Source organism: Lutjanus erythropterus, chromosome 21 (assembly GCF_056507025.1).
Source record: "Lutjanus erythropterus isolate fLutEry1 chromosome 21, fLutEry1.hap2, whole genome shotgun sequence".
Taxonomy (NCBI): Eukaryota; Metazoa; Chordata; class Actinopteri; order Lutjaniformes; family Lutjanidae; genus Lutjanus; species Lutjanus erythropterus.
The window spans coordinates 26,538,630-26,660,525 of NC_139337.1; the positions used below are offsets into that span (position 1 = coordinate 26,538,630).

The 121,896-nt window shown below is 39.5% G+C and overlaps 6 protein-coding genes across 11 annotated transcripts in view; 3 read left to right on the forward strand and 3 right to left on the reverse strand.

Annotated features, from left to right (window-relative positions):
* Positions 1-7,314, reverse strand: part of tfr1b (transferrin receptor 1b) — a 14,817-nt gene extending 7,503 nt beyond the window's left edge. Inside the window, exons 1-4 of the mRNA XM_084747012.1 lie at positions 7,209-7,314; positions 2,463-2,508; positions 2,117-2,330; positions 1,393-1,597 (exon numbers count right to left, since the gene is read on the reverse strand). Of these exons, the coding sequence (XP_084603138.1) occupies positions 1,393-1,597; positions 2,117-2,330; positions 2,463-2,495 (452 nt within the window). The 5' untranslated portion in view covers positions 2,496-2,508; positions 7,209-7,314. The remainder of the gene's footprint in view (positions 1-1,392; positions 1,598-2,116; positions 2,331-2,462; positions 2,509-7,208) is intronic.
* A 9,393-nt stretch (positions 7,315-16,707) lies between these two features.
* On the forward strand, positions 16,708-65,332 carry sh3kbp1 (SH3-domain kinase binding protein 1). Of its 4 annotated transcripts, XM_084747579.1 has the most exons (19): positions 16,709-16,935; positions 28,585-28,742; positions 42,168-42,276; positions 44,416-44,522; positions 48,245-48,389; positions 49,054-49,133; positions 51,343-51,432; positions 57,891-57,960; positions 59,668-59,762; positions 59,940-60,035; positions 60,158-60,212; positions 61,162-61,233; positions 62,964-63,096; positions 63,188-63,258; positions 63,387-63,493; positions 63,924-64,058; positions 64,437-64,648; positions 64,738-64,801; positions 65,132-65,332. In XM_084747579.1, the coding sequence occupies exons 1-19, from the start codon at positions 16,932-16,934 to the stop codon at positions 65,168-65,170; spliced, it is 1,842 nt and encodes a 613-aa protein (XP_084603705.1). In that variant the 5' UTR covers positions 16,709-16,931; the 3' UTR covers positions 65,171-65,332. The 4 variants fall into 4 exon arrangements, with proteins under 4 accessions (XP_084603706.1, XP_084603708.1, XP_084603705.1 ...); XM_084747580.1 differs by lacking the exon at positions 61,162-61,233 and having other exon boundaries at positions 16,708-16,935; XM_084747581.1 differs by lacking the exon at positions 28,585-28,742 and having other exon boundaries at positions 16,710-16,935.
* A 4,388-nt stretch (positions 65,333-69,720) lies between these two features.
* Positions 69,721-93,424, forward strand: map3k15 (mitogen-activated protein kinase kinase kinase 15). Of its 2 annotated transcripts, XM_084747441.1 has the most exons (30): positions 69,721-70,811; positions 74,790-74,929; positions 75,241-75,264; positions 75,579-75,656; positions 76,481-76,674; positions 77,310-77,478; positions 77,610-77,716; positions 78,363-78,533; positions 78,749-78,861; positions 79,016-79,175; positions 79,689-79,839; positions 80,250-80,357; positions 80,732-80,781; positions 80,966-81,061; positions 81,222-81,309; positions 81,406-81,539; positions 81,956-82,083; positions 82,360-82,490; positions 83,368-83,473; positions 84,760-84,917; positions 85,045-85,228; positions 85,541-85,730; positions 86,668-86,842; positions 87,713-87,898; positions 88,147-88,252; positions 88,946-89,186; positions 92,251-92,363; positions 92,456-92,562; positions 92,692-92,768; positions 93,085-93,424. In XM_084747441.1, the coding sequence occupies exons 1-30, from the start codon at positions 70,496-70,498 to the stop codon at positions 93,176-93,178; spliced, it is 4,095 nt and encodes a 1,364-aa protein (XP_084603567.1). In that variant the 5' UTR covers positions 69,721-70,495; the 3' UTR covers positions 93,179-93,424. The 2 variants fall into 2 exon arrangements, with proteins under 2 accessions (XP_084603567.1, XP_084603568.1); XM_084747442.1 differs by lacking the exon at positions 75,579-75,656.
* Positions 93,425-97,756: 4,332 nt separating this feature from the next.
* On the reverse strand, positions 97,757-101,142 carry LOC146307772 (uncharacterized). Of its 2 annotated transcripts, none has more exons than XM_084747585.1 (4): positions 101,017-101,142; positions 99,873-99,993; positions 99,518-99,595; positions 97,757-98,157 (listed from the first exon to the last, which is right to left on the reverse strand). In XM_084747585.1, exons 1-4 carry the CDS (start codon positions 101,078-101,080, stop codon positions 98,073-98,075), a joined length of 348 nt encoding a protein of 115 aa, XP_084603711.1. In that variant the 5' UTR covers positions 101,081-101,142; the 3' UTR covers positions 97,757-98,072. The 2 variants fall into 2 exon arrangements, with proteins under 2 accessions (XP_084603711.1, XP_084603710.1); XM_084747584.1 differs by having other exon boundaries at positions 97,757-98,160.
* An 8,096-nt stretch (positions 101,143-109,238) lies between these two features.
* ccl20b (chemokine (C-C motif) ligand 20b) lies at positions 109,239-113,098 on the forward strand. The gene is made up of 4 exons (XM_084747161.1): positions 109,239-109,396; positions 109,638-109,740; positions 111,198-111,272; positions 112,006-113,098. Exons 1-4 carry the CDS (start codon positions 109,315-109,317, stop codon positions 112,070-112,072), a joined length of 327 nt encoding a protein of 108 aa, XP_084603287.1. The 5' UTR covers positions 109,239-109,314; the 3' UTR covers positions 112,073-113,098.
* Positions 113,099-113,601: 503 nt separating this feature from the next.
* Positions 113,602-120,326, reverse strand: tlr22 (toll-like receptor 22). The gene is made up of 3 exons (XM_084747763.1): positions 117,256-120,326; positions 115,808-115,925; positions 113,602-114,348 (listed from the first exon to the last, which is right to left on the reverse strand). The coding sequence occupies exons 1-3, from the start codon at positions 119,783-119,785 to the stop codon at positions 114,108-114,110; spliced, it is 2,889 nt and encodes a 962-aa protein (XP_084603889.1). The 5' UTR covers positions 119,786-120,326; the 3' UTR covers positions 113,602-114,107.
* Between the last annotated feature and the right edge of the window lie 1,570 nt (positions 120,327-121,896).

Here is a 121,896-nt window from a genome sequence, read left to right on the forward strand (position 1 = left end):
TTTTACTAGATTCAGTATTACTTTTCAAATTTGACAAAATTGAGAGAGAATGAAGTCCTGTACATTCTTATTTTATTTTAGTTTGTTTTGCAAGTCTACCTTTTGATTTTATTTAAGTTTCCTGAAATGTTTTTTTTCCAGACGTAGTTTTAGTTTTAAGTTTCAAATGTTATTTTCTTATTTCTGAATCGGACTGCAAAGACATTTAATTTGATTAGGTCATCCACTGCAGGCATAACACACAGCAAGCAGCAGCATTTGTGGTGTGATGAGGTTCATCCAAAGTGAAGCAATATGGTTCTTTGACAAACAAAAATGCAATGAATACATGTATCGCAAGATAATGCCTCTCAATCTTCACTAAAAGTGTGTGTCTGTATCTGCAGAGACCCCGCCCTCTGCCTGTACTTTTTTATTTTCTCATATTCTGCTGTGCTTGGGATGCGTCTGAGCTTTGGCAGTGGTGCGCAGCCCTCAGCCAATACAGAAAACAGGTTCTGAAGTCAAAACTCTCTGTGAGAGCTGCAGAAAGATTGGAGGAGACTGAGGTTTGCTTCAGTCTTATTCACACCATTTATTTGTGCTTTAGAACATAGCCACTGTAAAACAATCAAAAAATTATGTTTTATTTCTCAGATTCGCCGCTTTGTTCTCGGAGACGCCGCTCAGTCTCTTAATTCACCCCCTCGTTCGTTCAGCCAGGGAAGAGAGACCAACTTTGAATGGTGCGTTAACAAACAGTGCTGCAAATTCTATCATTAATCTCGAATTTCTTCTCAAAATATTACCCCACTCTCACGTCTCCATGTTTTACCTTAAAACGGCTCAAACACACAGTTGTATTCCCAACATTGGAAAACATCTGAAGTAAGATTTTCCACTTTTTTGACCATATCACCCAGCCCTAGCTTAAAGGTACTGAGTTATTTGTGCAACAATTCAAAAAAGACAAACAGTTGCTAAATGGGAATCACACAGATTTAATGTCAATTTCTACTTAGCCATGGAGCCGTGGTTGGTTCTTTGGGTCAGCATTAGCTTCTACAGTCATGAACTTGTTGGGTATTATCCCTCCTTACATAATCACTCTCATTGTAACCTTCCCCTGTCTCGTTTGTATTCTCTGACTGTCTGCAGTGTAATACTCTAAAAATAAAATGTTCTCTGATCCCTGCTATCCAGTTCATTTATGTTTATTATTCTTTTCCCACGCAGAGGAAGCTTGAGGCCACTGAGACACAGAAACAGGATTTACCTTGGAAGGACTGCTTTTAGTCTTTTAAACTGGAATCATTTACTTATTAATAAACTGGCAGCGGGTTTGTTTGATCCCTTTTGTCTTCATGTTTAGTATGACAACATAAAACCAAGGTGTGTGCATGCACAGCTTACCCCAGAGTTTTCTCAAAGGCCTGGCTGGTGAGTTTCTGCTGGAGGAGTGTGGTGACGTCCTTCCAGTCCATCTGAACTTCTGCAGCTGGTGCAACATCAGCGGGACTCCTCTCCGGCGGGTTTTCCGTCTGCAGCTCGGTTTCAGCTCCACAGTTCACCAGTTCCGGCTGAGGTTTGTGGTGGCTGACGTAGCCAATCAAGTAGCCTGGAGGACAAATGGCACAGAGACAACAGAACTGCTATACAAAGGTGAAAGAGTTTTAGAGCAACTAACTTTACAGGTAAAATCACTAAGACTGAGTACATTGTTCTAGTTCAGACCTCTGCGCTGGTTTCCTGTGTATCAAAAAACTAATTTTAAAATGCTACTGTGGGTTTATAAACCACTGAAAATATCTCTCATCTGCTGCTGCATTATGAGCCAACCAGATTTCTCTGGTGTCTGAGACAGGTCTGCATTAAGGCAGCTTTAGGCCGTGTGACAACAACAGTAATTTCCGTTTAATGGGTCGAGATGGTTCCAATAAAACCTTGATAGTAATAGTGCAATATCAATACAATGAACGGAGCATTTTCTAGACTTACTTCAGCTAGAACATAATTAGCATATTAAACAAAAATGAAAATATGAATTAGTTTCAGCCTTAATATGATCATTTCAAAAAAGATAAAGAAAGAGGGGAAAGCGACAACTTAAGCGATGATAATGATGAGCACGGCCTACCGAAAATAAATATCAGCAGAGTTCCCAGGACCATGTAGCAAATGTTACGCCGGCTTCGATGTGGAGGCGCCGGCCTGAAGCTCGGAGACCCCCCCGCCTGGCCCACGGACTCTGTGGCGTCATCTGTGGCATCATCGGACAGTTTGACCTCGACGTGTCTTTCGCCGTCCTCGGCCGGCTGCAGGGTGAACCTGCTGTACCGCTCACTTTTAATCTGGAGGCAGGAAGACAAAAGGTGGGAAACTATAAGAAAAATGTGCTCCTTATCACACAGCTGCATGGAAAGAAGGAGGAGGTTACAAACAAAAACAAGAAAATGTCTTAAAAAAATGTAAAAACTACTCACCATGCTGCTGAAGAAAGACCTGATTCGATCCATTGTTGCTGTTGTCCTAAAAAACAGACGAGACACACAGGGTGAAGTTGTCAGTAGCAAATACAGAAAGCAAATGCAGCGGGAAAGATGACAGCCGAGGAGGAGGAGGAGGAGGAGGAGGAGGAGGAGGAGGAGGAGGAGGAGGAGGAGGAGGAGAGGAAGGGTGAGTCAGGTTTCTAACAGAGTTGCTATTCAGACGACCCATTAAGGTTTCCTGGCAGGGTTTTCTCTGCAAACAGGTCGACTGTTTTTCACTGAGGCTGAAACCTCAACAGTGTTAAAAACTTTATTTTATATACAGCTGAAAGTTTGTATGCGTTTGTTACTGATCTATGGCAATATGGGATTTTTAGACAGTGTTTGCATCGTTAAATGAAGATCTTTGATTTGTATTTCGTTTGCTTAATATCACAAAAGAAACTTTTCTGTCAGATTAATTTAATCAGTTCAATCTCTCTTTTGAAAAAAAAAAAGATTTTTGAAGGATTGCATCCATATTTGCCACCACTATAATTAAACCTACTTTGCAATTTTATTAGGGCTGCACAATTAATCACAAGTCAATCACCGTTTCAAAGTCCAAGTCGACTTCTTTAAATGTCTTGTTTTGCCCAGAACCCAAAAGACATTCAGAAGAAACAAGAAAATATTCACAGGCTGAAATCAGAGACTTTTTTCCCTCTTTAAACAATTGCTCAAACCAATTGATCGATTATTAAAATACCTGGATTATTAAAATACTTAAACAACTGACAACTAATCTATTTATCGTTGCAGCTCTACTGCCCACCAGACTACAGTGACAGAAACACTCATTTTACCTCACAGATCATCGAAAAACACATTTCAATTCAAACTCGACAGAAAATATAAGTATTACCGCAACACCATAGGCCAAATGTAGAGCTGAAACAATGTTAGTGAGTTAAAGAAAATTGATCTGCAACTATCTGAATATTTGATTAGTCATTTAAAAAAAATTCAAGCAAAAATGTCCAATATTTTATGTTTCCAGTGCTTCAATTATGAGAGTTTGCTGCTTTTCTCTGTTTTCTATAATTATAAACTGAATGTCTTTGGGTTTTTGGATTGCTGGTCAAGGAAAACAAGAAATTTTGGAGAGACAAATAATTGTTATTATTGTCAGATTCACTGACAATATATAGTATAATTGCAACCATAAACTGACTAAAGATTTATGTCAATTTATTAAAACAAAGCTGCAAAATGTTACTTCATTCTAACTTGTCAGTTGTGAGGATTTGCTTCTTTTTTGTATTATGTGACAGATTGAAGACAGACTGGATCTATTTTTCTGCATTGTAAGACACTCATGATTAAAGATAGCAAACATCAATATTTGTTTTTGATAGACCACAAGATAGATCACAATTTTGCAAATGTATCCAAATTTACATAAATAAAAATGTAAGTTAAATGTAATTAGCTGATTAGCCAATAACTGATATTATACAATTTATACATATTGGAAAAAGAGCTAAATTTGTATTTCTTACGGCAAATGCCAAAGAATGCAAAAGAAAAGAATGAGAAGAGTCACAACCTGAACGTCTTAACCCCCAATTATTGAAGAAATTAAATGGAAACACTGAAATGCTTTTCTGTCTTACACGTATAAAATTTTTGATTTGAGTTTATTTTCCTGCAGGTCAACATCATTTTCTTGTTCTGAACGTTTGTCATTATTCTAGAGACTTCAGACCAAATGATAAGCTGAAAAAAGACAACGATGGATCTCATTGTCATTGTGATTAAGGTTTCAAGTCTCTGCAAAATTTCAGTTGTCTCAAATGACATCCAAGACCTGGTTTGACCTTCGCTTTTACACACATGACCACAAACAAAACACAAGAAGACGACACTTGGAAAATGTGACCTTCAGCTATTGTTTCCACATCATAACAATGCCTTTGTTATGAGCTTTGTTTCAGTTATAAACACGTCAGGAACAGACTTACACTGTGGCGTCAGTAAGAGCTTAAGAAACGTCTCCAACTGACAACAACAGACCGGGTCCCCCTCCCTCCCCCCTCAGGTAACTCTGCTTCCTGATAGGTGGAAACTGATGCGACATACCGACTTTTCCAGTCAGTCAAACCACATCCTCATTACTGAGCTGAGGCAGGAAACGGCTACTGATTCTTCCTTGAGAGACAGGACATATCGACCTCTGATCATTTTTCTTTTTGAAGAAAGCAAGGAAAAAAGGGCAAACAGACAGCTTAAATACTCCTTTTAAAATTATATAAAAACAAAGAAAATAAATAAAGTCTCATATTTAAAGAAAAAGCCAAAACTGTTGCCATTTGTGCTTAATTTTTTTAACAGCTCTATTTTGACTATTTTTCCAGCTTCTCAAATGTTAAAACATTTCTGGCACTTGTCTGTTGTCATATGTGACAGTAAAACTGAATATCTTTTGGTTTTAGACTGTTGGTTGAATAAAAAGAAGCTATTTGAACACGTCACCCTGAGGTCAGAGAGCTCAAAATTATAGAAAATTTATATTTATAGAAAAAGTAATAAATCAGTTAATCCAGATAACAATCTGCAGATTCCTAAAATGTCAGAAAACAATTCCCCAAAGCGACGTCTACAAATGTCTTGTCATATTTCAGTCAAACCCTTAAAAATGTTTACCGCAAAATAATGGAAAATACAGAAAAGCAACAAAGTCTAGGATTCTGAGAAGCCAAAAATCAGCAAATATTGACATTTTTGATTATCAAAATAGTTATGAATCAATACCAATTATTTTTTTAAACAACTTGTGGATTTATTGTGTAAGCCCTAAATAATTACTTTATTTTTCAACTATAATATGTCACAGTCAATATGACTTTTTTCTTTTATTAGGACCAAGCAAAAGGAAAAAAAGAATAAAGAATAAAGAATAAAGTCCAACAAAAAGCAATCCAGAAGAAAAAAAGAGTGAGAATTAGATTAAAATACAATTTCAATTTTATTCTTGACATTTTGACTTTTGTCTCATAAAAAAACTACCTGATTTGTTTTTTTCTTATGCCTGTCACTAAAACTCAAAGTTCAACTTTATTTTAAAAAAAAATGACATGAAAAAAATCTTCCTCCTCTCTTTTCCCCTTTATGTTGCTGTAATAATTGTCGAAACATGGACAAAACTTGGACTGCAAATAGAAATTATCTTCATTACAGATTAATTTTCTGATTAGGCCTTTTCAGAAGATTTGTCAAACGTAAAAGTAGTTGGCAATAAATTTTCTGCCAATAGATATGATTAATTGGCTAACTGTGTCAGCTCTACACACTGTTTAATAAGCATAATTAAGGAATCCTCTTCAAAATATTTATGTTTTGTTTATTATTCTCTCAGCATCAATGATGACCTCAGAAATCCAGCATCACGGTCTGTTAGTCATGTTATTGATCATCATGTTGGCCTGTGTAAATGCAAACTCACTCACTCATTTACAAAAGAGTGTTAGTGCCAAACATGAGGGAGAAATATGAGGAAGTTCAGTTTGCCTGGAAATAATACTGAAACTTCTAATCTATTCTTGGCACACAAAAATCTTCCTCATCCCTTTTTTCCCCTTAATATTTCCCTCTCACTCTGTCGCCAGAGATGTAACAATGTATTCAATATTGCAGTAAAACATGTTTCTATACTGTACTGGACCATGACAATTTCTACCTTGATAATACATGTTTATCATTTTATTTTAGAAAAGGACTGCTACTGACTGCTGCACTGTTTCTGTTTTGCAGCTGTATTCAAACTTTCATTGCCAAAGTTAATTCCTGCCAATTTTTTGCCTAAGTTTGCATCATAGCTTGCTACTTTTATTTTATGTATTTACAGAAGGTTAAAAGGAAATACTAATTTTGTATGCACAAATTGGTGCACATATCAGATTTATTATTTGATAGAGGACACTTCAAATTATATTTCTTTGTTTTTAATATTTTGATAAATATTGTATTGTAAACCTCTATCATGATATTTTGTACCTTTAGCAGTTTTTGGTGTCGTTGCATCTTTATTTGTTGCAGTCATTTGCTTATGAGTAACTGGCAGTTTTTAAATGAATTAAAATTTAAATTTAATTTAAATTTTATCAGTCTTATCAAGTGATAATGAAAAGAAACAGTTGAGCAATGGTTACACAAGTTTGAATCATGTCTGCAAATCCACATGCAAACTGTTCCTCTTCATTAGAGAGTAAGACTTGACATATAGATTACAGAAGTCTATAAGAAAGCTTGAACATTTTCTCCAGACGCATTTTTATAGCTTTTATAGTTTTGTAGATGTCCTATCAACTCTCATTTTTTTGTTTTTGAGGAGAGAATTTGGTATTTTCTGGGCATGAATGGTCCCCCGTACTTACTCACACTTGCAAACCGTTTGATGAAAAAAAACAAACAGGGATTTTATGTTAAAAAAGGTATACACATATTTTGTCGGTTAATAACAACAATAATATGGATTTACAACCGACAGAGTGACGGTCGTATGTCTCAGAGTCAGAGGACAGGTGACACATTTGTGCAGCATCATTAGTGAGTAAGCTAGTTAGCTGCGCGCCTGCTGTCCTCCATGTCCTCTCAGCTGAGGGAAAAAAAGACTTGACGTAAAAGTCAAAGCTGTTCAACTACAAGCTGATATTATGAATTATAAATTAATAAAAGGTCTGCAGATGCCACTCAACTCACCTTGCTGGCGCTCAGGCGGCCACGTCTTCCTGGTTGTGAGCTGCTCTCAGCGGTGCCCTTACCTTATACGGGCTGTGCTACTTCCTGGTTACGTCATCTCGCATCCAGTCACGTACGCATCCTGAAAGGCGGAGGATGGAGGTTTTACCCAAAGGTTTGTCCCACCAAAGGACAAGTCATCTTAATTTTCTAGAAGAACTGAGAACAGTGTGGAAGCCCATTTCCGCAAGTGAAAGAAAAAAAAAAAACACATATCCCCATGGTATGACTTGATTCTGAAATAAAAGAAGTCGAAATAATGGGATTTTTTTTTTTTTTACTTTTTATCTCATAATGTTCTCTAATTATGACTTTTATCTCATTATAAATGTAATCTATAACACTGACTTCATTTTATTCATCCTGTGCAGTAAATTGAGATAAAGGAGTTGAAATTATGACATAGAACGTTATAATTATATGATAAAAGTCATAATTTTTTATCTCGTTTTACTTTTTATCTCATAATTATGACTTTTTATCTAATAATTATGATTTTTATCTCTTAATAAATATAATATATAACATTGACTTCATTGTATTGATCCTGTACAGTAAATTATGAGGTAAAGAAGTCAAAATTATGAGACAAAAGGTTATAATTATGACATAAAAGGTCAAAATATATGACAAAAGGTCATTATTGTGAGATAAAAACTCTCAATTCTTATGTTTTTTTTTTTTACTTTTTATCTCAATCATGACTTTCTCATAATTTTAACTTTTAATCTCATAACTATGACTTTTTATTTAATTTTGACTTTAAAGTCTCATAATAAATATATTTCACTAACTTCATTGTATTGATCCTGTAACTGTGAAAAAAGAAATTGAAATTATGAGATTAAAAAGTCAGTTTTTTACTTTTCATCTCATAATTTTGACTTTTTATCCTATAATTTTTACTCTTATCTCATATTAAATATAATATATAAAATACAGCCATACATAAATGCAGAATGGCAAATAACACCCCCAATGTCATCAGATCTTTATGTGAATTTATGGACTATTCACAATGTAGACACACAAACAATATTTATTATACATTATATATTTCTTAAATGCTTTTAAAAAAATAATTTACATTAAAAACCAAAATTTCCTTACTGCTGTTCTAGGAAAATTAGGTTCGTTTGACTCTATTATGTGCAAAAAACAGCAAAGTCCTTTTTGTTTTTAATCCAAAGATTTTTTTTTTCATTATCTAGTGTAGCAAACTGCCTTGTGCTTCCATGTTACTGTTCTTTCGAAAAAAAATAGTTCTGCAAGACTGACTTATGCAATACATTATCAAAGAAAAAAAGACCTTAAGATGCCTTTGCTATTGCTGCCTTCATGTGCAGTGGGAAATAAGGCCGCTGGAATGCATGTGAATGCCACACCAAAGCAGATCAGTGAGCTGCAGACAGATGATCTTGTGGTTTGAGACAGACATGATGAACAAGTGAATTTTTGCCGCTCTGCTGGCTCTAAACAGGCTGAACAGGGGATTATGTACAACCAGGAAATAAAACCTGTAGGAGAAAAAAATACAACAGCACACCTTTAAAGCTTTTTAAAGAATTTAAATTTTCATCTGATAAACATGTTTTTACATGTTTCACAGTTAATAAAAGTTTCCTTAATTTAATTTAAAATTAATAATAAAAAATACACTAATATTTCCTGTTACATTTTTAAACAAATGTCGATTTAATGCATGGAAGGCACAGACAGACTTTTATTTTATTTTTTTTTATTACTGGCTGAGCTATTTGAGGCAGAGAAAAGCAGTTTTTTCAGTAGGTGGATCTGAAGACAACAATCACACATTAAGCCGTTGACACCTCTGATCTTCTTATGGCACTAAGTCCTCAACGTTAAGATGACTCTGAATTGTTGGTACACTGTGTTTAATCCTGTTTGACTGACTGCACCTGTCAGTGTCGACCCACAGTGTGTCCTGTAGGAGTAAGTCTCTGCAGACGTAGTTGTAGTCCTTGTTGTAGTTCAGGCTATGTTAGCAAACACACGTGGGTACAGCATGCTAATCTGAAAATGGAAGTTATTGTGCATTTAAATATGTATTAACACATTCAAATCAAATTCAATTATTAGTTTTATGCAACTTTAATCAACCAAAAGGTTTGTTAATGAGCTCCCATCCACATGATCATTTTTAAAGCTCCCTAAAAAAGCCGTTCTCTAGATGTTTGTCAGGACAGAGTAGAATACAGGTAGAAGCGAGACAAGATGACCTCAGAGCGCCATCTAGTGGGACCAGGAGGTAGTGGTATTACATTGTCTGACTTGAAGTTAGTCCAGTTCAGATGCTGGAAGCTGGAAGTGGCCCAGCAGCTGTAAGTCGAGTCATTTCAAACAAAAATTTACTAAAATTGGCAGGTTAGTTGCAAATTCCACCCACTACTTTGGCAACAAAAAAGGTAGTTACTGACCTCAAGGTGGCGCTATAACAAACAAATTCATGTCTTTGCAAGTATCTTGAAAATGACCGAGCGTAGACTCAAAACTCTTTCAGCTGCATCTTTTCTCAATTAGTCTTCTGGTTTTCTGGATTTTTTTCTCAGATTTATCTTCTATTTTTTGCAAACTCCTCACAGACAGTTGGACCAATTGTCCTGAAAATGATTCAGCGTCACCTACTGACTTTGCTGATCTAAAGTTGTCAAAGGAATTTTGTTTCTTCAATCTGTTTAAATTTTATGAGCCATTCAATTTGATCAAAATAGCTAATTTTCAAAAATCTGTAATAACATTGAGAAAATTCAGCACATCTCCTGAATTGTGTCTAAAATTTGTCTCACTGCAACCTGTGGTCAATTCAAAAGTCCATCTCTCTATATTTTTCAAAATATGCAAAATCAATTAACTTATGTAGCTCCACAATATGCACGTTTACTTTTTTGCTCAATGTTTGGTGAAACATCACCAAAATATTTGACAAAACACCTGAAACCAGTCGACCAATGTGTGATTTAGTTCACTTTTTGCACACGGTATGTGGAAGCCACATCTTGTCAGTGGTGCAGTTTGCACGCCACCTTCTCTGAGGATCCAAAGATCAAGGATTCAAATCTCCGTGTGACCGAGTCCTACTTGCCAACAGGCTCTGCATGACTGTGTCTTGTGTGTCTTATCAATGCTTGTTTCCTACAAGCATCCAAATACTTGCAATCTGCTGTAACACTGTTTATTGCTGCTGTCAGCAATGTTTTTGCATTGTTTTTTTTCTCCACAACCTCACCAAAACCAGACCAAACTGTTTCAATGTTATGTAAACAACTAAAATACATTGGGTGAAGATGATTCTGACCTCCATGTGTTCTCCCGCCACCACTCTCCATCACACTGACATTCACTCTTCTTGCTTTTATCTGTTCTCTACTCCTTTTAGACAAACAAGCAAGAAATCTAACTGTTGACATCAGCAACAACACAAATTTTGTACATTCAAGTGGATTGTGTTTCAGGTTTTTTCTGCTGCAGTAACAGAAGGTGAAACAGACACTGCTACTGTTCTTTTTTTTTGATGGTTTTGTTTTCATTAATCCCCTCAGATGGGAAATGATACCCCTGTAAGTAGCTCATCCTGCGGGGGAAGAGATTTACAGTAAATGATCTCACTCTGCAGTGGGATCACAGATGGTTTCTTACCAGTCATCTGGTGGTGCAAACTGTTGCAGAGCGGGACTTTGATGTCACACTTTAAAATGTGGGTAATGTGGCCATACAGAGACATCTGCGTCAGTAACTGGAACAGTAAGGGACTGTGTGAAAATTATCAGGGGGTTGTCTACATGTTTCTCTCTAGAGGGAGAGCAGAAAAGGGACTTTAATCTGTTATCATGCCCTGGATCTATATTTTATTTCATCATTCTCTTGCTAAATTTACCGTAAAAAAAAAAAAAAAACCTGAATAGATATGTCATATTAAGCATGTCTCACCTTAACTAACCTAAAGGAATAGTTCACCCAAAAATGAAAATTCAGTCACCCTCATGCCGACTGACGGTCAGGTTTAGTCTTTTAGTCCACAAAACACTGCTGGAGTTTCACAAGAAAACAGCTTCATGAGTTTCATGATGACTTTCTTTGCATCATTTCCATAATGTGAATGATGTCACATTATCACAGTGACTAGACACTGACAGACAACAGTGGATATATTTGAGTTTTTGGATCAAAATTATTCCTCTGGGCAATCCAGTAATTTCATTATACCTTATATTTATTAGAGATTGAAAATGAACTCCCTCTAGAGGGCGCCATTTGTCATATTATTTCTTCTCTTAAAGGGAAAGTTCAGCACTTTTCATGTGGATGTTCAGTCAGTGTTGATCATAAACATATCCAACAGAAGACCTCAGTGTGAAATATAACAGCATCCTTCTGCTTTAAAGTCTGTTCTTTTTCCTGCACACAGTGATGTCAGGAGGAAGAACTACAGACAATTTGAAGTTGGATTTTCAGTCTCCACCTCTCGGTCATCAGTGAGTGTGTTAGATGAGTATTTTTGCCACCTAATCCTATGTTTTGGCCAACAAAGTGATAGCTAGAGACTAGAGTGGTAATAACATGGCAACATGGGCGTGGGAGTCATAAGCTTGGCCGCAATGCATCCTGGTACATGTAGGCACTGCTGCAGCAGCTTTATCACTTCAATTGAATACATTTGTCATCAACACTGACTGGACATCCACATGAAAAGTGCCACATTTTCCTTTTAACAGGACTACAGTGAAGTTAAATGCTTTATATGTAGATAACTCATAATATAATGCATGTTCAGCATGACCAAATTCATTCTGCTAATGGGTGAAGCTAAAATATTAAAGTGCTTGAGCTTGAAATCGGGGTTTTCTTAAAAAATTAAAGGATGGGTGTGTGTGGGGTTTTTTTCTTTTTTTTTCCTACAAAGGGGTTTAAATCAAATATTTAAAACCATGGCAGTTAAACATAAGTTTCCACAGCCCAATAATATTCATACAGTCCCTAAAATGCCTTGGATGCAGCACTACAGATGCCAAACAAATGCGTGCAAAGGAAGGACGGAGGTGCTAGAAACAGTGTCTGTTCTGCTGAGACTTCTCACTGTGTGTGTGGTTTACAGTAGGTGGCAAAATTTAATTGGGCCTGAGCACATCTTGCAGTAGCAGCTCCGTCCCAGATGGTGTCACCTTAGTGCTTTGTGTTAAAATTACCTCTAATCTCTGGAGAGAAGTAACCTCCATCTCTGGATGAGAAAACAATTTGTCTCTCTGAAGGGAAACTGCAGATTCGGCAGCACAGATGGCACCTGTGTGAGAGAATATGTGTGTGATCAGATACCATACAGATCCCTTACATTTTGTTGGCATTCCTTTACAAACATTGTGACCGAGGAGGTGGCTGTTTATCAGCTGTTGTGGGATCAACCCTGTGGCATTTTGGTGTCATGATGGTTTCCCCACAAGTCCATCCTGTTTCCACTGTGACTAAATGATGCATCAGAGAGACAACCTGAAACAGATGCAGTGGTTTTGAGAGTTACTTTTTGAAGAATTGACTTCTGAGACTGAAATCATTCACAAAATATGAGAAACCTGGGTGCAAGATGTTAACCAAGAGTTTCTTAAATTGGAGGACAAGCCCCTCCTGGGGGGCTTAAAGCCACTGCAAGGGGGCATAGATGACAAAAATAAAAATATGGAGTGAAACAAAGTTGACTGCATGTGATTTATGCAGGGAAAATAAACAAATAAGGGTTTAACCACACTGTTGCGTTGACACTTCTATCACTATCCAGTGAATGTATATGTATAGTTAGGATACAGTTAGCTTAGCTTAGCATAAAGACTAGAAATAGCAGGCAACAGCTACCATGGCTTTGTCTGAACTAATCCATCTAGCATCTCTAAAGCTCAATTTACTTTTTATATGTTTAATTCATATAAAACTTACGTGTAAAAATGTACAAACAAAAAAATGTCTGGGAGTTTAGAACCAAACATGTGATCAGGCAGAATATTAACTTGCAGTTCAGTCCACAAAATCATTTAAACATGCAAGTCAAGGTCAGGAAAGTATCATCTCACCTGCGTCACAGATACCTGAGATGCTTTCAGAGTATCTGCGGTCATATGAACGCTATTTCTGAACTGTGCGGTTGTTTATCATCATCAGATCTTGTCTGTACAGCAGCTTGTTTTGTCACTGTTTTCCACCCAAGTGGCGGCTGATTGTGGAGGAAAAAAAAATCTGAATTCCTCATCTCTTTCTCTCCGCTATCGCCGCATCATTTCATCGCCCTCTTTCTGCTGCTGCCAGCACATTCATTCTTCCCTGCATGTAGTTTGATCCAGAGGGGACAACAACACTGCAGGGCTTAGCATGGTGTGTGTGTGTGTGTGGGTGTGGGTGTGTGTATCTGTCCTGAAACCTTGATAAGGTGTGTGTGTGTGTGTGTGTGTGTGTGTGTGTGTGTGTGTGTGTGTGAATTAAAACTATTTTTATCCATGACGTCTAACTTAAAAAAAAAAAAATACACCACTCACGAGGTAGGGTCCCCTCACAGTGCGGTGTTGAGGTAAATGTGAACACTTTGTTATCGCGAGATTTGGGCAACACAGGTGCGAGCCCGAGTTTAGAAGGATGATGCCTTCAAATGCTGTCGGAAATATTAACATTCCTATGAGAAAGGCATGAACAACCCATTCATGCCACTTTTTGTAGAAATAAAACTCATCGATTAAAGTTCTTCTAATATTAGATGTACTTGTGTTTACCTCCTAGAAAAACAAAGCATTATATTTTAAAAAACAAAATATCTTGTCATTATTTCTTTTTTACAATTGTGTTTTGTTTTTGTTTTTTTGTTATTTTGTTGTTATTTTAATCCAACATCTCACTATTGATCTTCATTGTATTACAAACCCCATTTCCTGTACTTATTTAACCTACATATGTAGCTATCAGTATATGCCTGTACCTGTGTATTATATAACAGTACATTCATTATAAACAGGCTAGACTAATTTGCAAGGACTTGCCCATTAATCAGCAATTATTTTGATAGTCAAATCCTCATTTAGTCTTTTTTTAAAGCAAACTGTTTGTTTCAGCTTCTCCAATTTGAGGATTTGATGCTTATTTTTGTTATATGTGATAGCTAACTGAATATTTTGACACTTGAAAGACATTACCTTGGGCTTAGGGAAATTATAATGGGCATTTTTCACCATTATCTGACATTGTGACGAGCAGTTAATCAATTAATCTGAAAAATTCTCCTTAGTTGCAACTCTGTTCCAACGACGCACCTTGCTATGCCAATATAAAAGATTAACAGTTTCTACTAGACTCTACAAATATTCAGTGTACATTATGCACATTTCCAGGAACTGCCGTTTATAAAAATGTGCTATCAAATTACTCATTTATTATATAATAGAAAAGTAGACTAAGGCGTAAATTAGGTTGTGAGTTGGGGCAGCCAGTGACATAAGTGAGGATGTGTGTGAGTAATGCAGAGTGGGTGTTGAGAAGTGTAGAAATCAAACTTAATGTGAAGGCTAAATGATGTGTTTGACTTTGCAGCTTTCCTGTCTCAGAAAAGGATTTACTGGAGTGGAAATCGAAACAACCAGCTCAGATTAATGAGCTGATGTTCTTCATTAATTCAGAAAAGATAAAATACTTCATCAGAGGGTCAACCTAAGCTAGCTTTTTACTTTTACTTAACTACATCTCAGTGTCAAATATTGTACTTTTTACTCCACTACATTTGTCTGACAGCAGATTACATTCTTTTTCATATACCTTCCTGTCCAGTGAAAACCACGTCTCCAGATGTGTTGATTTTGAATGCTTTTGAATATTCCTCTAAGGGTTGAGAAAATTCTCCTACTTCTTAATTATAAATAAACTAATTAAAAACTATCTTGGATTAGTTGGAAAATGCCACCATGTGACTTTTTAGAGATAAGTGGTTCTCACAGGACAGCAACACTCCAAAAAATGATCATCTTATTTAATATGATGCATCGCAGTAGATTAAACAAGCCACCAGTATATAAGGGAGTTCAAATCAACTCAACCTTAAAGATCTACAGCAGGAAAATGCAACATACACGTTAATGCTGCAGTAATATTAATCCAAAAACAGCATATATAATGGTAAAACACTGACAGGGACCATTTTACTGCACAATAATGAGTACTTTTACTTTGCATATTATAAATAACATAAATAGTAAGTGTCAGGGACCAAGCAGAGAGGCAAAGAATTTGTTGAAAAAGAGGGTTTTTATTTACCCAAAAAATACAAAACAATATAAACCAGGAACTTAATAACTAGGCCTATAAAAGAGGTCAACAGAACTATACTCAAAATGACAGCAACAAAACAAGGTATTAACTGAACAAACTCACCTAACAAAATGAAACATGAGGGAACATATATACTGGCTTGGCCAAACCAACTAATACAAAAGGGGGAAACAAAATAAATATCCACTAAAACAAATACAAAGGAAAAACTAACCAAACCCAAACCCCCCTCTGACATGGCTGGGGATGGTATGGCCTGATGAGCTGGCCACAGGATTTAACAGGATCCACGGTTTGGCCACACCTTTCGCCTGTCCAGGAGGAAACCACCCCCACCAGCATGGTAACTCAAAAAAAGACAGAGAAAAATGATAAATACAACAGAAAATTACTAAATTTAACCTTACAGTGTGAAAATGTGTGCACTCCATTTAAACAGTGTAAAGCTAAAGGAAAATAAAGAAATTATAACTCAAATAAACTGTAGTGTGGACCTGAATTGTTTGGGGTGTGGCTGACTGCAAATTAAATTAACCTGTGCATTGAACAAAGAAGTGAGGTGAGTGTGTGCATGGTTTTACTCTCAACTGTCCATTTGTGTGGCCTTGGCCATCACAGTAAGTATGCATGTATGTTGCACTGACAATGCTCACACACTTTTACTTAAGAAAAGTTTTGAATGCTGGATTTTCCCACCAAGCACCCAACAATTGGTCTGTGTAGCCAGTGTCGGTTTTACCCGTGAATGTGTCTTAAAGTAAGACACTAAGTTGTCTCGACATCTAATTCATCTCCACCAAATTAAAGCAAATTAGAACATACATCAAATTATTCAAGTTAACTATGAGAAACATGTCTTAAAAATTATCTCGTGTTATAGAGTTTTCATTATAAAACAGATCATTTTGAGTATTGCACAAAGTAATCGTGCCACCACCATCTGTTCTCGGTGCATCATACCCGGTGCAACAACTTGCGTCACAGTGCTCCCGTAGACCTGCCTGTGATGAAAACACAAACCGAAGCCGTGAAACTGGAATCTACGCGATGCACCTGAAGGCAACAAGAGAGAGAGAGAGATTTATTCATCAGCTCTCTTTCCGCTTACTCTCTCTCTCTCTCTCTCCCTCTCTCTCTCTGCTCCTCTCTGCTCTGCCGCCGCCTCCTCCTCCTCCTCCTCCTCTGTCGTGTCAGCGGGCAGAAAAAAAGAGGAAGGAGGAATATGGTTTCATCCGACGCTCCTCCCGTTTCAGCGCTGCCGCTGCTGCTGTAGTACGAGCAGGAGGCTACGAACCCCCTCTGTACCTGAGACAACCACCTTCCCCCGTCACCGACCAGCCTGCAGGAGCACCACCGGCACACCGGGACACATAAATGGGTGAGACGCGACGCCTTTTTTCGCTTCTAATTTTGAGAATGACCAAAAATAGCCTCCAGCGCCTCTGCGCATCTGGATGGGCTGGAATCAACGCCCGCTCCAGATGCGCGCTGAGTTCAGCCTCTCTCCTTCCTCCCCCTCTTCCACTCCTCTCCTCTGCTCTCCTGTCCTCTCCTCTCCTGCCTCACCTAACCCTGACGTCGCGGTGTTTCCGATGCTTTATTCATGATTAGAAAGCCGTGCGTGGGTGTGCGGGTGCGATTTGAGGCGAGCAGCAGCCGGTCGGTCACATTGATGAGTTGCAGATGTTGACACGTTTACATTCACTCTGTGTGTCCGTCTGTCTGTCTGTGTGCCCATTGTGTTACACACTCACTGTTTGTGTGGATGAAAACAGGCCTGACTGTGACATTCCTCCTCTAATCATCGCCATCATTTCACACAGCACCGCGCTGCTGCACACAATGCACGGGCATTAATTAACTGAAGGTTTGGTGGAGCACTAATCAATCAATTAAGCGCATATTCAAATTAGCTGACGGTTTCATAGATGCCCTGTAGAGCTGGAGGTGGCACTTCCCTTTTCTTTCCCAGAAGACATCCCTTTGAATAACTTGACATTGCTCTGCAGAGGAGCACTGGACACTTTGCAGAGTAAATGGATGTTTTATAATATTAACTAGTGATGAAAATAGTCATCAGTTGCATGCCTTCTATGGGAACTCAATCTCTGCTGCATGTAAACAAACAATGCACAGCTACCCTCAGGGGAAACACTTGCAGGCACCGTTACACGCAAACGCAAGCTATTGGGTCTGGTCCCCAGATTCACTGTGTAAGTACTGTGTTAGTTTAATTAATTGCTAAATTGGTTATAATGTGCATCACTAAATTGCAAAATTGTCTGAAATGGAACTTGCAAGGGCCATTAAAGAACCCAAGAAATGTTTTATCACATATGTGCTGTGTTGTGTATCACCTAAACACCAGTATCTGGCCCAACAATGACAAAAAAGTTGCTTTGTAGATATTCTGTAGTCTTTTCCTGCAAAATGATTAAGAACTGCACTCAGGACTGTTGCTAAATTCGTGTCTGTAGTTTCTCTGGGAAGAGCCCACTGCACAAAAGCACAACTTTATGACTTCATTTACTGGTTTAGATGAAACTGGAATGTATTTTATGAGAAAATATTTTCTGGTTTCCCCTCTGATGTCCTCCTACTGCTCAGCTTCAGCTCTTACTGTTTTAATTACAGTTTCCTGATGGACAGATGGCTTTAGCTTTCTTGTTGCTAAAGTAGCTCACCGTTAGCTGGCAACAGAATTGGGCCCAGCAGCTCCTCAGTGAACAAGGCCGGTCACTGGGATGAATGCAGCCTCTGAGACAAACAGAGAATACAGTACCAAGGTTGTTAACAGAGTTTTTGCTAGCCTTATTAGTTGCTAAAGCAGTTAACCTTAACTGTTAGCTGTTAGCTGTTAGCTGTCATTAACAGGCAACAGAACTGGGTCCAGCAGCCTCCCAGTGAACGTGGCTGGTCACCAGGATGAACATAGCCTCTGGGACTGACAGAGAATACAGTACCAAGTTCATGTATGTAGTTTCCTAGTGTAAAGATGGCTTTGCTTGTTGCTAAAGTAGCTAACCAGCTAGTTAGCTGCTGTTAGTGAGCAACAGAACCAGGCTCAGCAGTCTTCAACATAAACACGATTGGTCACTGGGTTGAACACAGCCTCTCGTTTATGGATTGTGATGGAAAGATAAATTGCTAAAGTACCTACCTGTTAGCTGCCATTAGCCGAATATAGTTTTTCAGTGGAGTCAGTAACATAGCAGATGGAAAGGTAAGTAAGAAGCCTTGTTTTGATCCACACTTGTTTGTCCTGTTGAAATTATTGCTTTATGCTGTTCCTGTTTCCAAAAGGAAAAGGACCCTCATTTTTTAACAAACTTTTATTGTAAAACATTTTCAGAAATGTGTTGTTGTCAGCTTACAACAGCATAATCTGACTGGTTTGAAATTTTTTACATCTACCCAACCCTAGATCCTGTTAAACCCGGCATGGGGATGTATGTCGGATGTTCGCCTGGCAGGGATGTGAGCGTTAATCTGCCGGCTGCTCTCTTCCCTGGTGACGGGAGCCAGAGTTTTCTTGGCTAAATGAGACATTTGGAGGTTGCTGTCATCCGTGTTAGGAAGCGTTTCACTGTGGACATCGTCACATGCCAATTTGGTAGCCCAGCCTTAGCAGTGGGGTGGGGGGTGGGGGGTGCAATGCAGACCCTCAGCTAATTTTTGCCAAAGGGCCTCCAAGTGGGTTAATCCACCCATGACATTTATAAAAGAGGAATAAGTTGCTTAATATTGTCTGCAGTCCAGTACAGCACCACCTCTAACCATATAACCACAGTGCTAAAACATAAAATTTAATTAACACCTCTACGACGGTGTAAACAAACAAACAACAACCAAACATCCCTGTAATATTAGAGGCATCATAAAAGTGGATTTAATGGTAGAACAATTTTGTTGGATTGCATTAGATTAAGTGGCCACTGTGTGTACCTAGATGCTGTGCAAGACATCGGCTTTAATTGAAAGACATTAAGTCCTTTTTTAATGTTATTTTTCATTAAAATGACTGGAAAAAGCCGGACTATAAACAGCTTGTGGTGATGCACCGTGGGTCCATTTTGATGTTTTGGTTAGTTTTCCGCTTGATCTCATAGATAACGTACAAAATGAGAACTTAAAGAGGCGAAACATCACTCTGACAGTGGATATATATATTTTTTTGTAGTTCTGCTTTTGCTGCAGTCTTTGAAGAGAGAAAAGCGTCATCTTTGTCATCTAAAAGTATGACCTTCAGTCCCTCAGAATTGAAGTCAAAAGGATGGTTTCAAGACATTTGTACAAAGATTCAAAAGTTTAACAGGCTCTGTCGTCATCAGTCTTAACAGTAAGTAAAGAGTCTGAAAGACTTGTGACACTTCTGTCACCTGAAACTGAAAAACTTTCACTCTCTATCTTGTTTTTGCTTTTTGCTCATTGCTCTCTCCACCTACATTCAAAACACAATGAAAGAAGACACAAAGGCGCAAAGTTCGAAGCCTGTCCGGGGGTTGTCGAAAAGTATTCTGGGAAATGGGACTGCTGGGATTCAGAGATGGACAATGCAAGCTGAGGGAGTGTAGTAAATCAGCAGAATAGTCAGCAGAGAATGGTTGGAATCCTCCTTTAATGTGGGAGAATTTGCTGAAGTCTGTGATCCGATCCACAGTTGGAGTGGGTGGCTTTGACTCCCAGTGGGCTCTGGTCCAGCGTGAATGTTTTACCGACAGAAACAGGCAGCTGTTCTTGACATCATCAGCGACACCACTGAAACATACCCACAACTAAACACAGGTCCGCTGTAAACCAGTGAAATGTCAGCATGGCTCTGCAGAGTTCACTGTGTCTGTATGTGTAGTTTCCCCTTATCTAAACTGACTGCAGCTGCTTGCAGGACGCTCAGTTCCTGTATGTGTGTGTGTTTGTGTGTGTGTGTGTGTCTTGACCACTTGAGTGGGAGTTTTGTTTTGTCTGCAGACTTTCAGATATTCTGTCTCTTGTCTTCTCATAGCCTCTGGTGTGTCATTTTTAGCTTTGCACACATCAACAATGCATTACCAACCATACAACACAGTGTTGTGTGCAAGTAGGGCTGCAGCTAACAGTTATTTTTACTAGCTTTTTGTTGAAGGAACCACAGTGATGCTAACTTCCAGGTTGACCTTCTAAAAACGTGTCATCCCTGCAGCATTAGCAACTTCAGCTTGTTCCTCAGCTTTGGGAAGTTGTCACTGGCGTTTTTCCACTACTTTTGGACATTTCACAGACTGAATGATGAATGGAGAAAATAAATGATTGGCTAATAAAAATAATTACCCAGTGGATTTTTCCACTTGATTTTGGCTCAGGAAAAAAAAACTAAACTACTAAAACTCCACAGCAAACAAAATCTTATGATACTTACACATTTGTTCAGCAAAATAAACTTCATGCCGCATTTATTTTGAAGTGGAAATTCAATTGCCAGAGGTAAAAAGCTAATGTTAGGCTATAAATGTACTTCACCATGTTTGCATGACTTAATGTCGCCGCCTTTAAGTGACTAGTGATTCAGCTAGCCTAATGGCTAACTTTGTCATTTGGTGCTGCGCAGTTAGCATACAGTGAGTTCATCTGAGAGTGTTATTGCTGGAAACTAGTATACCTTTGGTAGCTATTTTTATATACTTTATTAACAACACAACAGCATTACAATATTACAGCCATTAAGACTGAATTATAAAGCTACAGTAAATTAGCAGGCCAGAAAATTATAATAGTGAGCTAAACGACTCTAATAAGCTGGGATCATTCTCTGTTGTCGTTGTTACCTCATTTAAACTAGGTATTATATGCAGGCTGTATCTGGACACGCTGTCTGGAACAACATCTGATCATGAGCCTTTGCTTTTATTTGATAAGCATTCTTCAAACTAGTAACGTAAGATTCTTTTTACTGAATCTGGAGTGACAAGACTTCATCTCTAATAACGTGTTCACTGACTTGCTCCTGTCTGCTTCTAGATAGTGTGAACTACGACAACAAGGCGATTGCAACTCATGTATTAACTGTATTTGAGGAAATGCATCAGGATAATAGCTGTATTACTGTAACACAGTCCTGCGAGAGTACTTGGTGCTTGTTTCAAATCGCTCACTCTCTCAGCCTGGAGCTGAGGGTCTGACTCGGGCTGCACAAATCACTCACTCACCCACAGGAACATGCCACAGTCAGCAGCCGTCCATGAATGAGCGTCCCAACCCTCGCAAAATGACTCATTTCACTACCAGGATTCCGTTCAGTCGGATAACATTTGGAAAGTAGAAACAGAAGAGCTGCACAATTAAGTTATTTTATCCCGTTCATGTTAGCTGAGGGCTGAGCCGGCAGCTGGCAGAGATTTTTGGTGCCGGGACCAGTGAAGAGTGTAGGGTGACCAGCCAGCAGTTGTCCCGAATCCTGAATCCTGTCCTTTTTGTCCCAAAAATGAAACGTTACAGTAACAGATAATGAACATTAATGGATTTGTCAAAATTTCAGTATTATTGTGAGTATTATTGATGTGTTTTTACTTGTCATTTGCACTGATTAGGTTATCACAAATATCAGACTGTGGTTTAACCAGATGACGGAGCATGCAGGTGCAACTACAGTAAGAATTTGTGATTAAAAAAACATGTAAAGAATGTGTTTATAAGCTTCCACAGCAACAATCTTATCTGCTGAAAAGATTTTTAAAATGCCAGTAACACACCTGTTGTCTGTACCAAAACGCCCTGCTTCATATCACCCTCAGAATCTGTAACTTGCCTTTTTAATAGTAATATTGATAACAAATACTCTAAATTATTCGTCTGACATTCTTCTGACGTCCACCCCCAACCCCCGGTCCAGAATTTTACCCATTCTCATCTGGTCATGCTAGACTCGAGTGACTTAAAAACTTGACTCTTTACGGTGAGCGACTCATACAAACTCAATTCTGGAAAAAAGACTCAAACCTTCCATTTCTACATGTTACAGTATCTTGATTCTGCCCACATTGTGATTGGATCTTATGTAATGTGGTGCCGGTGCATCGCAGGTCATTGGAAACTGCCGCTCTTTTGACTCTACTCGTACATCCTTTGTTGAGGAAGCGTGTTCATACCAGGTATAAATGGGGTCTGTGAGTGACCCCCTTTTTGCTGCAAACACTGGCAATCAGGAGTAAATTATTTATTATGCTTGGGGCTAATTATAGCCACAGATTTGGAGCCTGAGTGAGTATTTACAACAGGAGGACGGTGTATGTGGAACTGAATCAGAGTAGTGTTTTTGGGCAACAATATGGTTGCAGCAATATAGTTATACCATGCAGTCCACATTCGCTTATCTATGGTATTGTAACATATTGATGTCTAACATATTAGTGTTGTTAAAGGATATATAATTAAAGTGTATGTCAAGTTTGTCAGGACATAACATTATCATTGTGGAAATCTCATACCATCACAACAAGACGTGCACAGAGACATTTTCTGTGTCTGGTCAACCAACAAAATTATCTGCCTGTGTATCTGCATGCAGACAGAAGACCATGAAAAGGAGGGGGTTTATACCAGAAGTTACGTTAAATCAGGCAAAAGTTTTATTTTTTTAACCAAATATTTATTGGCTAACCTAACCCTAACTCTAACCCTTTGTAGCTTTGTTGCCCAAACCTAACCAAGTATTTTTGTTGCCTTAACCTTACCAAGTAGTCTGTTGTCTAAACCAAACCAAACTGCGGCAAAATAATAATAGAAAAAATGTAACTAACAGGTACCACCAACATGTAATTTCTCTCTACTGTCAAATATTAGTTGTCCAGGATGAGACTTAAACCCTGCTATCATACAGGAAAGCCCTGCACTTAACCCGTTCATCCACTGCAGCTGCCGACCAGCATGAATTTATTTCCATTTTTCGCTAAAATGGCTGCTGTGTACCTGTTTGCACCCTGGTACAGATAGATGCTCTGAAATATAAATAACTTCCTAATTTTCAGTTTATTTATGCAGCTTTACAGGACTTTTTTGTAAGACAGTTTCCATTGCTGTGACCTCAGTATTGCTTTGCAGAGCATTACATTTCTTTAAAATGGTCTTGGTGCATTGTGTTTGCATCTGTCCCATTTCACTTTGTTGTGCATCATATTATAGACAATAAATGAATGCTGTATGCTTTGTAAAATCATAACCAGTGTAGATCTGTTTCAAGGCTCAAGTTTCCGCTCTTTCTGCATAGCTTCACACCAGACAGAGCTGCTCTCTGGAGCCCATTTGGCGTCAAACTTCTTAACGTCACTTTTAACTTGCACCCTTCTTTTGCACTCGGTGATGTGCGGAGCCACAAGCTGTCGTCGTCGTCTTCTTCAGTGGTGTCTGTGTTGCTGACTGACGTGGGTGGGTGGACTTGACTGCAGTGTGTTGTCCTGTCCTGCCACTCAGATGTACTGCGACGGCGGCAGTTTGAAAGACAACTGCCACAAGCTGTAAATTCACTGTACATACTTCTCCTCGCGCTTCCCCACAAATTTCACAAGTGAAGTATTTGTGCCACGTCGCTGTCTCGTCTGCAGCTAATCTCCCTGGTTATCTCACGCCAGAATCATATCCTCCCCATCTGAGCACCAGGCCAACTTGGACAACAGTCGTCTGCTTTGTCTGCTTAATATTGATGTCTTGCAGAAGTCCTCCTCATTGATGTAAACTTACAGCCGCGACTTTTCACTTAATCACAACTGCTTACCCAAGAAGTGCAGTGGGTTCTGGCTGGTGTCATCATTTTGGATGGTGGTGCAAAGTGTGACTTTTTGTGCATGTTACGTTATATGTATATGTGAGCTTGTTTTGGGGAAGAAGCCAGCGTGTCTGAGTCATCGCTACCCCCTCTATGCTGTTGTTCCCATGGTTACCACAACCCCCCCCGAAACTCACCCACCCCACCCACCCCATGTTTTCAGCCACACACACAGAGTTTAGACAAGGATCAGACCTTGGCGGACGATATATGTGCATGTTTGTGTGAGTGTGTGTACAAAGGTTCAGGGTTAAGAAAGCTGTATGTGATGTGACACATTCAGTACATTTTTACAAGTATTATTAGCACACTGTTTGAGGCAGTGTGTGTGATCTTTAGAGATAGTGAGAGAAGGAGGTGGTTTTGTGTGCATTTTTTTTTCATATACTGGTTAATTGCTTCACAGCATTTTTTTTTTGTTTTCTACTAGATTTCAGTAAAACATGTTTCTGTTTTCTGTTTACCTGCTGTTTTTATACCATAATTGCCCACAGTACTAATTCTATCAGTGGCATATCATAGTCATGCTGCTGCTGCTGCAGAAACACAGCTCTTATTCAGTCACTTAATTTCAATCTCGCCATTTTTTAAATCGTTGTTATGCTACTGCCTGAAACTGAACACTCCCTGCACAGATATTTTTCATTATGGGCATGATTCCTCTCTTTCCTGCTAAGACTTAACATGACACATAACTCATAAAAGTGTCACTTTTACCCTTATCACCTTCATTAGCACCTTATACATCAATAGTGCAACAGATGTTTATTTATATTTCTTTATTATTATATTCTTTTGTTCTAATATTATTCTCATATTTATATTTTCTACTTTATTTGGCTGTTGCTAATTGGAGCCTGCCTACAGTTTCACTTGCTCATTGTTGTGAACACTGACTGCGCTGGAACATGTGACAATAAAGCAACTTTGAACCTCAACTTTCGGTGCAAGAAGTTTTCAGTTTGACTGATACGAGGTAGAATACTTGAGCAGGGCTTCATTCAGAAAATTACGACACCATTTCCAGTGCTTTACCTATAGAGTACTTCATTGGATGTCATATTTTTCTGCTTCATTTGATACCCATCATGAACATAAGCATTCCTCAAATTATCCTTCAACATTTTATGCATTTATTTTTATCAGTCACCACAGGCGTGTAGAGTAGCCATACTTTGGAACATTTTGGTGGCATCTCAGCTTGCAGGACTGCCAACTCTGTCAAATACACCGTGCTTGATTTCACCGCACCACAGACTGTGTGTGTTGTTGCCACTGTGTTAGTGGGCCAATCACATGTCGCATTAAATCAAAGAATGCTTGCAGTGATTGGCTGCCAGCAACCATGCAAATAGTATTTTTTTTTCTGGGTCTGTTTAGTAAAAGGATCAAACACAGGTAGCGTTTGACTGGAGAAGTTTTAAAATGTAATGTAAAGTTATTCTGTGGATTTTTTGACCACTCAGCCCAGCATGGTAGTGGTTTCACTTCCATTAAACAGGGCTACCGGCTCAAAGTTGTGTCTTTTAAATGAAGACGAGGGCTCGAGTCAAGTGGCTGTAAAGCAGTGGATAAACCATTCAAACACGTCTCTGAGATTAACACACTGTTTCTGTAATTTCTTCACAATAAAAGTCCACTGTTGTTTCATTATTTGAAATCTCGTATCATGAAGCAACACAAACGGGAAATGTTTTTGTTCCAGGATTTCATCAGCAGTAACTTAACATGACTCTGATGCAGCTGAAAGTGAATGTGAAACATAAACATAATGCAGATACCTGAAAGTAACAACAAACAGCAACCCAGGAGAAAAACTACATTTCAAAGCAGAGATTCTGTTAAGCTACAAAAGTACTGAGAGCTGAACATAAAGAAACTTTTAAAAACGCCTTTGTCTCAGCTCTCTTGCACACATGAGCTGAGTATCACAACACTCACTTGTTCTACGGTTAGGAAGGAAGTTCGTAACGGGTTGGCCGTGGCCGGTGAGATGTCACCGCAGCCTTGAAGATGGGTTGGGCTCGTTTTGGCCCCACTCAAGAATAGGCCCATGTCAGGCGTGGCTTGGCACAGTTTGGCGCAATGAGTGGTAATGGACATGCGCAATGCGGCACGGTTTGACTCTTTGGTGCAGCCAAAAGTGCCAGTGGAAAAGCCCCATAGTAGTGCAATGTAGCACTGTGCATGTGCACCACTTGCACAATGCTACATGTTATGACAACATGATACACAGTCATGCACAATCACAAACAGAATGTGAAGAAATAACACTTTTGACATTATGTTCAAGACATTTATTTATTGTGTTGCAGAGGTCAAATAAAAGTTAGCTAAAGTTAGTATGCTAACCATGCTCGCCTCGTAACTTTGCACATCAAAAGGCAATAGTGAGTCACTGTATTCAAAACTCAAGTCAAATCCTATTTGTGTGGCCCAAAATCACAAATCACAATTCACCTTAGGGAGTGATAGAATCTGTACCGTGTGCAACACCCCCAGTCCTGTAGATGCTTGAAAGAATACAGAAAAACTCTCTGAAAAACTGTAGCGCACAGTCTGCTCACAGTCCAAGAACACTGAGGTGGTTTTCTTGGCGTGTTTGGCTCCTGACACCCTGGGGCAGACCTCGCTTTAATCCCTGCTCAGGCCTCCAGAAGGTATTTTTCTCTCACTTCATGCCTCTCCTGTCCCTGTCTGAATCCATTCGACATCCCTAGAATCAGAATCCAACTGGCCTCTGTCTTGGAGGCCATATTCACTCCAACACCAACACTAACACTCCCCGGTGCTCTGAACTTAGCTGATGGCAGCTACAGTTAGCAGCAGTTAGCTGTTACTTTAGCTCAATTTTCTGTTGATATGCTGCCCAGAATTTGTTTTGAGTATGAATTTGACAGGTGACCAGTTTTTGCACACAGCTTGTTCAAGGTTTACGCACAAAAACAACTACGTTAGATTCAGGGAAATGTCGTGGTTTGCGTAAAAAATTCTAGGTGCCAACAATGAACATGTGATTAAGGTTATGGTTAAAAGAAACCACTGTTAACTGTCAGTTGAAAGCAGGGAAACAAACAGCGGTCTCTCGGACTTTGTCATTTTGTCAACTTCCGCTTGCTCCCGTCATTCTACTATGTCAGCTAAAGGCCTCTGTGTCACTCCAACGTAAACAGATGTTGTTTTGAGGAACTGTTGCTGTCATTCTTCTTGGAAGGACAGTCCCGTTTCAAGAAGAAGGAAGTCCATTCATCGTGTTTGTCAGTCCTCAAGTATACACACAATGTGTTTTGGTGGATTTAAACATCACTCATTTTGTTTACAAGAAGAGTCCCTGGGGAACGTTTAATTAGTGAGTGAAAACACTTTTCCTGTTTGAAAGTGAGACTCAGAGCGGCAGAATGGTGATTATAATATGACTATATTGTTGTACTGTTGAAATTACTGCAGTGGAAACCTACATTATGCTGAATTTACCATTTGAGCTTTGACAGTAGAAGTAATCCCACCTCTCCCCCGAGGATTTTTCTGGCCTTTATTTGAGTGTGTGTTGGAGAGTTTTGTGAATGTGAATTTTATTTGAGGAAATGAAACACTCATCAGAATCAGAGCTGCTCAGAAATGAAATTACAAACAGTTTACTTTTTCTCTGCAGTGTTGCAGGCCTGAGTGAACTGAATTTTGATATAAAGGTCCTGCCTTCAGCTGTGAAAATACTGTCATCATCCAAGAACTAAACATTTAATTTAAAGAAACATTTACAGGTCAGACCAATGCAAATGTTAGCTACACAGACCAACTAGTAATGCAGTTTACATTAAGTTTGAGGGTGAAATCTAAATAGCAACATAACAAAGTACATTTAAATTACAGCTAAACGTTCATTTGTACATAACAAAGGAAAGAATAGCAGGACAAGCAATTAATAAACAATGAGTATACATTTTATTTAACTAAACAATTTCACCATTTGGTATTGAAGCAATCCAAAAGTAATGCAGACTAATCAAGTTACATGAGATTAGGTGACTGATTATATTTTGACAGTTGCCAACCTTCCCTACCCTGTGTGTGTCACTCTTTCATTTCCTGTTTTGAATCATTAAATTAAAGCAGCACTGACGTCAAAATCAAACCCACCAAGTGCAAATATAGAACAATGTGACACCTCTGTGTTGTTTGACCTTTTATCGCCGTTTATTGCTGACATTCTTGGTTTCTCTTTCTCATTCCCAGTGGAGGCTGTGGTGGAGTTTGACTATGAGGCTCAGCAGGACGATGAGTTGAGCCTGACGGTGGGCGACATCATCGTGAACATACGGCGGGACGATGGAGGATGGTGGGAGGGCGAGCTGGGCGGACGCAGGGGGCTGTTCCCGGATAACTTCGTCAGGGTGAGCAATTGCGCTCACTCCATCCACCTAATTTTCTCTCCTCATTCTCAGTCTCTTACTCGCTTCATAAACCCACAAGAAACCCTCCACGAATAGCAGCAGAATAAAGTTTCCAGTGTGTCACTGTAGTGTGGTTTTCTCTGGTTGTTATCTGACACTATTTTAGTACCAGCAATCAAACCTCACTCACCTTTTCTCAAGTCAGGTCAGACTTTAGGGTTAAAATTAGGATGCATTTAGATCAAACGAAGGGCAGGTTGCACCAATAAGGATTAATGTTAAACCCGATTAAACTGTGGTTTAACTTAAAATCTTGTAGCACCAGTCTTAAACTAGGATAAAATAAAAAAAAGTCTCCTTAAGCCTGAGTTTAGTTTCTAAACCTGATTAAATTTACTGCTTTTCTGTTGCACCAAAGCTTTAAACTCCAATTTAAAATGTGATCCAGTATTAACTTTAAACTTTAAGCTGATAAGGTTTAAATAGAGTGAAATAGAGCTTCCCTGCTGAACCAACCTTGCAAAGAATGTAGTTTAACAGTTTAACTTTTAAGCTAACTAGCATCAATGTAATGTTTTGTTAAACTTTTAGCTAGCTAGCAAACAATATTATGTTGTTTTTCTTTTTACTTTGTAGCTTGCTAGCAAACAGTGTAACTTTTTGTTAATTTTTGAGCTAGCTAGCATCAATGAAATGTTTTGTTGCTTTATTGTTAGCTAGCTAACACGCTAATGTTTTAAGAATTTTTTTAGCTCGCTAACGTTTTCCCCCCACTCACTTTTATAGCCTACTTACTACCCGACAGCATTCAAATTTCTTTCTTTTTTAAAATGTATTTATTTATTTAGTTTAGTCTGGATAAGCAAGTATGTCCATATTTATTAAACTGTATTTGATTTCAGTTTACATCACTAAACTGGACTTTACTAAACTGAGATTAGTTTTAATTGTGCAACAGAGCCGTGCCTAATTTTAAGTCTGGATTTACTCATTTTAAACTTAGTTTTGCTAAATTCTGATTAGAAATAATTTTAGATAAAATTGAACTTTGCTGGTGCAGCGCAGTCTTAGAGAGAACTTTCTGTTAAACCCGCCACAGGAAATAGGGTTATAATTATATAAGAAACAGATTGGTAACAAATAAGTGGAAAAACCAACAGAAAGGAGGCTGTTTTGATGATAGTGGTGGAGAACATGGTCCAAAATGACCAGCAGGCATTCGACTGGGCTGTGATCTAGAGGCTGTGGAGGCCACAGCATGTGATTCATCATTTTCTTTCTCATTAAACCATTCAGAGAACAGTCCCAATATGGAAGCATCCACATTATTATCTTTCTGCAATTATTTTAATTTGTGACCACATTGTGTGTTAAAGGCCCAATGCATCAAAGCACACTACACCTTTCCAAATATGGTTGCATGCATGTGGTCTGCATTCCTCTGCAACCCATGTAAACAGTCCACATTTAGTGAGTCTTTATTTTAGGACTTACATGCTGCAGTTCAACCAGAGTTTGCTTGAAATGAACAAGTTTGTAGGAAGTTTTGTCTGAATGCAAATAAAAGTAAAAGTGTTTCTACCTCTCCCTAATGGCCATCCTCGAAACTGAAGTGTCTGCCATCATGGTAATGTTAGAGGAGGGGTCTGCCTATTGTTCCGAAAAGCCAGTAGTTCAAAAATTGTCCAGCCGGTTATCCTGAAAAGAAACCCATGGTCCTAAGGGCCATTACCCTAAAAATAAACACTATACACATGTATATGAGTGTCTGCTTTGGTCCATGTGACATAAATTTTGTCATTGGGATAATGTACTGTCAGTCAAATTGGTCCGATGGGAAATTTTTAAGTTTCAATTGCAAATTAGCATCTGGGTTGCTAATGGTCCAGACGTAAACAAACCAGCAGCTGTTACCATCTCTTTTACAGGGATTTAAACATTTTAATGCCAGGGTTTGTCTCCCGACGTGCAAATGTTTCACCAAAACACCCAGGCAGTATTTTGCAGGGAAGCTGGTTGCTCCATCTTGGATATAGCTCCGCCTAAGACGACTGTGATTGGTTCAGAGAAATACAAACAAGCAGGGCACCAATATGTGGCATCAGACCTCTCTCCCCGTTCCTCAAGATAATCCATGGACCTTGTTGTGAGCAGTTTCATTGGTAGATTCCACTGGAGGAAGAAAGTAGTTCCTAAATGAAACTGCTCACAACAAAGTCTGTGAATTATCTTGAGGAGCAGGGTTATGATTTTTGGAAAGAAACAGTGGTTTTGAATTTTCCAACTTTATGGTACACAAGACAAGTGCCTTTTAGTCCCTTTGTACTGAAGAGGAGGTAAACACGTTATGGCCAATATCTCCAAAACTCTGCAACTCATACCAAAAACTCCAGATGGACAAATAGCACTACATGCCAGGGGAAATATGTACTTTTGCCTTTAAAAGTGCTAAGCTAAAAATGTGCTGTAGACTTGTTAATTTATCACATCTCATCATTTCCTCTCTCTGTCCCTTCTGACTTTACTTCTCTCTCTTAATATAACCAGCTGAATTTGTCAAATTGGTTGTGTTTTGCTAAAACTGCAACTGCACCACCATCACACCCCCAGTTACAAGCTGAGGATGCAAGAACAAACTGCAGATACTGCTGTAAACATCGGTGTCTGCTGTAAGCCTTGAAGCTGCTGAGATGTACAGTACATAATCCAAAATCAAAGTTAAAATAATTTGCAGCAATATGGACAGTTAATTAATAGTAAAAGTTGTTATTAAAACAAAAATGCCAAAGCACACTTTGGTTCCATGCTGTCAGATGAGAATATTTGCTCCCATAAATTTAAGATAACTGTTAAACTGTCCTAATTTTCACTTTTCCACCTGTAGTAGAAGCTGATTTACTAACTAGCAAACGGCTGTGTTCACTCATGGTAGCTAACAGTAGTGTTCACTAACAGTAGTGTTTGCAAACAGTAGCTAACGGTAATGTTAGCTGACAGTAGTTGATGGTAGGTTTTACTAACAGCATTGTTTGTTAACAGTTGCTAACGGCAGTGTGAGCAAACAGCAACAGTACTGTTAACTAACATTTATATTTATTGCTTTTACACAATGGATCCCAGATAAAGCAGAGACTGTATTTGTTATCTTAGCCCGCTGTCTTTCTTTTATCTTCAAACTTAGCATCATTGTAAACAAGTGATGTTATATTTACACTGACATTTTATAGACTGAGAAATTATCTGATTAATCAAGAAAGTAGGCAGATTAATCAGTACTGGAATGATTATTTAGTTGCATTTATACATTGTCTTTTCTTCTAGTCTGCTGGTAGCAGAGTAGTGGCAAATAAATTCAACATGTAGGCGTGAGAGTAAAGATTCAGGAATGAGTAAAGTTGGTCAGAGCTTCTGGTGTACATAGTAAAACTGTGTGTTTGCGGTGTTCAGAGGAGGGAAGTGTTCTGTTCACTGTACTATGGGGGGGGGGGGAGTAGAACAGTGCCACAAGTAGAGCGAGCGACAGAGAACGGCGTTCACATTTTGACAGGGCTGAAGAAGTGCGTCTATTGTCAGGTGGTCTGCCGTACAGCCGGGCTTTATTTGTGCTGACTGAATGTCACAGCTCTCATTCACTGTCAGGGAGCTGGACAATGGGCCTGTGAAGGCTCACTGATGGCGTGGATGTGTGTGTTCATGGGTGTGTGTGAGAGAGAGAGGCTGTGAGTAATGCAGTAATACCAGACTGGTCTGTCACAAGACTGCAGTTATGGGAATCAGTGACATTAAGCTTTGCAATGCCGATGACTGTGTGTGTGTGTGTGTGTGTGTGTGTGTGTGTGTGTGTGTGTGTAGGAAGTGGGGGATGTGGACAGACAGGTTGAAAGAGGGACAGGAAGTGATGGTATGCAGGCAGCCCCCCCTCTGGTGCCATCATGGCTGACGAGCGGCACAGATAACTGACTCTAGTGAAGGTCACTGCTTTAAAGAGTGATTCGAAAGGTGTGTTTGTTTTCACGTTTTTAAACCACACAGAGCTGTAATTTGAGCAGGGTCAGCTCAGGTTAACAAGATGCTAATTCTGGACTTGTGACTGTTTTTTAGTGGGTTAAAGGGATAGTTTGGATTATTTGAAGCGAGTTGTGTGAGCTTCTAATCCATAGTCAGCATGTTACCTTAGATGATGGTTGGCACGTCCCCAGTTTGGAGAAGCAGAGAGGCTGTGGACAGCGACGGGAACAAAACATATTTTAGACACCTAAAAAAATCTCTGTCAGTTCAAGTGTATGCTGCTTTACATCTACATCAGACAGCCTTTTCCAAGTGGAAACCACCATATCCTACTAACGCAAAGTCGTTGTAATGTAACTTTTCTGACACTGCTGGAAAGTCGCATGCAACATTGTAGCAACCAACTAAGTATTGTTTTGCAGTAACATTGCTGCGATGTAATATTTTAATGCCTTCAGAGTTGTTGTAATGTTGCTGCAACGTAACATTTTAATGCTTTAAGTGTTGTTGTAACGTTGCTGCAATGTCACATTTTAATGCTGTAAGCGTTGTAATGTTGCAGCAACATAACATTTAAATGCTCTAAGTATTGCATGCAATGTAACATTTTAATGCTTTAAGTGTTGTTGTAACGTTGCCACAATGTAACACTTTTAGGGGTTATAAAAGTCAAAAAAACCAACCAAACCCCATTGGTGAAATCAGTAATTTTACCTAGCAGAACACAGGAGTTCCTGTTCTCCTCTGCCTCAGCTGATAAGTTTGTTTGTGTTATTGTGTGACTTCTGTATTTTTTCAGTTAGGATTCATTCAAGTCACACAATAATACAAACAAAGTAACAAACTGAGGCAGCAGTACACCAGAAACTCCTGTGTTCTGTCAGGTAAAATTACTGAATTTGCCAATGGAGTTTGTTTGGTTTGGAGAAAGCAATATTTGGCTTATATAATGGCAAAAAAGTGTTTGGCAGCAAGGTGAAGCAGTAAAAATATTTTAAATATAGCTTACACTTAAACTGATATTTATTTTTTTGTGGCCAGAGTTCGTTTTGCTGCTCACCCTGTCTACTTCAAATAATCTGATATGTCCCTTTAGAGTGAACTTTTTCAGTCATTTGAAAGGTGTCTTTGTTTCCAATTTTTAAACCACTCTGAGTTGTAATTTGAGAAGGGCCAGCTCAGGTTAACAAGGTGCTAATTCTGGACTTAATCAGAGTTATTAGTGGGTCCATTTAGCAAAGCAGATATCATCATGAGACTGCAAGCTACTAATGCTAACTCACTGAAGATGCATTAGCCAGTGTGCAAATGTGTTTGTAATGTATTTGTCAAAGCCTGGAGCAGTTATTATCTACCAATTAACTAAACTGATTTTCATCTGAAAACAAAATTGCTCGCTGGGGAAATGCAGACATTAACCAGTTCATTTTTGCAATTTAATGAGCTCCGCTGGCATGAAAAGATAATGCTTTTATGATAATCTTGTTAGTTATAAATAACTAATGACCACAGTTACAACAACAGCAATAAATGTATACCATTTGTGCAGTCACTGATTCTATAAATAGGTCTTTGTAATTCAAATATAGCAATCAATCAACAAGTAAACAAACAAACAAAAAACAGAAAAGGTACAGTACTGATGGCGTTTCACCGGATCTCCCTCAGGTTGATATTTAGCTACAAATCGTAAGCACATTCCTGAAATGATCATTGGTAACATTAATGATCAATTGATCGATTAACCATTATTAAAAAACAAGTTTTGGGAAGAATAATGCTTTTAGTTTAGACATATTTATTGCAATATAGCAAAAAAAAGAGATATCTCTGTCTCCACTCATGAGCACAGCCTGTCCTCCCTCCAACCATATCCGTAACCATATCTTTTAAAATCTGTTGAATATGTGCAGCTGCTCTCAACTTCTATTTCTCAAGGACATCAAGGCTGCAACTAACAGTTACTTAGACTTTTGAGAAACCTGCCGAATAATTTCTGAGTTAGTCAATTTGGTAAGAAATGTCAGAAAACAGTGGTATGCATTATGTTTATGCTGTAATCATCTGACCGACGTGAATTAGACAAGTGGGTGTTGCAAATCAGAATCACATGCTCCAATTTGACAGAAAATGCTAAACATTGTTTGTCATGGTGCAAAAGAGCTGGTGGTCACTTTTAAGATGTGTGTTGCAAAAGTTGCAAAAATTAGCAAATGTAATGCTGAAGTTGCCTTTTTTTTCTTATTTGACAGTGTAACTTACAGCTGGGGTAGGCAGTTTCTTTTTGGCATCACTGAGCAAATGTTCCATAATGACTTTTAACTGTAATGTAGTTCAAATGGTCCAAGAGAAAACTAGATTTCCGCTCCTCCTCTTTGTTCTTTTTTTAGACCATAGAAAATCTAGCTTGTGATGGGAAACTTTGGCCAATCAAAGGTCAGCAAGATGGTTGATTGTTTAACTTCATTCCCAAAAACGTGAACTTGACGACCTGGGAATGAAACTCAACAACCAGTCTTTCTCCAGAATTGCTTACTGCACCTTTAAGTGCACTTATAATGACAATAGGCATCTCCTAGATGAACATAATAATTAATTTTTAACTTTGTTTAAGCTTAATCTATAAAATGTTTGAAAATACTAAAAAATATCCATTATAGTTTCCCAGAGTCCAAGTTAAATTAAATTAAATATCTTGTTTTGTCTGACTAAAACCCAAATATATTCAATTACACATACTGTGTGATGTCTGCAGCTTGGTCGATGGCCCTACACTTCAAACCATGACACTATAAATGAATATAAATATCCTTCCAGCATCAGTTTTGCAGGTGCAAAGCTCTGTGAGAGTGATGCACGATCTGCAGTTACAACCGCGGACACTGTGGTTAATCCACGAGGGTGGGTGGGAAAGAAGGTGCGTCTCCCCACGAAGACAGAGAAGGGTGTGTGTGTGCACTTACGCCTGAGACACTGCAGCATAAATTGTTTGATTATGTAATTCTTCTTTCCTCTGCAGAGTTTCCTTTGTCCTGTCAAGTTTATAAAATAAGACAGAATTCAATTAATCCAAAGGAAATTTCTGTGCCAGATTGCTCCAAAATTACAGTAACATTAGAATAACAACAATAGAGCATCAAATAACTGAAATTTAAATAAATAAAGTATGTAAGGAGAAAATACAAAGAATCAATGCCTCATAGAATAACAATAAGTAAGTACAAAAGTTTAATAGCAGAAGTAGTGATCGAAGTTACATTGAAAGTGATATTGAGAAATAATAAAAAAAAAAGAAATAAGAAATGTAAAGCTGTTTTGCTGCTTGAATGTTCCACATTGCTATATGCTACAGTACAGACCTGAAAATATACTCATGAACATAAAAGTACCCCGCCAAAAAACTACTTAATTACAGTAGTTTGAGAAATTATTAAGTTGCTTCCACCACTAAATAATAAGTATGCAAATTCTGGGTAGACTATCAAAATAAAGGCACAAAAAATACTTGGCTAGTTTTAGGAATCATGGTTTGAGTAAAGATAAGTACATTTACACAAGTTAATGTGTAAAAAATACATTTTGACTCCCGATTGAACCAAAACATCACCCCACTTCCTCAAATCATGGGCTTTCTTGCTCTTTATACTACGTCACCTGACTTTGACGGCACATAAGGGCACCAAGTGACACTGGTGGGTTACATAGATTGAAGCGTAGTGAACAGACTGAAAAAAAACTGTGAAAAGTAGCAAATCCTCACATCTGATTTTAGCATTTTTGTCCTAAGAAATGACTTAAATACTTAATAAGCTCTAATTTGAACTCAAAAGGCTCACTGGATGTTATTTCTATATGTAAGAGAACCTTTTATAACTCACTATCAGCTTTCTCTCAGTATCAGTTGACCAGTGAATACAGTTGAGCAATAAGGATGGAGTTTATAAAAAGAGGGGAAATAAAATTTTGCGTCATTGTTCCTGTGCATTTCACAAGCAGATCTGTCTGTTTCCCCATTCTGTTTCTGTCCCTACCTGCCCTGATTCTTCTGCAGAGCTAACCAGACTCATCTGTCCTTGTTGTTTTCTGCCGCGCTGCATTGTTTTGCATTATCTGTGACTGGGAGGAAAAGGTCAGAGGTCTGGTGATAGGGGATGCACAAAAAGCAATGTTTAGCATGAAAGCAGTGCCGTGTAAACTACGCACTAGCTGTCAGATAAACACACACGCACAGCCACCGCTGCAGCGTACATTATGCAGGTGTTTCCTGTTCAGATATGATGAATCATGTTGTCTTCCTCTCCTCTTTTCAGCTGGGTTTCCTTTAACTCTGGGTTACCTCCATATCCCCACAGGAGGAATTGCAGTAAAGCATGAACGCAGTCCAAGTAGAAACAAAGGCCTCCAAGAACAGTAGAGTAGCTCTTTCCTTGATTTCTTTTCCAATCATTAGGCTCCAGTTCCAAGCTCAAATATATTCATTATTTAAAACAAGCAGCCTTAATAGATAACACATGGACTGCAGGATTTATGTTCCATTGCTTTTCATGAAGCATAAAGACAGCTAAACACCGCCTCTGCTTCACCACTCATAAAAAACGGGAAGCTGTAGGCTAACGAATGGCCGCTGTGGGTTTTTGTGTAGGTTGGCTTTTGTGCAATGTGGAGTCTCCAAGTTGAAAGTGTTTTGTTTTTTTTTCACCAGTCAGTCCGTGTGTCTGTGTCTGTGCATGTGAGTTTCTGAATGAATGTGTGTGTTTGCAGTACACGAAGGCATGCAGGATGTAGAGTCAGAGCAACTCCATCTGCACTCTGACTGCAGAATCAATGTTTTTTTTTTTTCCCGGTTCTACATTAACACTGCATTAGCCTACTTAACAAACGTGGAACAGCAAACGTCAGAGAAAGTCACTGTTCTACTGACCTGACTTCAGTAGCAGAAAACATTAACAGGTCTTTTTAAAAGAAATGTGCACATTTTTACCACAGCTCAAAGTTTCTTTGTCCAACCAGAACATCTACAGATGTGAGCCGTTTGAACCAGTGAACTTTGACCAGTGAAATGAGTAAAACATTAACAGATTACCAAACTGCTCATTTTCTGTTGAAAGACCAATCAATAAATTGACTGACTGACATTATTTTGAAATTTGGCAGGTTGTGCTTACAGGATTGCCATAATCAGGAACATCAGCATGTAAACACATGTGTTTACAGCATGTAAACACATGGGCGTGGCACATGTCAAGCGCACACGCACAAACACAGTGTGCCTATGCTGTCTGCCTGCTGGCTCCAGTTTTATTGTCTGTTTGGCTGTCGGGCTGATTTTATCATACAGATCTGGCAACACTGCTGTCTTGCTAAACTGTAAGCTTGGTGCAGCGGCGGGATGTGTACGGAGGTTTAGCATATACCAAAAGTACAGAAATGCACCCCCAAACTCCAAACTCCTAGCACCTTCTTGTAACTACATTTTTTTTTTATTTGCGTCTCTTCGTAGACACCACCTCCACACTCTTATTTACATGTCTTCTTAGCTACTAAATTTAGCCACCTCGCTTTACTTACGTATCTTCATTGGGCGTTTGCTGCCTTCAGATGGAACTTGTGAGTTTGTGTTTGTGTACACAGTGTGTGTGGCGTTCAATGGCCACATGGACGCCAAGACTGTTGTAGTTTAGAAGTCAGCAAGGCAAATAATTTTGCAGGCTAGCAAGTGAGTAATGTAATGCAGGAATGAAATGATGAATCCATCGGAAATATCAACATAAAAGTCTTAGGAAAAACTTAATATGGATAAAATTACGTATACGATGACATAAGGAACCAAATTCAACTAACTAACAGACAAAGTTAGCAGCTGATGTTAGCTGGTGTATTTCTCTTAGGAGTTGGTGGAGAACAAAACTGGAGCTAAAAGGGTAATTAATATTGGATTTATACTCATCAGGTATCCATAAACAGGACCCCAGTTCCTAATGATAATGTTGCTCTGCTGAGTGTGAAGACTCACGTCTGTATGCTAACATATGAAGCAGTTAGTAGATGATTAGCTTAGCTTAGCTTAGCCTAAAGACTAGGAGAAAGTGAAAACAGCTGGTCTGGCTCTGCCCAAAGTAAGAAAAAGCACTACCTTTTTCTAAATATAAGTGCATGCTAAGAGGACAGTTTCTACTCTGTCCTCAAGTTTTAATTGGTGACTTCATGTTCTCAGAATTTAATTGGCCTCTGAACAACCAAGAATGTGAATCTCTTCTCAGCTGACTGTCAAATTTGTGGTTTAAGCTGATAAGGTGGGTGCTTTTTCTTTTTACACAAAAATCCCACTTACGTCAGCGTTATGTCAAGCGCCCAACCTTTGAAGCTCCTAAAATTTCTCTTAGCCTCTTAGATGAGTTGTCGTCTAGGAAACGTCTTCTCTTGTTGATATTTTTGGATCTCAGAGGCTCATTAAGGCTTTCACGCCACACCAGGCCAAACACGACCAGAGTGTGTGTGAGGGGTTAGATTCTGTGAGTCAGTATACCCGGGCCCGTATGCTTCACTGAGCTGCGTTCGCCACAGGCCAGGGCTTATGAAACAGTGTCATGATGAATGTGGTGCAGAGATGTGAACCGTCATGTCTCGTTTTTCTGGGTCTCCGTGTGTGACTGTGAATGTCTCTCCTGTTTGTTGTCTCTCCATCTGCCTGCTTGTTGATTCCTCTGTTGCTCTGCGTGTCTGTCTGCCTGTCTCTCTCCGGCTTTCTTGATCAGTTTCGCATGGCGTCTTGTGATTTTTTTATTCAAGTGAAAGTCATGAGGACGGAGAGTTTCTGTAGCAGAGGGAAAGGTTGCGGCAGCAGAGGGAGGCGGGGGGCGAGTTGTCTTCAGTTTGTGTGTTTGTGTTTGTCCGAGCTTTCCGAGCTCTGGCTGGTCATCTGCAGGTAAACAGCGAGGGTCACCTGGTTACTGACATCTAATACTGCTGCTCCACAGCAGCATCTGCAGCACAGAGCAGGGCAGAGATACTGTTTGACAAACCTTATTTGCATTTATTGAATACATCAGCAAGTTTATTGCATAACAAATAACCCCATCACCTTCATGTTTATATGCAGCAGCGCTTTTATTCCCAGGGATTTTCATTCTGACTCATGCACTGGTTTATGCAGGAATTATTTACAGTAAGACATATTTTAGACTTTTTATGCCTCTGTCCGTCCGTCTCTTTCTGTTAAACGTGACAGCTCAAGAATGTCTTGAGGGAATTTCTTCAAACTTGGTCCAAATGTCCACTTATACTCAAGGATTAGATTTGGGTGGTCAAAGGTCAAGGTCACTGTGACCTTACTTTTTTTTCTGGCAATAACTCCAGAATGCATGTGCCAATTATGATAAAAACAAAAACACATGTCTAATAGGATAAAATGAGGAAGTGATGACAATTTCATTGTTCACTTCACTGAAGAGTCAAAGTTGTGAAATGAAAAGTCCTTGGTTCCTTTTAGCGTCAGTGAAGCGACGTCAGTTACTGATGACGGGCTGAAAACAGCTGTACCAGCTGTCAAACTAACCGGTATGAACGTCCACAGAAACAAATTAAAGAATGATTTCAACACCTGGCAGCATTTATTTAGGTCTTTAAACTGTTTAAAATAGGGGATTATTCATGATATTCTTACTGATGTTTATTTTAATCATCATTCAATTCCTTTTAAATCTTAAGGTTGATATTGGCTACGGATCAGTGTTATTTGTTTACTTAGGCTATTTATTTACTGGCATCATTGTTATCTGCACAATAATACACACACAGCTGTGTAAGAATGTGTGTGTGTGTTGATTTTATTGTGAAATAACAAAAGACAAACTGCTGCTGTGTGAGATGCAGCAATTCTTTGCAATGACATTAAGTTATTATAAAGTGTTAGATGCCGACACATGACGGCACATTATATCTTATCTCATCATGTAGCTGTGTTTTATTTTAGTATCTGTACATCCCTGAACAAGACACTATAAAGTAAGCACACAGCTGCAGGTGTTTTCCCTGATTAGTCCATTTAAGTGTGTGACAGTGATCCCACAGTAATAATCTCTGAATCATCACCGTACCAGACACCTTTTAATCCTGTTTCTACATGTTTGTCATTTTCAGAACATGCAGCGATTTGCAGTCTAATAATACTAATAACACTTATATTCAGTTCTTTCTTCGTGAGCTCTTTGTGTCACCAAAAGAGATAAATATTCAATCAGAAACATTAAAGTGCTGCAGAAACTTCTGTCAGTCAGAATTTGATTTTCCTGCGTGTCTTGATGATGCAGGTTGACAATCGCTGAAAGTGTCCAGTCAAAATCACTCCTCTTGATAAAAGACTTTCCTCGTCCCTTGTCTCCTTCAGGTGCATTAAAGGAATTAAAAGATGCTTCATCAAGGAGGAGGTGAAACAACTTCTGGGTCGACAGAGGAGAGAGATGATGAGGAGGAATAATTCAATGTAATGAAATCGCCCATAATCTACAGTCGAGAGTCAAGCGATAAAATATTGGATGTTTTATTTCTTATAAATTCTTCACAATAAAAGTCTCACGTTGTTTTGTTATTTAAAAGCTTTAATTATGAAACTGCAAAATCAGGAAATGTTGGGTTTTCATCAGCTGTAACTCACTCTGTAACATGAATCCTATCTATTGAAAGCAAACACAAAACTGTAAAATAAAGCAGATATCTGGAAGTACAAACAACGACACGGGAGACAAACGTCTTTCTCGAGTTGAGTCTCACCACATACGCTTGTTTGAAGTAGAGAAGCTGGTAAGCTTTGGCTCGATTGGTTTGGGATTGACATCTGTCTATTTTTTCTTGTGAAATGGATTACACAAATTATTCTTGTTGGGAAATTTTTTCACTGGACTAAAATGAAACCTAAGGCTAGCTGACATTTTGGTCACAAATGTGCTACTTCAACAGTCATCAAAACAAAAGAGAAAATGTTCCTCTCACCAATGAAATGACACAAACAATGGTATGCTTTCTGTGATTGGTTCAGTTTCAGAGTTCATGTGACAGCCCTTCAAGGCATACCAGCGAACGGTTGTTTAGCCACGCCGTGTTTAAACCGAACAAACAGCACCAAGATGGTAAACACTCCACAGTTTGGTTCAACCAGACTAAACAAGGCTGGTATGAATACGCCCTAAATGAAGACAGCATGTTTCTCACTGGATTATTCAGTGGAATCATAGATGTTAATAGAGTGATAACCTCAATTTTGCTAGAAAATACACATAATATTTTTTATTAAATTCCCTCAAAGTCCCCCAAGTTGATTGGTTGATGCATGGTGGTAATTCTAGTTTTCTGTGTCCCCCACCATCTTCACCTCCTCGTCCTCCTTCACTCATCGTCTCCTGTTCCTCTCTGTCTGTGCAGGAGATAAAGAAAGACTCAAAGAGGGATGGAGGACAGACGAGCATGATCAGATCGGACCTCTCCAATGGAAGGGCCAGCCCCGACTCCAGCGTACGGATAGGCAGGAAAGGTACTGGACTCACACCCGCACGGTCACACACTACATTCATGCACGACGGTCATTCGGCAGGTTTACAGGTCTCAAACATAGATCCTATTAGTGTGAGGTTGGATTTGGGTCAAGCATTCCTCGCTGTCCTAACATGTACACATGCTCAGTGTACACACGTATGCACAGTTGTGGAATGTAACTTGTTAATATTTCAAGGGATAGTTTGGATTTCTTGAAGCTCGGTTGTATGAGGTACTTATCCACAGTCAGTGTTCTTTACAGCAAAACGCTGTGGACAGCAAAACGCATTTTAGCCACCTAAAAAAATCCATTGCAGTTCAACTGTACCGCTTTACCTTGACCAGACCGCAGTTGTTGGTCAACCACTGCCTCGATCTGTTAGTGTGTTTGTGTGTGACTGTGGTGAAACCAGGATAACCCTTTTAAACACCTAAGTCACACGATAATACGCAGAGACTGAGGCAGCAGTAGCCTAGTAACTACCGTGTTCTGCATGGAAAAATTACTGATACTGCAGAAGTTGGTTGGTTTGCTTGGTTTGCTTGGTTTGGCTGCTTATATAATGGTGGTTTCCTGTCCTTTTAAAAAAAAACAAAACAAAACAAAACAAAAAATATATGTTTATATATATATATATATATGTATATATATATATATATATATATATATATATATATGTATATATTATTTCACTCCTCTTCAGTTGACAGCTGAAACGAGTACCAACCAACATGTTCCAACTTCTCAGATGTAAAGATTTGCTGCTTTTTCTTTATTTTTTAATAATTTTTGAGGTTTGGAATAGGTACTAATGATTATTGCTGTTGCTATTGCTTGCTTTGTCCACAACACAAAAATATTCAGTTTGCTGCCAGCAAGGAGTAAAAGAACCAGAAAATATTTACCTTTTTTAAATTACCCAAACCTGTAAAATCAATCATCAAAATAGTTGGTGATTAATTTGATAGTTGACAACTAATCGATTAATTGTTGCAGCTCTAGTTTGGATTGTTGTTGGACAAAACAAACATTGTGAAGGTGTCACTTTGGGCCTATTCTTTATAAAGCAAGCAAACAATCGATTAATTCAGATAATCACCAACCGAATAATGCATGATAAAATCATTGGTTGTAGTCCTGTAGTTCAAAATGAGCTCCACTTTAAACAACTGCAACAGTAAAATCCTACTTTTACATTAATGCGTGAGATAATAATTTAATGAAATAATATATAATAGTATAACAATCACAGGAGACAATTGTCTACATTAAATACTTTTACTTGTAATACTTTAAGTACACTTTTCTGATTATAGTTACTTTTACTTAAGTAACATTTTCACTGCAAGACTTTTACATGTAATGGATTATTTTGGTATTACAGAGTTTCTATGGGTCTTTTAAGAGGCTTAAAAAAGTCAAAAATCCAGTAAGCTTAATTTTAAGCTTTAAAATATTTTGACAGGTCTTAAAATGTTGCTTTTATAAAGTTGCATTAACTTCAGTCTCAGTTTTCACTGTGTTTTGGGGGGAAAAATCTATAATGATGTCACTGTAACACCTACAGAACAAAACCAACATGAATTTTTCTTCATTTTTAGCCAAATTTGATTCATAATAGTCTAAAAAAAAAGTCTTAAATTTAGCTTGTTAAAACCTGCAGAAACCCTGTACTAGTACTTTTACTTAAGTAAAGCCCATGAATGCTTTCTTCACCACTGCATATGGATACATACTGTACACACCCTCACATGAAACTCCTCACAGTTTATCATGAGTGACACCTTGTGGACAGAAGAGGAACTGCAGGGTCTTAGTGCCCCAGCTGGTGTGGAATGAGTCTGGGGTAACGAGGAGACTTAATGAGTGCAAGACAAACAATTGTAAGGCCAGTGTGAAGCGTCTGGTGTCTCCGCTGGTTAGTGAGACTGTCCTCCGACTGAAAGGTCAAAGGTCAGAGGCGTCTGTCTTCGGGGCTTTTAATAAGTCAGCGGACACCTGCTCGCTCACTGGAAGACGAGGATTATGGATCACTGTGTGAGCTGATTATGTTTCATGTAAGCCTGAAATATGTTTGTGTGTGCTCTCAACCTGTGTATGTGTGTGTGTGTGTGTGTGTGTGTGTGTCCACTGCAGGAGAACAGATCCGTAAGCGGAGGTGTAAAGCGGCGTTCAGCTACGTGCCTCAGCATGAAGACGAGTTAGAGTTGAAAATAGGAGATATCATTGAGATCATAGCAGAGGTAAGACTGATCACGCTTGACTGGACTCATAATAATGAAGCTTTTCAGAGTAAAACTCACACAAACATGTTTTTTAAGCACATTTATTACTTGATTTATAACAGGATGTGCATGTAAAACAATTAGAGCTCAAATATATCAAATATATGTTTGTGGTAATTTAAACACAGCGCCAAACATATTTTGTCCAGCAGAGACTTTTTGAAATGTGGAACAGCAGTGGAAGAAATAGGTTTGGGTGTTTAGATTGTGATTTATAGTGATCGTAGTTTGATCTAGGGTCGGCTCCTGATAGTCGATGAGTCGAATCATCAGTCGGAGCCCCAGTAGTCAACTGAGATTCTTTCCGTCGAGGATTCGTTTTTGTTTTCCAGTTTTCTCCTGAGAGGGCTAAACGAGTGGTTGGCAAACAACCATTGTACACAGAGCAGTTTAACAGCTGTTATGTTTACAAACTGAGTTTCAAAATCACCACAAACCACAAAACTACCTGCAATGGAAGCAGAGGAGAGTGATAGAAATGCAGAGCAGGTGATGCTTGCTTGTTTGCTTGTTGTTTGTGGTTGTTTTCGTCCCTGGCAGGCTTAGATTGTTACTGTTAGTATCCGACAACATTTTGGAAAGAGTAAGATGTGTTTCATTTAACCAGAAACAGCTGTTTAATTGTTTACAGAAACTGTCTGTCTCGGTTCGTATTTCCACTGACCCAACAGTCACCAGCTCTGGTTTGGTCAAAATAAATCCTTAATTCACGGCGTGAAGGAGTGCAGGTGATGCTGGACAGCGGCTGCAGCCTCGGGAGAGAAGCTCTGCACGTCCGCTGATTTTATAACTGAACTACAGGAGGAGGCACACTTTAAATTTCTCTCACTGTGCTTTGACTAAAGAAAATCTTAGCCAGGGACAAACCTCGTTTGATTACTGATGCACCGAAGACTGTCTTATCTTCAACAACAGTTATTCAGAGGGGATTCCTTAGGACAAAAGGCTCTCGAAGTGTGGGTCTGTAGTCGAATGTGCATCTGCTGTTGGAGTCCTTGACATGAAAACATTTGGAAACCCCTGACGCAAACTCTTTCAAGTCTTATCAAAGCATATTAAATTCAGTAAAATATGATTTATCTGTCACTTTGCACAAAGTTAATTATGTCGGTTAATTTGAAAATAAAGAACTTCAAAGAAAGATGAGTTTTTGGCCTTTGCGTGCTTAATCATTTTCTGATTAATATCATTATCAGTATTTGTTTATTAACTGTCCCCCCTGCATTTTTGCCTGTGTAGAGACTTTGAGGAACATTTTCATATGTGGTTTTCTAACAGGGGTCCTTGAATGGGTCCCCAGCGAAAAGAATGGAATGTTTTAGCACAAAGAAAGTAAGAAAAGGGGTTAACCATTTGATTGTAATTTACTGTGATCCTTGTTTTACTGCAAGCTGTCTTTGATTAAACAGGAGAATTTACTTTTAAAAGATCCAAGAGTTGAAGCAGAGCTCAGGTCCGCTGGGAGTTTGTTCCACGCGTGTGTACGTGGCGCACAGAAACTGAACGCTGCCTCTCTGTATTTAATTTGGACTCTGGGGACAGCGAACACACCTGAGACCACCTGAGAGGTCTGGGCAGCAGATCAGAGATGTGTTTGAAACCAGGAAAAAGAAAAACACAGGTGTGATTGATATTATTAAAGACTCAACGGTCTTGGTATCACTTCATGGAACAGAAAACCATATAAACCTTTTTTTTTTTTTAATCTGGGTACAAAAAGGATTGAACGCAGTTATCGTTTGACTGGAGAAGTTTCAACACTACTTTGAACTGGATTATTTTGGTTTGGAGCACTGATACCCAGCTTTAGAAGTGAAATAATGAAGCAGTTAATTCTTTAGTTGGTTAAAAGAAATGAAACACTCACTGTTGCAGTAGTATTTGTGGGTTTTCTTAGTCTTCAGTCAGAGCAAATCGAACACGTTTGGGTTTTAGACTGTTTGTAGAACTGAACAAGCATTTTGAAGCTCAAGATTGTTAACTTCACTTTGACTTTCAACTTTATTGGTCCCCGAAGGGCAATTTGTTTTGCAGCAAGACATAAAAACAATAAAAAAAAATAATACAAAAAGCCTACACAGGGTACATCAAAGTGGAGAGGAAGGGGAGGTCGGCACAGAAGTGGTCCCAGGTTGACACACATCACAGACCGTGACATTCATTTCTTTTTTTTTCCCCATATCACAAATTTACCTCCAGGGGCTTTAAAATCTACAGCCTATAAAATAAGATGTGCCTTTATTGATCCCCTGTTGGAGAACTTTGATTTTGATACAGCAGCACAAAAAAGAACCAGGGCGCGGGGAAATGTAGTAGGAAATAAGATAAAAATAGAAATTAAGTCCAAAATAAATAGGATAAAAATGCATTACAATATAATACTATATACAGAAACTGAGAATGTGCAACGTGCAAATGTTTAAGTCAAACAGATTGTTTATGTGCATGTGAAGGAGCTCCCCTAAATCAGATAAAGGAAAAAATCCCCCCAAAAACAATATAATGGAGAAAAATAGAAGAAGATGGACCCGTCCTCCAGGACATACTGACATGCCATGTGTGCAGGACAGACCAATGTTTTAAGATAACAGTATGGACACACAGGATGATTAAATTATAGTTAGACTGCAAACATAAAATGAAGAATATGGAGCAACTTCAGACCTGAGCCAAGCAATCTCCTCTTCATCCCAGACAGAGGACAGACTACTGCTAGAGACAAAACTATAACTGATTAATCAAGTAAATAATTGGTAGATTAATCAGTAACACTTGTTAGTTTGAATCGTAAAGCGATTCTTATCAAAAACGTTGGCTGTTGTGTATTATTATCAGATTTTTCTTTTTTTGGACTCTCAAATATCAATACGAGCGTCAAGAAAATTGTCAGTCAGGCCGTCTAAAATATTGAAATGATCTGAAGCACGTTTGCATTGGAGACAGATGGAGATGTGGCTGAAGCAAGGAAAGTCTATAGAAATTTTGAGATATTGAATTTTGAGAAATAATAGACAATAGAGCAAAAAGAAGTGAAACAGATTAATCAGGAGAATAGAAATCACAGTGCAGTGCATATGAATGAGTTGCCCCAGATTTCATTAAATAAAAGACTGTGGGAAACACGAGCTTATTACGGCTCGGTTTAAAAGAACTGAGAGCTGAAGGAGACCTCAAGTCTTCTGGGAGTTTGTTCCAGGTGTTTGCGGTGCACAGAAACTGAGCGCTACTTCTCCATATTTAGTTTAGACTCTGGGGACGGTGACACCTGATAGATCTTTATGTAACAGCAGATCAGAAATGAATTTTAGCCACAAACCAGGGAAAAGGAAAGTCACAGGTGCGACTGATGACGTTAAAAAGACAGCGTCCAGGGTGTTTCCTTGGTCCTGGTATTGTGCTCACTGGCTTAAATTTGTTTCACCTGTGATTTTCGTGCCGTGACGAGTCAAAATGTCTGCTGTGCAAAAAGGTCAGTTTCCTTCTGATGAGCCCAGCTGCCACTCTGATGTGACCTTCAGACAAAATTAACTTTAAACCTTAACACAACTCTTCCTCTTCCTCTTCACACTGGGGTTTTCAGTGAGCTACATGAGTGTTTGTGCGTAGATTTCTGTGCGTGGACATGCAGATGTCTGTGTAAATGTTTGTTAATGTGTGTGTGTGTGTTTGTGTGTGTTCAGGTAGAGGAGGGCTGGTGGGAGGGATTTCTAAATGGGAAGACTGGAATGTTTCCCTCCAACTTCACCAAAGAAATCCTGACAGAGTCGGACCCGCCCTCTTTAGACACGCCCACCTCACAGGAGGAGCAGCGCAGCAGCCGCACAAGTGAGTCTCTCAGCCAATCAGATGATGGGAAATGCACGAGGAGGAAGAAACAACACTTCAAGGACACAGCGCAGCTTACCTGCTGTTATATCACACTTAAAACCATGAAGACTATCTTTTTAATCTATCTGTTTTCTTTTAAACACAAAACATGTGAGAAAAAGTTGCTGAAAACACTGAGAACTATGTAGTATTGACCGGTAGACTTTTGTTCACAATTTCTGTGTTCAGGATTTTTTAAAATTTTTATTTAATTTATTCTTTTGTGGACCTGAAATTAAAGTTTGGCTGCGCGGTTGACCGTAAAATCAAAAGTCAAACTGAACCACTCATTTAGAGAATTGTGACTCTCTCACAAGGCACCCACATAAGGCCATGGTCACACATGCGTGAATGAATGGGAGTGGCCATCACAGGCCGAGGCAAGCGACAGTCAGGTCTTTCCTCTTGAGTGAGGCTGCGACGCCACCTGTCAAAGTTCATCAAAGTTGAACTGAATTTGCGCATGTGTGACCTGTGGAATAAGAATAAAACATAAGCAACAGGCTCTGGTTGCAAAATGAATGACTTATGATGTTTAAATTTTCATGATATTTTCATTTAAATTATTAAACCTTTACGGCAGTGCTGCAGTGAACTAACACTGTGTATTCTGTGTGTGTAGGTAAAGACAGTCCAGGCAGTGAAAGTGATGGAGGAGACAGTCGGTCAGAGACGGGGTCAGGAGAAATCCAACCCAAGAAGGTAATCAATGATGTGCTGTACAGATTTAACTCTGATGCTGCAGAATGTGCAGCTCTTTCCATATATACATTTCTCTGCAACTCCAAAACAATTCATTTTTAATGCACTTATTTCAGTGTTTTAGTCTGAGGACCATCATCAGACAAGGATGATCTGAAACTCTGCAAAAAAATCTTTATTCCTTATTTCAGTCTGTTTTTAATAAGTCTGGGTTTTGTACTGGTGTCACTTTGGATTCTGGTAAACGTGAGATGTGAGAGCATATCTGACTATTTTTCTTAAGTTTTACAAACCAAACATTTGATCAATTAATATAGAAAGCAGGTTAATCAATATTACAAATAATCACGAGTTGCAATCCTATACAAAATAGTTCCACTTAAGCCAACTACAAAAGCAAAATGTTGCTTTTACAGTAATGCAAAAGTAATAATAATTCCTCCTGCCTGTAGCGAACACTGTGAACTTCACACAGAGTCACATTTAGTTTGAAATCCGGCAGGTTTCCTTTATAACACAAAACAGGAAGGTGACACTGTTTTTCCCAGAACAAAATAAAAAATAAAACCACCTGCTGGTGTGACGAAGGCCACCAGTCATTTTCCCAAAGGTCACATCTCCTTACAGCTATAGTTACAACAATCAGAGTTAATGCTGCAAGTGTATTTAATATAAGATTATTTATGTTTTGAAGAAATACTCCAGGAAAATCTATTTTTGAATATGAAAATTTATCAGCTTGTCAGTTTGAGAACCATTTTGACATTGTCTCTTGCTCCTGATTGGTTAAGACAAAAGAAAACAAAACAATCCACTAGGCTGACATGAAAACGACAGCTAAGTCTGCATCCAAATGTAAATTTTAAATGAATTTCAAGAAAACTGGCGAAAGAAAATGCAAATTAATGCACGTTTCCATCCACTACCGTGATGCAATTGTTAGGATCAGGTTCGTAAAGTTAAACAGCTGGTGGCACTGATTCTCCAGTTAGGTGCCATTAAATCACTGTAGAAGAAGAGTGAACGGCGAGATGACGTAATTAAAACCACACTGACAGTACCTAGTCAGGGTGAGTGAATGAAGTGAAACTAAATGAAGATTCAGTCTGATTATCAGACTAACAATGTGCCAAAACTCACAGTATGTGTTGACGGTGCAGCCAGCAGTTTAGATTTGCTGCACGCAGCTACATTTGCTGAAGGTCACAAACAGCTCCGAGAGTCAAACGGAAGCTGTTATCAGTCATATTTTGGGAACAGCATGAGCGTCTGGGACAAACTGAGCATTCAGACAAGACGACAGACAGTGGAGAAGTGAGATTATGCTGCAGTGTTGGTGACTCTGGATGACATTTAAATCCACTGAAACTCCTCCAGCAGACTGCAGCTGCTGCCACCCACAAAACAAGCTGCAAACTTTCAGGGTCACCTCTGTACAGCTGAGATAAAATGAAAAATGTCTTTTAACTCCTTTTAGGTCACATCCCCAGTCATATAGTGCACCTTTTTAGCAATATACGCCAAAACTAGGAGGTTATTTGCAGAGCAATTTGTCAGTACTGACTGAACTTTACTACTATGTACTGGATTTTAAGATGTATGACATTTATTTCACCAAGGGCAAATAAACTATTTTGCAGTGTTAATGAAAATGAAAAATAATTTGTGTATCTGCCCTGTAATTTAGAACCGCTCCAAAATTAAATGGGCTCTTCCTTGGCCGACGTTACACTCTTCCACCAAGTTTCAAGAAAATTAGATCAGTAGTTTTTCCATAATCCTGCAGACAAACAGACAAACAAACAGCGCTGAAAATATGTGCAGAGGTAAAAAAAAAATAACCATGTTATCTTCCTGTAAAACGAAATATAACATGTGCTTACATAAGATTGAACCAACCAAATTCAACTATATCATGACATCTGCTCAGTCAATCAGTCTTAGCAGGACAGAGCTGCCGTTCGTTTGTTAGCTAGCTAGCATCGTTACAGTATGTGTGTTATGACATGTCCACCTGTCAAAGTTCAAATCAAATCCTTCCACACATTATGTCCCACCTGCCCATCCTGTTTCAGTTGGAAATTTGTCACGACACAGAAACTGACACAGAGGCTGTAATCTAAAAGGGTTAAAAATATTTAATCTTTAAATAATGCTTTAAATGTCGTCTTTCATTACGCGTCATTTGACTTCTTTAATCCACCTGTAGATCCGAGGGTTTGGCTTTGGTGACATCTTCAAGGACCAGCCCATCAAGCTCAGACCGCGGTCGATGGATGTGGACTCAGAGGTGGACAAGGTGAGACACGCGCACACACACACACACACACACACACACACACACACACACACACACACACACACACACACACACACACACACACACAGTGGACACGCTTACTTCATACATTTTTTGATACTGTGATCATTGTATTGTGAGTATTGAGGGAAGGAAGTCTGCAGTCTTGGCTCCTCCCCTTCCTCCGTTTCAGTTTAACAGCACAGGAAGTGGTTTTAATGTTGACACACACAACAACACACACACACACACACACACACACACATCCTGCAGGGATTTGACAAGCAAAGCAGAAGTGAGAGCTCCACAGGGCAGACAGAGAGAGAGGGAGAGAGGAGGGGAGGTAATACAGCGTTTCACTGACGTTTACATATTCACACACACACACACACACACACTGTCTGCTGCTGCTGCTGGAGCTCCGTCCGTCCGTCCGTCTGTCTGTCTGTGTTTAACTGGAACCAGAGGAGAGGACGGTAGGGTCAAGTTTTCTCTATTTCTGTTCCTCGTTTAGATTTTTGTTTTCTTCACACATGAGATTAATTTTGTTTTCATCCTTTTGATTCTCATGTTTCTTCTTCTGTTACCCTCAGATTTTCTCTCTGCTTCAGGGGCTCTGTTTCATGTTGAATTAAAATGCTCAGTTGCTCAGAGGGTTTGGAGTTAAATGTACAGATAAAGCATGCAGAAAAGTATTTTTATGCCTTTTTTTCTTATTTAGATTACAGAAGAAAGGAACAAATGAACAAGTCTCTGTCTCTATAAAGGGTTATTTGTCTGCTGAAGGTCAAAATACCAGTTCAAAGGCTGCCTCACCCTGCCAAGAATTTTTAGACATTTCTAGAGGGAGATGCTGAATACTTTATATTTTTTGTCATGCAAATGCACAAGTTAATGGATATGGGATTAAAGGGTCAGTTCACAAAAATTACAAAGAACTTTTCACCAAAATTTTAAGCTGTTTAAAATTCATACAGTGTGTCTGAAACGCTCTGAAAATATAACCAAAAGTACCTGCATGTCTAGAAACCAGTGGGAGGAAGAAAATGTCTTTTTTAGGAACAGATCAGCAGTATGCTACATACAAGTGTTATATATCCTCTGAAAGCTGAGAACCTAAAGAGTAATCTGAGATGCAGTTCAGCACCGTGTGTCATGTTTTTCTAGTCATAAATCTGTTATAGAAATTGTGTTTTCTTTAGGTGTCTATTCAAATCTTGAGAGTTTAAGATATATAATGGCTTAGGATGTATATGATGACCATTCTCAATGTTCAGTTATGTCTTGTAAGTTGTTGCAGCAATTTTTTGGATTGATTCTCCCATTTTTTAACACTCAAAATTGATAAAAATGGTTAGAAATACCACATTAAGACATCAAGACTTTAAGGAACACCATGCAAAAATATATGCTGTGATTTGGCAGCAAAAATCTTATTTGTAGATTTTTGTATTTTAAATGGTATTTTTCAGCGATGTTCTGGAAACCCCCATATTATCAATATATTTAGGAAAGCTATACATTGTCTGAATGCCGCAAGTCTCTAGTTTGTAGTTGGCTGTGATTATCCAAGAGGTCACTGCAGGTCATTTTGTATGTTGATGGTGAAATTAAATGGTTACCATGGGGACAAAAATCATCACTCATGAATAATAACTGAGCTCACTGAATCCACAAGCTTCCCAGGCAGATCCAATTTATGCAACTCCAACACCGTTTAGGGATCCAATTATGCAGAAATATTTAGCCTCCTTTTTGAGAAGCTAGCACGACGTATCAGTCGACCCGTGGACGGCTGAGGTCATCTAGTTTCATACGATACCAGCATCTTTATTTCAGAAAAACTGAAGATAGTAATGTTGGCCACGGACGACAGCATCCATGAAGAGTTAAGAAGTTTATTGCCACGTCCATGACCTTATCTATGTTCATGAAATTAAACATTGTTCCTGGCAGGGTGAAACTGCTTTTGGAAGCCCATAAAACTTCCTGATTCCTTTATTTTGTAATCAAAATAAACAACCTTTACAAAATCCTGCTTTATGTAGGATTTTATGCTCTTTATTTCTTTTAATCTTTATTCAACCATGATAGTTGCATTGTGAGTAAGAAACTCTTTTTGAAGGGAGACATTGTGAAGATATTCAGCAGCCTTAGATTAAAAAAAGATAGTTGCAAAGGAGACAAAATAAAAAAAAAGCACAGGAAACTCACATTACAAGCATTTCAAAGAGTTAGTTGTGCAGCCAGGTAAATTAAAACAAGAATCTGCCTATAAATTCTTTCATTCTTCAATTTAAAAGCATTTTATGGGATGAGACACACAAATTCCCCTTTTCCAATTTCCCTCCAGACATTTGGGACAGAGAACATAAAGAAAAGATTTGTTTATTTATTTTTTGCATCATAACCTCATCAACTGCACCAAACCTGAAAGTCAGCCAATGACACCGAGGCTGAGCCACAACGCATGAATCACTGCACATTTTGAGATAAAAGCTGAAATTTAGAGGTGAAGAAAATAAGAGACATGTGATAAAGATGCAATTAATTAAGTGGGTGAAAAACACAAATACAACTGTTTTTCAAACAGCTTTTAAAAGCCTCCACTGGTCATGAAACCGTCCTATAATCCCTGTGTGTGTTTGCTCTGAGGATGTTTGTCAGCCTGTCCTGCTGAGCGGGACGTTGTTATGTTTCTTTATGGTCAGACGAGTCTCTCCGCTCTCTAATGAGGCTCTGGAGGAGGTGACAGCAGAGAGTCTCCATCCGGGACGGTGGGGGGGGGGAAGGGACGCTGAGTCATGTGAAGCCACGTCAAACTTTATAACTGAACTGGAGGGTCGGCTGCTCGTACAACGCGGATGCAGCAGCAGCAGCCATGTTTCGTGCGTCGCTGCACAGATGCTCACCGTGATCGAATGCTGGTTTAAGTATGTTTTGAGTGCTTTTTTTCCGCTGGCTGACAAATTATAATCTGGATTATTCTTGTGCCTCTGTTCAACATCTGGCTCTGATGCCAGAAAAAGGGGAAGTTTCTGTGATTTTTTTTTTGTTTTTTTCTTTGCGGTGACTCAAAGTCACTCATCCGTGAGATCAGCTGAGTCTTCAATGGTACAGTAAAACAAAAGTCAACAGGGTGGAGGTTAGGAGGGGAAGTTGATCTCTATGACGAATTTCCTTTAAAACACACTGTCAAATGAATTAAGTAATACAATATTCATGGTTAACACCAGGTTTAGCTAGTTTTTGAGGTGCCATTGACAGGGATCACACTAGTTGGCTGTCTAGTTTCAAATATGTAATAGAAAAATTCAGTTTTACCCTGCAAAGTTCTTGATTTCCTGATCACATATACTGTATGTATTTTTTATTTCTCGTATTTGTTAATAGGAAGTTTTGAGCCCAGCAAGGGAGATATAATCATTTCCAAGGCTCATTGTCCATTGTTATTGGACAATGAAATATATTTAGATGCATTGGACCAATTTATTTTATTTCCTCACAGTCAGCAGAACAGTGGAGTCAAACAGAAGAAAGGCGTACAGAAATATTTGGTGTCTTTATGATGTTATTTTGATAATAATAATAGAGAGCATGGTGACGGTCTGATGCAGTGTCATAAAGTTAGATTTTGTCTGTGCTTTATACAGCAGTTAGGTGACTCAGAGATAAACTCGGCCTTGTTCTGTTTTCAAAAACGCTGGAATATATCATTTTAATTTAACGTCCCATGAAAAACAAAAAAAGGCCAAGAAAACGAGAAAGTTCTATGATAAAATAGGAGTGGAGTTGATCTGATTGGTTGAAGTTAGCTTGTGTTAGATGTGATACAGATGGTTCATCCAGTCACCTGCCGACTGTTTTTTTGAAGTGCCTGCCCTTTTCCAAACAGTTTCTAAATATGACTTCCCAAACCATCTGGCGTGTCAGATTAGCTGTCGACTCGGCTCGGTACAGTATTCCCTGTCGTCAAACTGGCCCCTGTCGGTTTTCGAGGCTGTGTTTGGTCCCCGCTCCGGCTGTGTCCCGCTGACCACTTGCCTGGCTCCGTTTTTGGTGCAAAATGCTTTCCGTCTCATCCAGAATAGTGAAATTGACTGCCATTTTGCAGGAATCGCACAGGAATTCCACAGGAATCCCCTGGGAGTCCTGTCTCAAGTCTCTTCTGCGCCTCCCAGCTGCAGGCCTGAAAATCCCCTCCTCTCAGTGGCTCTCCCCTGGTGCTCCGAGCTCCCAGTCCAGACTAGCTAACTGCAGGTAGAGTTAGCCGTTACTCTGGTGATACGCAGCCCCATTTTTGTTTGTTTGTTTTGTTTTCACTGATAGCACATCAGTGTTTTGTTTACAGGATGTTTGTTTCACAGTTTCAGTGTGAAACCTACACAGAGTTGAGTAACTACACTGACACCATGCAGGATTTAGTCTGGTTTGAATTTCCTGCCTCTTTGTTCTGCGGGTGATTTGGTTAACAGTGATGCGGCTCTGAAACACTAAGATGTACAGTACAGTAAATGCAGCTTTAGGGTCATGTGAGGTCCCTCCAGCACTAAATAACACAATAATTCTTCTTTTCTTTTCAGCGCTAAAAGCTGTGAAATTAAAAAAAAAAAATTTATTGGGTCAATCCCAGAAACGTGATAGTCGGACATTAAAACGTCTCTGTGATGTTGTCATTATGTCTCAATGGCTGTGGCACCACATGGGTCTCATTACAGAGGGGAGGAGAGAAGGAGGAAAGGGTGTAGAGAGACGAATGAAGCTGGCGGAGGGGGAGGAGGCGGCGGCGTGGATTTTTTTTTCTCCCCGGGCCAAACAGAACAGAGCTGCGTGTGTGTTCGGGACAGACCGGGTCTTGTCAATGCATGTATGTGTGTGTGTGAGTGTGTGTTTTCCTGTGGAAGAGCCACCCTGGTTCCACAAACACCGTCGAGGGATCCACTCCAGCCGGAAAACAACGGCTCCTTTAACAGCCCACACAGCGCACACACTCATACACACACTCAGCATACACTCATCATCAAGTCAGCATGGTGGTTTTTGTGCTAAATCCGATCTCATCCTCTCTAATTAGCTGGTTAGATTGGAGCTGTGGGACAGTGCTGTTCACTGGAGAATAGTGATTATTTCAAGCTAATTGTTGTTTATTTTTGTCTTTCAATGTATTTTTTTTACCCTTTCATTTGTGAGATTAGCTCATTTTTACATGACCCTCCCTTGTTTCACTTGTGATTTTACATCATGCCGGCATTACAGATGTCAGTGTTTGGTGCATGTCAAGTTGTTGAGTAATTCCTTTTTTAAAAATGCATATCCCAGGTAGACTAGCAATCACTATGTGGCGGTTAAGTCTAAATAAAGATAAACTGAAGATAAAGATATATAGTGATAGCATTTAACCAATTAGCCACTTTTGCTTTTAGCATTTAGTACGTCAAAGAGCCAGAGTGGGTAACATGGTGAATGTGATTCTTAGTTTTGTTAGGTAAATACTTGTTTTTATCGTTATGATTTTATATCTGTCCCACGAAGACTCGTTTTATAGAAGCTAAAGAGGCTCTAAATAAAGGAAAATTATGATAAAGAATAAAGTAATGTAATAGTAATAGCATTTAACCCCCGTATGAAAGTAGCAATTTTGCATTTATGAGGCCACTTTTAGATGTTTTATTTTTCTAATTACTGGCCAACATACATGGTAAGCAATGACAAATGTCAAAATGTTTTTGCAGTTGAACTCAATTGCTGGAAATTTAGCATGTAAGGCAAGGCAATTTTATTTATACAGCACCAATCATCCACAAGGCAATTCAAGGTGCTTTACAGAACTTGAAAATGCATTAAAATAGAAACATTAAAAGAACATTAAAATTGTGTTTGAGATACTTAAAAACAAAAGCTAAAAGCAGGACAATAAATAGTTTAAAACATTACAGAAAATGCATTTAAAGAAAGAAGCAAACATAAAACAAAAGCAACAGCAGACAGATGTAAAAACAATAGCTACAGATTATCCTAAAAATATGTAACGTATCCACTTCACTGGTAGGCTGCAGTAAACAGTAATGTTTTAAGCCCTGATTTAAATGAGCCGACAGTTTCAGCTGACCTCAGGTGTATATATTATGTAGTATATATATATATGTAATATATTATCAAACAGCACTTTCATACATTCACTGATTATACTGGGAGGAAGATGCACAGGTGTCAGTTTCTGTACTAATATTAGCGAGTCAATGTGCTCTTCTGCCGTCACTCACGCCAACAACAGAATCAAAGGTCACGCTATCCCCCAGAGAGTTTGGTGAAACTCGTCATGACAGGCACAGGAAGTCTCACACCGAATTAGACAGGATATAACCAAAAACGGAAAGTGCTCTGCTGATTATAAAACCATTATGTCTATTGTAGGCGTGATGTGAATGTGTCTGAAACTAAAGCTGTCGTTCACTCAGGTCAACGAGGGGAAAGCAGCGAGCGTCGCCCCTGAAACCATGAAGACCGAACCTGACAGCAAAACCAAAGGTAAGAAACTTTACTGTTACATAGATCATGCTAACAAAAATAACAATATAAATGACATGGTTAAGCAGTCTGATAAACAGTTAGGATATTTTCCTTAACCAGTCATAGTAGCTCTCCACAGTTCTTCCTTTCCTTTTGATTGACTGAGCCGCATTTGAAGCTGTTGTAAAATACTCTGTGAATGCATTACATCAGATTAACAAATTGTTACCGGTTGGGCAAAGCGTGGAGGAAAATAAAATAAAAAGAAGTCACTCTGAAATTAATGACAGCGAAGCAAAGAAACAAAGCCAGCACCACTAAATAAACTATGTGGTCTGTTCTCTGTTTTCAGACCTGGTGTGCTGAGAAAGATCTGGCTTTTGATTTTAAAACAATCACTAAAATATTGTTAAATCAGTTTTAAGCCCCTGTGAAAAAGAGGAGAGGTGAACCATATGGTTTCAGCCTACGTGCATCAGTGACTCACTGACCAGACGATCCTGGTGTTTGCTGAAAGGTCCTGACTTCATCATTAGCAACAGCTTTTTCTTGGGGTCATGAAAAAAATTAGCTGAGGCCGGAGAAATCGTGTTACTGACGGAGCATAATTATGAATTGTCTGCAGTCTGGCTACAATGAGAAAAGATGCTGGAGCAACATCATCGTTTCAGGCACTGCACAATTAAAAACACACCTGTCCAGAGTCAAACACACCTGTACCTGCAAAGAGGAGGAGCGCTGATATAATTGAACTACTTCAACAACTGCACAATTAATATAGTCACTATCCTATTAAATGCTAATAAACGCTGATTTTTAAACAGACTTTCCACTGCGTCTGTGTGTTGACTGGCAACCACTCTGCTAGATGCTGCTAAAGATAACATTACTTGGTGGAAAACGATTTTTTGTTAATGAATTGTTGCAGTTGTTGTGTGCTTGTTTTATGTCAGGTTTATGTAGTAACTGTTAAAAGCATTAAGTCATGTACAGTGACTGAAGGACAGCTAAGGGGTTTTAACAGCGTCTCCGTCAGCTCTTCTAAAATCACTGTAAACCAAGGCCTCTGTTTTGTTTTGTTTCAGCTCACCCACAGGGGCAGTTCTTCCTCTTTTTTTTCTGAGAGTTTTCTGAGCTGTTCTTGTGACAAGACGACTCTGTCTACTGTGAACAAGGTTAATTTATTTCCTAGATCATTTTACAAGTGTTTTATAATTAGTTTTAGTTGTAGTTCCTTTTAAAACAAAAAATATACACAAAAATGATATAGGAAATGGTCATTGCTTTTGCAGTGATGTAGTCATTTTAATGCCAGAGTTTGCAAGTTGAAGTTCAGGGGCTGCAGCAGTTTCCCCCCTGACACTGTTTTGCAGCAGCACCGTTGTTGCATCCTGCTCTTAGCTCCACCCAGGATGATTGTGATTGGTTTAGAGAAATGCAAACGAGCAGCAGAATATCAGTGTGTGGAGCCAGACCTTTCCTCCAACGCCGAGTGCCGTCAAGAGAGACAAATAGTCCTCTCTTCTGTGATGTGCAAATTATGCTAAACCACGATAACCTTTAAAGGTGCTGCATATGACATTTATGCCACCAGAGGGCGCAGTAGAACAAAACAAACGTGTGCTTCATTTTCTTAATTAAAAAAGAAAGAAAGTGTCATCTGAACAACATAATTGTGTAACTACATGGCTCTTGTCTGACTTTGTGTTGAATTTTGATTGACAGTGCGGGAGCAGTGTAAAGTCCTCTTTCCATACGAAGCACAAAATGAAGACGAGCTGTCCATCAAAGAGGGGGACATCGTCAACATCATCACAAAGGTGAGTCGGTGTGTGTTAACTTGGTTCATGTGTGGGCGTGTCTGCTCTGATTCTCGCATGTTTGCATCATTTGGTTACTTTGATTTGTTTGTGCGGTGAAGGGAAATACAATTTGCATCCAGGCGCACATTAAATACATTTCTGCAGCTCAGAAACACTTTGCTGTCTGTCGTCCAGGACTGCGCTGATGCGGGCTGGTGGATGGGTGAGATCGGGGGGAGGCAAGGAGTCTTCCCAGACAACTTTGTCAAGCTGCTAGAAGTGGAGAAAGAGGTGAGGACGCTTGTGCAGAAGTCGTCTGTTTACCGTGATGTCAGAAGGAGGACAAAGTGTCGCAGACATGGTACATTCCTGGAGTGTTTTTGTGATGTTTCTGTGTCTGTGTGTGTTTTCAGAGACCAAAGAAACCACCTCCTCCCAGCGCGCCGTCAGCCAAACACACCACCACAGGTACAGTAACACCTCACACCAGCTTGTTCTCTTCCTCTCCAGTATGTGATGTTCTGACTACAGAAGACTATTAGAGCCGGATATAAGAGGAAAACATGAGCGGAGAGAATTCTTTAAAATATAACATTTAGAGAATAAAAGTTAATATACTGAGAATAAAGTCAAAATTATGAAAATTCATTTAAAATGAATCAACTTTATTCTTGACATTCCCATTTTATTAACATTTTGACATTTTCGACATTTCAATGTTACTCTCGACATCTTTTTTCGACTTTAATCTTGATGTTTTGACATTTTTTAAAATTTATTCTGGACGTTTTGACTTTTTTTTTTTAACTTTGGTCTGAACATTACGGCTTAATTCTCAACATTTCAACTTCTTTCAACTTTACTCTTAACATTACAATTTTATTCTAGAAACTTCAACTTAGGTCTCAAGATTTTGGCTTCTGTCAACTTTATCCTTCATTTTGCAACTTAATTCTGGGCATTTTTTAAACTTTTTTTCTTGGTCTTCTGACTTTATTTTTTAACATTTTGGCTTTTTGGACTTTATTCTTGACATTCTGACTTTATTCTCAACATTTTAACTTTTCTTTCAGCTTTATTTTATTCAGCGACTTTTTTTTATTTTCCTCATTTCAGAGTTTTTATACTTTATCAGCAACATTTGGACTTTTTTCAACTTTATTCTCAGCATTTTGACTTTATTCTTGACATTACAATTTTATTGTCAATATCTCGACTTTACTCTCGACATTACGTCAACATTTCAACTTTATTCTCAGCATTTTGACTTTATTCTTGAAATGCAAATAAATAAATAAATTCTTCCTCCCTTTATTTCCTTACCCTTGTGCCTGGTTCTAATCATTTCCATGTGTATGAGAGAAAAAGAGAGACAGATGAAAACAAAAAACAGAAACCTGTAAACTCTGACCTGTAGAGAAAAAGTCGGAGGCCAAGAAGGTTCCTCCTGAGCGACCTGAACATCTGCCACAGAGAGACCAGGATCGAGGTAAAGTCTAACCCCGCTCAGCTCGCCTTCAGTCTGCAACTACTGCAGCAGCTTACACCTCTCTCCTGATCTGTTCAGCTGGCAACGGACAGATCACCAACTTACGCGCCTGATATCACTAATCCAGCATTAATATTTGCTGTTTAGCTCTGCAACATAAAAGAGAGACTCGATGTCAGAGCGGAACAGGACGAGGGTGTTACATGGAGCCAAACGTGCTGGTTTCTGTCGGGTGGATGCTGAAACAAAAGCAGGAGAAATATCACTTTGTTTGTTCTCCTTTGTAAAGCAGAGGAACAAAGCTTTGATTGAAGAAACAGTGTCAACATCATTCTGCGTGCAACAGGAAGCTTCGGGGCACTGTGGTTTTGATCTTGATGCACACTGGCACCGACTGGTGCGAAACATAAGCTTTCAGTCGTCTCATGATATCATATTAGTTCAAATCAAATAGAATTAACCTGACAAAGGTTTTCCAATATCCGAACATCCTACAAACACAGTATTTGATCCCAGGGTGTCAGGAATACCTGACTTTTTTAGTTTTAGTCAACTGTGGTAGAAAAAGTCAAGTTAAAGTACCTGTAAACACTTTCTGTGATGCCTGTGTCTATAATGCATTATAATGTCTTATACTGTGCGTATGGCAATGTATAATTATAGTTTTAAGTACTCATGAATATTCATAATGATTCAAAGCAAACATTTTAAAATTACGTATAAGGTCAAGCATCATAATACATCATAATTTGTGGTCACTTACTGACATTTTACTTTTTTGTCTGGGATCATAGTAGTTGCAATCTTTTAAATATGTGTTATAATTACTTTTATAAAGCATTATAATGTCATAAGTTACTCTAATCACTGGGTGGTTTAAAAATATGAAAGAGAGACATGAAGTCTATGCAAGAACAACACAAAAACTTCATTTGTTGTAAAAATTTGTTGAAATAACGTGCAGTAAAATGACCTAAACATTATAATCCTCACCCTAAGAAGTGTTTTTTACAGAAGCAGAATGCTGCCACAACAGAAAAAGGAAAACAGATCAGTATCACATTATAATGTGAGAAGATTATTGTTATAACAAGATGTTTTTCCTGACATTACAAGATATTTTCACTTTATTACAACATTCAATACACTATTTATCTTGTCTATCTATCTATCTAAGTGTAAACTAATACAGACTTGAACAAGTGTAGGGTTCAAATGTTTTTACATAAATGGTTTTGCTGTCTTTATGGGGATGTTCTTAAAATAGACTTTTTAAAAAGAGCACAATCTCAACTTTTTGACAGTTTTTTCACCCATGAAACATGAAAATATCACTTCTCAGTAAAATTAAATCTCATCTCATCTCTTAAATCTCAGTACTGCTGCTGCCACTTTGACACCCGATCTTCCTAATCCTCTCACCCAACGATTTTTTTCCGTCTTGTTTTGTTTTTCCGTCCTGTTCCTGCGGCCCTGGGCGACTCCAGACCTTTCCTCTTCTTCTGTTTTTGTTCTTTGATAACCATCTCTGGCTGCTTTAGTTCCTTTTTACTGCTGCAGCTCCTGACCTTCATCACTGTACTCCTCGATTTTACCTTCACATTATTATACGTGTCTGTGTGTGAGTGTTTGAGTCACGTGTTCACCTCAACATGTGTGTTTATATGTTGTATATTGTGTCTGTTTTTTGAGTTATTTTTGAACATCTGTGTGATTTTGTGTGTGTGTAGGTGAAGAGGTGAAGGTCGGAGACATCCCTAAGCCCTCCGTCCCATCTATCCTCCCCAAGAAACCCCTCCCCCCAAAGACAAGCTCCTCCTCCTCCCATCCCCCGCGGCGTCCTGAGAGACCGCCCACTCTAGCGTCAGTACATGCTCACACACGAACACACACACTTAACACACATCCCCGAGAGTCCACAGCCCTAATGTTGTTGTATGGTCTACCTGCTCAGGTGTGAAAGCCCCAAGTCTGAGGGCGGGGCTTCGACACCAGATTCTGCCCCTGACAGGTCACATGACACCGGTGAGTTTGACCGACAGGAGTGTCGACCAATGAGATCGACCAAAGATGTGGCGCCTCAGTGTCTGTCAGAGTGCGCTCTCTGTTTGTCTCTGGACACGAGTGAAACTTGTGTGTTTCTGTGTGTGCAGATGTGGACCTGGACGCAGTCGTCGCATCAACAGAGAAACTAAGTCATCCAACGGCATCACGGCCACGAGTCACAGACCGCCGGCCTCGCTCGCAGATCATCACACCAGTGAGTCTGTCTTATAGTCAGTCTGTCACGAAACTCATGAGAAGCTTTGATCCTGTGTCTCAATTCAGTACTACAAAGTCATGAAAGTTCAAAAAGTTCTGAAGATTAGTTATATACTTTGATATATAAATACATACTAAAAATAAAAATGATTACAGTTATAATTACTGATGCAATAATGTGTTCATCACTTTAATGTTGCAGCTGATAAATGAGGCAAAAAAGTCTTGTCCATAATTATAATAATACAACATTATGTATTTTTCAGTATTAAAATATGAATCTGCAAAGTAAATTAAAGGCAGAATCAGTAGAATTTTTCACAGAAAGATAGTTGATTGTTGAGTCTCATTACCTGGGTACCTTTGCACTGGATAAATAAGATCATTAGAGTCATTTTTCTGCATGTTAATGTCTGTGTCTCTTTCAGTCCTCCCTGTCCAGTACTGACCTGGACTCTCCCGCAGTAGAGGACAGGAAGGAGAAGGACAGAGGGAAGGAGGAGCCGGAGTCCGTCTCCAGATCTGTAGACCCTTCGCTGAGAAAAGGAGTTCCCATCATCTCCGTAAGACCACCCTCACTACACCTCCTTACACCATTTGTTTAATCCAGCAGAGGGCGCCACACCACAGATTTTCATGAGCCACGTTTCTTGTCCCTCAAAACAGCCTCACCATCAGGTCCAGAAGTAGCTTCTTCTGAGTTATTGATCATATCAGAAATTCTTCATCAATAAATGTCCTGAAATTGCATATGTTGACATTTTCTGAGCCCTTTAAGGACTGAAAAAATGAGACTAAAAGTTCATTTTTGACCATAGAAACAAAAGTTTGGCAAAGGTCATACAAGGTCAAATGTTTTTGTATCATTAGATTTATAAAACTTAGATTAATAATTCATAAATTCTAATAACCCCTGAACTTTGTTTCCGTTTGCCCCTCAGGTACCCGACAGTAAAGCACCACTGCCCGCCAAGCCCTCTGTCCTGACCCCGCCAAATGCCGGCCATCGCCCCGCCTCTCCGTCTTCCTCCTCGGGTCTGACCCCGTCCCCCGAGCTCCGGCATTCGCCTCTGACCCCCCCGACGCTGGAGGAACTCAGGAACCAGCTGAGAGACCTGAGGGCCTCCGTAGAACTGCTGAAGAGCCAGCACAGGTACGCATCACGCACGGCATTTACCGAGAAGACGGCGTATCAGAGTCACGATGCTGATGTGTTTGTGTGTATTTTTGTGTGTATTTCAGGCAGGAGATGAAGCAGTTGTCCAGCGCGCTGGATGAGGAGAAGAGGATGCGTCTTAGTTTACAGGTGAGACTCAAAAAGGACTGAGGAGCGAGAGTTTAGATCAGGGGTGGAAAGTCACATGACAAATTGATCAGACTGCTGAGAGTCAAAAACAAATATATAAGGTCCTAATAACGGACAAATCTCTAATAACAGAATGATCAGAAGTGCTCTTTAGTCTGCACGTCTACAAATAAAACTACAAATAAAAAAAAATGTTCTGATACAGTTCCTTTTTTTTATGTTGTACCTGAACTTTGCATGCTCCTGATCTATTCCAGAAATTAAGGGCAACAGCTGAATGTCTTTGATTTTTACAGAAACTAAATTGTAATGTATGTCTTTGTTTTGCAGTTGGAAGTAGAGCACATAAAGACGAAAGTGTTGAAATGAAGACTAAATCATCACTCTGATCACCACATCGGAGGCCAGCGTTTGAAAACATTCTCACTGTTGGCCGAGACACTTCGGCCAAAACAAAGTTCGTGCCAAATGATCATCACGATCGCCATCAGCATCAATACAGAACCATGGAATCAGCCACCTCTCCTCCCCGCCCCGACGCCGCCTTATCCTGTGTTTACTTCTTTATTCTTCTTTTAAAGAGGCTTCTCTGTTACGTTTACTGCTCTCTCGTCGAAGCTTGCTGTGCCACCGGTACTGACTGACCGCGGCCTGTCGCTGTGCGTTTGCCACGGCTTCAGAACAACAGAGCCGCGGCCGCCGTGGTGACCTCACGGCACGGTACTTTTTTGTTTCTAAGTGTGAAGGAAACTTGGAACTCGACCTTCGTAGCCCGGTTGGTTCAGACGACCTCTGTGCTGTTCTGTGTCCACTCTGCGGCCTTCGCCCTTATCTGTGTGTGTGAGTGTGGTCTTGTTCTCCAGCCACGTGACGACCGGAGTTTTAGACCTAAAATAAGGAAAATAAGGACATTTTTGTTAAAGTGAGGTTGTTTTGGCCGGTCCTGACTTCTTCATCGGGCTAGATTAAGGTTAAAATCAGAGCCGATACTTTGAGGCACATAATTAGCATTAGGACGACGTTGTTCGACACTGAGCTCGATGTTTCTATGGTACACTGCAGGCGGGTGATTCTGAAGCATCAGCCATCGCCAGCACTGACATTTGGACATATATCCCTAACTCCTTTCCTCTTAGTGACATAACTTTTTTATTTGCTGTCAAATATTCTGCCTGTTGGGAGGTTAAAATTAAAAGCACATCAGGACCGTCCTGTACAATGGCTTATAATGACCACAGAGGTAAAATAAATAAATAAATAAATAAAAATATGGAGCTGGGGGATAATATTCTGACAAAAAAAAACTGAATTTCCAATATTTAAATTGTTACTTTATGAGCAACCTGGGATATTCTCTGACATTAAAGAGGCAACTTAATTCTAACTCTAATTTTAGAGAGAAAAAAGAATATTCTGAGATCAAATTCATTTTTTTTTACTCTCTTATACGAGGGTGTTTTAAGGCCACAGAGGTTTTAAAAAAAAGTGGTTGGGGGAAATATTCCAAAATAAAAAAAAAACCAATATTTAAGTCACAATTTACAAGACAAAAATTGAATATTTTCTGAGATTGAAGTGGTAAATTTACAGAAAACAAGCATATCAGGACTCTCCCGTACAATGGGGTATTAGTGCCACAGAGGTAAAAATAAATAAATAAATAAATAAATAATAAAATAAAAATTATGGGACTGCAAGGTAATATTCCTATTAAAAAAATTCTCTGATATTTAAATTGTAAATTTACAAGAAAAAACTTGGATATTGTGTGAGATTAAACCAGAAAATTTACAAGAAAAAAACTCAAGGGATGTTTTTTATTTGCCATTTTTTTCTCAGAATATTACCCCCCTCCCCCCGAGGGCCATCATTCTTGGGGGGAGTCAGATGAGAGGGTCAGTACCACCCTCATGTCTGTAAGCTTAACAGGAAGCTACAGCCCGCAGTAAATCACCTGTATCTCCATCACACATAAGAGAAGCTCCTCTCATCTAAAGATGAAGTGATATTTTCCCCGTCTGTGAGTACATGAGGGTCTGCTAGGCATCAATTTCATCCTCAGGACCTGTACATGTAAGCTGAAACATGTCTGTGAGGGTCCATGTGGCGTATATTGCGCCATCAGAGAGTGTACTTATATGCTTAAAGTATGCCTTCCTCATTCGTGAGGCCCAACGTGACGGAAATTTTGTCATCAGAGGTTGTACAAGTGAGCTAAAATTATACTTTCTGTGTCTGCAATTACAGAAGGGTCCATATGACATAATATTTGTCATTAGAGGGTCTACTTAATGTGATCTGTGCAGACATGCGTGTAGCTCCAACCAGCTACATAATAGCGCCTGTGCATGTTGGAAGGCGTCCTCCAAGCACACCTTTGAAAGTGGTATGAACAGAGCTACTACGTGTCCACGGTGTCCACAGCTGTCCGTGTACATGTCCGTTTGGTCGTATATTCGGGCCTCAACTCTGAGCAAGAAAGCAGATTAGTATATTTCCCACAATGTCAAACTATTCTTTTGACAAAATCCAAAACTGCCCGGTGATATTTGGCTGCAAATAAAAAGTTCATGCATGGAAAAGCACATGTCACTGCATGAACACGCCTATCTATGGTATTTATCAAGTATTGACTTCTAGACAAAAACTTCTTATTTTACTTTTTTTTTTTTTTTTTTACTTTTGCACTTTTGCTCCATGACTCCAGAAACCTGAAGAAACAGCTGTGCTGGTCGCATCACATCCCCCCCTACCCCCCGACACAAAAATCAAAAACTGAGATCCATGAGCATCTGGTGTTTCTGGTGCTCTTTTGGCAGCAGATGAAGGGTAAAGTTAAGGACAGGGTTTGAGGAATGTAGTCAGTAAAAAGGACCTCACAGGTAAAGGAAGACAGAAAAATGTGTGTGTGCATGTATGTGTGGTAGCATGTACGGCTGTTTGCCTCCCTTCCTTATATGTGCACAGAATCTATGGCAACCTGTCACTGTGGCCTTCCTGTTCTTGACTCCAAGTCTTTCTTTCTTTCTTTCTTTCTTTCTTTCTTTCTTTTTCTTTCTTTCTTTCGTATGACAACGAGAAAACTGCTACAATTGAGGCTACAAGTTGTTTTCTTGACTTGGTCCTTTCTCTCCAGGATAGTGATAAAATATATATACTTTTATATTTCAGTGTAATAAAGATGCTATTATGTACTGTATGTGTGCATATTTTGTTTTTACAAAATGATGTTGGTAAAAAAAATGTGTCTGAAATATACAGTCCTGTACAAAGGAGCATTTTCTTCCATTCTGTTGCTCTTTAAATGGTTTATTACTGCATGGATAACTATTATATCTGTGTGTGTGTGTGTGTGTGTGTGTGTGTGTGTGTGTATGTGTGTGTGTGTGTGTGTGTGTGTGTGTGTGTGTGTGTGTGTGTGTGAGATGGACACAAACTGGACACACTCACAGGTTACCAAAGGTCTTTATGAACAAAAAGAGAAGTGAAAGTAGCTGATTCAGACTTAACGGACATTAAAACCACCACAGACTGTCTACAACAGCATAATTTGGATGTAACAGAAAAAAAACATGAAATCCCTCAAAATGTGTTGCAAGACACAATGTCAATCAGCTTCACTATTGCAGTAGTAGTTTCTAGACGTCCACTGGTTTGTTGTGTGAAAAAAGATTTTTGGGGGCATAACTGACCCTTCAGTAAGCCCCGCCCTCCTTAGTTACTGTTGCTAAACCTGCCAAACTTTCCATTCTTGCACTACATTTATGCAGTTTACAGTGATAACGGTGGAAAGGTTAATGAAATTGGGAGTAATTGTTGAAACATAAGGTCTTTGAATCCTTAGAGACGTAAGCAAAAGCAGTTCCTCATTTCTAGCTGATGGCAGCAGACTTCAGTGACTCACGGGCAGATTCGAAAAGCGTGGCTGGTTAATGTAAGCTACGGCTAACTGCTGGAGTCAGCTGAGAAATCTCCAGCTTCTAATGTTTCTATCTGACACTTTTTAAAACAAGAACCCAGTAAAAGTGTAGATGTAAAGTTAGCTAACAGCTTTGATTCCTCATCAGCCCACATCCTCCTCCTCCTCAAATCCCCACATAACAAATGCAGATGTGGTGGTATCTCACAAGTTTGTCTGTACGTAAAGTTACTGCAGCTAGTAAGCATAGCATAAATCCATTCACCACATGTGTTTCAGCTTGCCAAGTCTATATATGGTTGCTAAGCTATGACTAGGCAATTGCTGTTTGGAGGCGGAGCTTACCAAAGGCTCAATTATATTAAAAAAAAAACAAAAAACTTAAAGTTTAAAATTTTAACGACCTTTAGGTCCTCAAGCCGAGTTCCATGTGGATATCAGGGGTCTGCAACCTTTACAGTAAAAAAGCCATATTTAGGCAAAAAAGAGAGAAAAGAATATCTGTCTGGAGCCACAGCTATTAACTTTTCTGTTTTCCCTGAGGACATTTTTTTTTCTTTTTGATTTGGCATCCATAGCTAGCTTATGCAGACTGAAGCCACCATCAAAATTGAGAGAAAAAGGCACGGAGCTGTAGACATAGGCTATGACACAGTTAACTTAGTTAATGTTTCTGGTGTAAAGGCTACATATTTTTATAATCAAAGAATGTAAGAATCAATTTACACTGTTAAAAAAAGGGTTGAGATAATTCAACAAGTAAAACTTTAAAAAGTAAAATAAAACTTGAAATAAATTTTAAAAAGTTTTGCTGACCTTTAATCTTTAGTTGGGGTAATTTACCTTTCTTCTTTTGATAAACCTGAATCTTTGAGTTTCAGAAACTCAAAACTGGTCACCATTCACTTACTTTGTTTGAGGGATTCTGCAAAACTGTTTTCCTGTGAAACTCCAGCAGTGTTTGAAACCCGACCTTCAGCATGAGGTTGAGCCCATTAATAAGTCCCCAGTTCTTGGAAAGAGTGTGCAAACTACAACAACATACTTAACTTTGCCAAGTGGTTTATACACAAGGTAAACTTATTTTATTTGGCTGTAATCGGCTATATAGTAGAAAATGGGGGAAACTGCGTGCCTTTTAGTTTATTTTTTTCTTCCCTCCAGAATTAAGTGTGAAGACATCAACACCAGATAGAAGATCATGCAGACACTTCATCAGTGAAAGTAATTTATGAGGGGAAAAAATGAAATATCAGTCCTGTGTTGATTGTATTTGCCATGAGGTGAACATAACTGAGAATAACTTGGCAGCTGCAGAGGAGGGCACGCTGTTTTATATTTAGACAACCAGAGATACGGAGATAGCGTTTCAGACTGTGGACAGACAGACAGCTCGGTCCTGATTGTGTCCTGCAGTATAAACAGTCTCCTGCATGGGAAACGTCCAACCAGACTGGAGCCAAAAGGAGAATAATTTAACTTCTGGATGCATGCGTGTCTCTCCTCCTCTTCTCTCCCCTCTGGATGATCTGGTCGGATCCAGTCTGGGTGAATTAAGCGGACTTCTTGGTGCGAGATAATCGGAGGATGATGTGAGTTAATGAGGCGGAGATGCGGAGGGACAAACTCAGACGCGCTGCGCTCCAGCGACGACAGGTGCGCAACAAGTGAGCCAGAGGAGGACAGGACAGGACGGAGGAGAAGACAGAATAACGGGAGGGCGAGAGGTGGACAGTAACCGGAGATACAGCAGAAACACTCCGCAGGTTCTCGCCATGGACACCGGGCAGAGCGCGCAGGTCGCCGACATGGGAGGAGAGCACTCCGCCGGGGCGTGCGTGGTGGAGCGGGACAGGGACCGGGAGAGAGGCGACGTGTCCAGCCCCAGCCCGCCGGCCAAGCAGCGCTCCCTGCGGGTGGTGTACGTGCTGAACGACGGGCTGAAGGCGGTGATGGCCAGCAGCCCGGAGTCCGGAGCCCTGCAGTGTCTGCAGAGAGCCTGCGACTCCGAGAGCGCCCTGCTCACCACCGTCACCTTCGGACGCCTGGACTTTGGAGAGACGTCGGTGCTGGACAGTTTCTACGATGCGGGTGAGTGTCAGAGAAACAGCACGACGGAGGAAAAATAAAGTCGTTGCAAAAAGTTGCCCAGACTACATGTCACTGAAATGCTGATGAAATAGGGATGGACAAAATCCTGAGATGGTAGACATTTTTATTCAAGTAGAAGTTCAGATACTTGACTCTGGTAAAAGTACAAGTACTGATTCAACTTCTTTTCTCAAGTAAAAATAAAAAGTACAGGCTCTGAAATGTACTTAAATTATAACTTTTAAAAAGTTGCCCTCTGAGGGATATTGTTTTAGTGTTTTATGTAATTTTCATGTTATTATGCCTTTTGCCTTGTTTTTCCTCGTTACATCTTTTTTTTGTTATTGTTGTTGACTTTTACGTCGTTTCTTGTCTTGTTACATCGCTAACTTCATTTTTGTCTTGTTACGACTTTTATTTTATCTTTTGTCTTAAGTCTTTTTGCTGTTTTTCCATCTTGTTATGTATTTTAGGTAATTTTTCATTTTGTTGCATCTTTTTCTTTGCTCCGTCTTTCATGTCCTTTTTCGTTGTTGGGTCTTTAATGTTGTTTTTCCTCCTTACATCATTTGTTTGTCTGATTTGAACCTGCAACATCCGGCTTCTCCTGTGGGCGGGGCATTGCCACTGATGATACCTATAGCGCCACTCCTTTAATTAACGGGATTGGCTCCTTAGGTTTATGACGCCAGAAACTGCCCTTGCTCTCTGCAGTTTCAAAGCAAGAGTTCTGAAATTTATATTAGTCTACCATGTATATTAGATTGTATTGTGCACACAACACACAACTTTTCTTGATTCTGGCATTTCATATGAGCAGGCGCTGGCATTGATCGTTGAAAAATACATGTTGGTCGAACAATAACTGTCTGCAAGCTACACTATAAGTCTTTTGACCAGTAAATCACCAACACCCTGCTGGGAATGTGCAAATTCTTAACAGTGCAGTAAAGCTATTTTGTGATTACTGAAATAAGGATAGCCTTTAATGATACACTCACACACTCACACACCATCATCTTTCACCTTTCTAGCTCCTGGTGTGTATCCAACATTAAACAGAACATAGTGAATAAAGAGTTATAGTGTGAGAGCGAGTGACAGTCAAAGTGAGAGGTGACAGTTCATCATTATTTGTTATGACAGTGTGGTGCAGCAGATTGTGTGAGATTGTTAAATTCAAAGGAAAAGGGAGGGCAGTTTAAAAATTCTCACTTCCTCGTAGCCTGACAGCCTTGTTGTTGAGAACCTGAAAAACTTGAAGCCTTCACTTGCTGGCAGTGTCTAAGCAATTTAAATCAAGCATTTAAACCAACCAAGGGCGTGTTTATGAACGATTTACAGCTGTTAGTGTTGTGAGAAGACAGCAAGATTGACGTGATTTTTACACTATATATTAGAGGGAGTGGCAATAAGTGTAACCACAGTAATATAAGTGTAACCACAGACATTAGAACATTAGAGGTCATGCTGTCACATGCACAGTTTTCTTTTTAATTCAAGTGATAAATTTAAAATTTTCATGTAAATATCAAGTGGAATTTTTTCATGCACAATGTACAGTATTTGCACCGTATTAAGTTGCAGATTGCAGGTATATAATTACTGCCTCTAGATAAAAGCTGGCCCAATAAAAAAAAGAAAAGCGGTTCCTCATGTCTGGCATGCTTGAGGCATCTGTGCTTAGTGTTGTCTCTCTCTGTTTGGAGTGTGCAGATCATGAAAAGTACCAGCTCCGGGGGAAAGATTATGTTCACCTCTCTTCTTTAATCCACACACAACGCAAAGAGGAACAAAGGCCTTCCAAACTCCTCTAGAGAGAAACAACAGAGAGACAGCTGGAAGCTCCGTGCTGTTGGTGTCTTGATATTTTGTACTTTTATTCATGTGAACCAGAAAGCTTTAATAACACATTTGCAAGTGAGAAACTGTCTTTTTGTTGTTTTAACACTTTAAAGACATCTAAATGCTTCCTGCAGAGACACTGTCACTTTTAATAAGGTCTTTGGACCCTGTCTTACACCAAGCAATAGTGGATGGTTGGGCTGCTGCAGGCGGCTTTGCTGTGTTACACCAGTTGTCATATTTGCCATGTCTGCAAGATAACAAATGAACTTGCACCTAGTGCATTTATGGGCAGGATATCTAAAAATTAAGGTGTGGCCAGGCATGTTTGGTATCTTGAGCATGGCACATTGTTGTCAAAACCACTTGTACCACAGACAAAGTGCAAAGTCCGTGGAACAGTGGGTCTGTCTGCACAAGATAGCAACCGGTGTGTTTGGCCTTAGCTCACACACACACACGTCTCCACAATCACAAAACACCTTTTGTTTATGGTAAACAGCGTGCGTGTCTCTAAAATTATTCTCATTAACAAATAAGGAATTATTGTTATAATTATAAAGCCTAATAAATAGACCTGCAAAGTGTGCACAGGACAGGATCACAGTTGTCAGGTCGTGTTTAACAGATCAGCCACATGTTTGTGCCTGTGTGTTTATTGGGATCCAGAAAAACAAGGATTAAACAGTTATGATTTATAACATACAAATGAACAAGACGTTATATCTGATCATGAAACTGGATAACCTGTGCGTCATTTTGCACAGGGGTTCTCAAAATTCAGAAACACTTTCTGATTCTGTTTCCTCCACCCACAATAGTGTTAGTGTGATGGAGAAGTGAGGATGGGAGGAGGAGATGAAGATGAGGAGAGGAGGAGAAGAAGAACGGGTGATGCAGGAGCATGGCGGCACTCGGCTGCATGTGTGAGCCTTCCCAGACTGGCCGCGAAGCTGCACCTCGATCCGGCTCAGGTGTGTGTTCAGCCAGGTTGAGGTGCAGCTTCCAGCCTGGGTCAACTTGCCTCTCCACTGGACTGCACAGTCTCTCTTCCCCACTGCTCACTCCTCGCCCCACTCCTGCCCAATGGCTCCTTCTTCAGGAGTTTCAGGCAGAGGAGCAGCATCATAACGATGATGATAATAACAAATTATAAAATACAATGTAGTTTCAAGGTGCCTCAGTGTAAAACATAACCAGTTACATATCTGTCTGCTTTGGTGGCACCCTGCCATCTTCATATATTGCACGCTCTCGCACTTTAACTTCTTGAAACAGGAGACATGTCTCCTCGACTGAAAATCTTTTCTATTTGTTTCCTCTTGGTAAATCCGCCATCAATCATGCTGGCAAGGCTTGTGCTCCAGGCGCACCTGTTTGTTAAAGGTGATGAGAACTGGCTTTCTGATTGGTCTATTGCATGTTTGGTCTAAAACACACCCATGAATTAGTCAAGGCACTTTGGCACAGCTGATAAGTGTATCCTGCTGTGCACCAGGAGCACAAGGGGCAGGACAGGGTGGGATGCCCCTGCTTTAGATCAGTGTAAGACAGTACTCACTCACTCAAAGGCTGCTGGATTTCAACTTCAATCTCAGATCATGTGGTTGATCAAAGACCTTTCACAATAACCACTTTTTCCTATAAATAATTGCAATAAACAATAATATTGTCATTTCAATGCTGTTTTATGCCACTGATGTAATGATAATATAAAAGCCTTTCTTGAGGCAGCAGGCGACCAGGAGACAGAAGCAACACGACCAGAAATTAATGTGTATCAGCGTAGTTGTTTGTGTTCATTCAGCAATAGGAGTTGTAAAAAAAACATTTAGGCGCTGTGCCCATTTCTTATGATGGTAGGGAAAACCCTGTTGTTTATTCTAGCATTCTGGCAAAAAGACACATGTAAACAAACGGGCAATATTGTACGAATTGTGGACATGAACTCAATATTTTTTACTGACCTCAGTAAGTCAATAAAGTAATTATCATGACGGGCCTAGTTAAGGGAAGGTCGCCTCTGCATATTTGCACTAAGAGACTGACTGTATTTGAGTATGAGCTTTGACGTGTTTCTATGTTGGTTTCTATGGTCGTCCTCACGCCTGATGTCTCCTCTGCTCGTTCCAGACATTGCGGTTGTCGACATGAGCGATGTGTTTCGGCAGCCCTCCTTGTTTTACCATCTGGGCGTGAGGGAGAGCTTCGACATGGCCAACAACGTCATCCTCTACCATGACACTGACCCTGACACTGCCCAGTCACTGAAGGTGCACACACGCACACGCACACACACACACACACACACACACACACACATGCATATGTATTTAGTTCATGGCTACCATTCCTTCGCACCTTCTTAGAACAAAGTGATCCGGTGAGTTATTTACAGACTAATGTGTCCATGTTGGTCAGTGTGTGTGCAGTACAGTCCGTCCTGCAGTGTGCTGCCAGGGGGGGAAACAGCTGTTTCAAATAGTTATGTAGCAGTAAAACTCAAGAATACAAACTGTGCTGCAGCTCTTCTTTCCAGTCTTGAAATCCATTCTCACTTCTTTGCTTTCTCTCCTATTTACAGGACATGGTTGCACAGAAAAACACAGTAAGTTTGTGTGTGTGTGTGTGTGTGTGTGTGTGTGTGTGTGTGTGTTTCGCAGTGATTTATGTGCACACACTGTCTCATGATATTCGTGGAATTATATTCATGGCAAATGCCACTCGTCTTTTCACGCACAAGCGCAGGCAGGAATGTATATCTACATGTTTTTACTGTGTGTCCGTCTCTCACACAAACATGCACAAACCAGCGCAGCAGGCTCCTGAAATAAACTGTTGCATTAATGGCGGCCATTCATTCAGTAATGATTTTTAATGTGTGTGTTGTGTGTCTTTATGTGTGTGTGTCTGTGGAGAAAGGCCACTCGTCCTCCAGCGTTAGGTTTTCCGTGGGTTCAGTTGCCTCCAGAGTACAGAGGCTCTGGATTGCGCAATAAAGTAGGTACCATGCTGCACCAGAGCATGCTGGGAGATTTCCACACAGACTAATAATAATAACGAGGACTGCCCTGAATACTATCATTGCTTCGAAGCTTGAAAATTAACTGTGAATATTTGAAACTTCGAAAGGACATGTGAGGGAGAGCAGCCATTATTTATACTTTGCTATTATAAAATGAGAGACGGGGACATGGCGAGGAGAGGAAGGAAGAGGCTCGTGCTCGACACAGCGCAGTTCTTGCACGGCTGCATTTATGCACACAGAGCAGAAATGCAAAGCTGACGCGCCAGATGGTTTTTGCACAGAACCGTCTGGGAAGTCATCCTAAGAAACTCTTTGGAAAAGGGCAGGCACTTGGCAGGTGGTTGGATGAACCATCTGTCCGTCTGTTTCTGGCTGATAAGTGTAAGTCGAATCGTCACGCTCTTTTAGCCCTGTTTTTGGTCTCAAGCAACTACTAAAAGAAAGGACAAACAACAACAACAAAAGGAACGTGATGTTGCTGTGCATTAACGCATGGTGTTCTGGATATTTAAAGGCCATTGGAGTCCCTTTACTTGTGCTAACTTTTACTGATGCGGTTGTGATGCTAGCAAACAATCTCAGCGGTGAACTGATCCTCTGCTTGCACTGAACTTCCTCATTAATCACTCTGTAATCCTCCCGTCCTCCGCCTGTCTTTCCCTGCCTGGACTCCTTTTACACCTGACATCAGCATCCAGCATGTGGTTTTTATCTGATATATTATATGTGCACCGGACATTTAAACCCACCTACAACACTCAGAGACAAATCTGAAACTGTCCCTTTCTCCTTCCAGGCATCCAGTGGTAACTACTACTTCATCCCTTACATAGTTACTCCTAACCACGAGTATATGTGCTGTGAGAGTGACGCCCAGCGCAGGGCCAGCGAGTACATGCAGCCCAGCTGGGACAACCTGCTGGGGCCGCTCTGCGTCCCCCTGACGGACCGCTTCACCAGCCTGCTGAAGGACATCCACGTCACATCCTGGTGAGACATTTCTTTAATCCAAACACGATGATGCACAAGTGATCGTATTTTATTAAATGCAATAGGTTGGTTTTTTTGACCAAATGGACCAAAAAAAAAAATACATGATCCAAAGTGCACAATGTTTTTGCTTTTCTCCCCCAAATCTGGGGATTTATTTTGATGAGTAAAAGTTTGATAAAATATAAATTACACACAGTTACAGGGTTACTTCATGGACCACCAAGTTAAATTTGAGACTTTTAGCAAAACGTGTTTGCTGTTCTAAAGAATGGCCCATTGTACCGAAAGCCCATTTGTCTCACAGCCCATGCTGAAGACAAATGTGCATTGCTCCAATCTTATGTACTTCACTTAACTACTATAACTAGCATACTTATTTTAACCCAAACCATGATCTTTTCCTAGACCCCAGGGTTTAGGAAAAGACTTAGGGACTGTCAGAGTATGTATTTTCAGAACAACAGGCCTTTGGAGCAAAAAGAAAAAAACACTCCCTACAGCATTCAAGATGACATATATAAGACTCTCTTTTATCTCTCCTCTTCCTCCTTCCCATCGACAGATTACCAAGTTTTCTGTCTTTTTCTCTCATCTCACTGTCTCTCCTTTCACTGTCTGTCTGTTGTATGCAGTGCTTCTTTTAAGGACACTCTGCTAAATGACATCAGGAAGGCCAGAGAGAAGTACCAGGGAGAGGAGCTGGCCAAAGAGCTTTCAAGAATTAAACTCAGGATCGACAACACGGAGGTCCTCACCCAGGACATCGTCATGAACCTGCTGTTTAGTTACAGAGACATACAGGTACAAACACACTACGTGGTTCTCATTCGGAGAGACAACAAAGCATCCAAAATATATAACTTTCCTAAGCACATACATGCGTCAAATAAAAGTGAAAGGCTTGAAATAATTTCCCCTGATCTGACCACCAGGATTACGATGCCATGGTGAAGCTGGTTCAGACTCTGGAGATGCTGCCGACTTGTGATCTGGCCACACAGCCGATGATCCAGTTCCACTACGCCTTCGCCCTCAACAGGTACACAGAAACTCAATGCATAGTGTGTTAAAGCAGTGTTCCCCAACCCTGGTCCTCAGGGCCCACTGTCCTGCATATTTTAGATGTTTCCCTGCTCCAACACACCTGATTCACATGATCAGGTTGTTGTCAGGCTTCTGCAGAGGCTTGATGACGAGGTGATCATGTGAATCAGGTGTGTTGGAGCAGGGAAGGCTCTTGACATGCAGTGTTTGTTGTCTTTTCACTGACATTTTCTGCTCTAATCAGTGACTTTGGTTTGGGCAAATCCTTTGCAAGCCTTTGGATATATAATGGAATTTATATAAGATAAGTTTAGATTAACTTTTATTGATTTTTGCTTTTATTGTTTTTATTTTAAGCCAAAACTAATTGTCCCCAGATTTATTTAGCTACATATATATGTGAATTAAAACCGTAATCCAAATTTATAGCATCTGTTCTACTATAATGAAACTATTACCATATAATTTCTGTTAAAATGGTATTTTTCACAACTTCACTGCTTCTACTGCTTCTACCCTTTGCCAGTCTAGTGAGCTCTCTATGTGCACTTAGAACTGTAAGACTGTAATGTTAAATATTAATAGTACTATAACACATACCTATCAGCCTTATGCTCATTCATAAATCTGTTCGTGTGCAGGAGGAACAGTCCCGGCGACAGGGAGCAGGCTCTCGGAGTGATGCTGCAGGTGTTGCAGTCGTGTGAACATCCGGCGCCGGACATGTTCTGCCTCTGCGGACGGATTTACAAGGACATCTTCCTGGACTCAGACTGCAAAGACACCAAGAACAGAGACAACGCCATACAGTGGTGAGGACACACACTGCACTTTAATGAATTTTTTGTGTTTCTATTTCTCTTAAGTGCTTGTAGTTCGAAGTCTTGTGCTAAATTTTGTATGGCTTTTTTCATGAATTATATCTCATCTGTCTGGCTTAAAAATGCTCTCCACATGCTTTACAAATGACATGATCTGTATCTTATTATTTACATGGATTAATCTGAGTGTTACCACCCGCCTGCAGGTACAGGAAAGGTTTTGAGCTGCAGCCAACCCTCTACTCTGGTATCAACCTGGCTGTCCTCCTCATAGTTGCTGGCCAACAATTTGAGAGCTCCATTGAACTGAGGAAAATAGGTAAGAGGATCCTGAATGTAACACCAGCTTTGATTGATTGTCTCAAGAACACAAGTCAGGACACCCAAGTCAAGCTGGAGCCGTCCGATACGAGCATTTCCAAACGTGTCAGTTGGTATCAATGATCCATTGTTTGCTGCATCCACTGTTTTAGGTGTGAGGTTGAACAGTCTGCTGGGACGCAAAGGTTCCCTGGAGAAAATGAATAACTACTGGGACGTGGGACAGTTCTTCACCGTTAGCATGCTGGCTAACGACATCCCCAAAGCCACTCAGGCTGCCGAGAAGCTCTTCAAACTCAAGCCGCCTCTCTGGTAAACACATTCACAGCACAGAAGAGTTTTTATTCTATGTTGTCAGTAATATTGTGGTACATTATCAGTACATATTTGTTATCAATATTTTCATCATTATGTTTTTAAATCTTGTCTTAAAATACATCTTTATTCTTTGGCTTTTAACCCACAATGAAAGTTGTCTTTCATCTCTTAAACTGGTTTTGTGTGTTTTTATCGTGTGATGGTTTTGATTCGTGATTGTACAGCACTTTGGTCAACAGATGTTGTTTTAATGCTTAATAAATAAATTTCTCATTTGTGCGCTGTGTTCCTGACCACAAAAACAATGCCTTTCCATAATCATAAGAATAACACAAAAATCAAATAACCAACAATTCAGAGAAATCGCATGTATTTTAAAGGGGGTTGCAGATAATCTTCTGTTTATAATTCCATATAACATGGGTATTATTTACCAGTTCCTCTTGTTTTTGTGTTTTACGTTACAGTTTAATGATCATGGTGTGTTTTATGTGAATTTTCTTGCAGGTATTTGCGGTCGGTGGTGCAGAATCTGCAGCTGATCCAGAGGTTTAAGAAACAGACGGTGGAACATTCTCCCCAGCGAGAGAGACTCAACTTCTGGATGGACATCATCGTAGAGGCCACGCAGGGCACCACCAATCGACTGCGCTTTCCAGTACAAACGCACAAATACACAAACTCTCAGACATGACACGTAACAACATGAAAAACGACAAAAAAGACTTAACATGACAAACAAGATGTAGCAAAATGAAAACGATGTAACGTGACATAACGACAAAAATGACGTAAGGACATAAAAGATGTAACAAGACAAAAAAGGTGTAACAGGATGAAAACAATGTGCAAGATGTAACAAGACAAAAACATCAGTTAGCTTTGCACAGAAAAAAGCCTATCGAAATGTACTTTTTCACTTTTACTGTAGAAGTTGAATCATTACTTCTTCTTTTACACAAGTATCTGTTCTTGTACTTGAGTACAGAATGTGTTTTGCCACCTCTGTCCGTCAGAGACATGCAGACATGTCTGCCAATTTTTCTTTTTCTATTTTTTCTGTCACAGGTGTTGATTCTGGAGCCCACTAAGGTTTACCAGCCCTCCTATGTGTCCATTAACAATGAGGCTGAAGAGAAGAACGTCTCTATCTGGCATGTTTCTCCTGCAGAAACTGTAAGAACATTAACTTTTTTCCTCACCGAACCCTCTTGGCCCTTATTTTCTCAAGATAATAAGATAAACTGATAATGAAAAAATGAGATTAGTTGAACATTTCATTGTGTCTTTTCTCCTGCAATGATTTAACAGCAATCAAGTGGAGACTTAGTGCCAACAGCTGTTTATCTTAATATATTAACACCCTAATTTTAGCATAAAGATTTTGGTATTGGTATTTTTGACTATATTCTCGAAATTCGGTTAAAATTTACACCTGATTTGGATGGAAATCTGGCTACTCTTATCAAGAAGGAACATCACATGTATCTGTTCTTAAAATTAGACTTCTACTTTGTGCAAATGTGAAAATTAAGAACCTGTCATTACAGAAAGGGATCCATGAGTGGAACTTCACTGCGATGTCCATCAAAGGCATCAGGTATGAATGGAAAGTTGCAGGTGAATTAAATGCAAAAGTTCCCAAACTGTTAACCCTGCTGGATATTATGAAACTAAAGAAATTACAGGGTTGATGTTGATTTGATATATGTTACACAGACAGACGAGATGTTCCTCTAATCATGAGAAAAGATGCAATAAAACTTTACTCTGACTTTCCTCAGCATCAGTAAGTTCGATGAGCGCTGCTGCTTCCTCTACGTCCACGACAACTCAGACGACTTCCAGATCTACTTCTCCACTGAGGAGCAGTGCGGTCGGTGAGGACACACACCTCTAGATGTGTCTGTGTAGGTGTGTGTGTTTGTCTGCGTTTGTGTTCGTACAGTGTGTAACGTATGTGCGACTGTATTCAAACTTAACCTGATGGTCATGAACTGAAAATAATAATTATATAATGTGTGTGTGTGTGTGTTTCAGGTTCTGCTCTATGGTGAAAGAGATGATCTCTGATGGAACGGGGAACGCTGTGGAGCTGGAAGGGGAAGGAGACGGAGACACGCTTGAGGTCAGCGTATGCCTAAATATAATCCAAATATTATTTTATAGTAAATATCTTTATAGTTCCAGTTACTGATTGAGAATATTTCTGCATGTGTTACAGTACGAGTATGACACCAACGAGACAGGCGACAGGGTGGTGTTGGGGCGGGGCACCTATGGAGTGGTGTACGCTGGGAGAGACCTAAGTAACCAGGTCCGAATCGCCATCAAAGAAATCCCCGAGAGAGACAGCAGGTGAATTTAAGTTTACCCCGTTCCTGTCACAGAATTCACTGCCAGCGTTTTTTGGCAGCAGCTTAAATCTTTCACTGCCAGCGTTTTTTAATAAAGTTGCCAGCATTTTCGACAAAATTCACTGATGTTTCTATTGATATGTCAGCGTGGAATAAATCAAGAGAAAGCTGAGCTCTGTGGCCGAGTTATGATGCTCTCTGACCCACGGATCTGCAGCACTGATAGCATCATCCTCTCCCTCTGCTGCTCAATTCCAGCGGTTCCCTTCTTCTTCGAGGGGCAATTTTTTTGCCAGATGATGCATCACAGCATCTCCTACCTCCTTGCAAAACAGCAACTGACAAGATAGTAACTCAGCAAGAGATGTTTGGATTACACGACACAGGATAGTGACTGTTTCTGTCTCTGTGGTTTAGGTACTCCCAGCCCCTCCATGAAGAGATTGCCCTTCACAAGTACCTGAAGCACAGGAACATTGTTCAGTATTTGGGCTCCGTTTCTGAGAACGGATACATCAAGATCTTCATGGAACAAGTGCCTGGAGGTGTGTTAATATGAGAGAGAATAACGGTAAAACAATTACGCTGTCGTCTGAACTAGGACTCAGAAACTCAGTATCAGTGTAGGTGATCTGAAAAACATCTGTAAAACTTTAACTAATAGTTTAATCCCGTGCAGGTAGGCTGTGGTGAAAGAAATGAACTGTGTGTTTCAGAGATCGATGCTTGTGACCTCTCGGTTACCGGGCGGTCTCTCTAACTGCTTGGTCGTCTTCCCATTTCATGATAGGTTTTGGACACTCCTTCTCTCCTTTCTCCAGGAAGCCTGTCTGCGTTGCTGCGGTCTAAATGGGGCCCGCTGAAGGAAGCAACTATAATCTTCTACACCAGACAGATCCTGGAGGGGCTCCGATACCTGCACGAGAACCAGATCGTCCACCGAGATATCAAGGTATACCGGAGAACGTCGAACAAGACACAATCTGTGATTCTGTAAAGTCTAACATCACTGTGCTGCGTTCATGATTTAAACAGTTGAATGAATTATAAATCTCTCATTGGGAGCATCATAATGTATTACAGCCAGCTAACTCTGACTTTCTTTTTCCTTAAAGCTCAAGTATTTTTGTTGCCTAAACTAAGTCGACTAGGTAAAGTGTCTATTTTCGGAACAATAGGCTTTTGTTTTGAAAACTCAGTGCTAACACATTAACATCATTTTGGGGCTAACGCTAGATAAAATGAAATTGATGCCATGCCTTGCCATTGCTCTGACGACTCATTATTCCAAAACTCCAGTTTGGAAGCAGTGGGCTTCGGAGCAGTGGGCTTTTGTTTTCAAAACCCAGTGCATTAACATCATTTTGGTGCTGATGATAGATTATATGAAAAGAGCGCCATGTCATTGTTCCAACAGCTCATTATTACAAAACCCCAGTAGTTTGGAAAATGTCCCATTGGACCAAAAGCCCACTTGTCCTACAGCCTGTCATCCCAAAAAACAAATGTCCTCTGGTCCAAACTCATGTACGTAACATAACTGACGTAACTAATGTACTTATTTAAACCTAAAACCTGACCAAGTATTTTTATTGCCAAACGGAACCAAATGGGAAGGAAGAAAAAGTGTTTATTATTGGAACAACGGGAATTCGGAACAGTGGGTTTTTCTTTTTCAGGATATAATGGGCTGTTGGAAAAATGGGCTTTCAGTCACCCCTGTAGTTGGAAAATGTCCTGTTGGTCCAAAACCCAGAAAAACACCCCTTGACCCCTGTCTGTCTGTCTGTCTGTCTGTCTGTCTGTCTGTCTGTCTGTTTCTCCATCAGGGTGATAATGTGTTGGTGAATACCTACAGTGGTATCTTGAAGATCTCAGACTTTGGTACCTCTAAGCGGTTGGCAGGAGTCAACCCCTGTACCGAGACGTTCACCGGTAACTTCTTTACTTCTTCTTGAGATACATTCTGCTGTTGTCCTGTTAAATCTATGGTTTTAAACAAACTATTAGCATTAGCATTATAAAATCTTTCCCCTTTTTAAAAATAAAAGAGACGATGAATTAAATTATCACAAAAACAAAACTGTATGAAGCTTTTCTAAACAACGTTTCTAAAACAAACTGGATGAACTCCTGCAGTCACACGACAGTAATGCACCATATCAGGAGTCATAGAAATGCTGCAGACTATGAGTGTAAATGTCAAATGACCCTCAAAATGTCAAGAGCCACTATCAGCCTCTATGGAAACACTCGGGCACACGAGCTCGCACCGATGTGCGTGCACACACAGACCAACATTCACATTCATGGGCCATCTGGCCTTCTCCAGCCGCCAGTGAGGTGTGTAATTAGATTAGCTAATCAAGCAGAGGCAGAAGGGTGTTTACCTTTCATTAGCAGGTGTGTGTGTTTGTGTGTGTGTGTCCTTATCTGTTTCTCCTCTGCTGCTTCCCTCTGACTCTGTCTTTTTATAGCTCTCTCTGTCTCTCACTGTTTACATCAGCGTTTAGCACAGACCACAAATGCCAAATCTGCTCAGAATTACTGACTGCAGACAAAATGCATGATAAAATATAATTAGCGAAATCTTCTGAAGTCACTCTTTGAGATGAAAATCACTCTATTTCATGTATTCATTTTTTTTTCTTCCAGTAATTAAAAATTAGCTGTAGTGTTGAATTTTGATAACAGTGTTTTCTTTTCCGCTCCGATTTGCAGTTTGTGCACAAAGCCACTTCGCCTTTGTTCAAACACGAACCATGTTCACACGAAATACAGATTTGTTCTTTCTGGAAAAAGAACTTCACTGAGCTTTAGGGATAGTTTGGATTTTTATGAAACAGGGTTGTACGAGGTTCTCGAGGAAGCAGCAGGAGAAACAGTGAAGGAAGATAAACAATGTACTGCTGTGGACAGGGTCAGTCGCAAAACATATTAATATCAGTTTTTAGCTAAACTGTACAACTGGTTTGCTGTTAAATTCATTTGTTACTTTTGTTTGTTTGTTTACTTTGTACTTGTATATTCTATTCTATTTTCTTTTAACATTTTCTAAAATAAAATTTTACCTATTAACTTTAAAAACCTGAACTAACCCTTTAAGGTTAAGCTCCAGCTGTCCAGAAATATTCATCAAGTTTCAGTTTCAGTCGAGCAAAGATTTGTTGATGCTGAAGATGGTGTTTGTTCCATGTTACTATCTGTCTCTCTGTCTGCAGGTACTCTGCAGTACATGGCTCCAGAAATCATTGATAAGGGCCCTCGAGGTTATGGGGCCCCGGCTGATATCTGGTCCCTTGGATGCACCATTATAGAAATGGCCACTGGGAAACCCCCCTTTCATGAGCTGGGAGAACCACAGGCGGCCATGTTTAAGGTCGGTGTTATGGATTAACGCCTACGTGAGGAATGCTGTTGAATAAAGACACAGAGAAAAGCTAAATTTATTATAGAGGCTTTATTAAATGCTCAGTTTTGAGAGTCTCTGTGGTTTTATGTTCCAGGTGGGCATGTTTAAGATCCACCCAGAGATCCCTGAGTCCTTGTCGCTGGAGGCCAAGTCGTTCATCCTGCGCTGCTTTGAGCCGGACCCTCACAAGAGAGCCATCGCCTCGGACCTCCTCAGAGACACTTTTGTCAGACACAACACCAAGGGCAAGAAAAGCAAGATCGCCTTCAAACCACCAGGTTAACACATACTGTTTGAACAAAAAGAGGCTGTACATTTTACTGTTTTTTCACCTAAACTTTGGTCTGGGGAGATTAAGTAAATGAAAACTGGAGGTGGTTAGAGTGAAAGGGTGGGAATGAGTTTCATAAATTTGACAGCAGCAGAGAAGGCAACAAGTTTGAAACAACAAAATGATTAACACCCTCAGTCAGATGAAAGAATATCTTGCTGATTTAATGTTTCTTGTAATTATCAGGTCATCCAGTCCACTTTGAATTTGTGAAAAAAACTTCTCAGGACCATTTTACTCCTTTTCTTTTTCTCTGTAGGTGTTTCTGCAGACTCCATCCACAGTGTGTCACTGCCGGTGCAGTTGCAGTGCGAGGCCACCGGGAGCAGCAGCAGCGAGCACGGTTCTGTGAGCCCCGACTGCGACTCCAAACACGACGTTTTCTTCCAGAAGAAGAAAAGCTCGGGCTCCGAGAACCTGCTCAAACCCCCCAACTCCAACTACCTGAGGTGTGTGTTTGAGAGCAGATATAAGGTGTGGGAGAAATACCTGAATCAATTATGTCATTTAGCTCAATGCTAACACATAACAGGAATTCCCATTGACAACACTAATGGAAATTAGCATTGCAGTAATGTTATCTTAACAAACAGATCCATTTTACTTCACATGCTTAACATAAAACAACATTTGCACAGACTTAATTTTCTCTGATCTGTGGAAACAAACTAACCTGATCAGCTACAACGACCTCAGAGGGTACAACTAATTAATATTTTTCAGAGTCAATTAATCAGTTGATTCTATTCTTGATTAATAGTTGTTTGCCTAGAAAATGACAGAAAATGGTAAAAAAAATGGTTCGGTCACGTTTGTAGATTTTACATCACTCCGTAACATTTTTAAATGTCGTGGATTTCTTGGCCTCTGCTGTTCATCCTTTGCTGAAAAAATTGCAATATTGAATAAAACTGGATAGCCTCTTCTGAATGCAAAAATAATTAATTAGAACCTCTTACAATATTAAAACTTGGTGTCACCGCTGACAAAATCCCCCCGGCACCGCACAAATCATGTGAAAAGATGTGAATGTGTGTGTGTTTTGGTGGCAGGTGGTCTGATTGTGCTCCCAGCGCGCTCTGCTGCCTTTTACAACACTGATATAATGAGCTCTGATAATTTTACAAGCTTGAACTGGCAGACGAACACGCGCACACACATCTGCACACGCACAGACACGTGTGTGTGTGTGTGTACGTGCACGCCGCCGCCGCTGCGCTGACTCATGCTGTCTCTGCACTTTGGGCACACAGAGTAGCCAGGAGAGGCTTGTATCTGCAAATAAACTGCACAGAACGCCACACCGTTGTAAATCAGCCTGATATTATATTGCAGTGAGATCACTCTGTGTGTGTTTGTGTGTGTGTGTGTGTGTGTGTGTTGCAGTGTTCCAGATGAGGGTTCGGTTTCAGAGGACCGCAGTGCCCCCCCCTCCCCCGAGGACAGGGACAGTGGTCTGTTTCTGCTGAAGAAGGACAGTGAGAGACGGGCCATACTGTTCAAGGTCCTCAACGAAGACCAGGACAAGGTCATCTCTAACCTGAAGGAGAACCACATCCAGGTGTGTGTGTGTGTGAGAGAGATGAAAAGTAACGTAAATGTATTAGTTTTACAATAAAAGCTCTAATCGTTCTTGACGTTCTTTGACGTTCAAGAACGCACTGCAGACAGGTGATCTGGCAGGAAGTTTGCGTCACTTCCTGTTTATTCTCTAAAGGCTTTAAAGGCTTTAAAAATCGCTTTTTATTGATTCTGTAGTTTTGCTCTGCTTGTGTGGAGAATGTGTTTGTTTTTTTGTCTTTTAGATCTTTTCTGTTTTGTTTTGAACGAGTTCTGTTTGTACCTGGGTTTTGAAAGGTGCTATATAAATAAACTTTAGTATTATTTTATGAATTATTCAGTTTGTGCACAAGCACTGTCTGTGTTTCGTCTGTTTGTCATCTTTTAAAGAGAATCTTGTGCACAGTTTTATAAATGAGGCGCCAGGTCTCAATGAGGATGACAAGAGCCCGTCCAAAAATACCAGGCCATGTTCAAGCACGCATGCAGTTTCTGTTGGGTCACATTAATCAGGTCACACGGTGTCTTTTCTGATTTTACCACTGGAGGGCGTAAGAGTCAAACATTTTAAAATCCTGCCTTTGAATTTGTAGTATAAGTTGAAAGTTTATCTTTAGGTTTGCTGTGCAGAGTCTTTACTTTTGTATTTTAATTTCTGAAATACTTTGTTGTATAACAGGAAAAATAAATACAATTTCAGTTAAAGAAATCTGAATCACTAGCAGACTTTATATAGGGATATTTATGCTGATGATCACAGTAAACTTTTCTAAAATGTGTGTATTTACTGTAAATGTGTGTGTGTGTGTGTGTGTGTGTGTGTGTGTGTGTGTGTGTGTGTGTGTGTGTGTGTGTGTGTGTGTGTGTGTAGGGCAGTGAAGAGCTGCAGCTGTCCATGGAGCACATTAAGCAGATCATCTGCATCCTTAGAGACTTCATTCATTCCCCAGAGAGACGTGTCATGGCCGCCACCATCTCCAAACTCAAACTGGACCTGGACTTCGACTCCACCTCCATCAACCAGATCCAGCTGGTGCTCTTTGGCTTCCAGGACTCGGTCTGCACACGCACACACGCGTGCACACACACACACACACACACACACACACACACACACACACACACACACACACACACACACACATACACATGCACACACACACACACACACACACGTAGCTGGAAATACAATACATACAAGCTCATACAGACACAATAAATTTTGTTGCTATTTATAATTAAACTAATGAAGCATGGTCGTCATGTTGTCAAGACGTCATGGTTACAGATGATGATGTTTTTCAGGTGAACAAAGTCCTGAGGAACCATCACATTAAACCCCACTGGATGTTTGCGATGGACAACATCATCCGCCGAGCCGTGCAGGCTGCCATCACCATCCTCATACCAGGTGAGTGGGTCACATGGCTGCAGCCCGGCCTGAGCTTTTACTGCCATCTAGTGGACACATGCAACATTATAACTTTATGTCATTCATCTGCATATTTATACAGAAAAAACAGGATTAAATATCCATAAGATATTAAAGGGATAGTTCTGATTATTTGAAGCTGGGCCGTGGACATTTGGCCACTTAAAAAAGTAAATTATTATATTTAGAATATTTTTACCATTTTAGTTTGCTGTCACACAGCATTTTTGGACAGGAAACGGCTGTTATATAACCCAAATATCGTTCTCTCCAAATCAACCAAACTCCATAGACAAAATCAGTAATTTTATCTCACAGAAAACAGGAGTTAGTGGTCTACTGCTTCCTTGATCTGTTAGTTTGTTTGTATTATTTTGTGACTTCTGTGTTTTAAAAGGATAGTTTAGATGCATCAAAGTCACACAATAAGACAAACAAACTAACAATCAAGGCAGTGATGGACCAGCTACTCCTGTGTTCTGCAAGGTAAAATTACTTATTTTTCCAATGGAGTTTGGTTTGTGTGTAGAAGGTGACGTTTGGCTTCTATAATGGTGGTTTCCCATCATAAAAGACTGCAAAGTAGAGTGCTTCAAATAATCCAAACTATTGCTTTAACATATGGTCCTACAATGCAATAACATGTCACGGCCTTGACCTTTGACCTCACAGAGCTGCAGACCCACTTCGGCCCGGCGTCAGAGTGCGAGGGAGCGGAGAAGATAGACGAAGTGGACGAAGAGGAGGCAGAGTACGGTCCCGTTTTAGCGACACACGCCGACGACTCCGGCACGGCCGCTGACCCCGCCCACTCCGTGGGCAGCGCGCTAAACTCCGCCCACTCCCAGGAGCATCAGCGCTCGCATCATCAGCTGGGCGCACAGCTAGGGCGGCTCAAACAGGAGACCAGCAGGTTCGTGCAGTCAAGCAAACACACACATGGATCGTACGATACTTTTTTCCTCTCACTTTGATGTGTGAGGGTGTCATTCAGAGATTTCAACACACTTTCAAACATTTACACACACACACACACACACACACACACACACACACACACACACTTCAGTTGTACCGTACTTTTTTCTTTGTCTTTTATTTGTTTGGGAGTGTCACTCCGAGAGTTTCAGACACGAGGGAGAAATTGCAGGCTCACATCGTGTGAATGGAAATGATGATGAAATACCACTCATTAATACTAATGTGACGAAGTGGAAGACAAATACCTGCACGTTCACACACACACACGCCCAAACCCTCAAGCAAACACACGCACACACAAGCATGTCACAAAGGCCATAGCTGCAGGGCTTCATGTGATGGATGTTTGACACTAAACCTCACAGAGTGACGACACACAGCAGCACACCAAAACCTTCCGTGACCTTTAACCCCTGATATATTTAAACATTCCAACTGAACTGTCTATTACACCTTTTTTAACCAGATAAAAAGTCAGGCGTGAGAAATATGCAGTTTTTCCAGCTGCTTAAGCACAATTTTAAAAACAGGGCTCATTTTGTCAAAACACTACACACAGTTCACACAGCAATTTGTTGAATGAAACACTTAATTCAAAACTGTACCCAACTTTTTCATGCACACGTTGCTAAATATGCCTCCTACAATCAGATTTTGTTTCAACCAGTTAGACACTGTTCTGTTCAATCTAAAACACGTTTAATGTTTTTACTTTTTTATTTTAATGAGAAGTCTTTTAGAGATTTTGTTGGGTCAATGTTTTTTTGCATGTCCTCCTTTTGGAAGCCAAAAAAAGTTTGCACACCCTAACTCCCAATTTTTTAAATCATTAACAATAACTGGGTGTGGAACTGCTAAAAAAAAAAGAGTTCAAATTAATGCTGAATGTTCACTGAATGAGTCAGTGTCTGTTTATGACTCATAAGAAATAACTAATGATCTTTTAGAAGCTGTAGATGTTTGCAGCGGTTAAATTGAGGAAGGCAGGCAGGGACTGAACTCCAGAGTGTGTATTATCAGAGCAGCAACTTAACTTTACGTTGACAGACAGAGTGCAACGCGTCCTACTCTAAAAACCACGCCCACAGTATGAAACCAAGTGCTTAATGCTAACTGTAGCTCGCTAAAAACATTAGATTTTAGCACGTCAATGGATTATTTTAGCACTGTACGTCTATCAGAGGAAAAATTAAGCTGACAAACTTGTGTCCTTTCTCCTGATCTTCATTATCCTAAATTTCTACATTTCTAAATTAGCAACTGTAATCGATGCATGATGTTACCGTTCACAGTAACACAGTTTACACATTCATCCTGCTGACAGCTCAAGTCTAAATCCACTTTTGCCCTCTTAAACACTCTTTTTTTTAAAGTTCTGCAGCTTATAAAAACTTAGTTCTGGGTTCTTTAACTTACTGGTAATGCATCCCAGCACATCGCAGCTTTTAGACATTTTTCTGTTGTTTGTTCGCAGATGGAAAGCAGCTCCGATTCACTATTTGGACTGCAGCACTTGCTACATTCTGCTCTGTAACTTCATTCACAGATTTTACGCATTTTTTGAAAATATGTTGAGGCGTGTCGTCTTAGAACAGTTTGTCTTCTGCAGGTTAACACGTGTCATATTTATTTGAATGTAAAATGAATTTGTAGGCTGCTCTCGCTCATTGCTCACATTCACACACCTCTAGCTCACGTCTTTTGCTATTGAAATGTTTGTTTGTTTTTTTACCGCTAGCTTTTAGTGGACAATAGTGTCAATCATGCATTGTTAAAATCTTTTGATTATCCATAGAACTCGAGTCTCTTTCCACAGACTCCATGGTTTTCGAGCTTATGACAACAGTAAAACGTTCAGTTTTATTTCATTCATCGGTCGAAGTGATTAATAAAATCTTCAGAGAGCCGTGCTGAAGCTATATAAACAGTTCATAGCTGGAGGTTCACGCTTTGCTGTTGAGCAACAGTGATCTTGTTAATCGGGTCACACCTGTCAGTTGGCAGCGGCTGTGCAGTCAAACGTCATCACTTAAGTACATAATTAGCACTCAAAAAGATTGTTTTATTTTACTATCACTGCAACCAACAGTTACACCTCTAACAAAAGGGCAGTAGATGCTTTTGCAATCGTTGCTCCTGTCCAAACATGTGGAAGAGTTCAGTTTTGTTGACGTTTTACACTAGAAAGATTGAACAGCGGTTCACAAGGATGTTATATTTAGACTTTTCCTGGTATGACAAACTGTGAGACAGTTTCGGTGATAAAATAAAGACAGTCACTGGTCTGGAGCACGTTGGAGAGTTTAGGTCAGGGTTCATCTACCGCATTTGTCCAAGGGCCGGAATTTTTCTAATCAGACTTATTGTTTCACTTTCTTACAAAATTAATTGTATATTAATTAACTGATATTAGTGTGAGCAGACATGGGAAAACATGGGAAATCTGTAATGATTAGGGCTGCACAGTTATCACAATTGCAATAAAATCGCAATATTGCCAAGTGCAGTATCCAAATTGCAGAACCAGAACCAAATCGCAATTTTTTGAACAATGTGTGAGAAAACAGCATTAATGAGTTGCTGCAGTCCTGCACAGATGACCTGGCCTCAAAATTTTGTTCTCCAATCGAAAGAAAACAATAAATGTCACATCATCATGAATTTAATACATTTCTTGTCAGTGAACATGAAAATTGCCATGAAAAACTTTTCATTTCTACTAATTGCACTACTCCAATTGCAATTTCAGTCAAATTAATCACAAAAATTGTGCAGCGCTTGTAACAGTAACTAGATACTGAACTAGAAAATGTTCTCAGAGCTTCTCCGAGGAGGCAGCTCACAGGTGAGTGATGGTTAAAGTCTGTTACTGCAGAATGTCGTCTTACTGTACATGTGACACCAGTGAATGTGGTTTAATACTGCAGGACACAGAATTCTGGCTGCAGAAAAACAAACTGTTGTATTTGTCACTGTCTCTGTGGTGCCCCCTGCAGGCTGCTGGAGGAGCTGCTGCAGAAGGAGAAGGAGTACCAGCAGGTCCTGAAGGCCACACTGCAGCAGAGGACACACGACCTGGACCTGGTCAAAGTCAGACACAGACCACCAGGTAAACACGCCGACTGACACACTGATTTTATTTTATATTCTCCTGTTTGTGCTTCTCTAACTCTCTGCCCTTTTTTTTTTTTTTTTATACAGATGTTTCACCTCCCTCCATCTTCCACATCCCAGCGGACCACGAGCCGGACAAGCAGCTCACTGACTGGCTGAAAGAGCAGGGGGCAGACGCTGACACCATAGACAAGGTTGAGCGAATCTTCAGTCTATAAGCACCATCAGAGCACAATACGTTCAGTGTAGGTTTAAACTGACTGCTGTGTGTGTGTGTGTGTGTGTGTGTGTGTGTGTGTGTGTGTGTGTGTGTTGTGTTCTAGTTTGTGCTGGAGGAGTACACACTGACTGACATTCTCAATGACGTTAGCAAAGACGACCTCCGCTGTCTACGTCTACGGTAACTTCTCTCTCATCTCTGTGAATCTTCTCACAACAAGGAACATCAAGTCAAGCCAATCCTGTTGCTGTTCTTCAGTTATTATTATTATACTTTACATTTTTGTGTGCACACGTACAATTTCTACAAGTTTTAAGATGCATTCTTCATTCTTCATAAAAAAAGAGAAAATGAGACAGGTGTCAGTTTAATTCTGCCTCCATTCCTGTCTTTTATTCCACAAAAAGTTAATCTAACACGATTAATCTTTCTGCTGTGATGCGAGAACAAATTTTCTGCTCGATTAAAGGATTATCTCCGTCGTTCTGTCTTTCAGGGGTGGAGTCCTCTGCCGCATCTGGCGGGCCATCCAGCGGCACAGAGAGCGAGAGCGGCTGAGGGGCGACGACCGCTCAGAAGATGATGCATGATGGGATAGATGCACTACAACTCTGGAGGACTCTTGTTTTGCAGAAACACGCACACATGTACACGCTGCCAGCCCTGCATCACCACCTGTCCTCTCTCTCTCTCTCTCTCTCTCTCTCTCTGCACAGTGCCTTCTCATGTTGTCGTCTCTCTGCGTCGTTTGTACAGAACTGACTGAATCTATAGTGTCACACTTGACCAAAGCGCTTTAGTACAGGCACTACTTTATGTGTCTGTATGCACATTTAAATGTGCGTTTTCTAGCAAAGTTTAGACAGTTTAAAGAAACCACCCCTGTAGACTTAAAAAAAAGTTTTTCTCAGAAAAAAAAGTATTGAAATGTCCATAAAAAACTTTTCAAACTGCTCCTGTAGCATAATCTGTTTAGACATGTCGATTCAAATATACTTAGAATCGTAATTTTACCAAAACGTAGTTGAATTTCTTCCGAGCATCCACTCCGGCTGTGTCTGCAGCCGAGGAGAGCGGATATAGATGACCTGTTACTGCTGGATGTTACACAAAGAGAAGGATGTGGGTTCATGAAACGCTTCAGAGACAAGAGGAATTACAAGAATCCAACACTCTGCGATGGGAGTTGTTGTCTTTTGAAGACATCATACTTTCATATGAGTCAACATCAGTTTGAAGGTGTCAGTGAGGACTAAACATGGCCAATTATGTTTTTTAATACGGACTTTGAGCATTTAACGAGTTGTAGATTATATCCTGAAATTTTACATGGATTTTGATTGGCTGTCAAATCTCTCTTAAAGTGATGCTTTTGTTGTTTTATTTGTGGTGTGGAATCCACTCGAGTTATAAGGATTATTAAAACTAAATATTCAGAGTAATTCATAGTTACTGTCCTCGGTGTGGACGGCCTTTTCCTCCTTAATGATTGATCTGAGTGACTTCCTCTTGTTCTTCCCTTCCTCATACTGAGCATACAGCAGGTATATGTCACATTCCTTTGATCAGAATGATTACAACCTGTGTAGGGTGAAACTGAGTGATGTAAAAGTGTCTCCGCCAAATCAGAACAGCTCGTGGCATCATGCCCAAAATTTGTTGCGTCACATGTTGCACGTAAAAACAATTACTAAAACGATGATAATGATAAACTGTCGGACCCGACCAGTCAACACGTATACGTCTGTGGCAAAGACTTTATCACTGGTGAGATAAAGATGTTACTGAGTGAATAACATATATGCCGATTGTGTATCTGGATGGAATCGAATCAGGAAAGAGTCTCACTGATGAAGTAAATAAAGTTTTTGCTGTGAAAAATGATGGTCCTGCCATAAAACTCCTGTTTTTAGAAAGGAGTTTGGTTTAACAGTCTGTCCCCTCGAAAGACGACCAGGAGCAGAGGAGGATCCAATGTGAATAATCCTAATAATGAACCTTGTAAACAGCATAAAGTAACAAATGAAGTGTGGTTGAAACAACAAAGTAAAGAACAGCTGGACAACTAATAAACCTAATAGAGAAAATAAAATAGTTAAAGCTGCAACAATTAATGGAGCATTTTGAGTCATCTGAGTTAAAAAAAAGTCAAAATTCTTTGATTTCAGCTTCTTAAATGTGAATATTTCCTGGTTTCTTCACTCCTCTTTGATAGTAAATTGAATATATTTGCGTCATCGAGGACTTTTGGAAACAATGATCAACATTTTAAAGGCAGACATGGAGAAAATAATCAACCAATTAATCAACTATGAAAATAATAATTTGTTGCAGCCCTAGAATATTCTGTTTTATAAATTTTATAAAGCCAAATCAAGACCACGTGTATGACCTACTTGCCAATCTTCCTTTTGGGTCTGTTCCCTTGTTTTCACATCAAATTCAGGAAGCAGAAGAGAAATGTTTCAAAAAACTCTAGTTTCAGGTTGAATATTGCAAATATTTACTGGACACTATTCCAAAACCGTGCAAAGATAATTTTACATATAGAACTGGAGTCTCGTTAAATATAAATTTCAGCTGAACGCCAAATAATGCCTTAATTTTTGTAACGTTGTTAACATAATGAAGCCACATTGATTCGATTTATGGAAACGTGCACACACGTCTTCACTGCCTTTACATTTGTACGCATGTTATTTATTAGTTGTGTAAGATTTCCTTTGTTATCTTGAATGAAATAGCGTTTCTCCTCTGTGTGAACCTTTATTTAAATGTTTTTTTTATTCCAGCTGTTACATGTACGTGCTCGTCTATTTCACGATTGCTTTAAAACTGCAATAAACCTGCAAATAATCAAAGTGTTGCCCACTTTGCTTTGATGTTGTCCCTAAATAGATATTTAAAGTACCCTTAAGGACAAGGCAAAGGCTTTTAAATAGTCTCACAGAGATATTAAAGTGATCTTAGACTGTAGTATCTTGCTGGTAGTTTACACAAAACTCCAGTCACTGCTGTTCTTTGCCAGGTTGCTTGTGTGTTTAAGCTCATTCCTGTATTGCGTGCCATTGTTTCATCTTTTACCTGCCTGAAACCTGTTTGTCTGTCGGTGTGTGTGGCCTCCTACCTGCCTGTTATTTTTTCTCTTTGGGTTTTATTGCCTCACCTGACTGCCTGCCAAATATAACTGTGAGCCCATTTTCCACCATGGAGCTAAGTGAATTACCTGTTGCAGGTATCCTAACAGTTAGCCTTCAAATAGCACATTCCAGTGTTAGATTAATAATAATGTGGTGGGGTTTTTTTGTATACCTTTTATGTTTTTTTTTAAATGGTTTGGTTTACCCAAAGTAAAGAGGCTACAGACATGCTATGCTCTGAGAGGCTATACACAATGCTAATTACATGCTAAAATGCTCCTTGCAATAATGCTAAAAATACTGATGTCAAGCAGGTTTACATCATGCGTCATCCAGCCCGAGTTGGCAAGGCCATGCATCCCTCAGGGGGAGAAACTCACTGTTTCATATAATGAGAGCAATAGGAAAATACTGAAAAGCTGCTGTGTAACAGCTCGTGAAATCAATAAATGTTCAAAACTAAATCTTGATGATGGTTAAAATAGGTTGCTAGAGGACTTGTAAAAGTGACATATAGTCACATCTTAAGTTATCTTATGCTAGCAAAATGCTAGCTAACTAGCTAGCTAATCTACATTAGTTAGCTAGCATTTTGCTAACATTAGCTAACTTAAGAAGTGATTATATGTCATTTTTCAGGTTCCTTGGCAATCCATTTGATGATTGTTGAGCTATTTCAGTTTAGACCAGAACCCTGAATGAACTCTCATTAAAGTTCACTGGCTTACATAATTATTTTTTCCATAACTGTTTTTACAAACTGAATTTTCCATGTTGATTGTGATCCCAACGGGCGCCCAAGTCTCCAGCCTCACCTGGAAACTTGGCCAGCTCCACCTGGAAACTTAGGCACCCGTCGGTCTAGTAGTGAAATGAACAGACGTTAATCCTGACTGAGTTATCATGTCTGGCAGCACGTTCACACATACCAACCCAGCAGGTTTCTTCATACCAAAGGAACAAGGAAAGCTGCAAAATAGTTTGCCAGATGTTTTTCTTCCTGTTCTGTAGAAGACAGTTTGGTCAGTTTGGTTACCTTGAGCCCTGTTCTAATCTTTCCTGCAGCTTTGGATAGTCCTTCACAACAACCGAGTTCAGTGTTAACCATATCAGCGTGGAAAGAACCTACATTACCTGTGTGCATTCTTTTACTTGTCATTTGGCTGAACTATCACCCAGTTTAGTTTCCTGTGTGTGTGTGTGTGTATGTCTGTGTGTGGCTGCTCTACTGGCAGAAAGATCCTGCCAAAAAAACCTGTGGTCACAATAGAGCTGTGTTGAAACATGGGGTTAGTTCACAGTGAACTAAAATGCAAAATAATTCATGGCACAATTCAAACGGGACCAAAACATCATTTGACTACATTTTATACATCATACGTTCATGGGTTGGACCTTCGTCGTGACACTGTCGCCTCTTCATTTAGTATCCTGGCCCCTTGCCATTTTTTTTCAGTAGCCTATACAATCATTTTCTTTTCTATAAATAAAATGTTATTATTAGAAATATTATAAAATCTGATTTTAAAGTTGTAGTGTGGCAACACCCACGTGTGGTCAAGCCTGAATCTTTGCAGGCCACACAAAGATTCTGTCATAACAAACCATGTCAATGGACGAATCTGGTGACCACTTCGTGGGTTCCGCCATATAGTGGCGGATGCATACAGGAAGTCCACTACATCAGCAATAGTGCAACTTTTTCTAAAACCCTCCCTTCTATAACACGTGCCCTGATCTCTTCCATTGTGACAAAAACATCAAAAAGAAGAAGAGAGAAGAATAACAGAGAAGAGAAAACACAGACCACCTCTGCCACTTTTAAGTTCTATGTACTATTTATTAAAATATATATATGAGTTCTCATTTTTCATCAGGTATTCAAGATTTTCAGGATATTTGTGACACCGTTATGACACATCATGGTCCTCTATACACTCAGCCCCACTTTTATCAGCTGCAACATTACAGTGATGTACGCAATAATACATAATTATAATCCAATATACATTGCTATTCTAATGATTTCTAATGGGCCACTCTGCATTTAAATTTACTTTTACATTTTTGTACTAATTTCCAAATGTACTCATTTAATTTAGTACTTTAACTGAATATTTTTACACTATGGTACTGCTACTTCAGTAAAAGAGTATTTTTCCACTAGTTTATTGTACACATTGGGGCTTTTCATTGTGTATTACTGTATGCTGTAAAAAAAAAAAAAAAAAGTTTGGCTCAAAACCCTAAAATCTCACGACTGTTGACACTGATACTTGGAGAGTCTATTTGGAAAGCGTCTCAATTTCGTAACAGAAGTAATTACTGCCGACAGACTGGTTGTCTACAGTTTGTGGTGAGGATGATCCCTGGTCTTCCTCCTCTGTAGGCGTCTGGGGTTTCTCTCTGCCTCATGGGCTTTTCTGTTGCTGCTGAATAGAAAAACAAGAAATGGGAGAGACTGCATGTTCACACTGACATGGTTTTTAGATCAAATGACATATCAGCTTGTGGTATCTTACACAGAATTCCTTTGTGTATTTATGAAGATGTGTATCAGGTGAGAATAATAAACAATAGACAATGAAAATATATTTTTATAACCTTGTTGAACTTTGTGTGTGTGTGGGTTAGTGGGTGAAACCACAGGACACCACTATTTTACATGTAACTAACTTTCCTGTAGATAGATTAGGTTTTGTTTAAAATAAAATACCGCTTAAATTTTAGTGGTTTCATTTGTTTTATTTATTTCTTTTATTTTAAGGATTATGACTGAACTTCACCAGACTGTAACTGACACTTCGCTAATGAAGCCTCACTTAACTTTTTGCCCATTAGCTACTCCAGCTATTCTGTGCAAATATGGCATATATGCAATAAGAAACGCTCAGAATTCTTCATAATTTTCAAAACAACTATTTGTTTTTGGCTGAATTTTTAACGTCTCCAGGTGATGATTGTATATACCAGCTAGCTGGTTATTACAGATGCAGTTTAGCTAATTATGCTAACGTAAACTCAATGAGTGTGTATATACAACAAAATACAACAAAACCTTGTTAAAAGTGTCTTTAATGTGCGCTAAATGTCCCTTGCAAAAAGCTCTTAGCTAAGCCTCACTTACGTTAATTGCTATTCCAGCTATTCTGTTCATGAATGTCACATATTCAGCTTATAATAATGAATGCTCTAATTTTTTTGGATTTTTTTTTAAACTGGTCCAACAGCTGCTATGTGCCCATCTACACCTCTGTGTTTGGTTTGCCTCCAGCTAACTGTTAAGTGCCAGTCAGGAAAAGAGCTTGTTTCTTGTTTTTCCCTCCTGTCTGCAGCCCCCCGCCTACCCTCTTGTCTCCAGGTGATAATGGACAGGCTCCTCATTGGTCCCCTAAGCTTGGAGCTGTCCACTGGCTGACATGGGAGGGTCATCAGCTGATTGAGTTCACCTGGGCCTCTGAGCTTAAAAGCTGGGCCCTTTGCTCACTCTGTCTCTCCCTTCCTCCAGCTGGCATCCACCTTGTGGTCTTTTTTGGTTTGTGTTATGATCTGTGTTAGCTTTAGGTTAATAAATTATTCTTGTTTTTACATTAACCGCTTGTGTGGACTCCCCTTCTTGTTGCATTCCTTAAGCCAGTTTGTAACACTAATGAAAAACTCCAACGGACCCTCTGGTGCACAGATACAGTTGTTACTATGATTGCACAAAATGGAAAGTTGTGGTAGTAAAAGACTGCTGTGCATTGTTATTTAACCGTGTGTTTGTGTGTGTGTCCATGTGTATGTTACCACAAAACTGCAAGAAGTTTCTGCATCTTGTTAGGTGTCGGGTTTACACACACTCGGCGATGTTTCCACTTCAGTACGCTTGAAAAGAAACAATATTACAGAATATTTTGAGAGTGAGTCAACTTTAGTGTCTGTCATTGGTTCATGCGAAAAAGAGAAGCAAATTCTGGGAAGTAATGATGGGAAATTAGAAACAAACTGGAAAATGGGTCATTCCGAAAGGAAGCTCAGGAGATAAAGGGGGAAAAAAACAAAGGAAAGCCAAGTTCAGCAAGAGCAAGAGATCATACTGTATATCATATGCACAACAAAACATTGAAGGAAAGACAGAACAAAGCAGGGAACATAATCTTACACAGCATTAAAGCTGCACCCCTCTTTGATGTCCTGCAACCTGCACTGCACCGCCCCTCCGCTTTTTACAATGGATTTCACAGCATGGACTTTGGAGAAAGATGTACAGCAACCGTTACGCCCTGCAAGAACACAAACACACAACACACCGGCAGAGTGGTTATTTGATATGAAAATCACACCTTCGCACGTAACTTCCCCATACTTCAGATAACATCTCGAGGGCTGTTGGCTCATACAGCTTCAGTGAGGTTTAGTTTCCTTCAAATGTGGTTTATGTCGCATGTTGTCAGGGCCTTCCTGTGCTTTTTTTGGACAACACACTAATAAATTGTAAGTGATATGAAGAATCGTGTGGCTCTTTATCAGAGACACAAGACAGACTACACCTTGCCAAGATCAGCTTTCACCATTCAGCATCTGCATTTTGCATTAGACCAATCAGCAAACCCTAACCTCACGGAAAATGCTATTTTTAAGTAGAAGATAATATTTAAAAAATGAAGCACAACTATATGAAATGCTTTTGATCTCAAAAAAGTCCACTCAAAATGTATTTTGAGCCTGCATTGATTCTTTTTTACCACCTGGGGGCAGAGTGGCAACCCAGAAGTCAGATGCAAAAGGCATTTTCAGTCACAGCCTGACTACAACTTTTTATTCAAAGGTCAGTATAGTCTGTGTTTAATTCTAAAATAGTTTCTAAATTATTTTCACCAAAAACATCATCTGTTGTAAGGCACAGCTTGTCAACCAATCAAATTTAGGCCATTAGATGAACGCTGGCTCGGCACATATACATCCTGTTATGGGGTAAAAACGCCACACCTTGTTTGCATTTCTTTAAACCAGTCATGATCCTCTTTATGATGAAAAGAGTCACGATGAAGTAGAGAAATTAATCATCTACATTCTTCTTACAGTTGCATCCCAAGCAAATGCCTGTTGAGCCAATCATTAACTCTCTCTGTCTGCAAAACAACCAGATCTACTCAAATTTAGTGTGCAGTTTGGAAAAGACATTCAATGCAACATAACCACACTGAGCAGATGAATCAGGGTAGTTTACTGTGCAGTAAAATACGAGCTGCAATCAAAAAGACTCTGAACATCCATCATGATCAGTTCTGCAAACAGTGACTTACCTGCTGCCTGAGCCGTGACGTCCAGCCACAGAAGCGCCAGCGTAAGAACAGAAAGGAGACTCATTTCACCAGAGATGAGAAGTTTTATAAGTCGTTGAAGGAGTTACAGAGATGTGTGTGTGTGTGTGTGTGTGTGTGAAAGTGAAGCAGCAGCTGAGTGTTGTTCCTTCTGGGATTCACTGCTGGGAACAGAAATCTGGGAGGGAGGGAGGGTTTAACATGTCCTTAGTGTGTGAGTGTGTATTAACTTACCTTATACAAAACAACAGGTGCTTTATGTTAATCTGACTGCATATTTTTCATTGTATAGAAATGTTGACTCTTTTGTGTCTGTGTGGACTGAGCAGGTTAAATTACCTCCACACACTCTTAGAAAATAAAGGTGATAACTAGAGCCATGAAGGGTTCTTCCGCTTGTCCCCATGGGAGAGGCCTTTTCAACCTGGAACCCTTTCAGAGAGTTCTACCCAGAACCCTAAATAGAGGGTTATACCTTGAACCATCTGTGAAAGGTTTTACCCAGAACTCCTAATGAATGAACACTGTCTTAGGTTCTTTCCAGAAGTGTTCCACCTTCTAAAGGTGTGAACCAAGAAGGTTTTTCTCTAGAACACACTCAAGGAACACACCACACAACAACACAACACACCAGGAATCTTTTTATATTCCAAGGTTTGATGTAGAACATACTCAGTAGGTTCTTCAGTGAACCTTTTTATATTTCAACAGTTTCATCTAAATACCAAACAGAGGTTCTCCCAAGAGCCACTTTCTATTCCAAAGGTTCCAAAGCACACTCAAGATGTTCTACCGGGAACCTTTTTATATTCCAAGGGGTTTTGTCTGGAACCCATCAAAGGGGTTCTGTTGACAAACTTTTTACATTCCAAGTTTTTTTTTTTTCTAGAACACAAGCAGGGAGTTCTACTGGGAAACTTTTAGTATTCCAAGCGGGTTTATCTAGAACACACTCAAGAGGTTCCACTTGGAACCTTTTTATATTTCAAGGTGTTTATCTAGAACACACTTGAGGGTTCTACCAAGAACCTTTTTATCTGGAACATGATCAATGGGTTCTACTGGGAACCTTTTGATATTTCAAGGGCTTTATTTCAAACACACCCAGGAGAACCCTTTTATATATTACATTATATTTATGTAGAGCACGATTAGGATGTTTTCTAGATAAAACCTTTGGAATAGAAAAGGGCTCTTGGTAGAACCTGCTGTTTGGTATCTAACATACAAAGGTTCTCTGAGGAACCTCTTGGTTGTGTTCTGGAGAAAACCTAATTATATATTTATATACTCCTTGTTTCTAAAAGTGCAGCATCCCTGAGAGTGATTACGTTTTATTTTGATGCAGTCACAAAACAATTATTTCAAACAGCCAAACAGAAACTGCACACAAGACCGTGTTTTATATCACTCGCTTGCTGTTCCTTCTCTCTCGGCCAAGTTCATTTTTCCAGTTTTGGCACCTGGAGTTGTTTACAGCTCAGTAACCTTGTAACCTGAGATTAAAGCTTCTACGTCAAAGCTTTTATTTATCTGTGATAAACTGTAGTAAAACCTGTAGAGATCAAAGTGGGAAGAGCTTCTTTCTTGGATGATGTGTTGTACTTTAGCAGCTTTGGTTCGTTAAAGTGTCAAATCACTTTATTGTATAGTAATGTTCACTTCCACCTGTCCTTAGTGTGTGAGTGTGTATTAACTTACCTTATACAAAACAACAGGTGCTTTATGTTAATCTGACTGCATATTTTTCATTGTATAGAAATGTTGACGCTTTTGTGTCTGTATGGACTGAGCAGGTTAAATTACCTCCACACACTCTTAGAAAATAAAGGTGATAACTAGAACCATAAAGGGTTCTTTGGCTTGTCCCCACAGGAGAATGGTTTTCCATCTGGAACCTTTTCAGAGAGTTCTACACAAATAGAGGTTTATACCTTGAACCATCTGTGAAAGGTTTCACCCAAAACCCCTTATTAAAAGTTCTGCAGAGAACCCTTCTATGGTGTAATGGCTCCACCCAGAACCCTCTCAGGGGTTCTATCCAGAAGTGTTCCACCCTCTAAAGGTGTAAATAAAAACCCACCCAGGGCCACCCAGGGGGTTCTACTGAGAACCCTTTTATATTTCAAGGGTTTTATGTAGATCACACTGAGAGTAATTCTTAAACAAAAAAGACAGGAACAGTCTGAGATTCAAAATGAGTAGGATCATTTAATGAAAATCTTGCATGCAAAGGTACAGGTTACATACAGGAGTCACACACTCAAGGAGTTCTACCAGGAACATTTTTAATATTCCAAAGGTTTCATCTAAAACAGTGTTCCCTAACCCTGGTCCTCAGGGCCCACTGTCCTGCATATTTTAGATGTTTCCCTGCTCCAACACAGCTGATTCACATGATCAGCTCGTTATCAAGCCTCTGCAGAAGCCTGACAACAACCTGATCATTTGAATCAGGTGTGTTGGAGCAGGGAAATATCTAAAACATGCAGGACAGTGGGCCCTGAGGACCAGGGTTGGGGAACACTGATCTAAAACACAGTATAGGTTTTACCAAAAAACCTTTTATATTTCACCAGTTTTATCTAGAACACACCCAGGAGGTTCTACAAAGAACCCTTTTATACTTTACACTCTGTGGGCTCTTCCAAGAACCCTTTCATTTTCCAAGGGTTTTACAAAGAACACACTCAATAGGTTCTACCAAAAGCCATTTTTATTTCAAGGATTTTATCTAGAACACACCCAGGAGGCGCTACAGAAAACCCTCTTATATTTCAAGGGTTTCATCTAGATACCAACCAGGAGATTCTGGCAACATGAAAGCAACTCTACAACTTCTAATATCCTTCATACATTTTGTTAGTATGGATGAGAAATAAATCTTAACTTGCAGATTCCCTGGTGTGTGACCTACAGAACAGAAGCAGCCTGTAGTATCAAGCTCACTGTGAAAACTTCCTCTCCTGATAAGATTGACCTGTCAACTGCAGATAATGTTACAGGCACTGTTGAATGAAAACCTTGAGTCTGCATAGCGTGTTCTGCTCAGGTGTTCGTGCAAACATTTACTCAAGATAGTAGCAAATTTCCCACAGGCGTGTGTGCAAACCACAAAATGACACGAACACGAGATTAACTGAGGGTGTGTTTTACAGTCGCTGCACCACAGCGCTGTGATCTGAGTCTTTTGTGACAACGAGGAAATAGCAGTTTAGATCTCTGAAATGTAAATACAGGTCCACATTCCTGGACAGTCCTACTCGGCCTAATCTGTTGCTATTTTAAGCACCTGTGCTATTTTTAGCTCGTTGCACCTGCGGTCTAAAAATAGATTTTGATTTCAGCGTGACCTCATGTCGAGTTCAGATAAGAACAGGTGAGAATGTTCTCTGGAATTTGTACAGCTTTTTCTTCTTACTGACTCTTGCTGACTTTGTAGCAGGAATGAAGCCTGCAGGTCAATGAAAACACTAAAAAGGCTGACCTGCTGCTTCAAAACATCTACTGTTGCCGTGGTAATCAGTTTCCCAATCAGTTTTTGTTGACGAGGGGAAGGAGATGTTGTGGCAAAATACTGATAAAAAGTGAGAAGCTCCTCTCATAACCTGTGCACAATAAAAATCAAGAGCGTGCAGAAAAGCAGCTGGATTTGCAAGATGACGCAAGAATCTATCTCGCTGGGCTTGAAGTAAGCCGTTTGTGTCTGCAGCCAGTCAGCGTCCTAAGAGGGACTACTGGCAGCTGATGACGGCGAGAGGTGTCCCTAGAGGTGACTCGTCTCGAACAAACAATAACAGCTCCTGAAGAGGTTAGCATAGATACTGCGATAGCATCAGTTATATCAGAACTGGAGAGTATTTCGTCATTGAAAGACTAGCAAAGAACGGCGCTGAAGGCTTATCTTGATGGAAAACACTGTTTGCTCTTTTGTCTGATGGGTTTCAGCAAGAGTTTGATCTGATTGTTGAAGTTACTTAGTTGTTTGAAAGTGCCTGCCCTTTTCCAAACAGTTTCTACAGACGACTTCTCACGTGGTTCTGTTTAACAAACTATCGTGGCGTTTCAGGTTACAAAAACAAACCACACCTTACATGTGAACAAGAGTTTGATATACGATACAAGAAATGAGATTAATATTTCTACAGTGGGGGAACTTGCAGTTTCACAACAGCAAAGTGATGGCAAAAATATAACGAAGCATCAATTAAATATAATAAATAATAAACAAGTAAACAAGCAATATAACAAGAGGAAGTATGACAGATTGGAGCATTACAGACAAATGAAATATATAACAATAAACAAACTCAGCAGCTGAATTTACAGCATTGCACAAAGAAAATGTTGATGTTGCACAGTTTTAAACTGAAACAACACCTGAAGCAATGTTCATACTGTCTGATGGTGTATACTCTTCATAAAGTTTCTTACCATTAACCCAGATTTATTTTCTTCTGCCATGTTTCCTCGTTTACGTCGTTAACAACTTGACTCGTAATATATTTCCAGTCCAGAACAAATTTTTCTGATCAAGGTAGGCTTAAAGTTCTGCTAAAAGCCAAATGTTTGTGAGGAGGGAACATTCAGTTATTTAGCAAATGTCCAATAAATAACAAGTAATGGGCAAATATATTTGCAGTTGCCTGTTGCTGGGCTGACGGTGGTTGGTTTGTTTGCTTTCAGTGAGTCTCAACGGAGAAAAAAAAGACCATGTGCAAACTTGTACGGTTTCGCAATCCGTGCACATGAATTTGTAATTTGATTCCGTGTGAACAGAAATGAGTCTTCCAGTGTATGCTGCTCAGCTGTTTATAACTGTCAATTATCTGTCAATCTAAAACTAACCCTGTTATCTTGAAAACAAATTTTATGATTTCTTACAGTATATATAGTACAGATTGACCAGTTTTAGACAATTTAGACCTTTCAGGCTTTTTTAGACAACAACACATATTCATATTCCTGAAAGTAATGTATCAGGAAAAGTATCGCTGTTAAATTAGTATCAAAACTCAGGCATTGCTCTGACAATAGCATGAATACATGTAAAATACTGACTTCCTGATCACAGACCGCATAATAAACAAACATGAACAATAAAACTGTGAAATGTGATGCAGAGATATTTTTAGAAAAGGCCAAAGTCCACAGACATCGTGACTCTCACCTCCTTATCTCTGCTGCCATCATCATGAAAGCAGATAATGCAGATTATCTCCCTCTGCTGTCATTTTATGACAGAAGCTAACCTACTGTATCTCTTTCAAGCTTCGTCAGCAGCGCTCTCATAAATCGGTGCTACGACACAAATTCTTTTCATGAGATCACAAACAATGAAAACGCACCTATCCGGTAATGACATGATTGTAACAACCAACCTAACTTAATGACAGGTATCTTAATTGTTCCTGGGTGAGTAACAGTTTAAACAGGTGTATTTAATGGTGGTGACATCACTGCAGCTCCTCAGTAAACATCAGGGTTGGATCAGAGCTCCTCGTTGATCTACTTATCCCACACGCCTCAAATACAGTAGCTTGGTCAGTGCTGTGTATTCATATCAGAATAAACAACTAAACATTTAAACCTGGAACAAACTCTAACAAGTCTGCTGAGAAGGAAGAAGTCTTAAACATGGTCTTAGGTGTGACAACAGCGAGAAATATCAAAGGAAGCAACGTGTCTTGAAGAGGGTGGTGTAGATACTGTGATAGTATCTGTTCCATCAGAACTTGAGAGTGTTTCATCGTTGAAAGAAGAGCAAAGAATAAAAAATATGTTTACGCTCTTCTCTCGACTGGCTACGCCTCAAGAATTTGATCTGATTAGCTGAGGTTAGCCCGTATTAGATGTATGGTAAGATAAGATACTCCTTGATTAGTCTCACAACAGGTAACCAGGCAAAACAAAATAGGAGGTGATGTTAAAAACAGGAACAGCGACGTGACAGACAGATGGTTCATCCAAGCACCTGCTAAGTGTTTTTTGAAAGTGCCTGCCCTTTTCCAAACAATGTCTAAGGACTGAGAACTCCCCAGATGTTCCTGTGTAACAAACCATTGTGTTGTGTCAGGTTAGGTCAGAGATTCCTGAACTTTTTCTGACAGGCCCCTCTTCAGAAGCCAAAAAAAACATGTCTCACATTTTTTAATCAATCATTAACAATAATTGGGGAAGCAACTGATCAAGAAGGAATCAAGTTGAATTTTAGTGAACAAAGGTTAATATGACAGCATCAGCAAACTCCTGTCTTTTCCCTACATAAATCATATTCAACTTTGTCATTTCACTCTATAATTATTAATTTGTAGAATTTCTTCTGTAGACTTTTTTATGTATTTTGTGACCCAAATAAAACCTCCTGCGACCGGACTGTTGTAAATAATGGACCATTGGTTGGGTGGTTAGGACTGAGTAACTGTACAAGGATTTGAACTTTGTAATGTGTGTTTACCGAGGTGGATTTTTTTTCCCTCTTAGCAACTACATCCTTTGACGCCATGAGAATGGAATTTCATCATTGTAAGAAAGAATGTGTGTGGGGGTGGTAGTGAGTTGGTATGTTAATCATCTTTCCAAGAAAAGTGAAACTCATCAAATCAACAAAATATCTGAGGATCAGAGGGGTCAGGTAACCTTGATACGACAGTAGTGACGACTCTGTGTGAGACTTTTAATATAAGTAATGAAAGAGCAGTGTGGAAAATACTGTTACGTAGAACTGCAGCAATCAGCTCTGCGCCTGTGACTGGTATGAGAAGTGATAAGACTGTTTAAACAGCGAGGAAGTTTATCTTTGAAGTATGCAGCTCACAAACCGGAACCTTTTGTTATAGAAAGTCCCTCAGCGTCTTCATCAATAGTTTATTTTTGTTGGCAGCCGTGTGATGGGTCACTTTGGTCTGATACTTCAGCAATTCACACCATCATTAATAGTCAGATGCGTGTTTTGTTTTTTCTTAGGACCATCACACCTGGAAGCAGAGAAGAGTGATAAAAATGGAGGGCGGTGTGATGCGCTGTCAACCACCAGGTGCACCCTCAGTACGCACAGAGCAGGTGACGCTTGCTTGTTGTTTGTGCTTGTTTTTGTCACTGACAGGCTCAGATTGTTACTCAGACAGCGTTATGGAAAGGATCGTGACAGTGAGAGACCTTATTTTAAAGTGTAAGATACAGAATCCTTTTGCATCAGCCTTATTCAGACTAGAAAATTAGAAAATTAGAAAATAAATAAAACTCACCCGAGATGTCTTGGTTTGTCATTCTACTGTCCCAGCACACTGTGGTTTCCTTAATTCACAGCGCAAAAGAGCACAGAGCATGCGGCGCAGGTCTGCTGATTTTATAACTGAACTACAGGAGGACGCACTTTCAATTTCTCTGATTGTGTGAAAATCTGATACTTTTATTATTAAAATGCAGTTTTCTGGTAAAACATACTCATGTAGGCTCATGCAGTTTGGCACACTGCACTGTAAAAAAAAAGGACAAATTGTCAAATATTCATGTAGGACAGCTAAATCTGATTTGAGTAAGGAAAAAAATCTTAGTTGGTTACAGATATAATTGGAATATAGACCTCAAAAAGCGCATGTATCAGGCAAATAATATGGGCCCTAAAATGGAGCCTTGGGGTGCTCCACAGGTGCTGGGGGCAGATGAGGATAAGAGGTTACCAGTCTGAGCAGAAAAACTGAGTTAAATTGTAGGCAAACCACTGGAGGGCATTGGCACAGGAAGGGAAGGCTGCTTAATGTTTTACTGTGTTCATCAACTAGTCTAAAGCTGTGTCTTAGCAGATAGTACAGTTGATTTTAAGAGCTTTTTCACTTTAAAAAGATGCTGTGGGAGCAGTGAGATGTGAGCCTGTCAGCTAAAGTATGAGCTAAAGGCGAGTGGAGCTGCAGATTCAAACCTTTCAAATTGTCATACTGTTTGTCATTTCATGGAAAAATATAAATCTGACTTGAGGCCAAGTCACAACGGCTGGCTGCAGCTTGAAATCTTATATAAGAAACACCTGACCTGCAACTCGATACATGTCATTTTCCAACACACTTCCCAGTCACACCTGAAGGTTGCACCTTGTTCTTGTCTTGGCTCATTTCCAGAGTCTAAACAATCCCACATGGCATTACACAATCATGTCGGGCACGGGAAAACCCCACAGACGCCCTACTTAAGCCGCAGCGCGAGGAAGCATCTGTCACACTTTCACTGAATACCTTCAGGCGCTTTAGAGCCTCACACCAGCAAACACACCACTGCGGAACCATGGCAAGCTGCAAAGTTTGTCTCCTGGCACTTTTTTGCTCCATCGTCATCCTCTCACACTTTATCGGCAGCACAGAGTCAGGTGAGTCCTTCAGCTACTACTTCTACAATACGTTAAATGTAGTTTTATTTAGGAGAGGATAAGGAAGGAAGGAGTTCTGTTTTGTCTTTTACTTTACATTATTGTAGAACATGAAGTATCTGTAAATCTTATTAACACTGCAGTAAAATAAAATCTTTGTGTTGAAAAAGGGCAGTCTGTTTTGGTTGAATGCTGTGTTTCCAGCATCTGAATGAAAAGGTTGTCCATGCTGTGTTTGCAGCGAGCTGCTGCGTGACGTACGCCAGGCGTCGGTTTTCATGCACTCGGCTTCTGGGCTACACCATCCAGACCATCAACGCTTCCTGCGACATCAACGCCATCATGTGAGTTCACAGCTCGGATACAATGCAGCGAGTTAGGATGACATGACAAGGAGTCATGCAGTTACATTCATAATTATATTGTCATTATCAATCAATATGCAGACAATTTCAACTATTAATTGTTTGGTTTGTAAAACAGGGAAAGTGGAAGTGTTCAGTTTGCTGTCATGTAAATTCACACAAACTGAAAACCTTTTACAGTAACAACAATTATTAAAATAGTTGCTGCTTAATTTTCTTTCAACAGAAGAATCAATTAATTGACTTATCATTGTGGCTCCATTTAGAATTTATAAGAATATAAGTTAAAGTTTATCATAATCAGTATAAAAATGGTATTGGACCATTTCTATAACTTATGATTTATCAAAACAAATATTCATAAAATATCCGTAAAATAGAAATGTGTGTTCAGTAAAGTAATTAAAGTTTAAGTGGCTGAAATAATGTAGAAAACAGGCCAAAACAAGAGGTAAAAAAACCACAGGGTGTAATACAGGAAAGAGAGGGATTTTATATCATATTTATTAATTTAAAGGAGAAGTATGTAATATATTTACTGTACTTGATCATAAAGTGACCATGATGTGTTGTATGAGATTAAGAAAACAGTTGAAAGTTGAAATACTGGCTTCTGACAGGAAAGCTACAGCCAGCATGTTCTCCATTGAAATAACAGTTAAACTGAGTAAAATGTTAATAGAGTTTGGCAGGCAGAAGGCAGGCAGCCACTGAACTCCAACTCCAGTGTATATTTTCAGGGCAGTGGGTTTTTGTTTTCAGGACAACAAGCTTAACTTTACATTGACAGACAATCGACAGTTAAGATAAACAGCTGATCAACTTAAAGCGTCGGGCTCGTTGGAGCTGGAGTTCAGTGAATGGCTGCCTGCCTTAGTGCCTGCCAAACTCCATTTATATATTTGCTCAGTTTAACAGTTAGGGACATTTACTCCTTCTGAAAGATTATGAATGTATTTTATTTTATGAATGATTTCTTTCAACTCATAAACAAACACTAACTCATTCGGCAAACATTCAGCATTAATTTGAATTTAGGTACCAAGAAAAAAAAAAAAGAAAAATTATTCCAGTCTTCAGAATTGAAATTTCAGAGGAGAATATGCTGCCCTTAGGGTTGTTGTCAGAGAAGTCTGCATTTCAGTGGCGTTTAATACAGTAAATATGTGACACTTTTCTTCTTTAAGTGCTCAAAAATGTTCTTTGACTTGAGTGGGTCAGCTTGTGTTTGTCTAAATTACACCACAGTGTCTCATAAGTTAAAGTCTAACCAACCATGATGTGTGGGGAGTTTCTGAGAGCAACTCTGCAAATAACTGGAGAAAGTTTGTGATTAATACACAAGCTGACTCACTAGAATGAGACGGTGGGGGGGAGACTGTGCATTCATGCGTCTCATTTCTGATCATCTCTTCACTGTTTCCTGGATCCCACAGCTTCCACATTCGAGGCAGGTTTTTGTGTGCTGATCCTGCAGCCCACTGGGCCAAGATGGGAAAAGACTGTGTTGAGTAAGTATCCTCCTGTTTCACTTGTGTATTTTTTATTATTATTTTATTTTTCATAATATTAATTTGGTACTTTAACTCAGTCATTCCCAAAGACTGGGTTGTGACCCACAGGCGAGTCGCAGGACATTTTATTTGGGTCACCAAATAAATAAAAGACTACGGAAGCAATTCAGCAAATTTAAGATTTATACCTGCAGTGTAACTCTTGAAAAGCATTTAAAATGCATATTTTGTTTTACTAATGAGAGGAAAGCCTGTTCATTCCACCCAAATGCACTTATTTTGTGTCATTTATGAAGGAGGCTAAAATTTCCTAAACTGTGAAAACGAAAAGTTGAAAAAACTCAAAATTTCAAGGCAACTTTCTGTCATAGATTTGAGTTTTTAGCCCAATTCAAATTTTGAAGTTTTGAAAATTTCAGATGATTTAATTTTTTTCTGTTGATAAACGTGAATCTGAGTTTTAGAAACACCTAAAAATTACTGAGCAAACTCAAACTCAATGTGAATGATGGTTAATATTTTAATATTTTCAATTAAAACCATTTAATCTTCAAGTGTCCAAATAAGTGAGAGTGAGTTGCCTTGAAATGTTTAACTTTTTATTTCAGATCTCTTTTCTTGATGAGAATAAATAAAACAACCTGAGACAACCTGTTAACTGAGCCCTAAATGCATTTATTTCTGATTTATAAGAGCCAAATTCATGTTTTGTTTCCATTTTTCTTTGCAGTGAGAGGAGGAGGCAGGCAGAGAAGCTCGTCAAACAGGAAATCCAAAACACCACCACATCAGCATAAACTCGACACCACAGATTATTTATCTCCTTCTGCATCCAAGACCCAGCAAAAAAATATTCATATTGTACTAACACTTACCCATCTACACTTAAATCCTTTTCAAATTACTCTAATGGGGACTATCATGTAATTTATGTTACATTTTCTTCTTATATTTGTTCTGTTTTATAAACAGGGATGTGTAGTATTCTTAATACGTGACAAACTATAAGCTGTGTTTTTAGCGCACCAACAGAAAAGTTTTTTGAAAAGTAAAGTTTTTAAACATTTTGTGTTGGTGTTTACCAGGTATGACTGTTTTGAGGTCAGAGAGATGTGTGTATTCTCCAAAGAAGTCATGATTGTAATTGATATTTTCAAATAATTTATTAAAACAGAAGTTTATAACACTATACATGTGTCTGTCACTGTGGGTTTCACTGCATTCACCAAGTTCTCACAAGTCATTTCAATACTTTTTTTCGGCTATAACATTATAAAAATACTTGAGATTAATACTTAAGCATTTGATTTTATCCATATAGATCAAGAAAGAACAATTCAAAAAACAAGATTGTCACAAAATTATACATCATATCTTGTGATCTCTAAGATTTCATCATACTTTTACAGTGATTTATCAATCAGTCAGAAAAAAAGGTTTAATTAGACTGCAAGATGAGCACTTTGAAATATGTAACAGACCAGCATCCTCGCGGTTCAGGAAAAAAAAATGTATACATGAGCATGAATTTTTCATCAGTCAGCACGTCTTTCAAAGTCATAAGGAAACATGTAACATGTAAAGATCAAGAGAGTAGAGGGAGGAGGAGTGGATGGATGGTGCAACTGTCAGGACTTTTTGGTTATTTTGACCCAAACTATGATCTTTTCTAAAACCTAAACAAGTAGTTTTGTTGCCCAGTTCCACCCAAGACCTTTATCTTGAAGTTGTGACTGGTCATTGTATATTTAATATCGTTAACAACGGTGGATAACACATTAGTTTGAAAGTCATGCTGAGTGTCATGGAAAAAAAAAATAAAAGTTTGTGAGTATATACATAAATCTATACATTTAGTTTTGTGACTATTTCACAAACTGCTGTGAGACTGTGTTTTGCAGGGTCGCATCACACTGGAACAGCAGAGCCGCTGTCTCTATTCTTAATATGCAACCTTTTACTACGAGCTGACAGATTTAAAAAACAGATCAGTTTTAGCTTCATTTCCTGCATTACTATTTGCAGGCGTGGGAGGGTTACTTTAAAAAGATTTTCTTTTTAGGTTATTTGTTGTTTTTTGCCTTTTTTGTTAGATAGAGATAGCTGATACAACTATTAATAAAAATGTGTGCTTGCACCTAATTGGTTACTTTGCTCTGTTGATTATTCTTGCACCTTCAAAATTTTTCTACCTCAACTAAATATGAAAAAATATTAATAGCACTGGAGACCGTTTGATCACTGAGTAGTTTCATTTTCTTTAATATTTAGGTTTTAAGTTTCATAAGATTAATTAGGAAAACATAGGGCCATTTCAATGTAAATAATTATGAAAAAATGATCATTACATGTAAAAAATAGTTGCCTTTTTCAGTTTTGTTTTTGGTGTTTGGTTCCTGTTGGGGTTTTGGAAGAGCCAACAAATCCAACCAGCATGAAGAGGAACACATACATTTTTATTTGTCTTAAACAGAGTTTATGTGTTTTTGATGGAAACAATCTGTTGTTTTTACTTATAGCATTGTTTGTGCTTTTGCGTTTTGTTGTCAGAGTATTATGTTATTATCTGTTGAATAATCGTTATCTATCATTATCAGTTTTTCTGCCCCATCAGAGATGTCAAACATACTTATTAACAAATTTAACGTACTTAATCATAACTTGGTCTTCCAGTTTGGTTGTTTAGTGACTGTTGTGGCTCCTGATTTTCCATTTCAGTTAGACTGGTGAGAGCGGCTCTTCTGATCCCTCATCAATCACAAAGTCAGTTCAGAAATGTTCAATATAAACTGGCAGTAAACCTGACACAGAGAGGCCAGTGTTTCCTGTCCGTCACGGTCTGTCCTCGAGAGTCAGGAGGAACCTGTCGTCACGGTGATCTTCTCCGGTCTCCAGAGCCTGGCGGAGTTTCTCCCAGAACAGCTCGGGGTGCTCCTCGGCCCGGGGCCAGCTCAGGTAGGTCTGCTTCTTCAGCAGCTTCCTCATGCGGTGGTAAGGAGACAGCTGAGACGTGGGAACGTCCTCCAGGAACACCAGGATCAGCACGTCCTTATGCTCATCGAACAGACGGAAGCTACACAGGGGAACAGGAAGACGGACGAGGAAGAGGACAGCACCATTATTCATGAAGATTTTGCTTTGAGTTGATTATTCTTTATTATTAATCAATATGACAAGGATTCAATCCCTTCAGAATGACGCTGTCTTTTTTAGGAATTGTTGCCGCCTAAAAATCCTGATTTCTAGGCAGCTTTTCTAGAAAAATTGTGATGCATGTTGCGACATTTTTTGCAATGAAATTGTGGGAGTGATTACAGAATTGCACAAAAAGAAGTTGTGATTTTATTTATCTTTATTTATTTTATATAATCCAATAAAAGTCTGATCTTGTGGGAAGCTATGATGATTGGTCAAATGTGCAGAAAACTTACGATGATAGGAAAAAATTGTAATATCGTGCAGAATTCTTGATAATTGTTAAATTTGCATTAATTGTTTCAATTGCAACATTGTAACTTCCTGGAGGACTAGTTCTTTAATTTATCTACTAAATATTTAGTTTTTTAAGAAACAAGTTCCTAAATCCCAATATGACGTATTCAAATTGCTATTTTGTTGAAAACCCGAAGGAGTTGATTTTCAATTATGTATATAAAAAAAGAGAATAGCAGCAAATCCTCAGATCTGAGAAGCTGGAATTATTTTTTTCTTGATAAATGACCCGAACATAAGCAGCTTTAAAAAGTTATTAATCAATTAATCATTTTGAAACAAAACTGGAGCAGAGACACATTATTTTTTTTTAAAGTTTCAGGCTTCTGTTTGGTTTAACATTATGACAGTGTCCATAATAACAGTAAAAAAAATGGTTTTCAATTTGACTTGAAGCTTGTGGAGACATTGATGTGTAATTTAAAGGCTTACTCTTTGCAAGAAAACCCCTAATGCTTTATTTTTGGTGCAGCTTCTGCAAAAACGTAACATGCACTTCAAAAAAACTTGCTTGATTTAAATTTAATTCTCTGCCGACTGCTCTGATTTGCTCTCAAAGACAGGCATATTAGGGACAATTCTTAAGTAATTCTTTTTTTTAATGCAACCTCAGGGGGATGAAGCACCGAAGCTCATCGAGATATGCCCCTACGCTGAGCCTCGTCCCTAAGGTTCCTAGCCCTGCAGCTCCACTACAAACCTCTTCATCCTTCCCCTTCAAACTCTATCATTCCTCTGCACACGGCCCGCTGATGATGAACGAAGCCCTTCATCCTTCCCACGTGACCCCTTCATCCCTCTGCACACGACCAAGATGCCATCCTCCCTAAATCCTGTCACCTATCCATATACTGAACATTCTCTTTTGTGTGTCATTATATTCTGGACATCACATGTTATTTGTTTTTGTACTTGTGCTGCCACAGATGGATTAATCTCTGTTTAGTGCATCACACACACTTGCTTCATTCAGAGTTAGTGAGGTGTTATGCTGCCATGTGTCTCGGCTCAGACGTGTTTACAGTCAGCTGACACATTACCTGGCCACCTGGATCTCTTTGGAGCACCACTCGCTCTCGAGGTATCTGCGACTGATCACACAGATGGTCTTCCTGCTGCCGTAGATGGCGTCTGTTATGTTGTCTATGATGGATCGACCTGAGGAAGGAAAAAGTAAATGAAAAGGGCCAATTAGATGAAATCACAATCTGTGTTCTCCTCGTCAGGTCCTTTGATAGTGCAGTACTAACAGTGCTTTGGTGACACCTGCTGGAGTTTAGATCAAAGTACAAACCAACTGTTAGGGTTTATGCACAGAACATAAGCAACATGCACCTCAGTATATTGGTTCCCAAATTACAGCTTGGCATGTATAGTGTGCAGACTGAGGAGAACATCCCTTCCTTTTTGTTTTTATTGCCCATGGACTTCAAAGTCCATTATGCACATCAGATATTTGAAAGGGTCTCAGTCTTGATTGAGCATATAGTTTGAAATGTGAACAAAAGAGCTGGACTCTTAGCTAAACAGCTAAAATGACTGAAAATAAAGTAACGCAATTGCCAATTTGCTCACCAGACTTAACAGTTAATTGGAAATGGCTTGCACACCAAGGCGCAAAGCACCGCACAGCACAGCATTGTTGCTATTTCTGAGTGATGCAGTTGTCATTTTCTTGCACAGTGCTCATGTTGTGTAAGTGGCACATTTACTTGTGTCCCTCTGTGAGCCCACGGGTTGTAACATGAAGTGTGGTCAGGCACATTGTTGGCACATTGCTAACTTGAGGTGGCAGAAAGTGACTGCGCCATTGACCAACAACAAGCTGGTCTAAAGTCAATGGGTCAAAGGGTGCATTATTCAGATAATAAGATGTGCATAACATAACATATAAATCCTGACCAATTCAGCAACTAGATGCTGAACTATTTTGCAGCATACAGGTATGTTCACACATTTACAAGAATACCACTGGTGAATATGCGCCCCTCAATCACTTCCCTTGAATGCGAGCAAAACTTTTGCTTCTGGTAGCAAAGCAGATTTGCATCTTGGCTTCATGTGCAGTTCAGCACCACGTGAACTTTGACCCACTAGGTTGTAGCCTCAATATATAGCAAATGAGTGTGTGTGGTTGACTCCTAAAGCAAGCTACAAACCAGTAAACTGATTTCCGTATGCACTGCACTTCACGTTTTGCCTTGGCTTTTGATGGTCACTGGCCTGCATTCACATTTGTGTGACCGTCAACACCTCCATCCAATAGCTGTCAAGACATTCCACTAAAAGCTAATAATGTCAGGCTACTGGTGGCAGTAAATGGAAAGTCAGGGGGCAACATATGTTTATTGATATCAGAATTTCATGGCAATCAATCTGCTTTTCAGTCTCGGCAGACTAATCAGTGGACAGACTAATGCTGCCCTTCCAAAATCCAATCTACTAGCATGGCTGAAAAAGTCTAAAAACTTTGGTGGACTGGTCTTACCTGGCTCGAAGTCTCGATGGTGCAGACACAATCTCCAGCCCTGCTCCCCTTCCAGTTTTGGCAGCAGCTTCCTGATGACCCATGGCTCATCGTGGGTGTTGTACGAAACAAAGGCGTCATACTGATTTGGAGCTTTCTTGTTTTTATTCTTCGTGTCAAAGAGCAATGCCAAGAAGAGGTAGTAGGCATAAGTCAGCTGCAACCTCAGGAAATGGTAGGTGAAGGACACCACCATGAACAGAAGGATCGTACATGTCGTGGTGATAAAGCAGATGAACTCGATGGCCACTGAGCAGGACTGGATGTCAAGGTCCAACAGTTTCATACCTTTAAGGTCTGAAGGATAGTTGCACTCAAACCGATAGGCATCATAAACCTGTGTTTGGTTGTTTTCTTTTACCCACTGGAGGAACTTGGCATTATCACAGTCACAGGTGAAACTGTTGCCTTGAATATCCAAATAAACCAGAGCTGGTAAGGAGTTCACTACTTCATCACTGATAACTGAATATGCATTCTTTCTTGCCTGCAGGAACTCCAGTTCAGTAAGGTTGGCATCTTTAAGGAAATCTAGAGACCGAAGACTTATTCTAGAGATATAGAGGCTTTTAAGGTTTCGAATTGGGGAAAACAACTCAGGAGAAAGATCCGTGAGGTCATTTGAGCTAATGTCAAGTGTTTGGAGGCCAGGTGTGTAGTTAAACGTGTCTTTGTGGAGGGATAAAAGTTGCATGTTCCTGCAACTGAAATCCACAAGATTTGTCAAACCTTTCAGGAAGTTGCGAGGCAGCAAGGCCTTCAACCTACGGTGCTGTCCAGGAAGAGCCAATGTCTCAAGACGGGCCAGCTTAGAAAATGGTGGATCAGGCAAAGCTGAACTGTCTGTATAATGAATGTGATTATCCCTCAAATCCAGTCTTCTTAAATTGATCAGATCATTAAAACTACCACTGTTTAATGATTTTTTATCAAGGTCGTTTGATTGCAGCTGAATATCAGTAAGATTTGTCAAGTTGATAAAACATCCTTTTTCAAGCTCGTTTATTGTATTGTTATGTAATGACAAGTTCTGGAGGGACTGCAAGCCCGCAAATGCTCCACGTTTAATGGCGGTGAGTTTATTTTCATTCAAACGCAGTTGTCTCAGATTTGGCAAGTATTTTTTGAAAGCGTTGCCTAATTTGGAGAGTTGGGTGCTCTGCAGCTTTAGAACTTGCAGCTGTACTAAATCTTTGAAAACGCAGTCTTGTAGAGATGAGATTGGATTCAGATAAAGGTTGAGCTGTCTGAGCTTTGTCAGACCAGCGAAATCATGACATCCAGGTTTGGTGATGGTGTTACTGCTGAGATCCAGCTCTGCAAGAGTTGGTAGATTCCTTGTGGCAGCTGGAACGGATTTAAGTTTGTTATGACTCAAAGTCAAGATCCTTAAACCCTGAATAGATCTGAAGGCATCGTCTTCAATTTTAGCAATTTTATTATTTCCTAAATCTAATTCTGTTACATTCATACACAAGCGAAATGAATATGAATGGACATAGGTGAGTTTGTTACGTCGGAGTTGGAGTTTGGACATTGTCGGGATTGTGCAGGAAATGTTGATTAGCTGTCCGAGGTCACGTGACATTGCATTCATCCTCAGAATTGTCAGAGAGGAGTTGACACTCTCTAGTAAAGTTTTCATGTCAACTAACACCATCCAAAGCCCACTAATTTCAAGAGTAGACACCCGACTGAGAAAAGTCTTGTTATGGACGTCATACGTCATTGGTTTTCTCACATGGCCCCCCATGTTTAACCAGGTGAGATTTGGAAAAACATCCGCAGTCACCTCAAAGACTTCAATGGGATTTTGAGATATATCAAGGGCAGTAAGTTGTTTTAGCGAGCTGTTTGGCAGTTCCCACGAGTGAAAAGTGGTAAAACTGTTCTTCCACATGTAGAGCTGTCTTAGATTTGGCAGGTGCTGTATTATAGGATGGACTTTTGCTAGCTGGTGCAGTCTGTTATTAGAGATGTCCAAAAACGTAAGGCTGGTCAGGGACTTAAAAGTGGAAGCCACCACTTTGATGTGATTATTGGTCATTCTTAGCTCTGTGAGGTTTCTCAAACCATCAAAAAGATCCTCCCCAAGGTTAGCAAGTCTATTATTATTTAGATTTAACTTCTTAAGGGAAATCAGATCACGAAAGGCACCTGAATCTATATGTGAAATGAAGTTGCGGTTTAGGTCCAGCTGTGTCAAAAGTGATAGATTTTTGAAATCCAATCCTCCTATCTTAGAAATGTTGTTTGCAGACAAGTCGAAACCTGTTACTGTTCGGGGAATATCCAATGGAACGGCTTTGAGTTTAGGATCACTCTTAGCACATATGGCGATATTGTAACTGATTCGGCAACTTTTCAGTGCAAATCCGGTTACTGGAAAAACAAAATTGCTGATACTCAACAAGAGGACAACGATACTCAGTTTAAAACATTTTGATCCTTCTTTGAGCATTGTTTTGTCATCTGTCACTCCAGGACCCATTTTTTTAATTTTTCAATGTGCAACCAACAAGGAATTGAAGTTCCGCCACATACAGTCCACCTGGTGAATAAAATTGCAGAGGATAATCCTGAAAATCCAATAAAAGAAAAAAATAAAGCCCATCAGAAGCAATTAACAAATACTTATTAATTATATGTGAGTGCAATATGTCAGCATGGAAACAAGATAAAACATGGCATCTGAGTTCAGACATTTTCTTCAAAGTTCCCTTTAAGTGGCTATCGGAGTTCTTATTGCTTACACATATTACACGTTTCCTGTAAAAACAGGCAGCTTGAGTGACAAGGATTTCCACTGAGAGCTAATAATGCTGGATGTGCATTACACACCCTGCCATGCAGCTATAGCAGTCTATGGATGTAGGAGAGCAGTCCTAGCTAACTCTTCCCAGATTGAGAGCTTCCAGTGAACAAACCAGGACCTTAACAGCCTCAGAGACCAAGAAAGGCCAGTTAGACAGCATGAAATGGGCTACAGTGGCTACTGAGGTGTGTTCAAAAGTTTAAAGAAATGTTATGCAGCACTGGCTGAAAAGAATAGTTCACCCAAAAATGAAAATTCAGTCATGTTCTTCTCATCCTTGTGCTGACTGAAAGTCAGGTTTCGTGTTTTAGTCCACAAAACAGTTTCATAGGAAAACAGCGCTGCAGAATCTGCTAAACAACTGAAGTATATGGTGACCAGTTTTCAAACGGAAACTTAAAAATGCCTCCATACTGCTCGTCTGGTGTAATCCAACTCTCCTAAAATCCCAGCATGCCAAGTTGACATGAATGACGTCATTTAAATCATGTTAAGTAAGTAACTGAATTTTCATTTTTGGGTGAGCTATCCCTTTAAACTCTATGCTACCTACATCACTTGCACCATAGTGTTTAAAATAAAATTAGGTGTAAATTTCCATCACTCTAAACCAGTAACAGGTTGACATTTGTGCTTCAGTTTACTTTTTTTTTTTTTTTTTTTTTTCAGAAAATGGCAAACTCTGAAATAATTAAGAATATCAAAGAACATCTAAAACATTACCTTCTGTTTTTTTAATCATTGTTGGGCTTGAGACCGTGATGTATATAGGCAATATATATGTGATTTTTTTTTAAAAAAGAACACTTTAACACAGATTTTGACTTCATGGGAATTTCAACTTTATAATAAATGCTACCAAAACCACATATAAGTTAAATATTTGATACTTACTGCGTCACACAAAGAAGAGCTGATGTCTTATCTGCAGAATCTTGCACCTACACTTACTTTGTTCAACTAAAGGAGGGTAACACAAGAGTGAAAATATAATCAACAGTGGCATTAACACCCTCTCCTCCCCATCCTCTTTTTGATCTTGGTTTGAGGAAGTGAAAGCAGCCGACAGGGTCTTTACTTTCAATGAAAGCAGAAGAAAAATGTTTGTTTTAGGATTTACCTTGTTTTATTTATTCAGGATGCTGAGTTCACCATTTTACGATCATGAAAAAGAAGTGTATGTGTGTGTAAGTGTATATATATATATATATTAGGTATTTTAATTCGATGGCTTCTTGATCAAATGTCCTGGATTTTACTGTGAATCCCCTCAGTGCAAATTCTAGCCTCTATTCCCTTTTTTACTTCTTTTTTTTCAATGTATCGTACAGGGAGTTTTGGTGTTACTTATTTCCTCTATAAAGGTTAGTTATGACTGGTGTTAATCAAGCCGCAGAAACACTTCCTCTTCTCTGCTGCCTAGAGAACCTTCAGACAGACAAAATAAGGACTGCTGAGACATCTTGCCGCTCAAATTCATTAAAACAACACGAGGTAGAGACGCGCTCCATTAGTGCACAGGTGAAGAGGGAGACTTAAGTGTGGGCTTGAGTAAAATAAAACAAATAAAATACGGTAGCGTAGGCCTACCCTATTCAACTATGGACAGTTCACACAGATGGAAGGTTTATTCCTAATAAGAATATTTATTGCTAACTGTTGTCAGCCATAACCAAACTGACTTAAGAGTTTGGCGAATGGAACTATGCCCCCAGCCCAAACACAGACTTTTGTATAAATTGCAGGTTCATACAGGTGCTGAAAACTCTTTACTTTAATTTTAAGGC

Excerpts from the sequence above, each read along its gene's own strand:
- sh3kbp1 (XM_084747579.1), top strand. Across the intron at positions 44,523-48,244 it reads TCATTGAGATCATAGCAGAG|GTAGAGGAGGGCTGGTGGGA; the intron begins GTAAGACTGATC and ends GTGTGTGTTCAG. Across the intron at positions 57,961-59,667 it reads ACCTGACAGCAAAACCAAAG|TGCGGGAGCAGTGTAAAGTC; the intron begins GTAAGAAACTTT and ends TTTGATTGACAG.
- map3k15 (XM_084747441.1), top strand. The coding sequence starts at position 70,496 with ATGGACACCGGGCAGAGCGCGCAGGTCGCCGACATGGGAGGAGAGCAC. Across the intron at positions 79,840-80,249 it reads CCAATCGACTGCGCTTTCCA|GTGTTGATTCTGGAGCCCAC; the intron begins GTACAAACGCAC and ends TTTCTGTCACAG. Across the intron at positions 86,843-87,712 it reads TGAAGGAGAACCACATCCAG|GGCAGTGAAGAGCTGCAGCT; the intron begins GTGTGTGTGTGT and ends GTGTGTGTGTAG.
- ccl20b (XM_084747161.1), top strand. The coding sequence starts at position 109,315 with ATGGCAAGCTGCAAAGTTTGTCTCCTGGCACTTTTTTGCTCCATCGTC. Across the intron at positions 109,741-111,197 it reads TGCGACATCAACGCCATCAT|CTTCCACATTCGAGGCAGGT; the intron begins GTGAGTTCACAG and ends TGGATCCCACAG. Across the intron at positions 111,273-112,005 it reads ATGGGAAAAGACTGTGTTGA|TGAGAGGAGGAGGCAGGCAG; the intron begins GTAAGTATCCTC and ends TTTTCTTTGCAG.
- tlr22 (XM_084747763.1), bottom strand. The coding sequence starts at position 119,785 with ATGGGTCCTGGAGTGACAGATGACAAAACAATGCTCAAAGAAGGATCA. Across the intron at positions 115,926-117,255 it reads CCATCGAGACTTCGAGCCAG|GTCGATCCATCATAGACAAC; the intron begins GTAAGACCAGTC and ends TTCCTTCCTCAG. Across the intron at positions 114,349-115,807 it reads AAAGAGATCCAGGTGGCCAG|CTTCCGTCTGTTCGATGAGC; the intron begins GTAATGTGTCAG and ends TCCCCTGTGTAG.
- LOC146307772 (XM_084747584.1), bottom strand. The coding sequence starts at position 101,080 with ATGAGTCTCCTTTCTGTTCTTACGCTGGCGCTTCTGTGGCTGGACGTC. Across the intron at positions 99,596-99,872 it reads GGGTGCAGCTTTAATGCTGT|CGTACTGAAGTGGAAACATC; the intron begins GTAAGATTATGT and ends TTTCTTTTCAAG. Across the intron at positions 98,161-99,517 it reads AAACTTCTTGCAGTTTTGTG|CAGCAACAGAAAAGCCCATG; the intron begins GTAACATACACA and ends TTTTCTATTCAG.